This window comes from Engystomops pustulosus, chromosome 4 (assembly GCF_040894005.1).
Source record: "Engystomops pustulosus chromosome 4, aEngPut4.maternal, whole genome shotgun sequence".
NCBI classification, from domain to species: Eukaryota; Metazoa; Chordata; class Amphibia; order Anura; family Leptodactylidae; genus Engystomops; species Engystomops pustulosus.
In genome coordinates this window covers 196,848,191-196,973,630 of record NC_092414.1, presented here as the reverse complement: position 1 = coordinate 196,973,630, position 125,440 = coordinate 196,848,191, and the positions used below count along the sequence as shown (strand labels likewise).

The 125,440-nt window shown below is 43.8% G+C and overlaps 3 protein-coding genes and 1 long non-coding RNA gene across 12 annotated transcripts; 3 read left to right on the top strand and 1 right to left on the bottom strand.

The window, feature by feature from the left end:
- Positions 1 to 4,514: 4,514 nt before the first annotated feature.
- PPP3CC (protein phosphatase 3 catalytic subunit gamma) lies at positions 4,515 to 49,089 on the top strand. Of its 2 annotated transcripts, none has more exons than XM_072149341.1 (14): positions 4,515 to 5,038; positions 28,742 to 28,939; positions 30,554 to 30,678; positions 33,816 to 33,927; positions 37,181 to 37,326; positions 38,355 to 38,494; positions 38,595 to 38,672; positions 39,650 to 39,744; positions 40,492 to 40,617; positions 41,121 to 41,198; positions 42,786 to 42,867; positions 43,579 to 43,676; positions 44,625 to 44,654; positions 47,409 to 49,089. In XM_072149341.1, exons 1-14 carry the CDS (start codon positions 4,984 to 4,986, stop codon positions 47,564 to 47,566), a joined length of 1,521 nt encoding a protein of 506 aa, XP_072005442.1. In that variant the 5' UTR covers positions 4,515 to 4,983; the 3' UTR covers positions 47,567 to 49,089. The 2 variants fall into 2 exon arrangements, with proteins under 2 accessions (XP_072005442.1, XP_072005441.1); XM_072149340.1 differs by lacking the exon at positions 4,515 to 5,038 and adding an exon at positions 10,340 to 10,497.
- An 8,784-nt stretch (positions 49,090 to 57,873) lies between these two features.
- SORBS3 (sorbin and SH3 domain containing 3) lies at positions 57,874 to 93,330 on the top strand. Of its 6 annotated transcripts, none has more exons than XM_072149335.1 (16): positions 57,874 to 58,289; positions 58,371 to 58,469; positions 59,652 to 59,807; positions 60,617 to 60,677; positions 60,828 to 60,903; positions 61,147 to 61,642; positions 62,621 to 62,719; positions 64,554 to 64,587; positions 71,281 to 71,339; positions 72,504 to 72,562; positions 76,779 to 76,893; positions 78,424 to 78,528; positions 83,230 to 83,409; positions 92,631 to 92,716; positions 92,859 to 92,965; positions 93,046 to 93,330. In XM_072149335.1, the coding sequence occupies exons 1-16, from the start codon at positions 58,281 to 58,283 to the stop codon at positions 93,114 to 93,116; spliced, it is 1,812 nt and encodes a 603-aa protein (XP_072005436.1). In that variant the 5' UTR covers positions 57,874 to 58,280; the 3' UTR covers positions 93,117 to 93,330. The 6 variants fall into 6 exon arrangements, with proteins under 6 accessions (XP_072005436.1, XP_072005435.1, XP_072005434.1 ...); XM_072149334.1 differs by having other exon boundaries at positions 59,649 to 59,807; XM_072149333.1 differs by having other exon boundaries at positions 57,876 to 58,289; positions 58,368 to 58,469.
- Positions 69,047 to 105,584, bottom strand: LOC140128011 (uncharacterized). 2 transcript variants are annotated; one of them, XR_011855095.1, is made up of 4 exons: positions 105,566 to 105,584; positions 93,332 to 93,392; positions 71,270 to 71,413; positions 69,047 to 69,441 (listed from the first exon to the last, which is right to left on the bottom strand). It is a non-coding gene; the product is annotated as an uncharacterized lncRNA (long non-coding RNA). The 2 variants fall into 2 exon arrangements; XR_011855096.1 differs by lacking the exon at positions 105,566 to 105,584 and adding an exon at positions 95,097 to 95,193.
- Positions 102,062 to 106,954, top strand: PDLIM2 (PDZ and LIM domain 2). Of its 2 annotated transcripts, none has more exons than XM_072149339.1 (4): positions 102,062 to 102,376; positions 102,610 to 102,767; positions 104,378 to 104,498; positions 105,672 to 106,954. In XM_072149339.1, the coding sequence occupies exons 2-4, from the start codon at positions 102,641 to 102,643 to the stop codon at positions 105,838 to 105,840; spliced, it is 417 nt and encodes a 138-aa protein (XP_072005440.1). In that variant the 5' UTR covers positions 102,062 to 102,376; positions 102,610 to 102,640; the 3' UTR covers positions 105,841 to 106,954. The 2 variants fall into 2 exon arrangements, with proteins under 2 accessions (XP_072005440.1, XP_072005438.1); XM_072149337.1 differs by having other exon boundaries at positions 102,065 to 102,376; positions 102,607 to 102,767.
- Positions 106,955 to 125,440: the final 18,486 nt, after the last annotated feature.

The following is a 125,440-nucleotide window of genomic DNA, read 5'->3' as shown; positions in this document are numbered from 1 at the left end:
CAAAGTGCCAGCATTGCAATTTAAGCAGTAAGTTTTTATTGCTCCCTGGTTTGTCACCGCTTTCAATCGTATTGACGTCCTGAGAACACCAATACAGTAGAAAGAAGGATGAGGAATTATTTCTGTTCACTGAACAGACAGAATTACTGGGCCTGGAGCAGTAGTGCCAATGATAATCTATCTCTGTCTACAGCTTCTCACTAGTCCTGTAATTCCTGGAAGCTAAAGATATGTCGCTTTAATATGGCACACCTCATGGATGCCCTGGACAGGCCTTAAGTTTTGTTTGGTGAACTATGCTGGGGTGATGGCCCAACTCTGGCGCCTATGCAGTAGGTTCACCACCACTGCCTTACGGTTTTCTGTGCAAGGGTGTGTAGAGTCCATACCCGATCTGTTGTTAATGTTAATACATGCAGGTTAAGTGCAGCTGGACGCAAAATTTGTCTTTGAAAATTGGATGTTACCATCTGTTTCTCACAGTCAATTTGCAGTAGTTTTTCACAAATCCTAACAAACTGTAGTCCGTGAGATCCGTGGAAACTGTTCTGAGTAGGGCATGCTACACAGAAACATCCTGCAGCATGACTTTACATTCTTTTATACCACAAAGGTACTGTAATCCGCAGCGTATGCCACCACATCACCTTTGGGGCCCCCTCTGATCATAAGGATCATTGCTCCTGACTACCTGTCGCATGCGCAAATCACTTGGCTGCAGGTAATCCGGTCGCCACAAGGGTGCTGTGAAAAGGGTTGTCCAATCCCAACAGCCTACCACCCCCCCCCCCGCCCCCCCCACACACACACCTGGACTGCACAATTGCACTTGGCAATGAAGTGCATTTCATCTTCTGCAACAGAAATATACAGCTATTTACAGGCAGTCCCCGGGTTACGTACAAGATAGGGTCTGTAGAAACTTCAATAAAATATTTATGAAAAAAAAAAAAAAAAAGATAGGGTCTGTAGGTTTGTTCTTAAGTTGAGTTTGTATGTAAGTCGGAACTGTATGTTTTATAATTGTAACCCCAGACAGATTTTTTTTGGTCTCTATGACAATTGGATTTTATAAATGTTGGGTTGTCATAAGAACCAGGAATAACACTAAAGCTTAATTGCAGGCACATTTGATAACTGTTACAGCTAATCGTTGAAGCCTGGGGCTAAAGTACAGTAAATGACCAATCTCCAGAGGTCCGTTTGTAACTAGGGGTCGTCTGTAAGTCGGGTGTTCTTAAGTAGGGACCGCCTGTATAGGGTGTTTCCCCTACGTGGGAAAGCCAGAACATATGGACTCCCCTTAAATTGATCAAAACATACTTTGACCTGGACGAGTGCCGTATGTTGGTTCTAAAATCTTTAAATCCGTTTTCCCAGGTGTCTGCGTGAATGTATGCTGACCATTCATAACCTCATACAAGAGCTTCATTGAGAGCCATGGAAAGACGTAGTAAAGTGCAGCGGGCGATGGGGGCAGGCTATGTGCACGCTCCGGGAAGCTTGTGGGCAGCTGGTGGAATAGTAAATAGATGTGGTTTTACACAGAGCAGTTATTTGCCTGCTAAATGTGGATATAGCCGAACCCGACCAACTCTTTAACCCTTTTACAGTCAACATTATGCAATTCCATTACATGCTTAGAATACAACTTTGTATAATGTAGTCCAGGATCTTTGAATTCAAGGCCTGATGTTCTTTGTACAATTTTGGGATGGAGAAAGAATCATACTTCTTGGTTTGGTATTTGTATAACGGAGAAGAAAGCTGCATGAAGCATCTGAAAGATGATGACAAAGACTTATCTCCCCGGCATAATGGACATTTTCTGCACATTAACATCCCTCCTACATGCTACCATAGGGCGCCATTAGTTTTTGTGACACAAAATGTGTTCTGTGTCACAAAATGAATTTAGTGACCACAGAATTCCTCCTGTGCTCCCAGATTTGACAGGTGTCATTACAAAATTATATTTTGTGCTAACAAGTATGTTTTGGCAACGCGCAATGCATTTTTGTCATCACACAAATAAACTTTTGTGCGCACAAAATAAATTCGTTTTTTTTTTTGTTCACGTAATAAACTGTGTCCACTTTAACGAGGTGAGTATTTTGGTATAAATGGGACGCATTTTGAGTACGTAGGATATTCTGTTATTCACAATTCAGCATTTTGCATTTTACAAAATGGATTTTGAGTAACAAAATGACCTGATCAATGGTACGCTGCTGTTTTGTCTCCCTCTTTTTATAACCCCATCCATACCAGGGGTTACAGGATGTTGTCTTCATGTTATCATCCCTTCTACAAACTACAGCCTCTTGCTATCATGTATTCCTGTACAACCTCCAATGATTCCATCATTCTAGGGAAGTGGTGGCGAACCTATGGCACGGGTGCCAGAGGTGGCACTCAGAGCCCTTTCTGTGGGCACCCAGGCCATCCCCCAGCACACCAGACAGGACTCAAAGAATCTTCGTGCAGTTCCAAGCAACTTAAAAGATGCTGCTTTCAGTCATATTTTGATACTAACTTCACTACTTGGGACTGTAGGAAGAGGGAGAATGAGTATGAGAGGGACGAATTATTTTTGGAGGACCTCCTGTTGGCCCCACGATTTTCACTGTGTACAGAGGGAGAATGGAAAGAAGCTAAAATGACGAAAATTTTCCATCTTTCTACTGTGTTGCTGTCCTCAGGCCAATATGATTGAAAATTGAAAGCAATAAGTTACTGCTTTAATTTTTGGTTGGCACCTCGAGATAAATAAAGGGGGTTTTGGGTTGCAGTTTGGGCACTCGGCCACTAAAAGGTTCGCCATCACTGTCCTAGGGGTACAGGAAATTGTGCAGGACAGCGCTAGTAGATGATAACATGAAGACAGTCTTCACTTGGAAGGTTGTAAACTAGGTACAGGAACTTTCCTTCATGTTTCAGATTGCTAAAAAAGTGAGCCGCGTCTTCTGATTTTTGCATTTTGTGGGCAGATAAGTTATTTATTTTTGTAATTTACACTAAAGGAGCAGGAGACTAAGCTATTTTACATGTCACCACCCCATGTGCCTCAGAATCGGAATGCTTGTCTACCCTGTGACTCGCATGTTTACTAGCACCAACCTGGATCACTGAGTTATATGGTCTTTTCAGTGAATATGGTGGTGATGTATCATAGGCAGGAGCTCAGGGTTATGATGGCGGCATCATCCCAACCGCGTCGGGCTAGATTCTTGATGTATCTGGCAGGCAGCGTGGCCACCTAGCAAAACTAGGGCAGGTCCGACCTGGCATAGTTTTGCGTAAAAACCAGTGATTGAAAGTGCCGGTCCCTCTACTGTGCCCTTCTATACCCACATGGCGTGGAGGTGGTGTATTCACTATTTTAATTTAACTATTTTATTTAATGTTTCTACGCCAGGGGTATAGAAGCAGTGATAAATATGCAAAGAGTTTGTATGCTCTCTCAGTGTTTGCATGGGTTTCCTCCGTGTCCTCTGGTTTTCTTACCACACTCCAAAATCATACTGGTAGGTTGATTGGATTGTGAGCCCCATGGGGACAGGGACCAATTTGACAAACTGTGTAGCGCTGAGGAATCTGTGTGCGCTATATAAAGGAATTATTATTGTCCGCCTAATTGCCTATATGTACATGTAGAATAGAATTCAGCACATACTAGATATTATATTTAGGAGATGCGAGTCACTTTCTCTGTTGGACAAAGACTTGTGGCGACAAACATGGATGGCTTTTTAGATTTCATACAGACGGGTATTTTTTAAAACTTTTATTTTTCAGAAGAAGAACACAAACTGAAAGCCGCATTGCGATTGGTCAGATAACCGCTTAGCAGAAACACTAGTATATTTACTAAAAGACCTCATATAGACAAAACTATAATTGCCAAATAACAAGGGTGCGGTCACACGTCGCAGTTAAAACTGCATCGCAATCAGCTTTGAGGTGGTTTTAGGTGCAGTTTTGTCAATTGAACATGTGAAAGACATGAACTGAACGGGTGAATTCGATTTTGAAGGGGAAACCTGCTCCACAAATGTCATTCACTCGTTCAGTTCAGATCTTTCACCTGTTCAATTGACAAAACTGCACCTAAAACCACCTCAAAGCTGATTGCGATGCAGTTTTAACTGCAACGTGTGAACACACCCTCACAGTATTCCCTACGAACCAATCAGACTGCAGATTAAATTATTTCCTCCACAGGTTATGAAATGGAAGGACCGATCTGATTGGTTAATACTGCCAATCAAACTGCAGCTTCTATTTTCCTAGAGAAGGTTATAATATGAAAGAGGTAACGTGATTGGTTAAGACAAATAACCACCATAATGCTTTAGCTCAGTTTTTTTTTTAACTCGCAGCAACCAATCCGATTCCAGCTTCTGTATTCCCGAGGCTTGTAAGAAAGTAGCGATGTGATTGGCTAAAACAGGTAACCGCTCTGCTTCTCCTACGACGTCGGGCGCTTTATTTCCGACGACGTTTCCCGTCATGCCGCGTTTAGTTTTCTCCAGCCCCCGCGATAAGTGCATTCTGGGAAACGTAGTTTCTGAGCGTGTGACGACTGAAGGGGCGTGTATTGCGGGCGCGGTCCCGACACCGGCAGGTGGGCGGGGGGTACGCGCCCGAGATATAGAGAGAGGCTGTCAGAGGCAGAGACAGCCAGGGAGAGGGTCTAGGAGAGACAGCCGAGTAGAGAGCGCCGTGTGCTAGATCCTTATACTGAGACAGCAGGGGCCGGAGATTTCCCAGAGCAGGGAGTGCTAGGATGACATAGAGAGATTATCAGCTGAGAAGAGACAGGCCCGGGCTGACAGCTATGTGAGGAGAGCTCCAGGAGACAGTCACCAGGGCCTAGTGATAGAGACAGCCAGTGCCAGCGCAGGGGAGACAACGATATGGCAAGCAAGTGACCCCCGGCGAGAGTGACACCTGCCCGGCCGCCACCAGAGACGTCCCACCATGTCTGCACCACGGGGTCCCAACAAGCTGTCCAGCACCGAGCGTGCTGTCCGAGGTACCAGAACCCGACCGACCACAACCTGCCTGACCGATACATACACATACCTATAGGGGCTGTGACCCGTCCTGCCTGACCGATACGTCTCCATAGGTGCCACGACCCGTCCTGCCTGACCGATACGTCTCCATAGGGGCCACGACCCGTCCTGCCTGACCGATACATAGCCATAAGGGCCACGACCCGTCCTGCCTGACCGATACGTCTCCATAGGGGCCATGACCCGCCCTGCCTGACCGATACGTCTCCATAGGGGCCATGACCCGTCCTGCCTGACCAATACACACCCATAGGGACTATGACCCGACCTGCCTGACCGATACACACCCATAGGGACCATGACCCGACCTGCCTGACCGATACACATCCATAGGGACCATGACCCGACCTGCCTGACCAATACTAACCTACCTGACTGATACGTACTGATAGGGGCCATGACCTGTCCTGTCTGACCGATCCACACCCAACGGGGCCACGACCCGACCTGTCTGACCGATACGTCTCCTTAGGGGCCACGACCCGTCCTGCCTGACCGATACGTCTCCTTAGGGGCCACGACCCGTCCTGCCTGACCGATACGTCTCCTTAGGGGCCACGACCCGTCCTGCCTGACCGATACGTCTCCTTAGGGGCCACGACCCGTCCTGCCTGACCGATACGTCTCCTTAGGGGCCACGACCCGTCCTGCCTGACCGATACGTCTCCTTAGGGGCCACGACCCGTCCTGCCTGACCGATACGTCTCCTTAGGGGCCACGACCCGTCCTGCCTGACCGATACGTCTCCTTAGGGGCCACGACCCGTCCTGCCTGACCGATACGTCTCCTTAGGGGCCACGACCCGTCCTGCCTGACCGATACGTCTCCTTAGGGGCCACGAACCGTCCTGCCTGACCGATACGTCTCCAAAGGGGCCACGACCCGTCCTGCCTGACCGATATGTCTCCAAAGGGGCCACGACCCGTCCTGCCTGACCGATATGTCTCCAAAGGGGCCACGACCCGTCCTGCCTGACCGATATGTCTCCAAAGGGGCCACGACCCGTCCTGCCTGATACGTCTCCATAGGGGCCATGACCCGTCCTGCCTGACCGATATGTACTGATAAGGGCCATGACCTGACCTGCCTGACCGATACACACCCATAGGGGTCATGACCTAACCTACCTGTCCTGTCTGATCAATCCACACCCAACGGGGCCACAACCCGACCTGTCTGACCGATCCACAACCATAGGGGCCATGACCCGACCTGCCTGATGGCTCCACAACCATAGGGGGCAAGACCCGACCTGCCTGACCGATGCACACCCATGGGAGGCACGACCCGACCTGCCTCGCCGATGCACACCCATGGGGGCCATGACCCGACCTGCCTGACCAATGCATACACATAGGGGTACAGACCTGACCTGCCTGAACAGTATGCACCTATAGGGGCCACCACCTGTCCTGATTCTATAGCCACAAGCGCCACAACCTGTCCTGACTAACTGCTACATACCAATGAAAACCATGACCTAACAACTATGGACCCATGGGGCCAGGACCTGACTGATACACACACTGACTACCTGCTACACACTGATGGGAACCGTGACCTGACCGATAAGCATCGATTGGGCCATGACCTAACTGACCAATACACATCCACAGGGGCCACAAACTGACTGTCTGATGAACACTTGTAGGTACCATGACTTGACCTGACTGACTACTACACATAGAGGCCATGATGTGACTGCCACTACACACCCTTAGGGGCCACAACCTAACCTGACTGGCCCCTACAAACTCATAATGGCTATAGGCCCATAGGGGGCACAACCTGCCTGACTTCTATACAGCCATCGGTTCCACGTCTGACCTGACTGACCACTACACACCCACAGGGGACAGTGACCTGACCATCTATTACCGCTTGTACCACATCGATGGTTGCTGATGTTCATGTTGGTGTAATTCTGGTGTTAATAGTCCCCATTCTACTGCAGGACCTACTGGACCTGACTTGCGCAGTTGAATGCAGCAGTACATAACACCTCAGGGAGGCGCTGTAAAGAAATTGATCATCTGTGGACCGGTTCCACAACAGGATAATGGATGGTCCACAGTTAGTTTATCTCTGGGGACCCTTGTACCAAAGATCTATTGTAAGACCCGTCCTCTGCAGATTATCTCTTGTGCACATTTTTCTTAATCCTTCAAGAAGATGGATGTGTCCAAGTGATGGGGTCTACTTGACCCTTCCCCTTGGCACGGTTAGATGCCTCACCAGCCATGACTGACCCCAGATGACCCCAGCTTACTATATATGATGACTTGGTAACCCTTTGTGACCACTGTGGTTGTTTCTCTCTGATCTTTCTTGATCTTCTGGTCATTGTAACCTCCTTGATACTATGTGTTACTATGTAACCTTCACTCTAGACACAAATGCTTGTAACCTTCTCAGGTTCCTACCCAGAACCTCTTCTCTCATTCCTTAGCCATTCATGGCTACTGTACCATCTACACTCCTTCCCTTCTGTTGTTTTAGTACTGAATTCTGCCCCATGGTTGTGACCAGCTATCTGCTCATGGTTGGCCCTAGATACCTTCAATGTCTATTCCTAGAAGTTTATAGCCAAACATTCACCACTTTTTCTTAGATTGTTGTCTATTGTTGAGATTATCTCATTGTTGGTCCTAGTTAGTCCCCATGGGTGTTCCCCGCAGCCTACAGTAGGCTCTTATTAAAGGGGTTTTCTTGTTCCCCACTAAGTTTGTATAGTGATGACACCGTCAGGATGAAATCAGCAGGGATCAGACTCCCAGACTCTCTCTTATTACTATATATGCACCTATAGACTGGTGGGAGCTGAGCTGTCTGCACCCAGAGGATAGGTTATTGGTAAGAGGGCGGGTGCGGGCATAAAATACCTAGAATTCAGCTTCTGTCCGGTGCTGTCCACTTATCATAGTCATTCGGAATAGTTTACTACCCCATGAAAGTTGCCCGTCTGACACTTTGTTATTGCTTACACATAATTTTATGGCATGGTCATTCTGGTTTCACAATCCCATCCATTGAGTGAACCACATTGGGGGATTTTGATGACCCCTTATGTGATCAGTAGAGAGCTGCATTTCCACTTTCTGCCAATAATTGATATTGTATGTTTAATGAAAAGTCTATGTATCTGTATCAATTCCACACAGTTCTCTAGATCTCTGCTTGCTGTCGTTCTGTAGGGAGCTTCACTGTTTATTTCCTGTGGATAAACCCTGGTCCATAGTCATGCGATGTCACCTTTGAAATGAATACAGGTTGCAATACCATGTAAAACCTGCAAACGCTTGTGGTGCTGTTTTTGGAAAAGAGAAGTCCTGTTTCCTTATTGCAGTAAGGGATAGGCAGATAATGATGGGATAGCTACACCTCTTGGCCACCCTTCCAGGACTTGGAGGCTCCTCGCCATCATGTGCGTCTTGGCTTTCATAGTGATATCATTTACAGTCAGCGGAAGACAAAGGCCTCTTGTTCCTGCGCTCACATCTGCACATAGTATAACTGCACACTGATTTACAAGGCAAAGTTCTGGTGGAGATGTATAGGTCACTCCCAGCACCTCCCTACTGTAACGTATAGACCCGTATACACACACATTTGTTTGTTCTGCCTCCATTATCCGCTCACTATGGAGCAATGTCATTTATTCAGTCTATACTATGCACACAAGCTACACAAACACACGTCGGGCTGCCTTGATATTACACGTGTTTTGTCACATTGTAATAGGGGTCATTAGAAGAAAGAGAATGTGAGAGTGTAATGGAGGTGGGAGCTGCCCGAAGTATTTAGTGATGGTCATGTTATAAAGGTAGAAATCTGGATATGATATGGTCTCAGGGATGGACAGGGGTACAGTAAGGGGAGGTTCTTCTGCCTCAAAGATAGAAAAGGTCCATTGGGTTCTTTATGGCCACATTGTTCACTACAGCATCTCTACTATTGCCCTTAAACAGAACCAGGTTTTACCCCACTAAACTCCTAGCCCCCTCAGGTCGGGGATTAAATGCCCTTTTGTAGAATTTTTCCTTTTATGTGAAATCTCACCTACTTACCTATAGAAAATCTCCCCCAAAGTCGTTCAAATATGACTCTTCTCACCTCATTTTCACATGAGATGAGTCAAGTTTAGTAGTTGCAGGGGTAGCGTCACTTCCGATGCCCTGCATAGTGTTCTATAGCAGCTAGAAACCAGCTTTTTATGACGAATAAAGATAAGGATCTCTCTTGCTCTTTTTTTTTTTCTTATCACGTCCGGCTTATGGCTTTGTCACGTACAGAACCAGAGATACAGCGAGATAAATATATAGTTGGAAATGCGAGTTTGAGATAATGATCCGGTTCTGGATTATTTTATAACTGTCTTTATGTCCAGTTCTGTTTCTAGGTGAAATAGAACCACAGATAGGGGCTTCTGCAGTGACTGTACCCCAACCATTAAACTTGACTCTTCTCATCCCATTTTCACATGAGATGAGTCATATTTGCCTGACTTTGGAGGAGATTTTTTTTTTTATAGGTAAACAGGGAAGATTTCACATGAGAGAGAATACAAGAAGGGACATTTTAATACTCCGCTTTCATACTCTTTAATGGGGTTAAATCTCGTGACAGGTTCCCTTTAAGATTAAAGGGGTTTTCTGGCTGTAGTAAATGATGGTTAATGCAATTATTTACTTATGAGCAGACCTGTCTCTGCCCAACATGTTCTTGTTTAGAACCTGCACCGTGGGAAAGTTGTCCCTATAGGTGACCATGATGATGTCGGCCATATTGGCAGTACATTACAGCTTGCATCCTGGGGTCAGCCAAGGACTAGGACATTACAGGGGGCTGTGGGCTCTGCTTTGCGTCAGGGTAGAATGTGCTGGTGCGTGCACTTTTCTGACAGGTCCGGCTCATTAGAGGCGCAGCTATGATCACATCTCAGTTCATTTTTGCTGGAAGCGCTCCAGCCAGACAAGAGTTGTACCTATCACATCTTTTCGGATGAAAGTCTGCGCTGTGCACGCCTTGTCAAACCTGACCTAGTTTTCCCCTATAAATTGCATGCGTTTTGTGGCGGGGTGACGCACAGGTAGGGTTGTACATAAGATGCCTATCCCAGTTCTCTGCAGGGTAATCTAGCAGTTCTGGGATCTCCCTCCCCCCCTCCTGACTCACTAATAGGATTTCCTGCCCTCCTCCCCCACACGCTGCAGCTTTGCTCGGAGGTGTGCGGCGCGGCTTTAAAGTGCCTCTGTCCCTATATAATCCTCCACCTGGTGGGACAGATGCAGCATGGGGACAGGTAACAGCCAGCCAACCCGTGGCGGGGGCGACACAGGGGGACAGGCTGCGGAGGAGGACAGGATCCTCGTTACTCCGCCTCCAGTGGTCCCAGAAGTTGCAAGGAGAGCATCCGGTATGGGGTAAATTTTGGGTCTAGTAGTAGGGGCAGTGCGCTCCCTCTTTCTAGTAGATGGCATTGGAATACCCATTGGCATAGACCCCAGTGCATACCCTGCTGCTTGCTTTGCCACTCCTGGATTAAGGTCACTGATATTCCCAGCTATACTAGTAACGGCTTGAGATTTTCGGCAGCTCAATGACTTTGCCCCTTATTGCTATAGGACTAGACGCTTCCTCGCACACATGGGCAAGGTCGAAATCTTCCTGTGGCCTGATCAATGTATCCATCCGAGCCATAAAGTACACCTTATCAGCCATATACATGTGTAGTGTCCTGAGCTACAACCCTCCACTTCATGTTAGATGCTAGAGATAATAGTACCCAAAATACAGGAGTGTAAATCTGCCACGTTGGATTTTTTTCGGGCTGAGAGTCAGCAATTTTAGGTCTACGAACGACCAATTTAGGGCCCATTTGGATACGTTAATGCACCTAAAGGACATTGTGAAAGACCCCCTACTCTTCCTCTATACAGGACCTTTATCCGGTGAGCAGCATGGGATTTAGAGAAGGGATGGTCCATATGGGTCCGGTTAACATCATATCTAATTTCATTGCTGCTAAATGAATCAATTGACCAACTTTATGAAGCCCATATGGATCAGCCGAAAGGTAGCTGCATGGGTGAATAAGGCCACTTTGTTTCACCATATCTTTTGGACTGCTTCCTGCTACTACAGAGGATTTCTGGATGACTCCTTGGGATATTTTCTTGTACCTCTAGGTAGTACCATTCCTCTGTTATTCCTCCAGGTATTATATGAATGAATGTGTGGTACCACAACTCCTGTCAAAATCGTGGAGTGCAGTCCTGTACGGCAGCACTAATTGGACAGTGTCCGCTTTGTAGGTAACGCCCACTTGTAGATTTCCAGGAGGAGTATCAGAGGAATAGTATAAGAAAAGATGCCCCAGACTTTGTATACAGTGGGGAACAGACATGTCACATCCCGGCTGGGGTTATATAATTTCTGTATCTCTCACGTATCAAACATATCGTCATGTACTCTTCCTACCAACACCTATTCGGCCATATTGTGTTGGAGGGCACCCGTAGATGGAGCAATAAAATTAAACTCATTGATGTATATGAGGAGTGATGACCTGCCGTGCTGGTCTGGTCCCACAGAATAAACCTGGCCCATCAGCCCATGATTTTGTGTGCACATAAAGGGTGGACATGGGTGATGGTGTCTGGTACAGGTGTAGGGCTCTGCTCAATGTGCTGGCATCAGATTCTCCCCTGGCAGAGGCTCTGGCGTCTGCGAGTAGATCTGTAGCTGGCATTGGTAAGATTATAGCACCTTTAGCTGCTGGGCCTGCAATCTTCTGACTGCTCAGGAGAGACGTGCCCTAATTATCAGGATTGGGTGCAGCAGAGGGAGGGGGGCGCTGTATCGTATCACTGTACATCTCCTCTATGGACACTATATCTGTGTGTATATTTATCAACATCTGTCCACACTTACCAGCAGCCCATAACCTTGAGGAACAGGTGCTGCGTCCTCCGACCTCGGAGCTGGAGATCCTTATAGTGTGCTACTTACTGGATGTGTATACCAGCCCCCTCCGCACATAACATATATCAGAGATATGTACTGGACCCGGGTCATGTGGTGGAATTTTGGCTGATCCGAAAGGAAAATAGAAGCGCCATAATTGGTCACATCTACTGATAAGATATAAACAAGCAGATAAATGGGTCAGCATTGGGACCAGTGTTGGACTGACCCACTAACCCATCAGATTATCCTCTGGTGGGCTCAGGTTTAACTCCAGCAGTAGACAACCCAATTTGGAGGCTACTTAGGACTATTACCTAGGGCTCGATGAAGAATGAGCCCCAACAATAATTTTATGTGGTGGGCTTACGTAACCCCAGTTCGATGCTAGTTGGGACCACCATTGTTATCCCCCATTGACCGGATGGGAGCACATGTCCGCTGCAGCATGATTTCTGAATGTTGACTGGAAGAAGCAATGATTTATGACTGCAGGATCAGACTACACAAGATGTGTTTGTAGTCTGTTGCCATGGAGACAGTGGGCAAATTCAATAGGGAAACACCTTGAAGCGCACTGTCCATTCTCTGATACCCCCTTTAAGAAACTACTGCAAGGGTTTTGTAGATGAGAAAAAGATTTTTTTTGCAAATTCTGTGTAAGTGCATTTACGGTAATTATTAAGGGCAATATGGAATATTCCCGTAAGAATTCCTATTAGATGCTGTAGATCAGTATTGGTACAGTATATAGTTTTAAGATTTAGTAGTGTGAATTATCGTTTTAAAGATCTCTACTCAATCTAGGCAAAGGAGTCCGGTGGGCAAGATATACATTAAATGACCCCCGGAATGAACAGGGATTCAGTAAGGTACAAGCCACACCCTCCCTGCACAATAACATTTGCATCAGTCACCGAGCATGCCCACCCCACTCTCCTGAGCATGCCCACCCCACTCTCCTGAGCATGCCCACTCCACTCTCCTGGCGGTCGCCGAGCATGCCCACTCCACTCTCCCGGCGGTCACCGAGCATGCCCACTCCACTCTCCCGGCGGTCGCCGAGCATGCCCACTCCACTCTCCCGGCGGTCACTGAGCATGCCCACTCCACTCTCCCAATGAGTCCTATCACGATAGCTGCCCATTTCCACTGCACAGTTGATGTTACTTTTGCCTCAGGCTTGCATTAGAAGGATGTGTCGTTTCTGTGTACAGATTTTTTTCCTTTTGCTCTGAAAGGGTTACTCTGCGTGTTCTGGTGTTTATCTGGGATGTACATCTCTATCCCACACACATACACTGGTGCAGTGCGGGCAGCCATGTCTTGTGGGGGCTGATTCTCTCCCTGCCATGTAATTAGCACTCTGCTCCTCACACACTGACAGCCCCTTGGCATTGCCACAGAAACTGCACAGACAGACCCTATATTTGGGAATACTGTGTTCCTCTGCACCAGCAGGCACCGTGTGTGTATGTGCAGCCTTGTCTGAGCTACGTGTGCAGCTCACTCTATGCAGCTCCAAGTCATTGTTCCCTCATCTACATCTCCCTTCATTATTCCATTACAAGGATTATTCACCACAAAGGAGCAGCAAACGTGCTACATCCTCTTATTAATATATACCGAGGGGGAGGGGAGTCCCAACCATATACAGGCGGTCCCCTACTTAAGGACACCCGACTTACAGACAACCCATAGTTACAGACGGACCCCTCTGCCCACTGTGACCTCTGGTGAAGCTCTCTGGATGCTTTACTATAGTCCCAGACTGCAATGATCAGCTGTAAGATGCCTGTAATGAAGCTTTATTGATAATTCTTGGTCCAATTACACCAAAAATTTTGAAACTCCAATTGTCACTGGGGCAAAAAAAAAAAATTGTCTAGAACTTCCATTATAAAATATACAGTTTCGACTTACATACAAATTCAACTTAAGAACAAACCTCCAGACCCTATCTTGTATGTAACCCGGGGACTGCCTGTACTGGAGACTACGTCCTATACACTGATATACAGAGCAGAGATCAGTCCTATGTATAATGATATATATATATATATACTGGAGACTACGTCCTATACACTGATATACAGAGCAGAGATCAGTCCTATGTATAATGATATATATATATATACTGGAGACTACGTCCTATACACTGATATACAGAGCAGGGATCAGTCCTATGTATAATGATATATATATACTGGAGACTACGTCCTATACACTGATATACAGAGCAGGGATCAGTCCTATGTATAATGATATATATATATATACTGGAGACTACGTCCTATACACTGATATACAGAGCAGGGATCAGTCCTATGTATAATGATATATATATATATATACTGGAGACTACGTCCTATACACTGATATACAGAGCAGGGATCAGTCCTATGTATAATGATATATATATATATACTGGAGACTACGTCCTATACACTGATATACAGAGCAGAGATCAGTCCTATAGTATAATGATATATATATATATACTGGAGACTACGTCCTATACACTGATATACAGAGCAGGGATCAGTCCTATGTATAATGATATATATATATATACTGGAGACTACATCCTATACACTGATATACAGAGCAGGGATCAGTCCTATAGTATAATGATATATATATATATACTGGAGACTACGTCCTATACACTGATATACAGAGCAGAGATCAGTCCTATTGTATAATGATATATATATACTGGAGACTACGTCCTATACACTGATATACAGAGCAGGGATCAGTCCTATTGTATAATGATATATATATATATATATACTGGAGACTACGTCCTATACACTGATATACAGAGCAGGGATCAGTCCTATTGTATAATGATATATATATATATATACTGGGGACTACGTCCTATACACTGATATACAGAGCAGGGATCAGTCCTATTGTATAATGATATATATATATACTGGAGACTACGTCCTATACACTGATATACAGAGCAGGGATCAGTCCTATTGTATAATGATATATATATATATATACTGGGGACTACGTCCTATACACTGATATACAGAGCAGAGATCAGTCCTATAGTATAATGATATATATATATACTGGAGACTACGTCCTATACACTGATATACAGAGCAGAGATCAGTCCTATAGTATAATGATATATATATATACTGGAGACTACGTCCTATACACTGATATACAGAGCAGGGATCAGTCCTATGTATAATGATATATATATACTGGAGACTACGTCCTATACACTGATATACAGAGCAGAGATCAGTCCTATGTATAATGATATATATATACTGGAGACTACGTCCTATACACTGATATACAGGGCAGGGATCAGTCCTATGTATAATGATATATATATATATATATACTGGAGACTACGTCCTATACACTGATATACAGAGCAGGGATCAGTCCTATGTATAATGATATATATATATATATATACTGGAGACTACGTCCTATACACTGATATACAGAGCAGGGATCAGTCCTATGTATAATGATGTATATATATACTGGAGACTACGTCCTATACACTGATATACAGAGCAGGGATCAGTCCTATTGTATAATGATATATATATACTGGAGACTATGTCCTATACACTGATATACAGAGCAGGGATCTGTCCTATGTATAATGATATATATATATACTGGAGACTACGTCCTATACACTGATATACAGAGCAGGGATCAGTCCTATGTATAATGATATATATATATATATATATACTGGAGACTACATCCTATACACTGATATACAGAGCAGGGATCAGTCCTGTGTATAATGATATATATATATACTGGAGACTACGTCCTATACACTGATATACAGAGCAGGGATCAGTCCTATTGTATAATGATATATATATACTGGAGACTACGTCCTATACACTGATATACAGGGCAGGGATCAGTCCTATGTATAATGATATATATATATATATACTGGAGACTACGTCCTATACACTGATATACAGAGCAGAGATCAGTCCTATTGTATAATGATATATATATATACTGGAGACTACGTCCTATACACTGATATACAGAGCAGGGATCAGTCCTATTGTATAATGATATATATATACTGGAGACTATGTCCTATACACTGATATACAGAGCAGGGATCAGTCCTATAGTATAATGATATATATATACTGGAGACTACGTCCTATACACTGATATACAGAGCAGATATCAGTCCTATGTATAATGATATATATATATACTGGAGACTACGTCCTATACACTGATATACAGAGCAGAGATCAGTCCTATGTATAATGATATATATATATATACTGGAGACTACGTCCTATACACTGATATACAGAGCAGGGATCAGTCCTATGTATAATGATATATATATATATATACTGGAGACTACGTCCTATACACTGATATACAGAGCAGGGATCAGTCCTATGTATAATGATATATATATATATACTGGAGACTACGTCCTATACACTGATATACAGAGCAGAGATCAGTCCTATGTATAATGATATATATATATATACTGGAGACTACGTCCTATACACTGATATACAGAGCAGGGATCAGTCCTATGTATAATGATATATATATATATACTGGAGACTACATCCTATACACTGATATACAGAGCAGGGATCAGTCCTATGTATAATGATATATATATACTGGAGACTACGTCCTATACACTGATATACAGAGCAGATATCAGTCCTATGTATAATGATATATATATATACTGGAGACTACGTCCTATACACTGATATACAGAGCAGAGATCAGTCCTATGTATAATGATATATATATATATACTGGAGACTACGTCCTATACACTGATATACAGAGCAGGGATCAGTCCTATGTATAATGATATATATATATATATATATATATATATATACTGGAGACTACGTCCTATACACTGATATACAGAGCAGGGATCAGTCCTATAGTATAATGATATATATATATATACTGGAGACTACGTCCTATACACTGATATACAGAGCAGAGATCAGTCCTATGTATAATGATATATATATATATACTGGAGACTACGTCCTATACACTGATATACAGAGCAGGGATCAGTCCTATGTATAATGATATATATATATATATACTGGAGACTACGTCCTATACACTGATATACAGAGCAGGGATCAGTCCTATGTATAATGATATATATATATATACTGGAGACTACGTCCTATACACTGATATACAGAGCAGAGATCAGTCCTATGTATAATGATATATATATATATACTGGAGACTACGTCCTATACACTGATATACAGAGCAGGGATCAGTCCTATGTATAATGATATATATATATATACTGGAGACTACATCCTATACACTGATATACAGAGCAGGGATCAGTCCTATGTATAATGATATATATATATATACTGGAGACTACGTCCTATACACTGATATACAGAGCAGAGATCAGTCCTATAGTATAATGATATATATATATACTGGAGACTACATCCTATACACTGATATACAGAGCAGAGATCAGTCCTATAGTATAATGATATATATATATACTGGAGACTACATCCTATACACTGATATACAGAGCAGGGATCAGTCCTATAGTATAATGATATATATATATATACTGGAGACTACGTCCTATACACTGATATACAGAGCAGAGATCAGTCCTATTGTATAATGATATATATATACTGGAGACTACGTCCTATACACTGATATACAGAGCAGGGATCAGTCCTATTGTATAATGATATATATATATATATACTGGAGACTACGTCCTATACACTGATATACAGAGCAGGGATCAGTCCTATTGTATAATGATATATATATATATATATACTGGGGACTACGTCCTATACACTGATATACAGAGCAGGGATCAGTCCTATTGTATAATGATATATATATATACTGGAGACTACGTCCTATACACTGATATACAGAGCAGGGATCAGTCCTATGTATAATGATATATATATATACTGGAGACTACGTCCTATACACTGATATACAGAGCAGAGATCAGTCCTATAGTATAATGATATATATATATACTGGAGACTACGTCCTATACACTGATATACAGAGCAGAGATCAGTCCTATAGTATAATGATATATATATATATATATACTGGAGACTACGTCCTATACACTGATATACAGAGCAGGGATCAGTCCTATGTATAATGATATATATATATATACTGGAGACTACGTCCTATACACTGATATACAGAGCAGAGATCAGTCCTATAGTATAATGATATATATATATACTGGAGACTACGTCCTATACACTGATATACAGAGCAGGGATCAGTCCTATGTATAATGATATATATATACTGGAGACTACGTCCTATACACTGATATACAGAGCAGAGATCAGTCCTATGTATAATGATATATATATACTGGAGACTACGTCCTATACACTGATATATAGAGCAGAGATCAGTCCTATGTATAATGATATATATATATACTGGAGACTACGTCCTATACACTGATATACAGAGCAGGGATCAGTCCTATGTATAATGATATATATATATACTGGAGACTACGTCCTATACACTGATATACAGAGCAGGGATCAGTCCTATGTATAATGATATATATATATATACTGGAGACTACATCCTATACACTGATATACAGAGCAGGGATCAGTCCTATGTATAATGATATATATATATACTGGAGACTACGTCTTATACACTGATATACAGAGCAGAGATCAGTCCTATAGTATAATGATATATATATATACTGGAGACTACGTCCTATACACTGATATACAGAGCAGAGATCAGTCCTATAGTATAATGATATATATATATATATACTGGAGACTACATCCTATACACTGATATACAGAGCAGGGATCAGTCCTATGTATAATGATATATATATATATACTGGAGACTACGTCCTATACACTGATATACAGAGCAGAGATCAGTCCTATGTATAATGATATATATATATATATATACTGGAGACTACGTCCTATACACTGATATACAGAGCAGGGATCAGTCCTATAGTATAATGATATATATATATATATACTGGAGACTACGTCCTATACACTGATATAAAGAGCAGGGATCAGTCCTATGTATAATGATATATATATATACTGGAGACTACGTCCTATACACTGATATACAGAGCAGAGATCAGTCCTATAGTATAATGATATATATATACTGGAGACTACGTCCTATACACTGATATACAGAGCAGGGATCAGTCCTATAGTATAATGATATATATATATATATATATATATATATATATATACTGGAGACTACGTCCTATACACTGATATACAGAGCAGGGATCAGTCCTATAGTATAATGATATATATATATACTGGAGACTACATCCTATACACTGATATACAGAGCAGGGATCAGTCCTATGTATAATGATATATATATATATACTGGAGACTACGTCCTATACACTGATATACAGAGCAGGGATCAGTCCTATGTATAATGATATATATATACTGGAGACTACGTCCTATACACTGATATATAGAGCAGGGATCAGTCCTATGTATAATGATATATATATACTGGAGACTACGTCCTATACACTGATATACAGAGCAGAGATCAGTCCTATAGTATAATGATATATATATATACTGGAGACTACGTCCTATACACTGATATACAGAGCAGGGATCAGTCCTATGTATAATGATATATATATACTGGAGACTACGTCCTATACACTGATATACAGAGCAGGGATCAGTCCTATGTATAATGATATATATATACTGGAGACTACGTCCTATACACTGATATACAGAGCAGGGATCAGTCCTATGTATAATGATATATATATATACTGGAGACTACGTCCTATACACTGATATACAGAGCAGAGATCAGTCCTATGTATAATGATATATATATATACTGGAGACTACGTCCTATACACTGATATACAGAGCAGGGATCAGTCCTATAGTATAATGATATATATATATATACTGGAGACTACGTCCTATACACTGATATACAGAGCAGGGATCAGTCCTATTGTATAATGATATATATATATACTGGAGACTACGTCCTATACACTGATATACAGAGCAGAGATCAGTCCTATGTATAATGATATATATATATATACTGGAGACTACATCCTATACACTGATATACAGAGCAGAGATCAGTCCTATGTATAATGATATATATATATACTGGAGACTGCGTCCTATACACTGATATACAGAGCAGAGATCAGTCCTATGTATAATGATATATATATACTGGAGACTACGTCCTATACACTGATATACAGAGCAGAGATCAGTCCTATGTATAATGATATATATATATATACTGGAGACTACGTCCTATACACTGATATACAGAGCAGGGATCAGTCCTATGTATAATGATATATATATATATATACTGGAGACTACGTCCTATACACTGACATACAGAGCAGAGATCAGTCCTATAGTATAATGATATATATATATATACTGGAGACTACGTCCTATACACTGATATACAGAGCAGGGATCAGTCCTATGTATAATGGTATATATATATATATACTGGAGACTACGTCCTATACACTGATATACAGAGCAGAGATCAGTCCTATAGTATAATGATATATATATATATACTGGAGACTACGTCCTATACACTGATATACAGAGCAGGGATCAGTCCTATTGTATAATGATATATATATATATACTGGAGACTACGTCCTATACACTGATATACAGAGCAGGGATCAGTCCTATTGTATAATGATATATATATATATACTGGAGACTACGTCCTATACACTGATATACAGAGCAGGGATCAGTCCTATGTATAATGATATATATATACTGGAGACTACGTCCTATCCACTGATATACAGAGCAGAGATCAGTCCTATGTATAATGATATACACTCACCGGCCACTTTATTAGGTACACCATGCTAGTAACGGGTTGGACCCCCTTTTGCCTTCAGAACTGCCTCAATTCTTCGTGGCATAGATACAACAAGGTGCTGGAACCATTCCTCAGAGATTTTGGTCCATATTGACATGATGGCATCACACAGTTGCCGCAGATTTGTCGGCTGCACATCCATGATGCGAATCTCCCGTTCCACCACATCCCAAAGATGCTCTATTGGATTGAGATCTGGTGACTGTGGAGCCATTTGAGTCCAGTGACCTCATTGTCATGTTCAAGAGACCAGTCTGAGATGATTCCAGCTTTATGACATGGCGCATTATCCTGCTGAAAGTAGCCATCAGATGTTACAGGGTACATTGTGCTCATAAAGGGATGGACATGGTCAGCAACAATACTCAGGTAGGCTGTGGCGTTGTACCAAGGGGCCCAAAGAGTGGCAAGAAAATATTCCCCACACCATGACACCACCACCACCAGCCTGAACCGTTGATACAAGGCAGGATGGATCCATGCTTTCATGTTGTTGACGCCAAATTCTGACCCTACCATCCGAATGTCGCAGCAGAAATCGAGACTCATCAGACCAGGCAACGTTTTTCCAATCTTCTACTGTCCAATTTCGATGAGCTTGTGCAAATTGTAGCCTCAGTTTCCTGTTCTTAGCTGAAAGGAGTGGCACCCGGTGTGGTCTTCTGCTGCTATAGCCCATCTGCCTCAAAGTTCGACGTACTGTGCGTTCAGAGATGCTCTTCTGCCTACCTTGGTTGTAACGGGTGGCGATTTGAGTCACTGTTGCCTTTCTATCAGCTCGAACCAGTCTGCCCATTCTCCTCTGACCACTGGCATCAACAAGGCATTTCCGCCCACAGAACTGCCGCTCACTGGATGTTTTTTCTTTTTCGGACCATTCTCTGTAAACCCTAGAGATGGTTGTGCGTGAAAATCCCAGTAGATCAGCAGTTTCTGAAATACTCAGACCAGCCCTTCTGGCACCAACAACCATGCCACGTTCAAAGGCACTCAAATCACCTTTCTTCCCCATACTGATGCTCGGGAGAACTGCAGGAGATTGTCTTGACCATGTCTACATGCCTAAATGCACTGAGTTGCCGCCATGTGATTGGCTGATTAGAAATTAAGTGTTAACGAGCAGTTGGACAGGTGTACCTAATAAAGTGGCCGGTGAGTGTATATATAAACTGGAGACTACGTCCTATACACTGATATACAGAGCAGGGATCAGTCCTATGTATAATGATATATATATATATACTGGAGACTACGTCCTATACACTGATATACAGAGCAGGGATCAGTCCTATGTATAATGATATATATATATATACTGGAGACTACGTCCTATACACTGATATACAGAGCAGGGATCAGTCCTATGTATAATGATATATATATATATATACTGGAGACTACGTCCTATACACTGATATACAGAGCAGGGATCAGTCCTATGTATAATGATATATATATATACTGGAGACTACGTCCTATACACTGATATACAGAGCAGGGATCAGTCCTATGTATAATGATATATATATATACTGGAGACTACATCCTATACACTGATATACAGAACAGGGATCAGTCCTATGTATAATGATATATATATATACTGGAGACTACGTCCTATACACTGATATACAGAGCAGAGATCAGTCCTATGTATAATGATATATATATATACTGGAGACTACGTCCTATACACTGATATACAGAACAGGGATCAGTCCTAGGTATAATGATATATATATATATACTGGAGACTACGTCCTATACACTGATATACAGAGCAGGGATCAGTCCTATGTATAATGATATATATATATATACTGGAGACTACATCCTATACACTGATATACAGAGCAGGGATCAGTCCTATTGTATAATGATATATATATATATACTGGAGACTACGTCCTATACACTGATATACAGAGCAGGGATCAGTCCTATAGTATAATGATATATATATACTGGAGACTACGTCCTATACACTGATATACAGAGCAGGGATCAGTCCTATGTATAATGATATATATATACTGGAGACTACATCCTATACACTGATATACAGAACAGGGATCAGTCCTATGTATAATGATATATATATACTGGAGACTACGTCCTATACACTGATATACAGAGCAGAGATCAGTCCTATGTATAATGATATATATATATACTGGAGACTACGTCCTATACACTGATATACAGAGCAGGGATCAGTCCTATAGTATAATGATATATATATATATACTGGAGACTACGTCCTATACACTGATATACAGAGCAGGGATCAGTCCTATGTATAATGATATATATATATATACTGGAGACTACATCCTATACACTGATATACAGAGCAGGGATCAGTCCTATGTATAATGATATATATATATACTGGAGACTACGTCCTATACACTGATATACAGAGCAGAGATCAGTCCTATAGTATAATGATATATATATACTGGAGACTACGTCCTATACACTGATATACAGAGCAGAGATCAGTCCTATGTATAATGATATATATATATACTGGAGACTACGTCCTATACACTGATATACAGAGCAGGGATCAGTCCTATTGTATAATGATATATATATACTGGAGACTATGTCCTATACACTGATATACAGAGCAGAGATCAGTCCTATGTATAATGATATATATATACTGGAGACTACGTCCTATACACTGATATACAGAACAGGGATCAGTCCTAGGTATAATGATATATATATACTGGAGACTACGTCCTATACACTGATATACAGAGCAGGGATCAGTCCTATGTATAATGATATATATATACTGGAGACTACGTCCTATACACTGATATACAGAACAGGGATCAGTCCTAGGTATAATGATATATATATATATATATATATATATATATATATATATACGGCGCAGAGGTATAGGGAATGTATGAAGAGGGCTCACGGGCTGAGTCCTCTTCATACAAAGGTGGGGGTTTTTGCATATTGCATAAAACCCCCACCGCTAATAACCGCGGTCGGTGCTTGCACCGATGGCGGCTATTAACCCCTCCGCGCCGCCTTCTTTTAAATGCCGCCGGCGACTTTGCCGGCGGCATTTAAAAGAAGGCGGCGCGTGGGCGCCGCCATCTTTGTTACGATCGCCGCGCCCCTGAACGTCATCGGGGAGGCGGCGATCGGTTGCCATGGTAGCCTCGGGTCTTCTTTTGACACGAGGCTACATGGCTTCTGCATATCCATTACAATGAGCCTGTGGCTCATTGTAATGAATGTGCTGCAAAAATGCCATATATTGCAATACTGTAGTATTGCAGTATATGGTAGGAGCGATCTGACCATCTAGGGTTAATGTACCCTAGATGGTCTAAAAAATAGTGAAAAAAAAGAAAAAAAAAAGTTTAAAAAATAAAAAAAATTTATAAAATATTAAAAGTTCAAATCACCCCCCTTTCCCTAGAACGGATATAAAACATAATAAACAGTAAAAATCACAAACATATTAGGTATCGCCGTGTCCCAAAATGCCCGATCTATCAAAATATAAAAACAGTTACGGGCGGCGGTGACCTCCGAGACGGGAAATGGCGCCCAAATGTCCGAAATGCGACTTTTACACCTTTCTACATAACATAAAAAATGAAATAAATGATCAAAATGTCACACAGACCTTAAATTGCCTAATTTCGCAAAAAATGACACCTCACACATCTCCGTGTGCCAAAGTATGAAAAAGTTATTAGCGTCAGAAGATGGCAAAATGTATTAAAACACAATAAAACCTGTATAAATTTGGTATCACCGCGATCGCACCGAACCAAAGAATAAAGTAGGCATGTTATTTGGAGCGAAGAGTGAAAGTCGTAAAAACTGAGCCCACAAGAACGTGCGGTTTTTTTTTCAACTTTTCCACATTTGGAATTTTTTTTCAGCTTCGCAGTACACGGCATGTTAAAATAAATAACGTTACAGGAAAGTAAAATTTGTTACGCACAAAATAAGCCCTCACACAGCTCTGTACACGTAAAAATGAAAAAGTTATGGATTTTTGACGTTGGAGAGTGAGAAATGAGCCGAAAAACCCTCCGTCCTTAAGGGGTTAAACATTGTGACCCGAGGCAGATTATTACCCTGTTAAACGCTGAACTGGTGAGAAATTCCAGCTGCAGTGATGAAACGATTACCCATGGAGATTCTCTGCATTATCCTGTCCTCTCTTGCGTTTATGATGACCAGCCTTCTTGGGGGACATGAATTAGTTTATGTTCTCGTAAAAATGTAATATTCTAAAAAAAAATTCAGACTTGGTACTATTGTACCAACTTGTCTTGCTATGGCTGTTATAGGGTCTTCATCTGGACAACCTGCTGCCGGAGGGTTTTGGTGATTTTGGAACGGCAAAACGTTTTTCAAAGTTGGTGAAAACTGGAAAGTTACATAGAGTTTGTCAGATATTGAGGAAAATTAGCGCCAGGTGCAAGATAAATGGCGATAACTTGCAGGTATCTGACAAACCTGCCCAGGTGAGAAGAGGAGGGGGGAGGGCTTCTCATTGAAAACTGAGCGTACCATAACTGGGTGCCATGGACCTCTATGGGGGGCTGTGATCCGATCACAAATTGTGCATCTTGATCAAGGTGGTCATGGTGATGCCCCCACAAGTTCCTCTATCTAATACCATGTTGGTGCTTTGGTACTACTGAGGCTTTGCTGCTGTAGTGTGAATGCCGTCCTCTCTTGTTATTGGAAGGGGGTGCCGCTAGATTGGGTTTCCTGCTATTGGAAGCACCCAGGGCACAGGGGGTATCGCAGCATCCGATCCGTAACTTGTATATGCACACGGGTGGATACCGCAGTTACTGCTTTGGTTCTGGCCCTGGTGGGTTTCTATCTTACCAGCCCGCTGTATAGATATAAACCTTCCTGTACGTTTCCGTATATAGTTTGGATTTGCTGGACGGCTCATGTGACGTATCCAGGAGTGACTCTGCCTTGCTTTATCCCAGGACCCCCCCCTATGTTCGAACCCTTGTATTATTGCCAGTAAGTGCTATATTAGGGGTATAAGTTTTTTTACATACCCTCCTTAGTTGTGGAACTTTGCATCTCTTTCGGAGTAGCCGGCTGCTTGTCCCTGTCCGAGCTGTCAGTTTATCATTTCATTGATTCCCTGTGCCATCACTTTTATCTCTGAGCTGTCTGGTGCGATTCTTAGTTATCATTATGCTGCTTGTTCACTAAGATTCTCTAACAAACCTGTGAGGCCTTCACAAAGCAGCCGTAGTTACATCTGTACATGCATATATGTCTTAAGACGGATTTTATTACATTGTTGCAAATTTATGCCACACTTTTCCTTTTCTGAATTTGCAACGATTTAGGGGGGAATAAAAGCATTCTTTACACCTTACACAAATACTTGACACTTTGAGTAGATCCATCACATGAGTTAGGCTAAGTTCACACTACTCTCAGGATTTCCGTTTATTTACCTGCGATACATAAAAAATAACAGATGGTGAATAAACGGTAATGCAACTGAACATGACGGATGAGTGTCCTTTACCAATACAAACACTTTACTTTCAAGACATTGGTCTTCTATCTATCTATCTCCTATCTATCTATCTCCTATCTATCTATCTATCTATCTATCTATCTATCTATCTATCTATCTATCTATCTATCTCCTATCTATCTATCTCCTATCTATCTTCTATCTATCTATCTATCTCCTATCTATCTATCTCCTATCTATCTATCTATCTATCTATCTATCTATCTATCTCCTATCTATCTCCTATCTATCTATCTCCTATCTATCTATCTCCTATCTATCTATCTCCTATCTATCTTCTATCTATCTATCTCCTATCTATCTATCTATCTATCTATCTATCTATCTATCTATCTATCTATCTATCTCCTATCTATCTATCTATCTATCTATCTCCAATCTATCTATCTCCAATCTATCTATCTCCAATCTATCTATCTATCTATCTCCTATCTATCTATCTATCTATCTCCTATCTATCTATCTATCATGTATCTATCTATCTCCTATCTATCTATCTATCTATCTCCTATCTATCTATCTATCTATCTATCTATCTATCTATCTATCTATCTATCTATCTATCTATCTCCTATCTATCTATCTATCTCCAATCTATCTATCTCCTATCTATCTATCTACAAAGAAAAGAAGCCGCTCTCCAATGCAGGTCGATGTCAGGTGAAAAGGTGGTGTCTTTATATCATAGAGACCACTCATTACTATGGAATAAAGACACCACCTTTTCACATTACATCTACCTGCGCTGGAGCGCTGCTTCCTTTTTTTTTTTTTGTACATATTTTGGAGGACCTGTTTGCCTGACCCTGGTAGCTTGCACCCACCATTTTATTACAATTGTGCTTCTGAAGACTTTCCTCAAGTATCTATCTATCAATCTACCGTATTTTTCGGACTATAAGGCGCAACGGATTATAATGATGAATGACCAGCAGGTGGCAGACCTGTGCACAGTTCAAGGCAGCAGTTGTCTGTAAGTAGGGTTCATATATAAGGCGCACTGGATTATAAGGTGCATCTTTGATTTCTGAGAAAATCAAAGTATTTTTTGTGCGCCTTATAGTCTGAAAAATACGGTATCTGTCTCATATCTATGTATCGCTCACTCATAGATGTCATCTATAGATATCTCATTACTACCTATCCATGTGGCTTTTTTATCTGTCATCTACCTATTGATCTTTAATTTCTATCTGCCTCTATCTACCTCACATTTATCTATAATCTATCCATCATTTATATTTCTATCTATATATTAACTATTTTGTCTGTCTATTACTTAATAAAAAAAAAAACAAAGTAAAAGCTGACACATACCATCCATCCCATCCATAATGTAAAAGATAACTTAATGTCATCCATTATAGTCAGTGCGGCATCATGTGTTATGTATCGTTTTATTTTTTTTAACAGAAAAAAAGTACTCCAAACTTTATTTTTTTTTTCCGCCCAAAAAACGGATAACTGTCTAACGGATAACAACATAAAAAATTGCCTAACTCCAATGGGATTTATAACAGATCCTTTACATTTCAGTTTTCTACCTTTTTTTTTAATTTTTTTTTTTTTTTAGCGGAAGCAAGAAACGGAAATCTGGACGGTATTGTGATATGAGCCTTAAAAATGACTGTAACGTGTAACGACTGTAACGTGTAACGACTGTAACGTGTAACGACTGTAACGTGTAACGACTGTAACGTGTAATGACTATAACGTGTAATGACTATAACGTGTAATGACTGTAACGTGTAACGACTGTAACGTGTAATGACTATAACGTGTAACGACTGTAACGTGTAATGACTGTAACGTGTAATGACTGTAACGACTGTAACGTGTAACGACTGTAACGTGTAACGACTGTAACGTGTAATGACTGTAACGTGTAATGACTGTAACGTGTAATGACTGTAACGTGTAATGACTGTAACATGTAAAATGTCATTATACAGTAAGACTTGTCTCTGGTCAGTATATGAATGTATAGCTGTCTGTATCCATAATGTATACATAAGGACTGACCTTTGGTCCCTATCTGTCCCTCAGTCCTATCACCTCCCTAGACACGTTCTCTTCTGTCTTGCAGCCGTCCCTTTCCCTCCCACGCGGCGGCTGACTATGAACGAGGTATTTGTGGATGGTCGTCCTCAGTTGGAAACTTTGAAGAACCATTTGGTCAAGGAGGGGAGGCTGGAGGAAGAAGTGGCTCTACGCATCATCCGGGAAGGAGCTGCCATTTTGAGACATGAAAAAACCATGCTGGAGGTAGAAGCACCCATCACAGGTAGGTCCGAAAACTCCTATCTAACTACCTAGCTTCCCGTTTGTCTGCAGAGGCTCCCAAAAACTAAGGAACATAAAATTTAATAGTGTGCCCGGCCTCCTCCGACAGCTATTCCCTTGCTATTGTAACCTGTCTCTGCTGTGTTTTCATGATGACCCCTGGTGCTCCTGATAGATAACAATTAGCCCTAAACCTTGACTATGCAATAACTTCACCTACCCTGACCTTGGCTTGTTACTGACTATTCTCTGCCTGACCCCTGGTGCATCACATCAACGTCTCTTGCCCTGACCTTGGCTTGTTACTGACTATTCTCTGCCTGACCCCTGGTGCATCACATCAACGTCTCTTGCCCTGACCTTGGCTTGTTACTGACTATTCTCTGCCTGACCCCTGGTGCATCACATCAACGTCTCTTGCCCTGACCTTGGCTTGTTACTGACTATTCTCTGCCTGACCCCTGGTGCATCACATCAACGTCTCTTGCCCTCCCTGGGTCAGCTGCCACCTATACCAGGACTACTCTGGTTGAAGAATGAAAACTAATGAGGTTTTCCTTGGGGGAAGCCCAAAGCCAAACTAGTTAGTGCACAATTTGCTGAATGTTACATACACATATCTTATATATTTACTTCTCTCTTTCAATCTGCACTTTACATCTATCTATCTATATCTATATATCTATCTATATCTATATATATCATATCTAAAAGAACTATAAAAAGAAGGTAAAATGATCAGAATGAGATTAGTCGCATACAGCACCAGGATGCTTTGCGTCCAGACCCTTGGGCTCTATTAGCAGCTTGTTCTGCCCAAGGCAGTAAGACTGGTGCCGCTCTCACATCGCCCACACATATTTCTGTCCCCATCTATTATGCAAAACCATCCATTTTGGAGAATGCAATCCCCTAAATGTTTCTGAATCCATTCCTTGCTGATGCGTCCTCTGCAGCCCCACTGATGCCTGACTGCATCTATTGCCTTCCAAGTATTGGGACCTACGCCCGTCTGCCACTACCCTCCCCCCCCCCCCCCCCCTCAGAGCAGATGTGGCTTTACTCAGCAAGTGCTGCTCCCTGATATATAAGAAATGTAATAAACAGAAAAATGCTATAAAGGAGACATCACCACCACCGCCCTGCTATGCCCCTACATTATAGGCTGCCCTCCTCTCCCTAATGGAAGTATGTGCCCCCTCCATATCAGGGGTGCATTGACCTGCCTTTATACAACGTCTCTCTCTTTAGTTAAATCCCCTAAAAATAAGTTATGGGGATAAAATATGTCCTCCTTCTGCTTCCTTTCTTGTTCATTAGAAGTTTTATATTAATAATGTCACAATGCTTAGTACAAATCCCTGTAGCCGCCGCTGTGCTGAAATCTGCTCATATGCATTGCAAAACACAGTGGGGACGTACGGAGAAGCTGATCAAAAGGAGAACTGTGCTGGAAGGATGCCAGGCTCCAACTGGTTGCTATGGGCAACACAACCCATTTCACTCGGCGTGTTCCTCCCTGTCCTCCTGCACAGTCTGATGATTTCTAACGCGTCTCGCTGCTCCGACACTCGTAACGTTTCTTTTTTTTTTTCCTTTCCCTCTTGTTTTGCAGTGTGCGGAGATATTCACGGACAGTTTTTCGACCTCATGAAGCTGTTTGAGGTCGGAGGTTCCCCTCACACTACCCGCTACCTCTTCTTAGGGGACTACGTGGATCGGGGATACTTCAGTATAGAGGTTGGTTCACACAACCAGAAGATTATTCTGTGCCCTGATAGATGAGATGGACAGGGTGCCTCATACACAATGCAAATAGGGATTTGAATACTTATTTGTTTGGGGACAAAAGCACCAGGGTGCAGCAAAGCTTCTATCCAGTGACCCGGCACAGGAGGGGGGTTCTCTGCAGTGACCCGGGACACAGGAGGGGGGTTCTCTGCAGTGACCCGGGACACAGGAGGGGGGTTCTCTGCAGTGACCCGGGACACAGGAGGGGGGTTCTCTGCAGTTACCCGGGACACAGGAGGGGGGTTCTCTGCAGTGACCCGGGACACAGGAGGGGGGTGCTCTGCAGTGACCCGGGACACAGGAGTTGGGTTCTCTGCAGTGACCCGGGACACAGGAGTTGGGTTCTCTGCAGTGACCCGGGACACAGGAGTTGGGTTCTCTGCAGTGACCCGGGACACAGGAGTTGGGTTCTCTGCAGTGACCCGGGACACAGGAGGGGGGTTCTCTGCAGTGACCCGGGACACAGGAGGGGGGTTCTCTGCAGTGACCCGGGACACAGGAGGGGGGTTCTCTGCAGTGACCCGGGACACAGGAGGGGGGTTCTCTGCAGTGACCCGGGACACAGGAGGGGGGTTCTCTGCAGTGACCCGGGACACAGGAGGGGGGTTCTCTGCAGTGACCCGGGACACAGGAGGGGGGTTCTCTGCAGTGACCCGGGACACAGGAGGGGGGTTCTCTGCAGTGACCTGGCACTTGGTTTATGAACTACTGTATTCCCTCTATGAAAATCTGTTTACATATTTAGGGGAAGATTTATCATATGCCTCTCCGGCACTGCCGGATACATCAAAAGGCTTAGGCCTCCGGATGTATCCGGCAGGGCAGCCATTCAACGTATGTTTCTAAACCAGTTCCTACCTGGAGCAGAGAAACGCAGCAGCCTGCAAACTTTTACTTGTGGAAATTTCTGCCCACTTTGCCACTCGCCCTGGAAATCTACCATCAAAATCCATCTTGATAAACCAGGGACATTACTCATAAATCCAGGAACCGTGACACTGGTAATCTTCTTATATTTGTTATCCATGGCCTCATTCTTTCTATAATCAACCTTTATAATAATGCTGTGGTCTCCTGGGGCTTTTACCATTGCCCCTCGGTTTCACAAGCTGTCACACTGTGCTGGAGCACTTCCCCTTCCCACTGTATGATATTTCAGCAGGTGAAAGGGGGGGATTCTGAAGGAGAAGATGGGGAGGATGAGACAGTGTAACAGGCTTTCAAGCTATTGCCATAAAGTTAAAATTAAAGTTGATGTTAGAAGGAAGGAGGCCATGGGTAGTAAATATAAGAAGATTACCACAGTCACGGTGCCTGGATCAATGAGTAATGTCCCTGGTTTATCATGAGGGATTGTGATGGTACATTACCTTTAAAATACAAACTGGTAGGGACTTTTTGTACACTAAACCGCCCACAGGTCGGTTACAATCCTAACTGATCTCATTATGCCAGGGCAGAGTTGGTACAGAGCTATGCATGACCAGGATGAAGGATTGTAAACCGATAACACTGACATACTGGTGTGAGCACCTTTGGCAGGATCTGATCTTCTTTCAGCTTCTTTTGGCATTGTTTTTTAAAAATAAAAAGCTTTATGAGTTATGCAAATGAGCCAAGCGGCTCCAGCCTCCATTAAAAGAAATTTACCATTTTGTCTTTATGCATTATGAACCAAACACATCATGAGAATGCTGACGCAGAAACATATCTTGTGCTGAGTGATTTTGTTGAAAAAAAACAATTATAAAATTATGATAATGAGGCTTTCTCTCTCTCTCTTGTGGCTGCCCCCACGCTTCTCCTCTTAACCTAATTATACACTGCTCCAGAAAATAATGTAATCACTGTGTTATCCCTGAGAGGCAGAAGTAATCAATTGCTGCACCATCCTCCAGCTGCTGTGCATATGTCATCCAGCTCAGGTTGATTAGTCCTGTCTGGATAATTTAGGAAGCTCTGTGTAATGTGTTTATGAACGGCAGCCAGTCTGCAATCCAGCTTTCCCAAGGTCCTGAATTTTTTATAATTGTTTTTTGAACAAAACCACTCAGATAAGGGATTAAACAAGATATATTTCTGCATCCGTGTCACTACAGCATTCTCAAGGTATGTTTCATAATGCATGAAATCAAGGCTTCCAATCAGGCTTCCATTAACACCTATGGAGCCTGGAGCCCCGTGGGTCATTTGCATAACGTTTAAAGCAGTAAAAAAAAAACAATGGCATAAAAAGTTACAAGAGCAGATCCTGCCAGAGGGGGCACACAACAGCATGATGGTGTACTTGGTTTACAATCCTTCATCCTAGTGGTCGATGTCCTTTAAAGACAACTGGCTGGAGCAGAAGTTCTCCCCCCCCTCCGCTGAAAATGGAAGAGGTCAATAAGAAAATAATCCTACATATTGACAAACTGATGGAGGGAGTTTACCCCTTCCCCACCTCCAATCATTAGCTGCCAGGTTTAGCCACGTAGACCATAGGGACCCATTTCTAGTAATTGTTGGACGTCCCAGCACCCAGAAATTCATATTCTTTTCTTGCATTAAACCCCTTTAAATCTTGATGTATCCCTCATTTGTACATACATTACTTATCCAGTGCGTTGACGAGTGACCTCACGTTGTCTTCCCTCGGCACATCCATGGATGCTTTTAGACTAGTATCGGATTCCTGATTACTTCCAGGCTGTATAACCTTATTTGCGGCCCCCTGCCGGCTCAGTGTAGGTTCAGAGAACAGTTTTAATTGCTTTATGAGATACATGGCGCTTACTCCAGACACCGTATAGTCATTACAGGATCTCATCTAATCTGCCAGAGCGACTATGAATGTATCACTGAATGAGAGCGGTATATAACGCAGCATATGAGATGGATAAGAAATACTAATACTAGCATTCATATTCCAGTCCATTGCCCAGAATCCTATAGCTTGTGGGTGTCACTAGTGGTAAGTCACAGGAATGGCATCCAAGGGTTACTCCAATCTTCTTCTATAGTGATGGCATAATGCTAAGATATTAATTTATATCATATACATTGCATTTGTAACTTAATTCTCTATGGTTTTCTATCTCTTCTAGTGTGTTCTCTACCTCTGGAGCTTGAAAATTATCCACCCCAAAACTCTGTTCTTGTTGCGAGGGAACCACGAGTGCCGACACTTGACAGAGTATTTCACCTTCAAGCAAGAATGTGAGTATCTCCTGCTGAATGATGGGGTCATTACCTTGTACAGCTTACATTCTGAATGGTGCTCCTGAGTTTAAAGGGGTTGTCTGGGTTTAAAAGCGTGTCACCGGCCAGGAGGGGGCTAAGAAAACAAAAAAGAGCTTATGCTTACCTTCACCGGGGCTCCTGTTGTCTTGCGCCGTCTCCTGTCAGTGCTGTGCTGTTGTTTGTATACAGAAGGAGTACATGCCGACCGACACACCACTCCTACACACCCGACACAACAGTAGATTCAATGCTGTAGCCTGCGTCCGGAAATTGTCAGAACTAGGCAGGGCACTGATGGAGACCGCGCAGGACAACAGGAGCTCTTTCTTTTGTTTTCTTAATCCCCACCCTCGACCGGTTATATATGTATATATTTTTGTTTGAACCCGGACAACCCTTTTTAAAGCGCTTGTTCAAACAGTAAAGATCATATTTGCTTATAGAAGGGATATGCCATATACTTACACAGTATGGCACCACCTAGTGTTCAAAGTGTATGTCAGCATGCACGTCCGCCTGGTATACTGGGGGACAGTGGACACACATGCTCCATCACCTCCTCCATAGCAATTTCTATGATTTCTGTGCTGCCAATAGAAATAGCCTTTTGCCCTGCTTGTCAGGGAAGGAGCAGGAGCAGAGCCTCTATAGTACATGAAATTCCCGGAGGAAAGAAAGGTGATCCAGCGCATACGATAAAAAGATGCCACCAAATTTAATTGCAAGTTCCAAATACAGCAATACATGCAAAAACGCACTACAGCCCTGCGTCCAGATGGTGGGCTACAGGCATGAGCCAAGCCTGTTGGCTCATGTCTGTAGCCCACCATCTGGACGCAGGGCTGTAGTGCGTTTTTGCATGTATTGCTAAATTTGGAACTTGCAATTAAATTTGGTGGCATCTTTTTATCGTATGCGCTGGATCACCTTTCTTTCCTTCGGGAATTTCTTGTTCATTGGACACGCTGGTCACGTGGAGATCCGTGCTGCTCGATTGGAAGCCCTCCCTGAAAAACCTTCAGAACGGGTGAGCCACACACTATTTCCATACAAATTCTTCTCTCATAGCCTCTATAGTACATAACTGTACAGCTGAGGAGACTCCTTTTCCTTTGGAGTGCTGTCAGATGTAGACTAATACTACGTATGTGGGCAAGAGATCTTATAAACCTGACCCGTAGAGGCAACAAGGGGGAACCTTAGAGGCAAAAATGATGAAAAATGCATGTTTATGCTTAGATACATTATAAAAACAATATATAGGACTTAAAGAATTCTGTACAGACTCTGATACAGGAGACCTGGACGTCCTATATATGGTTATTACACCAATGCGCACAGACAGGAAGGGGTGCAGGAAGAAGCCCTGAAGTTATGTCTCATCCTAATACATGACAATTGTGACGTCTAAGCCCTGACAGTGTTTGTCAGCCAAAAGCAGGTGTGGGGATGATAACATAAAGTAACATAGAAGGATTTGTGCCTTGTGTTGTATTTTGATCCCTGTTTTGGCAGACAATACCTGTTGCTACATGCTGAAGTGTGAATAGGGCCGTAGGGGTGAAAGCTGTAAAATATCATGAGATAATCCTGACACCTGGAACAGGCAGCATTCACATTAGCCATCTGTCTGCGTTGTATAAAAATCTATAATTGACATAATTTTCAGTCCGATCTGACAAATGGAGCACGGTGATGGGATCAGCATAGGGCAGGGATAAAGACCTGCATGGGGCTGGTTAATTCCTACCTCCACTGTCAGGAACAATAGCCGTGCACCTGTCTCACAACCATGCACGCTCCTAGTATATAGGACTGCTGTGTCCGGGAAACTACATCTGTCATACGCAATCTTTGGCTTTTGTGAAAATCCCAGCATGCTACAAGAGGCGCAGAGTGACGGGCATGCTGAGATTTGTAGTCCCCGGGCAGACCTATATATTACATCTTCTGTGTCATTTATCTCCCACTGCTGTGCGGCCACCTCTGTATTGTATCCGGCTCCTGCATTCTCCTGATCCTGACACAATCCTGCCTGGATTCTGCTGCGTCACTTGCTTCTGTCAGGGCGGTGGCTGTGCCCATCTGCTTCGCTGCACCATGTGTCCAGCTACTTAGATATGTATATCCCTTAAGTAGCTCTGAGTCCAGACTGAACTAGGCGCCATTTATAAAATCTTCTCTCCGTAAATTCGTATGAGCCCTGCTGCTCTCCGTACTGCCATGCATCCAGCTGCTCTGTGCACCAGCCATAGATCACTGTACCCATCTGTCCTGCTGCTACATACAAGATCTGTCTGTGTTCATGAGTCCTGCTACTGCCAAGGGGTCGCTACATCTTCATATGCACCAGTTACTCTGCAGCACTTCATGTACATTTTTAGGGTTATGCCTTTTTGGGTTTCCAGAGTCCAAGGTACTTTACATGCATGTCCACCATTCATGTATATGAGACTGCATGAGTGCTATACCCATCTGTTTCATTCAGTTCCATAGAAGTAAATGGAGTAACGGTTACTCATACCCGACACCCCTCAGTGTGACAAACCACAGTGCACTAGTTACATTTTCTATATTGTGTTAGTTAAAAGAAAATTCCTTATAAAGAAAACCGGTTTGGGACCACTGAACTAACAGCATGCCAGTATCCAGTGATTTTTAGTTTCCTGGTGCCCAGATCCATAAATCATTCCATGGGAAAGTTAGGCCCATTCCACACTTGCGAGTGTGATGCGAAGAACTCGCATCACACTCGCAACGCAAGCTGCCGGGAACGCACGGCCCGAACGCTGCACCGCGGGAGTGAACTCAGCATGTCAGCTCAATCCCGCAGTGCAGCGTTCGGGACGTGTGTTCCCGGCAGCTTGCGTTGCGAGTGTAATGCGAGTTCATTGCATCACACTCGCAAGTGTGGAACGGGCCTTACTGGGTCCCTTTTGCAGTTTGCACGTTGCATCTGATCAAGACACAATAAATGTGAATATATTGCTTTCATTTGGTTAAAAAGAACATATTGGTTCTGTGAAGTTATACAGACTCGTCTGCACGAGACCCCTCTAAATCAGTTGCAGTTCGCCATCCTGGCCACTAAACAGAGAAGGGAGCTGTACTTGAATCTGGGGATTCATTCTGTGCATAGCGGATCCCGTGTTTGGAGGTCTGTAGTATTGAGGGCTCTTGTGTTGTGAATAAGTTCACTAATACTAATAATGGTCATTTTCCCCTGCAGGTAAAATTAAGTATTCAGAGCGAGTGTACGACTCCTGTATGGATGCCTTTGACTGCCTCCCATTAGCGGCTCTGCTCAACCAGCAGTTCTTGTGCGTGCACGGGGGTCTCTCCCCTGAAATCTCTTGCCTGGATGACATCAGAAAGGTGAATCCCACCCTCTTATCTGTCACCTCCTATGATGTTCCTATTTATAAGATATTGACATTGCGATTTTTCTATCGTAAAAATGTATATAATTGTAATCTATATGTTTGGGATATGATCCCCTGTATATGTACGGTAATGGCCTCCGCTCCATAAGTGAACAGCAGACAAAGGCTTGAGTAGGAGTTAATAGAACATAAAGCAGGAAAAAAAAGGAAACCGAGAGAACGGCGCCTTGGGGAATAACATCAGGAAGTTGTCCTAGTGTAAAAACCCCAAATTGGGTGCTCCCCTAGAGAGATCAGAGACCCCAATCGAGTGTATGCAACGATAAATGATGTTATTACAACAAACAGTTATTCATACTACAAGATGGTAGTAAATTCGGGACAATGTAGAATGCTGTGATCAAACTTTCGACTAAACTTTTGTTCACAGCATTCTATATTGTCCCAAATGTATTACCATCTTGAAGTATGAATAACTTTTATAATGACATCATTTACCTTTGTATACAGCCAGAAGTGGGGTCTCTGATCTCCCTCTATATATATTTTATGTATAATAAATGGATATATCTATATAATATAATTTCATTATGAAATTTTGTATCTGATGAAGGGTTGTTTTGAGTGGGTTATACTGATTTTAATATTGCTGATTACTGCATGCATTTTTTTAAGAATACATTTTTATTGGAAGCTTTTTTTTTTTTTTTTTTTTTTACCAAATTTGTGTCTATTAGCGCCGTTGTTGCTGTTGATTTGGTTTTTATTATGCACAGTTTGCTAATAGCATAGACTGAATTTGTCCAAATCATTCAAGGGTAACTTACAATCATTGTTTATGCTGGAAACCCAAACCCCCTCTCCCACAATCATATATGTTTACCCCTTTATGACACAGCCCCTAAATGAACCCCCTGCAATCTCCTCCCCCATGTCTTCAGTCTTTGAGTGTTGCGATTCTAGAGTCCCCTACTCTGGTTCCTTTCTTTCATGTTCTCCACCTTCTCTCTGACTCATCAGTTAGACCGATTCAAGGAGCCCCCCGCCTTCGGTCCTATGTGCGACCTGCTGTGGTCCGACCCGGCTGAGGACTACGGCAATGAAAAGACTCTGGAACATTTCACCCACAACACAGTTCGTGGCTGCTCCTACTTCTACAGGTAACAGGACGGCAGAGCGTTGTACTTGCTGAGCGCTGTGTGGTTATGTTCTGCTGAAAACATCTGTATTACCATCCTGATAAGTACCTTTGTATTACAGCTACCCCGCCGTCTGCGAATTCCTGCAGAGCAACAACCTCCTGTCTGTGATTCGAGCCCATGAAGCACAGGATGCTGGGTAATGTCATGGCATGTTATGCCTGAGACTTGAAAATTATGACTGCTTTTTTCTTTTCTTTTTTTAAATTTTTCTTCTTGTAGAAGCACCAGACTCTTGTCCATAGGCTGGTATCAGGTATTTACTTTCAAGAAGGGACAGCATTTGGAAGGGGGAATGTGTACATCTCTGGAGGGTGTCCCTCGCTCCCGAGGCGACCACCTGCTCCAGGCACTTCCAATGCAGTTAGTCCGACTGATGACATTACATTTATTGCACACATGACGTCTGGTCCGATCCCTGGCCTGAAACGTGTCTAATGTGGCTTGAGATTGGCCCAGGCTTCACTTGCAATGAACGTAACGGCATCACTGATGACTTGTCAGAAGTAGAGAGTCATTGCAGGAGTCGGGGACGTCCTCCAGACAAGAAGACGTATAGTTATCTTCCATTTTCCCACAAATGCTTCCACTTTCGGTTGTTTTTTTTGCAAAAGCAAGAAACCTCTTTAAACTAGCACATGGACAAAAGAGGCAGCGTTTTACTTTTCTCCCTGATCTCATACAACCCTTTTATACCCCTTTAAATAGAGAAGTGGCCACACTTGCTGATCTGCTCTTTGAAGAGATCACAGTGTCTAAATAAGCATTTCACCTAAATCATATCCTATCAAGCACAGCGCCGTAAATTGTATAGTGGCTGTTCTCGATAATGCAGCTTAGCCCCCTTTATTTGAGTGACCCTAAGCTGGAGGTAATCTGGCTGGATGTCGCTGTGAGTAGCTTGTCCTGGGTGTCAGAACCTCATGCAGCTGATATTGATCACAGAATACCCCTTTAAGCTCCAATCCTCTGTAAAAGGAGGACTTGGGAGAGACAAACCCTTATTTCTGCAGGATTTCTTTTAGAGAATCTTATTCCAGATGGAACCTTCTTCCTCCGTAGCAATACAATGATGGGTAGGTGGACAATGCTTGATATTTGCTTTCCCGCCTGCAGTTACCGAATGTATCGGAAGAGTCAGACGACTGGATTTCCCTCCCTCATCACGATTTTTTCTGCACCGAATTACCTTGACGTCTACAACAACAAAGGTGAGATAATGTAGTGTATGGCCATTGTGTAGAGTGTATGGCATGGTTGTTAGATTGCTGCCATGTTTATGCATGATAATGGAGAGTTGCATAGATTTGTCAGGAGGAAGCAAAGGTAAACGTGAAACCATCCATCTCGCAGAACAAAGGAAGCTCGGCACTCAGAAAAGTGTATGATCCCTTTTTGAGACCAGTCAGATGCCAGGAATCGAAATCTCCATCCAGTGCTTCCTTGTAGGGGGTATTGATTTCGAGGAAGTTCAAAAGAAGTGCTGTGTTATAGAGAATCTGACTTCAGAGATTTTGTGGCCTTTAAAGGGGTTTTCAAGCCCACATCTATCCTCAGAAATAACACTTGTACACTGATGAGCTATACATTGGGAGTGGGGGGGGGGGGGGGTTGCCTGAAAAAAAAAAAATCAAGACAAAATGGGCGTGGCTACAAGGGTTTCATAAGAGGTGGTTGTCAGCTAAGTGTATGGGGGCCTTAAAAGTACACGGCAGGAGAGGAAAACTCCTAATTCTACTCCTGGATTTTCTAGTTTGGTGCAGATCTTAGAGGTCAGACTCTGGTAAATCCCTTTATGATGTACGAATAAAAGATATTAAATTATTCTGTATAGGTGTCAGGCTGCTAGAATCTTGCACCATCACCACATGTCAGCTACTACGGCTCTTGTGTGTGGGAGTCTTATGTAAAAGACGTCTGCAGTATATGTAAAGCTGCTTCTTCTTGTCTCCTTACAGCCGCAGTGCTCAAGTATGAAAACAATGTCATGAACATCCGTCAGTTTAATTGCTCTCCGCATCCTTACTGGCTGCCAAACTTCATGGATGTGTTCACATGGTCCCTGCCCTTCGTGGGGGAGAAAGGTAAAAATCGAGTTTTACGTCCGGTATTGATCACCAGTTATATGACGTTATCCCGCAGAGGAAAATACAAATGAAAGGCGGGTGACTTGTATAAAGATTAGATGTGTATTTTTGTGGGCTTAGTCGACCATCTAATATGCATCGGGTCCAAATGATATCTGCCATCAAGGGGAATAAAGATCAGATTGTAAGGATATGGATAGGGCTCAATTCTCCTGACCAACTTGGTAGGTTTTACATTGGTATAAACAAAAGACTGTGAATTGTGTAATGAAGTTTACAGGTCCCAGTGTAAAATCTGTTGCAGCTTCCTCATGAAGTGTACAGAGATTTGCCTTGACGTGTAAACGGTAAAACACATAAATGAGATCTCCAGAATACACTGCACCAGAGCCGCACTGTGTGATCAGATGTTTCCTGTCCAGGCATTACTGCAGCACCGAACATTAGTGTAATATAATCTCATTGACCGCATTATGATGTCCTGCACTTTCTCTCTCCAGTTACAGAAATGCTGGTGAATATTCTCAGTATATGCTCGGATGATGAGCTCATTTCAGATGGAGAAGACACACTGGAAAGTAAGAGAACTGTCTGGGCATTTCTAATATATATAGTTTATAGTGTATTACTATTTTTATACTCAAAAATGTGTTGCTATGGCGGACACAGAATTAGAATCTAGACAGTTACATCAAGTCCTCGGTGTTCTATTGTCCCAGGATGAAGCTGTAGGGGATTGCACTGCAGATGTGCGCTGTATAAATGGAACCTGTATCAATGGAGCTCCCCCTAGTGGTATCTGCAGGGAAACAGAATTTTATAATATCACTCTATAGCTGTGTTAAAGTTAGGGGTAGATTTGGAGCTCAAATGGTCTGAAATAATTAAATAGAATAAAATTAGAATGAAATTCTTTATTAATCAATATGTCCAGGGTTGCATGATAATGTGAGTTCTGTCATAAATGGCTGCACCTCAGGGTGCGGTCACACGTCGCGTTTAACGAATGCATTTAAAACAGCTGAAGAGAGATTTGCCTAATTAAACAGCTGTTACCACCTGCGTAAAAAAAACGCATGCGTTAAATGCCACGTGTGACCGCACACTCAGGGTGCGGTCACACGTCGCGTTTAACGCATGCATTTAAAAACGCATTGGAATAGCTGAAGAGTGATTTGCCTAATTAAACAGCTCGTAACACTCGTAACATTGTTACTGCATGCGTTAAATTCGCGGTTAATGCATGCAGTAACAATGCGTTAACAAACGCACGCGTTAACCGCGATGTTAACGCATGCGTTAACGGTTGCATTTTGTAAACACAGGTGTTAGCAGCTGTTTAATTAGGCAAATCACTCTTCAGCTATTCCAATGCGTTTTTAAATGCAAGCGTTAAACGCGACGTGTGACTGCACCCTTAGCCTCCCTTTTAAAAATCTGGCCTTACATGCTGCCAATCACACTTGCTATCATCCTCACCTGTCACTTGCTCTCATGAGCTTGTGCATTGATAACACCTAGGGTAAAAGAGAGAGTAGTGGGGACCTATGACCCCATATTAGTTTTTTCCTTTCTATTCATTAATACTTTTGGTGCCCGCTTAGAGGGTTAGCTCTGTACAGTGACAGAGATTTTTAGGGTTAATCACACGACCGTGTTGGATTGGTTTATCACAGACCACATGCTGGGCAGATTTGACGGACCGACCACATTGCCAGTTATAGGTCTTCCTGCATCATAGTGATATATTATCAGTGCCTTCCTCTCTGCAAAACCGTATTGCAGAGCTGGGATCATGATTATCCGGAGTGCTGGCCCAGCATGCCCACCACTTGTCTGCTTACATGGACACTTCCAGGCTCCAGTCACCTGATTCCCAGGAGTTTCTCCATAGTCGGTCCTCAGAAAATGGTTTCCTATCTTGTGGTTATCATTTTACATTATTTAGCAATTTCCCATAAAGATGTATAGTTGTGTGCCCCCAACTATAAATAGAATATATGAAGGGTTAATCTAGTAATCCTCACCTGGCACCACAGAAAATAATGTCCGCTATATATGTAAAATGAGCATGAAGAGGTAATGCGTGTAGTAAATTATATGTTCTGTATCTGTTTTCATTGTTATCTCTCCATTCAATTAATATAATTTTTTTTTGTAATAAGGTGGAGCCTCAGTGCGTAAAGAGATTATTCGGAACAAGATCAGAGCGATTGGGAAAATGGCCCGTGTGTTCTCTGTACTCAGGTGACCGACTCGTACAGCTCCTCTCATCTTCCTGCAAACAACACCTCACATTTTTAGGGAAAAATACAGCAAAAAGTATTTCCACATTAAGCACTTACAGATCAATTCAAAAGACCTTGCTTGAACAATGGGTATTCCTTTTTTTAAGATGGAGAGGTGGGGGAGTTTATTAAAATAATCAAAGTTACATCAAGTTGTCAGAATTTGGGTCTGTAATAGTTTTGTCACACAGGACATCAAGATCATTACCAAGGTGTATGTGCACTTTTTTTTTCAAAGCTTTTACATAGATTGCCCTCCCCGTACAATTTTATCGAAACAGTCAGGCACAACACATCATATCCCATGATATCAAAAGAAAGGAATACAATGGGTATTTTAAAAGTGACGATCTAAAGGGAATACATGGCTGGACCCATATACAGTATTTGGGTTAATCCGGCACAGCAAAGTTATGTGTATCAACCATCAAATGACCCCAAGGGTCAATAAGAAATAAGCCAATACAAGACTGTTTCTTTATTTCTCAGCCACTCTACAGAGCATGCATGTGTGGGGGGGTGCTGAGAGGAATGGCTGCAATTTGATACTTTTAAAGGTATAGGACTACCTACAGTAATATGAGTAATATTACTGTAGGATGAGGATGCATAATTTGTAGGTCTATTGCTAATCTCTTGATATCTCCATCTTCCCATATTTCTTCCTCAGGGAGGAAAGTGAGAGTGTGCTGACGCTGAAGGGTCTGACACCCACAGGAACACTTCCCCAGGGAGTACTGTCTGGAGGGAGACAGACTCTGCAGAGCGGTAACTATTATAGCTGTTATCTTATAGGAGTATCACAATGCACTTGAAATTAAAGGGGTGTTCTGGGATTCACCCCTTTCATTCGAAGATTGAAGTTACCTTTATGTATAACATGGTTGCAGTTGATGGAGATATTACACAAAGGACATAGGCTTAAAATGTTGAGAGGGGTTGCTATTAATCCATCACTTTAAAGGGCTGATCCTACCTTTATGGATTTGGGTAACTACTTAGACCCCTGTCTGTTCTTCACTTGCTTGTGTTGACCAGTGTCTTCCTTAGGGTACATTTAAATGACGTATGTTCGCCCGGGCCGTGTGTTCACCGCACAGTGATGGGAGCCATAGACGGACGCATATCGGTCCACATTACGTTCGTGTGAATGAGCCCTTACCAGGCAGGATGGGTGTTGGGGGATCCGGTGGTTATGCCAAATATGTACTAATATCTGAGATGGGAATACCCCTTTAAGCTATGAAGGAAATTACTTTGATCGTTTAGTTATTCTTTAATATACATCTTTGGCTTAAGAGTACTTGGCTAGGAAGCCGTAGCTATGTAAGGGCATAGTATACCTGGCACACAATGGTGTCTGCTGGCTGCGTGTCAGCTTATATTGTTATGCCCTGTACACACTGTGCGTAGAGGGAGGTCAGAGGTTTCTCCCCTCTCAGGCGTAGTCCTTATATGAGAGCAATGATGTGAGGAATGTTCTTCATCCTCTCGCAAGTCTGTACAGGTATCAGCCAGGGTACAATGTTACATTGTGCTGGAGAATGTCACAATAATGTGTTCTGTATTCCTGGGGGTAAACTGGAATAACCTGTCAAGATCGGCACAATAATATCCTGTGGTTTAGAACATATTTTCAGTGTTTTGTTCTGGTAAGGTATACCTGTACATATGCAAAAATTCTGATCCAGTGTTTGTTCTTTCTCTCCCCTACAGCTACAGAAGAAGCCGTCGCACAAGAAGAAGGTAAAGGATGATCTGCCCTGAGCAGCAGTTTACCAAACTGACACTAGAGGGTGCTATGCTAATAGAAAAGAAGGCACGGGGGAGGGGGAGGCCTGCCGCATTGATGCCAGCTGGTTTAACCTTTGGACTTAAAAATCAGCAAACCGCTAGTATAGCCAGATCCCATTATAACATATGTATCGTAATAATAATCTTTATATAGCGCCATCATATTCTGTGGTGCATTACAAATTAAGGGGGACATCTACAAGTATAATAAGACAGAGTAATAACATAGTCACATGAAACAATAAGAGTGAGGGTCCTGCTCACAAGAGCTTACAATGTATGCAAGTAATCGTAGCATTTCATGAAGATTGCACTAATTCAAAATACAGAATGCTCTGTCCATGACTGGGGTAACATTTATATCATTAATACTGTAAGTTCAAGGGCTTAACTACAAGTTTCACCTATCATCTGTAGGCTAAAAATGTATTGCAGGAACGACAGATGTAGATAACCAAGTGCATCTCCCATTAGTCCAGTAGAATTTAATAGATTCATGGTCACTCAATCACATTGGGTACTCTGAGACCCCCCATTATTACCGCTGGGGTTCCTAGGGTACCACGTTAAAAAGTTAAATATATGTCATAGCCTTTGGCCAAACCTAAGGTCACCACTTGCTGTTGTCTTGCTAGCTTTCTTTTGCAGAAACAGATTTAAAGAAAATCGACTATCAAAAGGGACACTTACTCACAGATCCAGGCACTGTGGCTGCGGTAGCCTTCTTAGATCTGTTATCCATGGTATTATGATTATGCTAATGAGCAAGAAGCTCTACTAAAGGCCTGATATCATATTCCTATACGGTGTGGCTTAATGATTCCATAAAGGATATCCCATTAAAATGCCGGGCACAATGGGAAAGAGAGGTGGGTCCTACTGAAGAGGAGCAGTGGACTGAAGCTTTAGAACTGGTGCCAACCCTCTCTCCTAGCGAGGCTCGCAGGATGTCTCATCTCTTCCTATTACATAGAACATATAGATCACCTCAATTATTATTAGGAGTCTGGCCCAATTCAGAATGCCCTAGATGTGGAACGGAAGAGGCAGGTATACTCCATATGATGTGGGAATGTAGAGAACTGGAATCCTTCTGGAAATCTGTTTTAGAATTGACGCGTAAAGTCTTTTCTATAGCAATTGAGGAAAGCCCCCTAGCATGCCTAATTGGAGTATTAAAGGGAACCTACCACTACAAATCTACCTATAAAGGTAGAAGGGGTGGTAGGTGGATCAATGGGACGTGAGGATAGCCCTTTTAAGGGCTAATCCTCACGTCCCCGCACTTTTTTGTTAACTTTTATTAAACTTGTATGCAAATTTACTTATGCGGCTACTGGGGCGTGGAGTAGCCGCATCTGAGGTTACACGAGGCGGCTACTCCACGCCCCGGTAGCCTCTTTCCCCCTCCTACTCACCATCTTCGGCGCGCAGCTCCGCGCCCTCGTCCAGCGATCCTGCCGTCTGCGCATGCGCAGAAGAGCAGGCCCGCGCCTGTTTCGGAGCAGTGACCGCGCAGGCGCGGGCCTGCTCTTCTCCGCATGCGCAGACAGCAGGATCGCCGGACGAGGGCGCGCAGCTACGCGGAGCTGCGCGCCGAAGATTGTGAGTAGGAGGGGAAAAGAGGCTACCGGGGCGTGGAGTAGCCGCCTTGTGTAACCTCAGATGCGGCTACTCCACGCCCCAGTAGCCGCATAAGTAAATTTGCATACAAGTTTAATAAAAGTAAACAAAAAAGTGCCTTTATAGGTAGATGTGTGGTGGTAGGTTCCCTTTAAAGGTTGATAACCTGACAGAGCCCAATAATATTGCAATACAGCGATTCTTATACCAAGCCAGAAAGGTTATAGCTTCCCATTGGATAAGACCAGGGCCTCCGGACAAGAAAGAATTTATAGAGCGCTTAAATGCGATGATATGATTGGAGTACAGTACGTATGTGAAGAGGAACAGTGTTTCGAAATTTAAAAAGATCTGGGGCAAGTGATTAGATTCACCCGGTCTGCCATCAGCATCCCTTATAAGACTAAGGGCAAGCTCAGAATAGCAATTATCACTGGCAAAATAGGTAATGATAGGCTTAGGCCTTTTTTTTTTTTTTTTTTCTTACAGAAAAGATAGATTGGGTCCAATTGTTTTTAAAGGAGCTGGCTGGCAAGGGGGGGAAGGGAAGGAGGAAGTATGTTATTGATAATATGCCTACATGTTAATTCAGAATGTGAACACTGTCTAGGAATAGAGCTACAATTGTAACTATTTTGAAATACTTTTATGATCACAACTTCTATCTGTAGCACTGTACAGAGCCTAAGGTAGTAATATGTACGTACTTCCCTCCACGTTGTATTTGTTGGGTTTGTAAAAAAAAAAGTTCAATAAAAATATCTGAATATCTGGGGGTGCTTCCAGAGCTCCTCCTAATAGTGTGTAGGGAGCACTCCCCCTCCCACTGTGTGAAATTACATCAGGCTGAGGGTGCAGAGGGGAGGGGGAGAAAGTGTAACCTGTGAAGCGACAGCAGAGAGGGACTATGGTAACACCCCCAGAGCCCTGCTGTCTAATTAGAATAATCATAAAGGTTTATGGCCATGGATAACAAATATAAGAAGATTACCAGTCGCTGTGCCTGGATTTATGACTTCCGTATAATTACCAGAAGAGATTTTGTCATCATTTTTTCACTATTGTAATTTGTTCCCCCCACAGCTGTCAAAGGCTTCTCACCCCAGCACAAGATCCGCAGCTTCGAAGAAGCCAGGGGACTAGATCGCATCAATGAGCGCATGCCTCCCCGCCGCTCCACCTCCCCGCAAGACATCAACCTGAACTCAGCCGACAAGAACAGTAACAGGAGCCAGCAGTGACACTGCCGCCAGCATGAAACACCGGTCCATCTACCATCTCCACACACATGCTCGAGGGCAGGACTCTCAACCCAGGCCAACACGAGAAACCATGACACATGCTCTACATACATACACAGACGTACCATACTCATGTACACAAGTGGTAATATTCACCAGGTATGTATATGACTACAGGGTCCATACAGAAATCATGACATACATAAGCATGAAACTTGGATGTACACATACAGACTGATATACACACATTGTCACATAGTTTGTGAGCATCCACACACTGAGCTGGTCTGTCCTCCAGTTTGTATCCTCTTTGTAAATGTTATTTGCGTTCTATATATATATATTTATACATGTGTAATATAAATGCCCTGTTTTTTAACGTAGGGTCCCTCTAACGGCAGCAGCTGCAGTATTGTACCATATTACCAAGGCCAGTTTGCAGCGCCCACTTCTTGCAGAGCCACCTGCATTGCACCCAGGTACAGAATATACCGTCTACTCCTGATCAAGGGGCCAAACGTGGGTTCACGCTTATCTGAGATGTTGGAGATGTGTCTTTTTACATGGGCCAAACACTCTGATAAATGCAGAAGCCTGATGCTGCCCCAGTTCTGCCAATGATGTGTATTAGCCGAGAGGATGCAGAGCATCGCACAGCATGTCCAAGACATCACGTGCACAATCACTGGACTCTCTCTAGTGATGGGAGTGAGACCCGTACAATGCACTGAACACATGAGAACAAACCGCTCTCCTCCATGGGTGACTCTGATTGCACTGCCGTGGGTGGCTCTGCACACATCCATCGCGCTGCAGTCATTGCTCTGCAGTGTGTCGCTCCTCTCTCAAGCACTAATAATCATATACGAGAGAGATCACATGGCTTGGGGTTTTATTTGAGGGGTTGTGCTGCCCCTAAACACTCCTGATCCACCTGTGCATCTCCCCTCCCCCCCAGGGCACATCCATTATATTAAGGGAGTGCATTTAGGGCTATCTACATAGGAAACCTTTGTACCACAAGGGCTTGAGGTGACACAAAGTTGTATCTTTAGTGTGGCACTCAGATACTGGGCTCCCTATTGACCAGGGACCTATACTGCCATTGCAATAAGGCACTCAGGAGTTGGGTTACCTTCAGACAATCTCATCTTCAGCACACCTCCTGCAGGGTCTTTAAAGCACCATGGAAGAGCCACATTACGGCTGCCCGTGTCCTCCGGTGCCTCTAGAGATGAATAGCACAATGATTAACTCTTTCACTGCTCCCATCTTTGAGTTTGACTTCGATGGCCCATTCGGAGGGTGTCGGGAGATCTGCCCGCTTCTCTACCGTCCCCCCTCCCCCTCTGTCTCTCTTCATTCTTTCTTCTCTTCATTAAGTCTATGATTTGCTGAGTTGTCTTGTATTAAAAAGGAGGAAATGTTTTTAAGAAAAAAAAAGGTAAATGATTTTTTTTTTTCCCCAACAAGAGATTGGGAGGAAAAAATGTTCAGATTAAACTGCAAAATAGTTAAATGAAGTCTGACTTGTTGTTTATTCCTAGTGGAGGTGTGTCTGACCTGAGTGAGCGCTGTGTGGTAGGATCAGGTAAATGCTCTACGAGCCTCCTACTTCTGGTGTTACATATCACTATGGTCTAGGATGGGTGTTGGGTCTCGTGTGTAATCTCACAGAACATGCATCACTCTCTGCGAGAGAGGATGAGAGCATTACCTCTCGTCCAGGAGGAAAGGTTGCATCTATAGTGCTATGGGAGGGGGGGGATCATGTCATTTATTACAGTATTCTGGTGTAGACTGCACATTTATACATACAAACTGGTTGCACATGTATTTATGTAGTGTTTGCGCTCTAATATTGTGTCACGGCTGCACTGTGCACAGAAAGGGGCGTTATGGTGCATATTCACACCGGCCACCACATCTATGTTAGAAGTCTCAAATAAATGTGGCGCAGGTCTGTTAAACTGAGTGCATCAACTACAAAATGATCTTATTATGATCTGCTAACCTTAAAGGGACGCTCCAGTCACAGCTGGGTTATTGAACTTTACCTTGTGCAGGACATGAAGGGAGGAGCAAGACTCCAGGTTCTAGCAAGACAATGAAAATGAGTCCTGCTCCTCCCATCAGGCCCTGCACCAGGCAGTATTCAATGAACTACTGGAGCGTTCCTTTCACATAGGATGCTGTGAATATTTTCTGGTCTAGTCATTTTAGGACCCTGTAATGTACAGTACTCACCAGGGTTCACTAAAAGATGTCCAGAATAACGATCTATCCTTTGCACAGACCATCCATGTCTGGTTATTGAGTGTCCGACTCCTTGTTGTGCCCTTTTCAAGAGGGTCAGACTCATTTTAATCTGATATTGATGATCAAACAATCATTATTGTAATCCTACAACTCCATTACAGAAGACCTTTCACTTCCATCTTCACCTTTAACTATCTCCTTCTTTGGAGGTGAGGATCCTCTGATTGATGATGATGATGATGTGCGACGTTGACCACGCCTCCTTCTACATAAGTCACGCCCCTTTCAGACAGGTGGACCCAGGCTATCCGCTCCACCCCTGGACCACCTAACTGATGTTTTACAAGATACTTGGAGCCACAACTAATTCCTCTGTTTGCTTGAGGATAGTGACAACAAGAAAAACAAAAGGGACAACTTTGCATAATTTGCATAATTTTATAGCCTTTTTATTCTTAACGAGGCCATAGAAAGCTTAAAGAAGAGCAGATCCGGGGGGCACACACCAGTATGTCCATGTGCTAAGCTTACAATCCTTCATCCTGGTGCTAGATGTCCTTTAAGATGATAATTTCCAGGTATTAAATGTTTTTCTGCACATTACATATGGTAAAAATCAGAAAACTAGCAAGAAAAATATGGCAAAGATTGTGGATTTTACCTTATGTACCATAGGATACAGTTATAGAAATCCTTATAAATAGAGGTTAGTGGGATATAGAGGGAATCCAGAGGCAGGAGGATGTAGTAAGGAATATGGCATCACATAACATTTCCTAATATCAGTGATTGTCCTAGTCTCACAGGTTCATCCCATATTGTAGATCTTATGGATTGTTTTTCCTAGTGTAATATTCCGTACGATGTTCTGTGAAGACTGATAAAAAATATCATGAAATTGATATTAGTACAGCTACAGATTACTCATAGATCCAGGTACTGGGACTGTGTAATCAGCTGATGTGTTATCCATGGCCTCCTCCCATTTAAAATCAAAATTATGCTAATGAGCCAAAAAACTAGAGCCTATCGTGCTGTAGCTTCACAGGCTGAGGGGCTTAGCCTGTGAAGCTACAGCACGATGGGCTTTGGGGGGAGGAGGGAAGACTTCATTTCTGTCTCATTAGCATAATTTTGATTTAAGATGGAAGAAGGCCATGGATAAAAAATATAGGTCACCACAGTCATGGTGTCTGGATCTATGAGTAAGTGTCCCTGGTTTATCATGGTGGATTTTGATATATTTTTAAATTCTGCATTAAAATAACATATTACCATCATTCCTCAGGTCAATTCGATGGCAGAGATGGCTAATTTACATATATTGGGGCAACCATAATCTTTGCTTTCTTTTCTAGAAAATTGAGACATGTTTTGCCCCTTTTGGTCACTTTTTATCCAAATTTTATTGCATTGCAGTGAAAAAGTGTCCATCGATGTTGTTCAGTCCCATCTCTGTCCCATTGCCAAAATGTAACCCTTCATGATGCAGTAATATGATGACCCACATCTGAAGGGTTAATGATGTGAGAGAAGGGAATAGGGAATTGGTCTGATCCAGGAACACAACAGTAAAAGGGTTTTTGTGTAAAAGTAAGGAAACACGCATCCATTCACAGGGATCCTTGATGGTTCTATGTTGGGGGGGATGTATTACATTTGATGAAACACCCTCTTTAAGGCCCAAATTAGTTCATTCACGTAGATTTATGTGTTAGATGCTTCCTGGCCATGAAAAATCACTGGATAATAACCTAACACTATAACTGTGTGTTACCATCCACTCTTAACCCTGATTGGACAATCTGAGACTATAGAGAGACACGCCTCCGCCAAGGAACTCCCTGTTGTCAATGTATTCATATATTTGCAGGAGGATTAACAGAGGAACAATACAATTGTCCTGTCCTGCTGTGACGGCCATGGATATAATGGACACAGATAGGGCCTGGGGTAGTGAAATGTTCCCAGTGGGACCTGTGTACATGTTATATACGTCCTTATCTGCATCTCTATGTGCACTATATAGCACCCTGCTGTCATGTGACCTTTGTGTAGTTTTATGGCATATTATCTGTAAATATTAACCCTGAAAAACTCAGCTAACACCCGAATCATGGAGAACGTGTCCTTGTTACCCATAGCAAAATCATTTGGGTAGGGGGGGGTTGATGACCACAGTAACAAGGCAGATTATGGATTTCATTTTGCATAGAGCTTTGATCTGATTGGTTGCAAGGGGGCGACTGCTCCCCTTTTATTCTGCATATGTTTTTGTGTGGACGTCACCCCCTGCCCACATTGTTATCTGTTATAATGTGATGTCTTGTACCAGAGAAAATATGCGTCCTAAGTGGATGACAACTACACAATGGCTCGTCTATGCCCACAGACTGCACGTGGGGCGGCGCCAACAGTGACCCGACACATTCCTATCACTGGAAGACACACGCCAGACGTCCGCTAGTGTCCAGTTAGCAGCTTCTAATAAACACATTATATTCTATAATACAACTTGTTTTTTTAATTCCTCTGCTTGCTGTCAATGAATATCTGCAGCTGAAAACCACTACAGATCTAATACTTTTGACAGCTGAGATTTCGCTTCCATCAAATCTAGACAATACTCAGTGAATTGAATACATCTACTATAAAGGTCTCCTCTAAGAGAACGTCTTTATGTTATGGGGTGTGGGTAGGAATCCTCATTTAATATATAACTGGGATGTGGCAACTAAATTAGTTCTGTGCTCTTGATCCGTTAAAGGAAATCTACCATTACAATCCATCCTGATAAACCAGGGACATTACTCATAGATCCAGGCACCGGGACTGTGGTAATCTTCTTATATGTGTTATCCATGGCTGCCTTCCATCTAAAATCAACTCTTATAATTATGCTAATAAGCCTTAAGGGCTACCCAAGCCTCTCCGTGTTGTAGCTACACAGACTTAGTCTTCCCCTCCTACTGTGTGCTTACTGCTGCTGAGGATACAGAAATACTCAGGGGCTAGGGAAGCCCTTCTGGCTTTTAAGTATAATTTAAAAAGTAGATTTTAGAAGGAAGGAGGCCATGTTTAACAAATATACAGTAAGAAGATTACCAGTCACTCTCTGCATCATGGTTTATCACGATAGATTTCCTTTTAAGAAGAAATAAAGTTATAAAAAGTTGTAAAGTGTGTATGTATATATATGTATATGTCTCCAGCAGAAATATCAAGTTGTATATTTGAGGCAATGTACCTATTTTTTTTTTTCTTCCTTTAAAATGAACAAAGTATCAGCTTTGCGATAGTATTTCACTAACAAGATACATTGGGTTATAGGGGGAGTTTTGTCATTGGTTTTACTGGGTTTGTTTGTCGCAAAAAAAGCTGCATAGAGGGTTTTTGCGAATTTTCATTGCTCAAAAGTTGCACAGGACTATTCCCACCACTTCGCTACACTGGCGTAAACATAGAACTACAGGCGGTCCCCTACTTAAGAACACTCGACTTACAGACGACCCCTAGTTACAAACGGACCACTGGATATTGGTAATTTATTGTACTTTAGCCCCAGGCTACAATAATCAGCTGTAACAGTTATCACAGGTGTCTGTAATGAAGCTTTATTGTTAATACTGATTCTTATGACAACCCAACATTTTTAAAATCCAATTGTCACAGAGACCAAAAAAGTTCTGGCTGGGATTACAAAGATAAAATATACAGTTCCGACTTACATACAAATTCAACTTAAGAACAAACCTACAGACCCTATCTTGTATGTAACTCGGGGACTGCCTGTACTGCTAGTGCAACGCCATGCAAAGACAGAATGAGGACTTGCTCCTTTTTAAAAAAGTTGCAAAAAATCACAAAGTTACTTCAGCCCTCCCCCTGCTGGTGTTATGTGCTGTAGCTTTTGGTGCACCTTTTCGAAAGCAAAATCCCAGACACATACAGACCATAACAACATTTATTAAAGGACCAAAGCCACTTTAATGAATCTGATGAGCAGCAGAGCTCCAAGGAGCCGCCTAATGATAAATCTCCCCCATAGTTTCTATTTACACTTGCGAATTTCCATGGCAACAGACTACAAATAAACCCTGTGTAGTCTGATCCCGTGGTCATAAACTCATTTCTTGCCGTTTTTTGTTTCAATTGGAAGAAGCTAAAAACCGAGGGGAGGATTAAAGCTCTTTCTTTGCATCACACAGCCCCGAAAAAAATAAACTTAATACCTGCTCAGTGGATATACGTTCAGATATGAACCTAAAATGAATATTAAATAGGATAATCTTTTCCCCCCACTGAAAGGGTGTACTAGGTTTTTTTTTTTAACAGCGATTAGTGGGGATCATGTGGCAGAGGTTACTGACTGCAGGAAGACAACTGGCTGGAGCCTCCCCCTAAGATGGGGGGCGGCTCCTGCTCCAGCCAGTAGTCTTTCTATTCCATTATATAATGCTCCTGACCCTAATGACAGTAAATAACTATTACGGTATATGTGTAATAATACAGAAGCGTCACCTTTTACTTCCCCATAATGAATGTGAGCGCAGTCTATAAATGTCTATTGTGCGCAGCGGGGCCGATAGAGATTATAGTACAAAACTTATGATTTATGCTGCTCAGTATCAGTCAGGAGGTGTAAAGTCACGTCCACACACTGGAACGCCCCTTAGTTACACACATTAGAAAGCCTGTTGTGCTTAGAAAGGTATTTTATTTGGCTTTCAGCGTTGTATGTAATGTGTGATCGTAAAAGTCGCCTCCTTATAACTTCACCAGTAGATAATAGACTTCATACATAGATAATAAACGGCTTATCCGATGAAATTCCTTATTACACAGGGAAAGCTGGGGAGCCGACCATGTGACTAGTCGCAGTATGATGGTAGAGTCCAGCGTTGGATTACGTCGGATTCATAAGAGTACAATATGTGTGTTTTATATTTCCATCTGTTGTTCGGCCTCGCTCTTCTTCCGTAGTTTCCATTCAATCTGTTTTTCCTTCCCGTTCTCATGCTATGGACTGGGATTCATTATAACCACTCACTGGCTCCTTATATAACCCTCTCCGGCAGCAGGAGTGGCATCACTCCCAGAAGTATATAGGGCAGTATACGGGAACTGATGAGCAATCCTCTATCATCTGTAGAACATTATAATTTCCACTGGGGACATTCCCAGTTTTCCGATGACCCAGAATGTCACATAACTCTCTGTCTGCTCTACTTATTTGTCTCTGTGTCAGTCTTCACTGCAACTCTCTTGCATTGTGTTGATGAAACAGTGTACATGTCTTACTAGGACACTAAACTTGGTGACGTCCACATTCCTGCCAGCGCTTGTGTCACGGTAATAATGTGTCATAATTCTTATGTGCCAGGTCCTGACTTTATTGTCCATGATTAAGCGACCTCTGTCCTAGGACCGCCCGTCACCACTAACACATAATCATCTGCTACGCCCAAGCTTTTCCACGTAGTAATAATCCCTTCCCAAAGATTGGCAGCTGGTTAGTACATAGATTACAGTTACAGATGTATGAGCCGAATACTCCAACCACTTCTATGCCACAATCACATGTAGTAATAATAATCTTAATTTATATAGCGCCATCATATTCCGTAGCGCTTTACAAATCATAGGGGACGGATACAAGTAGAATATTACATTACAGAGGACAAATAGTCATATGGAACAAGAGAAGTGAGTGCCCTGCTCGTAAGAGCTTACAATCTAAGGCTATATTCACACGAACATATGGGGGACGTATATATACTTCCCCCATACACGGCTATACGTAGCCGGGAGAAAGATAGGGAGAAAGCCATAAAACGGCGCCGCAGCTATATATATATATATCGCTATGGAGAGGAGTGGGGCGCTCATCACGTCCTCAGCGCCGATGTATTCCCTGTACTACGGTATGGCGGCATACATTGTGTGAATGTAGCCTAAGCATGTACCGTAGATGTGCCATAGATGCATATGCTCATCTGTAAGGACTAGGCGTATAGCATTGTTCATCCTGAGCCACTTGGTGCAGGATTGTAGTGCAAGAACTGCAGTGCAGACTGACACTTAGGCTGCATGCACACTGCCGTTGCCCGTCGTACCGTAGCACGGCGGGCACACGGTGGCTTGGGGAGAGGAGGAGGTGGTGAGCGCTGCTCACCCCTGCCACTCTCCATAGCAATATATGGCGCACAGCGCTGTATGCCGTGAAAAGATAGGACATGTCGAGCGGTACGGTGCCACTGCTGTGCTGCACTGTACCGCTCCCGTTGGGCGCAGTGCGTCCATTGCTGACTATGGGGGACCTATATACGCCCCCCCATGCGGCAGTGTGAATGTAGCCTTATATAGAGCAGTAAGAAAACATCTGTAAACTGCACTACAATATCAGGGTGGAGGTGTATGGCGGTATGCTTTGGGAACTCAATTGCAGTATTTCCCAATAGATCCTCTTAGTATGACATAAGGGTCCTCTTAGTATGACATAAGCGGCTATTATAGACTCTTATATAATTGAACACTATGAAGTGTCTGAGGTAAAACTGTTCTAGTTTCCCATGGAAACCAATCGGAGCGCAGCTTTAATTTTATAAACAGCTGTGGGAAAATGAAAGCTGAGCTCTGATTGGTTTCCATGGGTGACCAGAACAGTTTTACCTCAGACACTTCTGATAAATCTCACTCTTAAAGGCCGTATTATTTGGAGGGCTCTTTATAAATTTGGGCACTGTATGGCGCTACTAATCTGCCACTATATGTCACTATACGCCAGTGTACAAAAAAAATGTTCTTTAAGGGAGTATTACTTGGACACTTTATATAATTTGGGCACTATATGGCTTCACTATGCCGTCACTAGAAATCAGTATAACATACTCTCTTTAAAGGGGTATTATTTAGACACTGTATATAATTTGGGCACTGCATAGTGGTACTAATCTGCCTCTATATGGCTCTTTAATTGTGTATGATTTGTGCCATTTTGCATTTGGCACCTTTTGGGATCATTATTTTGGCTCTAGGCAGCAGCATTATATAATTGGAGCACCATATGGTGATTTATTGGATATTGCATACAACTTGAACACTATATGGAAGTGTTACTTTCGCTCTAGATGGCAGTATGTGAATATTTTTTGGACACTGCACTATATGGCAGTATTATTTCGGTACTATATGAAGGTATCACATCCCCTACATCCCGGGATCCTCTAATGCAGTGATGGCGAACCTATGGCACGGGTGCCAGAGGTGGCACTCAGAGCCATTTCTTTGGGCACTCAGACCATGGGTCCAGGACAGAGTTCACTAAATAGGACCAAATCCACCTGTAGTCCCAGGCAACTTAAGAGATGCTGCTCTCAGCGCTGTTTTAAAGCAACATTTCATTGGCTGTTTGGAACTGCGGTAAAAGTGAGAAGGTGTTTACCGAACTGCAATGTCTTTGGAGCTCATCCTACTGGACCCATCATTCTTTATCTACAGAGAGACCCTGGAGAGAAGCTACAACCAGAGTCTGCTTTTGCATTCCTTCTTTCAACTGTATTGGTAGCCTCAGGTGGTTCATACGATTGAAAGATAAGGAAGAACAGGTAGCAATAAGTTACTGCTTAAAATGGCATGTTGGCACTTCATGGTAAATAAGTGGATTTTGGTTGTAATTTGGGCACTCGGTCTCTAAAAGGTTTGCCATCACTGATCTAATGCCTCATATACATGAATTTATTGTCTATTCAAGTATCCATACCACTATATAGTAACACTGGCTTTGGCAAATAACCAATAGGATGCTTCTAATTTGGATGGGATTGCTATTTAGGCAATTGTCTTCTATAGTAGTCTATATAATTGAGTTCTATATAACTGCTATAGGAAACGATATATCAAGCTTAGTGCTATAGGTCAGGGATGTGGGTGACCCTATTGTACACAGTGATTATATTAGAAGGATTTGCACTTCTTGGCTTCTTCCTCGGAGGTTCTTTTTTTTTTCTCCGCTCTGAGTCATTACTCTTCTCCTCCCTGTCACATTCTTCTCCCACTTTCCATCCTTCCCTCCTCCCTGTACAGTGGTACCTCTGCTCCCCCTTGTAGGGCTCTGCTCTCCCTCTATTACTATAGGAGATCCCCAGCTGTTAATATGTGATCTGGGCTCTCGGGGGCAGAGTTCAGGGGGTGGGTGTGTTGTGTGGCACTAGCCGGGCAGGAGGAGGGTGTGTGTACAGGGCTATGGAAAAAGCAGCAGGGGTGTGCACTCGCCCTATAGTGCAGGGTGTGTGTGTGTGAGCTTTCCCTTTGAAGAATAGACATCTGCAGCTTGTGGGTCAGGAATGAAGTGCAAGCCTTTCAGGACAGCGGACTAAGAAAACAGCACACCGGATATGCTACGGGTATGACAGACCCTGGATCTGTATAGAAACTTCATCACCTATAGGACTATATGCGACAGGTGAGACCTCTACATTACCGTAGTAATAGCGCTCTATAGCATTGCCGGACACTAATGTGTACATTATGACACCACCAGAAGGAGGCGCTGCAAGGGATGGAGCCAGATCTGAATCTATCATTGGATGATTTCATCCCCCCTCACCTGCAGAAACAGAACCGGACCCACGATGGACATACGGTAAGACTGGATTTCTTATATAAAGAGTTAGGGCTCATTCACATAGACACAGTTTTTATTCCAGATTCCAGGATTTATCCGCCACATCAGTTTTGACACTGGACATCATTTGTGTTTTGCCATCTGATTTGTCTGTACATAGGAGCATCCGCTGAATCCCAATGTCCTCAGTAGTGTCCCACTAGATGTGTGTGAACGCAGCCTTAGAGGGAAATCACACGTAATGTCATGTCGCCTGTGGAATTTGTTAAGTCAGGATTGTAGCTGCCCATAGATACAAAGCGTCACTGCCCATCAGATTAACATTCCAGTATTTATTATGGGAGAGGGTGACCTTAGCATTTTGACCTTTGCTATGATCGGAGTAGTACATCAGAATGGTACATTTACTATTATGGCAGGAGCTCCTTTGCATAATTCTCCCCATGGAGCATTTCCTGAAAACAAAGTCTCTTCAATTAGTGGTATGTTAGTCATTGGACAACCCGACTGATTTGGACTAAGCGCAGGATTTAACATTCAAAATTGTGACGCAAGCCATGCACTTACATGTAGTCTCCTCCAAAATCATGACAATGAGCAGAGAAAAGTCATATTTAACCAGAGATGAGTCAAGTTTAGAAGCTGAAGGTCAAATATCAATTCAGCTGCCCCTATCTTCAGTTCTGTAGTACCCGGAAATGAAATCTGACGTCATATTAAACGCAAGGCTTGTGGTTCTGTGATCTACAGAACCGGAGATATGTAGAAAAAAAAGGGATTCGATTTTTATCTAAGGTCCACATTTGCAACATTGTAGATCGGAGAACCACAAGCCTGATGTGATCTGAAAAATGAGATCATTATCTTTAATATGACACCAGTACCATGTTTCTAGGTGATATAGAGCTGAATACAGGATCATCTGGAGTGTGTTTTCCTCTGTAACCTCTAAACTTGACTCATCTCAGACAAAATATAACTCTTCTCTGGTCATTTCCGCTTTTGACTTTGGAGAAGATTTTTTTTCAAAGGTGAACAAGTGAGATTTCTTTATCACACATGAACATTTTTGTTGTGCCCCTAAGGTCACTAATCAGCACTGAGGTCAGGATAATTTCTGAGGTTCACCAGTCTAAGAATAGAGGTCTCTGGATGAGATATTCCCTCTTCACAGTTTCTTATTCTTATATCATCCAGCAGGACGGCAGTAGTGAGGGCGATTTCGTCTACAAGGCCACATTGGTGGTGACTGATGATATCCTGGACAGTCCCAGCCCACAGAAGGAGAGGCGCTGGATCCGCTATGAGGGCATTGGACCAACAGATAAAGATGGGATGCCCTTCGCCTCCAGATCTGTAAGTCTGCACCTTTCCATAGCCATAGACTAAAGTTTTTATGTTCTTCTCACACTGGACTGGTACTACCCGTTCTGTAGAGATCACTTTTCAGCCACTGTTAGCAAATGCAGGATAACAATCAATGTTATCAAAATTAATATAATGCAAGATATACAGTTCTCAATAGGTGATATCACACCTCCTCCCCCTCCCTGCACAGTGACCTCTGCACAGGTCACAGAGCATGCCCACAACACTCTCATAGAAGTGATTGAATCATCTCCATTATACAGGTATCCATGTATCCACTTCTGTAAAGCACATTTGTGATCCTATGTTAAACAACATGTATCAACCATCAAAATCCAATATGATAATCCAGGGACACTTACTCCTAGATCCAGGCACTGTGACTGAGGTAATCCTCTTATATTTGTTATCCATGGCCTCCTTGCTACTAGAATCAAGCTTTCTAATCATGCTAATGAGCCAGAATCGTTCTTCTTGAGCCCCTCCATGCAGCAGCTTCATAAGCAGTTACACTGAGCACTTCTCCCTCTCACTGTGTGCTGAGATTACATTAGAAAGGGGGAGGGTGAGACGTACTCCTACGCAGTGTAACAGCCTGTGAAGCTACAGCAAGGTTGAGCTCAGGTAACAACACCGATAGCCCTTCTGGCTCATTAGCATAATTCTAAAAGTTGATTTAGGAGGAAGAAGATTACCATAGTCATGGTGCAGGGATCTATGAGAAAGTGTACCTGGTTTATCATGATGGATTATGAGGGTAAATTTCCTTTTAACTACATCCTTACATTCTCTTCTAGAGCGTGGACAAGCCCCGGGAATGGTACAAGAACATGTATAAAGTGCTGCACCAGATGTCAGGTCAGTGCTCACTTAGGGGTACTACACAGAACCCCAAAAAATTCAATGTATAATATGACATCATCAGAGACATCCCTTTAAAAAAACACAGCTATTTGGTGTAAGAGTAAAAAAGTCAGTTTGGACTAAATTTTGCCCTTTTTTCTTTAGATTCTGAGGATAGTGATGGAGAGAGTAAACCAACAGACCGCCATAAAGATGCATCCACTGTATCTAATGCATCCAGGTAAGTGACCCAGGTATATATTACATACATAGGTATGTAGGTCCCTATGTAAGGGTAAGACAGATTGTACTTGAACGATATAGAATGGTGTCAAATAGCAAAAGAAATTAAATCATAAAAAAGAAATAGAATGAAAAAAAACCTTTTCAAATATGTTATAAAAATAATCATAAAAAATAAATGAATGAAATCGCTGCACAACATTACATATTTATATTGAAGATTACTGATGTTTCTCCGTAGGCTTTTTACAGATCAGAATAAAGATCAGTCAGAGCTGGAGGATGGGTCCAAAAGAACAAGTCAAGAACCTTCCCGTTTACATATAACTGTGCAGTCCAGTATTAGGACCCCACCAAGCAAGTACAGCAGCACCCTCAAGATAGAGACATCTCCAAATACGGCAAAACCCCGCACCGCTACTCTACCATGTCCGTCATCCCATCACCCAGCACAGACATCTCCAGATTTCTCCTCCAAGGTGTCACATTTTATCCCTAACTCCAATATCTCACAGTCTTCTCAGCACCACAACACCCAGCAGTCTCACCGTGTGCTGTCCAGTACCAGCAGCAACCCATGGACATCAGAACCAGGACCACGTCAAAGCTCACAAAATATCATGGAAACAAGTCTCAGACAGAACTATAACTATTCCTCCTCTGCAAGACCCAGCTCTGGTAAACAAAGTATAAATCCTACCTCAAGGAAGCCCCGGAGATCTTCCACCAAGTTTCTGGTAAGATATTCTACCAAGGTTATGGTTATATCCTAAACCAAGTTACTGGTAAGGTCCTCCATCAGGTTTCTGGTAAGATCCTCCTCTAAGTGTCTGGTAAGATCCTCCCAACAAGTTTCTGGTAAGATCTTCAACCAATTTTCTGGTAATATCGTAATTCAAGTTTCAAAACTTCACCAAGTTGCTGGTGAGATCCTCCACCAAGTTACTGGTGAGATCCTCCTCCAAGCTTGTACTGGATTTATGGGACAAACCCCAGGTCAGTGATGGCAAACCTATGGCACGGGTGCCAGAGGTGGCGCTCTGAACCCTCTCATTGGGTACTCGAGTTGTTGACCCAGCGCAGAATTCACCAGACAGAACTTAAGAGATCCTTCTGCAGGCCCAGGCAGCCCACAAACATCTGGGTCTACCTGAGACTGCAGGAAGAGAAGGTGTGAACAGGGTCAGATTATCATTGGAGCCATTGAAGCTCCTGTTCTTGGCCCCACAATTGTTCCTGTTCAGTGGGTTGTCAAGGGAAGCTCCTGTGAATTTTCTTTCTTCTGTCAATGATATTGGTGTCCTCAGGACCGCTGAAAGCTGTGCTATAGCACTGAGCAAGAAGATCTTGATAAGGTACTGCTAGAATTGCAGTGTTGGCACTTTGCAATAAATAAGTGGGTCAAGTTTGCATTTTGGGCACTCGGTCTCTAAAAGGTTCTCCATCACTGCCCTAGGTTGTACTTTGTAAAGAATACAGCAAACAGTCATAGGGTTAATATAACCCATGGTTTCCAGGATTTGGTATTGATCCATCCTTAGGATAGGTTGTCTGTGCCATATTGGGGGTCTAATACTTGACACCCCCAGTGATAATATCCATGCGCTCCAAACGCTTGCATGATGTGATGTACTGCCCCAGTACATGAGGGGTCTGCGCTGCTCCTATAGGACTTCATAGACTTCCTAATCCATCTTCTTCCCATTATCCATCAGGAGCAACTGGAGAACGATTTACGTAATTTCACGGAAGAACTGGACAAGGACTTGGAGGCACGAAAACAGCAGAATGAGCTGACACTAGAACAGTGCGAGGTAAGACACCCCAGACCCTCCAGAACTGATCAGTGGGTTCTTTATTTATATAGCGCACACAGATTACGTAGTGCTGCACAAAGCATGACAAATTGGTCCCTGTCCCCATGGGGCTCACAATCTTAACAACCTAACAGTATGTTTTGGAGTGTGGGAGGAAACCGGAGGACTGAAAGATGAGATTCTTATCTTTAATATGACATAAAACATCTTTGTAGGTACTATAGAACAGAAAAAATCTGAAGTGACACTAGGTAGAAATTAGGTGAGAAGATGAATATTGGTGAGATTTAACATAAAAAAGGGAATTGTAGAAAGGACATTTCAGCCCCTACCTGAGGGGGTGGTAGTTTAACTGGGTACAACCTGATGACAGGATCCCTTTAAGGTTCCTGGACCCTGGTGCAAATTCTGTTCCAGGGCCCTCACCGTCCATGTGTCACTTATAATACTGGGCTCTTCTGTGAGTCCCCTCAGTCTCCAGGTAAGACCTGGTTGTACGTGTGGGTAGATTCCCTTTACATTGACCGTATACATGATATCCACTGCTGTACAGTATATTGTGCACCCTATCCCTGGACACATCTGTATACCCGTCCTCTCCCCTAGCACTGGGGCTGGGCTGCCCTTATCCCGCAGTCCGTGTGTTTTGGCACTTGCACGTTCCAGAATGGATAATATTACGTGACTCACTGACTTTTTGTTGTTTTTGGGTCAATGTTTCCCTAGTTCCATTGTCTGAGGTCCTGGGTATTTGCTATAGATATTCCTTATGTCATGTGATGATAGGTAGGGGGGATTGGACATATATATATAAATAGGTATATGATACATATGTATATGTAGATTGTTCATATCTGGTGCCCGCTGTTCCCCTGCTGTGGACTTTGGCATCATACTTGCATGGCTGCCAGGGTCTGCCCGATAACCCGCTCTCCAGGGACAGCTCTGTGATTATACTCAGTCACATGTGACATTTTTCACATAGACGTCACATACCGGACCTTGTATGGGAATGGACCCATATTCAAGCTATAACCCATTACTGACTGATCCGTGTAGTTTTTGCGACTCTTCACTGTGACTTTTGCAGTTGTTATTAAAGTGCACCTTGTGCCTTATGTATCTTTATTTTCCAGATGTTCCGTGCTTTTTACTTTTCACTTTTTTTGCTTATTTTTGTAGCTTTTTAGGCGCAATTCAGCAGCTGCTGTAATGTGTTTCAAAACGCAACCAAAACGCCACAAGTGACCTCACCCTTTGAAGTCACCAATAAGAAAAAAAATTTTTATGCAAAAATGTATTAATTTTCAAAAAACAGGGACCTGTCACCCTGATAAACGGCACTAGCAGCTCCTAGTGCTGCAACAGACCCAACTGTGTTACACTTCTAGTGTTATCAGAAGCCTCCAATAATGCTAGCAGACACTGTTGCGAAGTACACTAGAAACACCGGACCGTGCTCAAAGCGGTTTGGCGTATTCATGAGGGGGTGGTCCGAGGCACTGCCTTTTCCCCAGACCGCCCAAAACTGTTCACGTGAGACACAATCCCAGCGCAGATACCTGTTAAATACCTGTCAAAGCCGTGCAAATCCCAAAAACAGCGCACAGTCTGACGAAAGTGCGATCCGTGACCCTTAGTAAATAAGCCCCCGTTGTGTAATTCTCTCTGTATAGTGATAGACATTGTGTAATTCTCTCTGTATAGTGATAGACATTGTGTAATTCTCTCTGTATAGTGATAGACATTGTGTAATTCTCTCTGTATAGTGACATACATGTATAATACACCATGTGATTGCTCAGATCTCTGGGTCTTTGTCTCTTTGCAGGAGCTGATCCTCCAGAGATGTTCCTCCCGTGCAGGTGAGTCGGGTTTCGGGAAATGCAGTGGAATTTGTGTGTAACCAATATTCATCTATTCAAGATACAATAAGAGATTATAGATGAATGTTCTGCTGTGTAACAGGAATCCACTACTTACACCGTGTGCAACGTGCTGGACCGGGCAGGAGACGGGTCACTGGTCACATGGGACTGATGGGGGTTTCCTCCTTCTCCCTCCACTCATCCTACATGTAACACCTCAGACATTCTAGAACAGGATGGTTTACTGGAAATACATTCCCTATAGTTTCATAATTAGTACCTTGTATTCCTGGTGGTCTAGTGCAGGGGTAGGGAACCTACGGCTCGGGAGCCAGATATGGCTCTTTTGTTGGCTGCATCTGGCTCTCAGGCAGATCTTTAATAAATAGTGATGGCTGCTGTGTGTCTCTTAGACTGATCACTGGACACAGGCAGCGATATTACCGCTGCCTGCATCCTTTGTACGACCCAGTAGTGAGTGGAGTAGTAAACCCCCTGGACCACAGCAGACAATGATTTAAGCAATGATTTAACACCTGGGACCGGAATCTAAGTGGCACCCGGTCTTCACCAGAGCCCGCCGCAAAGCAGGATGGTTTTGCTGCAGCGTGGTACCAGCAGGTCATTCCACAGGCATGACTTGTCCACGTTGGCAGCCAAGGTCAAGGTACAGGATCACTAGGCAGTCTCGTGGTCAGGAACAGGCGGACGGTCAAGTCAGGCGGCAATGGTGCGAGGTTGGGGACGGAGCAAGAGGTCAGGGCTGGCAGCGAAGGAGCAGAATCAGGAACAGGTCTGGGGTCACAACGGGAGGTCAACACTTTGGAAAGCTTCTTCATAGACATGAAGCACTAAAATCTGGGGGGGGGGGGATGCTGGGAGCCACCGGTCTTTGTAGGAACCCGGTAAGTGGGTTGTGCCAATCAGAGCTGGCCAGCTGGGACAGGAGCAGGAACGTCGAGAGGTGAGTGAGCTCGGAAAGGGGCACCACCGCATACAGGGGCATGGATGTGCCTGCGATCTGAGAAGTAGATTGCAGGGGCACCTGTGACACTGGGACTACCTATCTACTTGGGGGCATGTGCATATTGTACGGCTCTTACGGAATACCTATTTAAAATATGTGGAGTTCATGGCTCTCTCAGCCAAAAAGGTTCCTGACCCCTGGTCTAGTGGTTAATTCCTTATGTTCCTGGTGTGGTCTGGTGATCAATTCTTTGTATACCTGCTAGTCTGGTGGTTTGTGATCTGTATTCCTGGTGGTCCAGTGGTTAAAATGTTTTGTTCTTGGTGGTCTAGTGGTTAAAACTTTATGTTCCTGGTGGTCTAGCAGTTAATGCCTTGTGTTCCTGGTGGTTAGTGCTTTGTGTTTCTGGTGGTCTTGCAGCCAATGAATTGTGTTCCTGGTGGTCTAGCAGTTAATGCCTTGTGTTCCTGGTGGTCTAGAAGCCAATGAATTGTGTTCCTGGTGGTCTAGCAGTTAATGCCTTGTGCTCCTGGTGGTCTAGTGGATAATGCCTTATGTTCCTGGTGGTCTAGTGGATAATGCCTTGGCCCGGATTTACCAAAAATAATGCAAACTGCACCAGTTTGCCTGTGGAGTGTGCAATGTGTAACGGATTCATGAAATGTGTCACCCGTTCTGCATGAATCTGGCGCCCCCTGCACTGCTCCCACAGAATGCATCAACTCTTTTTTGGTGCACCTTTAACATGGGGCATGCAACACACTTCTGTCAGACACTACATGATAAATGTGGCGCACTGTCCGACTAAGCACCGGAACGCCACTTCTCGGACACTTTAGAAATACCTGTGCAAGCAATTTGCTCTAAAAAGACAGTGCCAAGTCAGAAAACTTGTAAGAAAAATTGTCCCATTTGTCCAGCTTGTCTGACTGGGTTATTTTAATTCAACCAAAAACACAAATGCCAACACACATATTTAACCCATTAGTCAAGAGTTAAAATGTAATTTTTATTTGTATAATATGTTTATAAGTGTAGCAAAAACACTACCGATCAGCAACAATGTGTATACAAAAAACACAGCAAGAGTGGCTGATTAGTTTAGCTACACAAGTACCTGACATGTTCTACTATACACATGTGTGAGACACAGACATCAGCTACACAAGTACCTGACATGTTCTGCTATACACATGTGAGACACAGACATCAGCAACACAAGTACCTGACATATTCTGCTATACACATGTGTGAGACACAGACATCAGCTACACAAGCACCTGACATGTTCTGCTATACGCATGTGAGAGACACAGACATCAGCTACACAAGTACCTGACATGTTCTGCTATACACATGTGAGACACAGACATCAGCTACACAAGTACCTGACATGTTCTACTATACACATGTGTGAGACACAGACATCAGCTACACAAGTACCTGACATGTTCTGCTATACATATGTGAGAGACACAGACATCAGCTACACAAGTACCTGACATGTCCTGCTATACACATGTGAGACACACACATCAGCAACACAAGTACCTGACATGTTCTGCTATACACATGTGACAGACACAGACATCGGCTACACAAGCACCTGACATGTTCTGCTATAACATGTGTGCATCCTGGAGCTGTTGTGTCTCTCACACACAGGCTGCAGGGGGCGCCAGCACCAGGAAGCACATCATTATACAGCGTCACATCATTATACAGGCTGCAGGCGGTGTGACCACCAGAATGTATAGAGGGAAGCCAGCAGCAGGTGTCACATCATTATACAGGCTGTCAGTCAAGCACTGAGGGTGTGGCTGTGCCTCCCCCTCATGAATAAGCTGGACAGCTTGAATATGCTAATGACTCATTGGACATTTCACAGGTCATTTGCATACAGCTTTAGGACCTCATTTACAGGCATGTAGAGGGACAATGAAGGGATAGAGGCAATGCTCTCTAATGCCAGTTTATGAAAATATATTTAGTTCAGGGGGTTATTTTGCCTGACGGGTTCTCTTTAAGATAAGGATTGCGATCTCAGTAGGATATAGGGACTTTTTGTGGTATAATCAGTCAGTCACTGTTGTACCTCACACTGGCAAAAAGACAATCTTTAGTATATACTCCTGATGTGTCCGTTCACTACACTGACTGTTATGCTATTCCGACCTGTGCTGCGCTATCTCAGGACTACAGGGCGAGAGTCGTCTCTAATTGGCTATATTGCCCCCTGTCAGTGTCTAATAAACCATCTACATCACGTCCTGTTGTGGGACCACACACACTCTCTAATGCCCTACTTACCTACATTGTTGATCACTAACATGATGTAGAGATACTGTTTGGAACACTAGTCCCTATTATATCACCTCACTACCTATTGCTGCACATTATAAGCACTTTCACAGCCCCCCCCCCCCCCCCAACAGGTATCGCCAACTAGTGGCGTCCTCATGGGGGAAACGGGGCTGTATAAGACGCCGAGCGTCTTCTATCAAGCCTTTTATTAGCTATCATAGTGACGTCAATCGTCTGTTACCACCAATCCGGTCGGTATATCTTGTTATATACCTGTTAGACCCGTACTGGCGAATTGCAGAGGTTTGATTGGGCAATACTTTTGGTCCTACTCTCTTATGCGCATGCGCTCATACTTATAAGTTCTTTCTCAAACAGACGACACACAGCCCTTGCGTGTATAATTAGGAAATTCCATGTATCTTGACCTAAGTTTCTGCGCATGTGTGAGGTGTTAGTTTATGGATCACCTAGCTCTTATACGGAGCAACAGTTTTTTTGACAATACACCTGCACTCGGACTTAGGCTTCATTGGCGCCGGGGGAGAGCGCCTCTCACCCCCACCACTTTCTTAGGAATACACAGCGCACGGCGCCATATTCTGTAGAAAGAAAGGACATGTCCTATCTTTCTACGGGCTACGGAACGGTACGGTGCCGGACGTGTGCTGCACCATGCCACTCCATATGGTGCCACACGCCCATTGCCGGCCTATGGGGGATGTATATACGCCATACGGCCGTCTCAACGTAGCCTTATACAGATTATTCCTATAGATGATGATCTGTGTCTGCGTAGGGACTTAGAAATATATTTCTTTATTTGCATTTTATCCAATGCGCCTGCGTAGGGTGTTATTTTATATTATGCTTGGCGACAGATGTCTCAATTTTAGAGAGGAGACTATCCGAAATGTCTATGTGTATACGATGTTTGACTATCAATGTGGCAGTTAGAGAGAGGAAACCATCCAGAATGTGTAAGTGTATAAATGTATAATTAATCTGAAAGGAATAGATAACATCATCTATGACAATGTATCTCTATTTATATACAGGGTATATATATACAGAATTATCCACTTAAATACCCTGGAGACAAACTATAGAGAAGCTCAGTTACAGTAAATTATATATATATATGTGCTACATATGTGTAATGTGCTCCTTATGTCTAGTGTTCGTTAATACAAAGTAAAAAAAAAGATATATATAGGTCACAGAATCCGTATTAGATGAAAGGTGAAAAAGTAAAGCCTTGATTTAATCCCTTAGGACTGAGGCTCCGCAGTCGATATCTTCATCTTGCTTCAGGTTGAAGCAATTGATGATCCAGGTTTCCTTTTCTTGGGCCAATTTTAGAAGCATCAATCCCCCAAAAACGGAGGTGATCTGTATTCCCACCATGTCTTAAGCGTATGGGTGTCTTTCCCCGTCCTGGTGGTACTTAGGTGTTGCTGAGATTCTCCTCCTGAATTCTTGCAGCGTTTTGCCCACATAGATTTTCGGATAGTTGCACTGTGCTACATATACAGCTCCAGTTGTTTTGCAATATATGTGAATATCGTAGCTTTTGTTATCTGCCGGATTTAAGAATGTTTAAGAGAGTAGGACCAAAAGTATTGTCCAATCAAAACTCTGCAATTCGCCAGTAAGGGTCTAACAGGTATATAACAAGATATACCGACCGGATTGGCGGTAAGAGACGGATGACGTCACTATGATCATTAATAAAAGGTTTAATCGAACACACTCTGCGTCTTATACAGCCCCGTTACCCCCTGAGGACGCCACTATTTGTCGAAACATGTTGGTAGTGAGGTGATATAATAGGGAATAGTGTTACAAACAGTATCTCTACATCATGTTAGTGATCAACAATGTAGGTAAGTAGGGCATTAGAGAGTGTGTGTGGTCCCACAACAGGACGTGATGTAGATGGTTTATTAGACACTGACAAAGGGCATAAGTGGATGGTCTATTGCAGTGGTGGCGAACTTTTTAGCAACCAAGTGTCCAAACTGCAACCCAAGGCCCCCTTGTTTATCCCAAGGTGCCAACCAAAAATTAAAGTAGTAACTTATTGTTGCACTGTACATGGAGAATTGTGGGGCGGAGGACCTCCAAAGATAATTTGGCCCTGTCCACACATTCTCCCTCTTCCTACAGTCCCAAGCAGCCAAGTAAGTATCACTTTAAAATATCACTGAAAGCAGCATATTTTAAGTTGCTTGGAACTGCAAGAAGATTCGTTAAGTCCTGTCTGATGCGCTGGGGGGGGGGGGGGGGCTGGGTGCCCAAAGAAAGGGCTCTGAGTGCCGCCTCTGGCACCCGTGCCATAGGTTCGCCACCACTGGTCTAAATTTCTGCTAGTCTGGGGCAATAAAGGTGTAATGTGATGATGTTTTTTATCCTGGGCCTAGTGTATCTCTGTTAGTCTTAAGTGAAGACTTGATATATTGTACTGATATCCATTATTCCTGGTGGTTTAGTGCATCTCTCATAGATGATGGAAGATGACATGATTAGTGGTAGGGTATAGTGATATCTGTTATCCCTGGTGGTCTAGTGTATCTCTGGTAGTCTGGACTGATGGTAGTATATAATGATATGTATCATCCCTGGTGGTCTTGTGTAATTGGATTGAAATTATGATGTCAAAACCAGACCTGGAGTCTAGAGACTGTATCAGTATTCAGCGGATAGGAAACCCCATCTTCCGTGCTGTGTCTATTAACACGTGGCCCCCAGAGTGCAGCTCTGGGGGTCTTCATATTACTTAATGCAATGCTGCTCGGGAATAGAGAAGGGGAGATAAGTAAATCTGCATCTTGTTTTCTCAGTAACTTCTCTATGGAAATATAATCGTGTTAATAAGGTGAAGCGTCTCCTGTAGAATTTCCATATGGAAACATTTCCCATGGATTAACCATCAACAGAGATGATTTATGGGGCTTAATGTATAGTGCAGCTGTCAGAGGGATCACTGATCCCTATAACACATGACTACACACACGTCACACTGCAGGCTACGACCTTAGTCACACATGGAGTTTTTGATGCAGTTTTTAGAACCAAAGCCAGAAGTGAATATACAAAGGGAAAAATACATGGCGAGAACTTTTACTTCTCCTTCCTGCTGGATCTGCTCCGAGCGTTGGCTCAAAAACTGGACCAAAAGCTCTGTGTGTGATTCCAGCCCAATATTGACCAAATAAATGGAAAGTAAAGATTTTCGCTGAACTGCGTCATTGCCTTTAACAAAGAGGCTCCAGTACTAAGAAGTGATATAAAGAATATGCAAAAACATCCATTTGGTGGCCACTAGGGGTCTCATTGGTCCATAATTTTGCGCCCCTTTAATAAGGGTCTGTAATGTATCTGCGTTTTAGATAATTATAATCTGACCTTGTGTCCAGTAGGTGGCAGTCCTGAGCCTAAAGTGAACAAATCCAGAAGAGACTATAGACAGGAGCAGGTAAGAGACCGAATATCAGGAGTCACAGTGACGGGTGAAAGTTTATTGGCCGCAAAGTTGTGGTGGTAAAAATCCTACAAAAAGAAACAAAATGACATTTACATAGAAAGTCGCTTCATTTTTCAATTAATTTGCAATGAAACGATGACAAAATATTATTACTCTGTGTAGGTGGATACACTTCTATAGCACAACTGTTGGGTCCTGTTCACATGTAGCAGGTTTTTGTTGAAATTTCAGCTATTCTTCCAATAATGTCAATGTAGCTTGCAGGAATCCAGACCTGTACATTAAGATTTAGGGAAATACTAAAAATCTGCTGGGTGTGAACAGCTACCTTATATACTCGAGTATAAGCCTAGTTTTTCAGCACAAAAAATGTGCTTAAAAAACCCAAACTCGACTTATACTCGAGTCAAAAAAATAAATATATCTAAACTCACCTTTCCGGTGACCCCTGTATATCTTCTGTGCGATCTGTCTGGCAGCGGCGGCAGGCTATATACACTGGGGCAGGGTCTGGCAGGCTATATACACTGGGGCAGGGTCTGGCAGGCTATATAAACTGGGGCAGGGTCTGGCAGGCTATATACACTGGGGCAGGGTCTGGCAGGCTATATACACTGGGGCAGGGTCTGGCAGGCTATATACACTGGGGCAGGGTCTGGCAGGCTATATACACTGGGGCAGGGGCTGGCAGGCTATATACACTGGGGCAGGGTCTGGCAGGCTATATACACTGGGGCAGGGTCTGGCAGGCTATATACACTGGGGCAGGGTCTGGCAGGCTATATACACTGGGGCAGGGTCTGGCAGGCTATATACACTGGGGCAGGGTCTGGCAGGCTATATACACTGGGGCAGGGTCTGGCAGGCTATATACACTGGGGCAGAGCCTGGCTGGCTATATACACTGGGGCAGGGTCTGGCAGGCTATATACACTGGGGCAGAGCCTGGCTGGCTATATACTGGGGAGAGTGTGACCAATGCATTTCCCACCCTCGGCTTATACTCGAGTCAATAGGTTTTCCCAGTATTTTGCGGTAAAATTAGGGGCCTCGGCTTATACTCGGGTCGGCTTATACTCGAGTATATACGGTACTTATTATATAGTTTCGCTTCTTTTCATCTATAAATGTTCTCCCTTATTCCCCTGTTTTCAGGACCTGTCACCGGTTGGGAAAGCTCTGGTAAAGTTCGACTTTGTGGCAGAGTCAGAAAAGTGAGTGAGTACAACTCCACCCATCATCTCATAGTATTCTCATGTAGCATAGATACAAATATATATTGTATATATAATGGTTGTCTGCTTTATAAGAAATACTCTTTAATGGATGGGTCTCCAGTATAATACTATATTATGATCAGTCACAGTCAGTAAGAGGCTCCTTTACCCCTGCACAATCATAACACCTTGTAGTTACACCCAGTAGTAGGTAAGTATCTGTAATATGGGGCTGTAGGAGAATGTTATAGGAGACAGATGATATGGAGATTGATGAGAAAAGACAAATATGAAAGATGATAAAGATTTATAGATAGATGATAGAGGCAGAAATATAAAGTGGATGATAGGAGATGGGTACAGTAAAAGAGAGATAGATCAATTGACAGATGGATATATAATACATAAGATATAGAAGATATATAGATATGAACGATAGATGCATGAATGGTGAAATAGACAAATTATAGGAGATACATAACTAGACAGATAGATGATAGATATATATACACTCACCGGCCACTTTATTAGGTACACCTGTCCAACTGCTCGTTAACACTTACCGTAATTTCTAATCAGCCAATCACATGGCGGCAACTCAGTGCATTTAGGCATGTAGACATGGTCAAGACAATCTCCTGCAGTTCAAACCGAGCATCAGTATGGGGAAGAAAGGTGATTTGAGGCCTTTGAACGTGGCATGGTTGTTGGAGCCAGAAGGGCTGGTCTGAGTATTTCAGAAACTGCTGATCTACTGGGATTTTCACGCACAACCATCTCTAGGGTTTACAGAGAATGGTCCGAAAAAGAAAAAACATCCAGTGAGCGGCAGTTCTGTGGGCGGAAATGCCTTGTTGATGCCAGAGGTCAGAGGAGAATGGGCAGACTGGTTCGAGCTGATAGAAAGGCAACAGTGACTCAAATCGCCACCCGTTACAACCAAGGTAGGCAGAAGAGCATCTCTGAACACACAGTACGTCCAACTTTGAGGCAGATGGGCTATAGCAGCAGAAGACCACACCGGGTGCCACTCCTTTCAGCTAAGAACAGGAAACTGAGGCTACAATTTGCACAAGCTCATCGAAATTGGACAGTAGAAGATTGGAAAAACGTTGCCTGGTCCCGATTTCTGCTGCGACATTCGGATGGTAGGGTCAGAATTTGGCGTCAACAACATGAAAGCATGGATCCATCCTGCCTTGTATCAACGGTTCAGGCTGGTGGTGGTGGTGTCATGGTGTGGGGAATATTTTCTTGGCACTCTTTGGGCCCCTTGGTATCAATTGAGCATCGTTGCAACGCCACAGCCTACCTGAGTATTGTTGCTGACCATGTCCATCCCTTTATGAGCACAATGTACCCTGTAACATCTGATGGCTACTTTCAGCAGGATAATGCGCCATGTCATAAAGCTGGAATCATCTCAGACTGGTTTCTTGAACATGACAATGAGTTCACTGTACTCAAATGGCCTCCACAGTCACCAGATCTCAATCCAATAGAGCATCTTTGGGATGTGGTGGAACGGGAGATTCGCATCATGGATGTGCAGCCGACAAATCTGCGGCAACTGTGTGATGCCATCATGTCAATATGGACCAAAATCTCTGAGGAGCTTCCAGCACCTTGTTGAATCTATGCCACGAAGAATTGAGGCAGTTCTGAAGGCAAAAGGGTGTCCAACCCGTTACTAGCATGGTGTACCTAATAAAGTGGCCGGTGAGTGTATATAGACAGGAGATAGATGATCAGCATCTTCACCCGGACATTCAACCAAGGGGTATTAACCCCTTCCTGACATGTGACGTAATAGTACGTCACACGTCGGGTGCATGGAGAGGGCTCACGGACCGAGCCCTCTCCATAGCCGGTAAGTCTTTGCTGCATATTCCAGCAAACACTTACCGGTAACACCCACGATCAGTGCTAACACCGATCGCTGGTGTCAACCCATCCATCACCACTAGCAAAGCTGTTGGCAGCTTAAAAAAAAATGGCAACACATGGGTGCCGCCATCTTGGCAAAGATCGTCGCTCCCCATGATCGTCCACGGGTGGCCGAGGCTGTCTCGCTTTAACCCATTTACCCATTTAGTACAATCTGCGATTTAGCACATTGTAATGAATGAGGAGGGAAACCACCATGCTGTAGTATGGAAGTATATGGTAGGATCGATCAGACAACATAGGGTTAAAGTACCCTAGGGGGTCTGAAAAATAGTAAATATAAAAATGAAAAAAGTTTTAAAAAAAATGACAATAGAAAAACCTAACAATTCAAATCACCCCCCTTTCCCTAGAACTGGTATAATCTAAGTAAACAGTAAAAATCATAAACACATTAGGTATCGCCACGTCTAAAAATGCCCGTTCTAGCAAAAAATAATAACGGCTTTTCACTGCGTTTAACCCCGTAATGGAAAATAGCGCCCAAAGTCGAAAATAGCACTTTTTTGCCATTTTGAAAAATATAAAAAAATTCAATAAAAAGTGATCAAAAGCTCGTACAGTCCTAAAAATCATAGCATTGAAAATGTCATCAAACGTTACACAAAATGACACCAAAAGTTATTAGTGCCAGAAGATGGCAAAATAAAAAAAAAAAATTTTTTGTACAGGAGGTTTTAATTCTTTTAAATGTATAATTTTATTATAACACCTAAGAATAGAGTAAACTTGTCATTTGGGACGCACAGTGAAATCTGTAAAATCCAAGCCCACAAGAAAACCACACAAATGCGTTTTTTGCAATTTCACTGCATTAGGAATTTTTTCCCGCTTTCCATTACTTGGTATGGAATATTAAATACCATAGTTTTGAAGTGCAATTTGTTACGCAGAAAACAATAAAAAAGTTATAGATTTTTGAAGGTGAGGAGTAAAAAATGAAAACGGAAAATCGAAAAAGAGCTGAGGTGGGAAGGGGTTAAAGGAGCAATACATCCTCTGCCCACAGTCTACATGCAGGGGGCCCCCTTTAGTACAGGGGGCCCTGGGCAAATGCGCAGTTTTCTGCCCGGTAACACCGACCCTGCCTGGAACAAGCTTGTAATCCAAATTACTTTTATTGAAACGCAGACAATTAATTCCACACCCCAAAAATATCCAGCCCCTTTATTTCTTCAACATTGTGTTATACAAGTTTGTGACAGAGGGAGGTACAGTACAGTAGAGGGAGGGGAGGGTCACATAATGCTTGTATTCAGAAATTTTGCTTGTTAACCAAGTTACAATTTTTGTAAAATGCAAAATGCTTGCTGTACAAGGTATCACTGTGGTCTGCTGCTTTACATGCAGTGATTGGCTGCAGTAGTCACATGGATGTACGTGATGTCATCACTGCAGGACAAGGAAACAAATACCAGCGAGGGGGGGGGGGGGGCAATGGGTCAGCAGTGCTGGATCAGAGGAGTATTTTACAGTCGGTTTACTGGCAGTCCCCAGGTTATATACAAGATAGGGTCCTTAGGTTTGTTCTTAAGTTCAATTTGTATGTAAGTTGAAACTGTATATTTTATAATTGTAAATCCAGCCAAAAATTTTTTTTGCCCCAGTGACAATCAGAGTTTCAAAATTTTATAAATAAAACCTCATTACAGACACCTTACAGCTGATCATTGTAGTCTGGGACTATAGTAACATCCAGAGAGCTTCACCAGAGGTCACAGTGGGCAGAGAGATCCGTCTTTAACTAGGGGTTGTCTGTAAGTCGGGTGTCCTTAAAGGACATCTACCACCAGGATCAAGCATTGTGAACCAACATACTTATATGCTGGTGTGTGCCCCCTCTGCGACGATTTGCACTTGTTTTAGCATCTTATGCATTTGATTTTTTAAAAAAAGGCTTAAAGAATTATGCAAATGAGACTAGGGGGCATAGCTGTTAATTGAGCCTGGAGTCCCTCAGGTTAATTTGCATAATTTTGAAAGCCTTTTCTTGTATCAACAAGGGCATTAGAAGTTAAAAGAAGAGCGTATCCTGCCGGAGGGGGCACACACCAGTATGTCGTTGTGCTTGGTTTACAATCCTTCATCCTGGTGGTAATGTCCTTTAAGTAGGGGACCGCCTGTAGTTGTAATTTTTTTAATCCTATTGCATCTCTTACACATTTTTTAAAAAAATGCATGAAATCCCCTTTAATCTAGGATCACATAACCAAACAATTCTTATAATCCAGCCCTACAGGACATTTCACAAAATCTTTCCTTTCAGAGAGATTTCCCTGCAGCGCGGGACTACCCTCAACATCCTGAAGCAAATAGATGAGCACTGGCTGCTGGGAGAACAAGATGGAAGAAGAGGCCTTGTCCCGGAGAGTTATGTCAGGGTCAGTGGCGATGTACACATGTCCTCCGATTACTGCTCTGTCTCATACTGGACACCAAAGAAATCACAGGGTCTAGTTTGGTCAGACATATAAATAATAATAGTAATAGTAAATAATACTAATGATCATGAATGGCAATGAATGATCATGATGATCGCCTCCTAGGATCAACTTATAATGTCTGATCATCTCTTTATAATCACGACCCATGATCAACTCATCAGGACATGATCAACTCATAAGCCTGGCCTGAAGTACCGATCCTGACATGTTCTCTCACTATACATGAAGCTTAAACATGTAAAACCATCCTAAATAGTTTACTCTGTTATCAGCTCATTATGACTGATCGGCGCACAATGATTATAATACATAATCGAGGCGTAATGACTGATCTAAACTTAGTGGCTGAGTCACAAATTATAATAAGCTGTGATAGTGAGTTGATTAGTCATGACACGTGGTCCTACGTTGATTACAAGACACAATTCTCATGCTCTGACATCAGCTCTTAAGCCTGATCATTGATCATTCTCATCTGGTGACTGATCAAATCGTATCTCATTATCAACTTGTCATGCCTGTTCAACTCATCACAATGGATCGAATAGTCAAGTCATAATTATAATAAACTGTAATCCACCCCAAAGCATGAAAATTACATAAGTATAACAGTTCCAATTATCAACATGTGATGCCTGATCAACTCGTCATGACTGATAAACTCCTAATAATCGTAATAAACTGCAATTGATTCCTGTATTCCACCCAAAAACACAAATGAAGGCACGATCATGTGTCATTATCAACCTGTAAGTTATTAACTCATAATGATCATCCTCTTTTAAGACTGCGTTCACATGTGGCGTTTACATTGTGTTATGCTAGGAAGAACAACAGCTAACGAGAGGGGATTTGCCTAATTACATTGCTGTTTGCATTTGCATTTACAAAACTCAACGGGGCACATTTACTTACCCGGTCCATTCGCGATCCAGCGGCGCGTTCTCCGTCGAGGATTCGGGTCTTCTGGCGATTCACTAAGGTCGTGCGCCTGATGTCCACCAGGTGTCGCTGCTGCGCTGAAGTCCGCCGGAGTTCACCATCCTATCCTGGGTACAGGTAAGCGCGTGTCAAGCAGCACATTTTAAAAAAAAATACTGTGTTTTTTCCGAATCCGGGTTTTACGACGGCCACGCCCCCCGATTTCCGTCGCGTGCATGACCCCCATTGTAAACACCACGTGTGAACGCAGCCTAAGTCTGATCATGTTCATCAACTCGTGATGCCTGATCAATTTATCGGGATCATGCGTCTTATCAACTCGTAATGACTGATCAACTCGTATCGATCATCTTCCATTATCGGTACATAATAGGGATCTGGAATTCATCTTTTTAGGATTACTGTTCTGTACTGAAAATTTTTTATATGACGTCCGTTGTAATGGTTATTTGTTATTATGACTATAGCGACTCATCGCAGTCTGATCATCCTGATCTATCAGTCATTGCTTGCTTGTGCCTGCAGGTGCTCTCCCCCGGCCAGCAGGAGGCGCTGGACACCCCGCAGCTCTCAGGAATTGCCCTGTATGATTTCCCAGCAGATTCTGATGCGGAGCTTCCATTACGTAAGGTAAGGGCAGGTCCCGGTAATAATATAACTCCGCTGCCTGTCAGTGCTACATGTGTAAACAAACAAAAGAATCCATAGCAACAGGAATTACTGACAATCGGCGTCTATCAGGAGCCATTGTGCCGCAATTCTGTGGTGACATTTTCTTGTATTCTATTTAGAATAATCCGGGGATGTTAATTGTTATATTATAAGAGACGCTGAAATGTTTTGTCTTCCTAATTTACCGACTTGCATCGCATTCAGGAACAGCACAACATAGAGCAAATTGTAACAGTCATGGGGGGGGGGGGCAGACGCTGTTACGGGGGCTGCAGTGGACGACGCTGTTATAGGGGGGCACTGTGAAGAACGCTGTTATAGGGAGGCACTGTGAAGAACGCTGTTATAGGGAGGCACTGTGAAGAACGCTGTTATAGGGAGGCACTGTGAAGAACGCTGTTATAGGGAGGCACTGTGAAGAACGCTGTTATAGGAGGGCACTGTGAAGAACGCTGTTATAGGGAGGCACTGTGAAGAACGCTGTTATAGGGAGGCACTGTGAAGAACGCTGTTATAGGGAGGCACTGTGAAGAACGCTGTTATAGGGAGGCACTGTGAAGAACGCTGTTATAGGAGGGCACTGTGAAGAACGCTGTTATAGGGAGGCACTGTGAAGAACGCTGTTATAGGGAGGCACTGTGAAGAACGCTGTTATAGGGAGGCACTGTGAAGAACGCTGTTATAGGGAGGCACTGTGAAGAACGCTGTTATAGGGAGGCACTGTGAAGAACGCTGTTATAGGAGGGCACTGTGAAGAACGCTGTTATAGGGAGGCACTGTGAAGAACGCTGTTATAGGGGGGCACTGTGAAGAACGCTGTTATAGGGGGGCACTGTGAAGAACGCTGTATTGGAAGTGATATGGCTGTAATGAGCGCTGTGGCCGGCCTGGCAGTGATATGGGGGCGCTGTTATAAAGGAACGGTAGTTGTCTCTATTATGAGGTACTGGACTATACTGGTGATTGGACTCCATATAAGGGAGAGTTTCCATCATGCATGGCGGCTGCACTTCTCATGTATGTGGGCCCCTCATTCCCAGCTGTCTGATATACATGACAAGATTTGCCTGCAGGGCCCCTTACTCCAGTTTCATAGTTAATGGTTAATAAATCTGACCATTGTATAGGGAATAGAGAGGATCCATAGAGAACGGGTCCTGACATCAGTGCTGGGGGGTGGACATACCATCATCATGTGCAGCTGCACGGGGCCTGGAGGGGACAGGGACACTCGCTGCCTTACAACATGTTCAGACACTTCATTTCGAGGCAGGAATATCAGAATTTAAGGAACAAATCGGAAATAGTTTGTGCTGATTCAGATCTACAGGACCAGCCTTACTGAAGGTAGACTACCCCCAGCACTAAGCGTTACAACCAGGTTGTGATTAAGAGTTCGGAAAGAATTCGGAACTTGAGTGTGAGTGACTTGTATCCTCTGTGTGTTCTGTATCTCTGGAATAACGCTACTACTTATAAAAGGATACTCTCAGTTCTGGAATTTCTCTACCAATTTTACCCAGGATATTCCCAGTTTAATTTGGATGCTAATGAGGCAGTTGGTGCACCCAGAAAGTATCCTCGTTACCTGGAGCCCATTGTTCGCCCCCCCCCCCCCCCCCTCACGTTTCTTATAAGACAAATCTCCTTCTTATCTAATGGACAGGGCAGTGATCCAGCCAGGAATATCAGCGCTCCGGTAGCTGAGGACACACTTTAGGTGCACCAACTGCCTCATTAGCATACGGATTAAAATAGTGATCTCTCAGAAACCACATAATGGACAGAAATAATCTAAGTATTTCTGAAAGCAGATTATAAAGTTTGGGGGTAGGTGGTGGATTCTCTGGACCCCCGGCGCGTGCACATTGTATTATGTCTGATATATGGAGCCGTATAACGTACGCAGCAACAAGTGACCCGGCATGAAGCGCTGTTGCCATAGGCGTGTAAACATGAATAATACAGCGGCTCCATCACTAGGAGGATGACAGGATAAACATGACACGTCAGCTCACCCTGTGCACCGCATTCCTCTGACTGAGGTGGGGCGGCGGGGGGAGAGGAGACACCTAGTCAGGTACCATAGGATACAATACAGAAACCAGAATATCAATAGTATTTCAGCCAGTACTGGTTTCACCCAGCTTTCCCAGGTTCCTGAATGACACACATTCCAAATGTAGGGGATGTAGTAATTCATAATTAGTTTCTAATGGAGGAAAGTTTGGTCACAACCCTTATGGAACTTATAATGGTGGCCATATTTGTTGTCTCCCATCTTTCTCAGTCTCCTGAATGGCAAATCACCCATCTGATTCAGAAACGTGGAACAATTCACAATAGATTTTCTGTGTTAGAGATCGGGAAGGCTCAATATTTTCCAATAATGGTGTCCATATTGGTTGTTTCCCATTTTTCCCACTCTCCTGAACGGCACACCTCTCCTTACATTCCATCATATACAGTAGATGTAAGGAATGTAAAGATTCAGTGTTAGGTGGATATCCTATGCCAGAGATGGAAAAGCTGGGTCACAGCACTTATGGGAAATACATTGCTTGTTTCCCGTCTTAACCAAATTTCGCTGAGTATTCCACAATATATTTGTAACCATGAGGCAGATTTCCTATGCTAGGGACTAGAAAAGTTGGGTTACAATCCCTGGGAAAGTTGGGTCACAAACCTTCCAAAGCCCCTTAATAACTAATTTAGCAATTTATTCACCTGAGCGTTACAAGACAGATAACCTCTTCAAGACACCGGGAAAGCTGGGTGACAGCAATTATAAAATCTGTAAGATGACCCTACAGCCTGACACCCAGCTTTCCAAGAAAGTGATATCACTAAGAACATCTGAATGCAATTTAGCGAGATGACTGCTCTGCTCCGTATGTGTTTGCATCACTACCTGAGGGACAGACACATTGGCAACCCATCCCTGCCGTGTAATGCGAGGAAGTCCGTGAGGAATTCCACTCCGGATACTGAGAGCTGTGGAAATCAGGGATGACGTCTGCTACCTGTACACTGCATCACCCCGGCCCTCATTCCTGGCACGTGAATCATGGAGACAAACACAGCAGCATCCAGTCTGTTATTTTACATTTTGGATGTTCTTTACCCCTTACGAAAATATAGAGGAGATATCACGGGTCCCTCGATTCCAACTACCTCTCCACCAGCCAACGGAATGGGTCTGCACTATGTCCTAGTTACTGTAGCCATATATAGAACCACAGAGATGTAGCAGAGCCGAGATTGCTGTGAGCACAATGGACTCCTACAGGTAGCAAAGGGTCATATTTTACAATGCCAAAAGAGGTTGGGGTGAGGGTGGAGGGGTCAAAGATTTCCGGCCTATCAGTCATCATGTTGTTATACTCCCAAAGAACCCCTTTCCACAGTACACATCTATGCGGTCTATACGGTTAGTAGCTGCAGGACTGTGAAAAATGCATTTATATATTCCAGGATTGTAGCTTCTCCCACATCACTGGGCTTGTGTCCTCACACTGCTGTGCTCTTAGCTCTCTGCATTTATCAACCTCAAAGAGTGAAAAGATTTAGTTCTGGAACAGAGGACACCCTGTTATAAACTGCTCCTGGGAGGGAATGTAAAACAATGTGATTTTGGGACCCTTTACATGCTATCTTTTAAATTATCTAAACTGGGGCTTGCACTTTGCTACCAAAATGTCTCTGATATAACGATTTAATCTCTGCGGGCTTCTATAGAAATGCAGTGTCGGACTGGCCCACCAGAGAATCTGAGGATCCTCCGGTGGGCCCAGGCACCAACCCAAAACTGGACCCCAGAGGGCCAAGACAGCCCAATTTGGAAGCTTCCAGGGTCTGTTACTTAGGGTTAGGGGGTGTACCCCCAGAATTTTTATGACAATAAAAAAAATAATCAATGGACTAAAATTCCTAAAAATTGCTGGAAATTTTGTGATAATTGCCGACTAGGCCACCCCCCACCCCTGTGTAATCCTGCATATGACCTAAACCAGTGTCAGTGTAGGGAAGACTATTGTATCATCTGTGGGGATCTGTGAGTTTCGTTCCTAGTTTCTATCCTGTGCCTCTGCTATAGGTGACAGCGGTGACATATGGAAAGGAGAAATGTGAGAAAATCCTCTGTTATCTGTGGTGAAACTGCTGTGTGTGTACAGGTCTCATCCCAACCTGGACATTGCACCGAGGACAAGCTCCTATCTACCAGGCCGTGCCGTCTGTGTGATAACAGTCACACATGAGTGTTCAATAACCATTCCCCATAACCTCCGCGCCCCGGGGAAGCCATTGCACACTAGAGATATGACTTGTGCGGTCATGATCTGCCAGGAATGTTTAGGAACAATCCATGGCCTTCCAGGGATTAGTATAACATCAGCTAATTATATATTCATGAGCTGCAGGGAGCTCCGCCTACCCATGCTGATCATCAGCTTTCTCCCTACTGATGTGCATAGGGAGCAGCTGTCAATCAGCAGTCACAAAGCAGAATAGGGATCTGTTCACATCAGCACCGGAGTCACCGATGACCTCATTGAAGTTTTTAATGTTTTCATGTGTATTTCTCGTGTGTTTTTGCATGTGAACCCGTGACCTGCATGTATTGTCCTCTGGAGTGTCATTGTCCCTGTCTCTGCTCAGGGTCAGCGCGTTCTTATTAATCGGAGGGTTGGTGGCAATTGGTTTGAAGGGCGAGTAGAAGGCTGCGGGAGACTTGGCCTGTTCCCTGCAAGTTATGTGCAGGTTACAGATGGTCTTGTACGGGCCAGGAAGGTGGACGCCATAAACCAGCGAGCACCTGATACTAACACTATAGAGCAGGTTAGTACTAACAATATGTCACCTCATTTACACCTATATAACAGGTAATGCTGATTTTTTTTTTCTGCAAAATAATCAAATAGCAGAACTTGAGCAGAACATTGCTGGATCTGTACTTCATGTTACCCCCTTATTCATCTCTGTTCTGTCTACTGACTATAACCTACATGCTCCCCTCTATCTGTCCTGGGCTCTTCTCCATATCTCCTGTCTCCTGTAGTTGTTCTTGCTCTACACCTTTTTCAATTTGCTCTGCCTCTTTACTCATCTCTATGTGCTCCACATGTTATATCCCTTTACTCCTCTCTTCTCTACATGCTTTCCATTCTGTATACCTTACTCCTTTACTCTCCCTTACACGCTCTGTCCCTTTACCTCTCCCTCACATGCTCTGTCCCTTTACCTCTCCCTTACACGCTCTGTCCCTTTACCTCTCCCTCACATGCTCTGTCCCTTTACCTCTCCCTTACACGCTCTGTCCCTTTACCTCTCCCTTACACGCTCTGTCCCTTTACCTCTCTCTTACACGCTCTGTCCCTTTACCTCTCCCTTACACGCTCTGTCCCTTTACCTCTCCCTCACACGCTCTGTCCGTTTACCTCTCCCTTACACGCTCTGTCCCTTTACCTCTCCCTTACACGCTCTGTCCCTTTACCTCTCCCTTACACGCTCTGTCCCTTTACCTCTCTCTTACACGCTCTGTCCCTTTACCTCTCCCTTACACGCTCTGTCCCTTTACCTCTCCCTTACACGCTCTGTCCCTTTACCTCTCTCTTACACGCTCTGTCCCTTTACCGCTCTCTTACACGCTCTGTCCCTTTACCTCTCCCTCATGCGCTCTGTCCCTTTACCTCTCCCTTACACGCTCTGTCCCTTTACCTCTCTCTTACACGCTCTGTCCCTTTACCTCTCCCTTACACGCTCTGTCCCTTTACCTCTCCCTTACACGCTCTGTCCCTTTACCTCTCTCTTACACGCTCTGTCCCTTTACCTCTCCCTTACACGCTCTGTCCCTTTACCTCTCCCTTACACGCTCTGTCCCTTTACCTCTCTCTTACACGCTCTGTCCCTTTACCTCTCTCTTACACGCTCTGTCCCTTTACCTCTCTCTTACACGCTCTGTCCCTTTACCTCTCTCTTACACGCTCTGTCCCTTTACCTCTCCCTTGCATGCTCTGTCCCTTTACCTCTCCCTTACACGCTCTGTCCCTTTACCTCTCTCTTACACGCTCTGTCCCTTTACCTCTCTCTTACACGCTCTGTCCCTTTACCTCTCTCTTACACGCTCTGTCCCTTTACCTCTCTCTTACACGCTCTGTCCCTTTACCTCTCTCTTACACGCTCTGTCCCTTTACCTCTCTCTTACACGCTCTGTCCCTTTACCTCTCCCTTGCATGCTCTGTCCCTTTACCTCTCCCTTACACGCTCTGTCCCTTTACCTCTCCCTTACATGCTCTGTCCCTTTACCTCTCCCTTACACGTTACACGCTCTGTCCCTTTACCTCTCCCTTACACACTCTGTCCCTTTACCTCTCCCTTACACGTTACACGCTCTGTCCATTTACCCCTCCCTTACACGCTCTGTCCCTTTACCTCTCCCTTACACGCTTTGTCTCTTTATATCCACCTTATACGCTCTGTCCCTTTACCTCTCCCTTACACGCTCTGTCCCTTTATATCCACCTTATACGCTCTGTTCCTTTATATCCACCTTACACGCTCTGTCCCTTTGTCTCTCCCTTCCATGCTCTGTCCCTTTGTCTCTCCCTTACATGCTCTGTCCCTTTGTCTCTCCCTTACATGCTCTGTCCCTTTGTCTCTCCCTTACATGCTCTGTCCCTTTGCCTCTCCCTTACACGCTCTGTCCCTTTGCCTCTCCCTTACACGCTCTGTCCCTTTGCCTCTCCCTTACACGCTCTGTCCCTTTACCTCTCCCTTACAAGTTACACGCTCTGTCCCTTTACCTCTCCCTTACAAGTTACACGCTCTGTCCCTTTACCTCTCCCTTACAAGTTACACGCTCTGTCCCTTTACCTCTCCCTTACACGCTCTGTCCCTTTACCTCTCCCTTACACGTTACACGCTCTGTCCTTATACCTCTCCCTTACATGCTCTGTCCCTTTACCTCTCCCTTACACACTTTGTCTCTTTATATCCACCTTATACACTCTGTCCCTTTGCCGCTCCCTTACACGCTCTGTCCCTTTACCTCTCCCTTACACACTTTGTCTCTTTATATCCACCTTATACGCTCTGTCCCTTTGCCTCTCCCTTACACGCTCTGTCCCTTTACCTCTCCCTTACACGCTCGGTCCCTTTATATCCACCTTATACGCTCTGTCCCTTTACCTCTCCCTTACACGCTCTGTCCCTTTACCTCTCCCTTACACGCTCTGTCCCTTAACCTCTCCCTTACACGCTCTGTCCCTTAATCTCTCCCTTAAACGCTCTGTCCCTTAACCTCTCCCTTAAACGCTCTGTCCCTTAACCTCTCCCTTAAACGCTCTGTCCCTTAAACTCTCCCTTACACGCTCTGTCCCTTTGTCTCTCCCTTCCATGCTCTGTCCCTTTGTCTCTCCCTTACACGCTCTGTCCCTTTACCTCTCCCTTACAAGTTACACGCTCTGTCCCTTTACCTCTCCCTTACACACTCTGTCCCTTTACCTCTCCCTTACACGTTACACGCTCTGTCCTTATACCTCTCCCTTACACGCTCTGTCCCTTTACCTCTCCCTTACACACTTTGTCTCTTTATATCCACCTTATACACTCTGTCCCTTTGCCTCTCCCTTACACGCTCTGTCCCTTTACCTCTCCCTTACACACTTTGTCTCTTTATATCCACCTTATACGCTCTGTCCCTTTGCCTCTCCCTTACACGCTCTGTCCCTTTACCTCTCCCTTACACGCTCGGTCCCTTTATATCCACCTTATACGCTCTGTCCCTTTATATCCACCTTACACGCTCTGTCCCTTTACCTCTCCCTTACACGCTCTGTCCCTTTACCTCTCCCTTACACGCTATGTCCCTTAACCTCTCCCTTACACGCTCTGTCCCTTAACCTCTCCCTTACACGCTCTGTCCCTTAACCTCTCCCTTCCATGCTCTGTCCCTTTGTCTCTCCCTTCCATGCTCTGTCCCTTTGTCTCTCCCTTCCATGCTCTGTCCCTTTGTCTCTCCCTTCCATACTCTGTCCCTTTGTCTCTCCCTTACACGCTATGTCCCTTTACCTCTCTCTTACAAGTTACACGCTCTGTCCCTTTACCTCTCCCTTACAAGTTACACGCTCTGTCCCTTTACCTCTCCCTTACAAGTTACACGCTCTGTCCCTTTACCTCTCCCTTTACCTCTCCCTTACACACTCTGTCCCTTTACCTCTCCCTTACAAGTTACACGCTCTGTCCCTTTACCTCTCCCTTACACACTCTGTCCCTTTACCTCTCCCTTACACGTTACACGCTCTGTCCTTATACCTCTCCCTTACTTACTTTGTCCCTTTACCTCTCCCTTACACGTTACACGCTCTGTCCTTATACCTCTCCCTTACACACTCTGTCCCTTTACCTCTCCCTTACACACTTTGTCTCTTTATATCCACCTTGTACGCTCTGTCCCTTTACCTCTCCCTTACACGCTCTGTCCCTTAACCTCTCCCTTACACGCTCTGTCCCTTAACCTCTCCCTTACACGCTCTGTCCCTTAACCTCTCCCTTACACGCTCTGTCCTTTTGTATCTCCCTTCCATGCTCTGTCCCTTTGTCTCTCCCTTCCATGCACTGTCCCTTTGTCTCTCCCTTCCATGCTCTGTCCCTTTGTCTCTCCCTTACACGCTCTGTCCCTTTACCTCTCCCTTACAAGTGACACGCTCTGTCCCTTTACCTCTCCCTTACAAGTTACACGCTGTCCCTTTACCTCTCCCTTACACACTCTGTCCCTTTACCTCTCCCTTACACGTTAAACGCTCTGTCCTTATACCTCTCCCTTACACACTTTGTCTCTTTACCTCTCCCTTACACGCTCGGTCCCTTTATATCCACCTTATACGCTCTGTCCCTTTATATCCACCTTACACGCTCTGTCCCTTAACCTCTCCCTTACACGCTCTGTCCCTTAACCTCTCCCTTACACGCTCTGTCCCTTAACCTCTCCCTTACACGCTCTGTCCCTTAACCTCTCCCTTACACGCTCTGTCCCTTAACCTCTCCCTTACACGCTCTGTCCCTATGTCTCTCCCTTACACGCTCTGTCCCTTTGTCTCTCCCTTCCATGCTCTGTCCCTTTGTCTCTACCTTACACGCTCTGTCCCTTTACCTCTCCCTTACACGCTCTGTCCCTTTACCTCTCCCTTACAAGTTACACGCTCTGTCCCTTTACCTCTCCCTTACAAATTACATGCTCTGTCCCTTTACCTCTCCCTTACACACTCTGTCCCTTTACCTCTCCCTTACACGTTACACGCTCTGTCCATTTACCTCTCCCTTACACACTCTGTCCCTTTACCTCTCCCTTACACGTTACACGCTCTGTCCATTTACCTCTCCCTTACACGCTCTGTCCCTTTACCTCTCCCTTACACGCTCTGTCTCTTTGTCTCTCCCTTACATGCTCTGTCCCTTTGTCTCTCCCTTACATGCTCTGTCCCTTTGTCTCTCCCTTACATGCTCTGTCCCTTTACCTCTCCCTTACACGCTCTGTCCCTTTACCTCTCCCTTACATGCTCTGTCCCTTTACCTCTCTCTTACACGCTCTGTCTCTTTACCTCTCCCTCACACGCTCTGTCCCTTTACCTCTCCCTTACACGCTCTGTCCCTTAACCTCTCCCTTACACGCTCTGTCCCTTAACCTCTCCCTTACACGCTCTGTCCCTATGTCTCTCCCTTACACGCTCTGTCCCTTTGTCTCTCCCTTCCATGCTCTGTCCCTTTGTCTCTCCCTTACACGCTCTGTCCCTTTACCTCTCCTTTATATGCTCTGTCCCTTTGCCTCTCCCTTACAAGTTACACGCTCTGTCCCTTTACCTCTCCCTTACAAGTTACACGCTCTGTCCCTTTACCTCTCCCTTACAAATTACATGCTCTGCCCCTTTACCTCTCCCTTACACGCTCTGTCCCTTTACCTCTCCCTTACATGCTCTGTCCCTTTACCTCTCCCTTACACGTTACACGCTCTGTCCCTTTACCTCTCCCTTACACACTCTGTCCCTTTACCTCTCCCTTACACGTTACACGCTCTGTCTATTTACCTCTCCCTTACACGCTCTGTCCCTTTACCTCTCCCTTACATGCTCTGTCCCTTTACCTCTCCCTTACACGTTACACGCTCTGTCCCTTTACCTCTCCCTTACACGTTACACGCTCTGTCTATTTACCTCTCCCTTACACGCTCTGTCCCTTTACCTCTCCCTTACACGCTTTGTCTCTTTATATCCACCTTATACGCTCTGTCCCTTTACCTCTCCCTTACACGCTCTGTCCCTTTATATCCACCTTATACGCTCTGTTCCTTTATATCCACCTTACACGCTCTGTTCCTTTATATCCACCTTACACGCTCTGTCCCTTTGTCTCTCCCTTCCATGCTCTGTCCCTTTGTCTCTCCCTTACATGCTCTGTCCCTTTGTCTCTCCCTTACATGCTCTGTCCCTTTGCCTCTCCCTTACACGCTCTGTCCCTTTGCCTCTCCCTTACACGCTCTGTCCCTTTGCCTCTCCTTTACACGCTCTGTCCCTTTACCTCTCCCTTACAAGTTACACGCTCTGTCCCTTTACCTCTCCCTTACAAGTTACACGCTCTGTCCCTTTACCTCTCCCTTACAAGTTACACGCTCTGTCCCTTTACCTCTCCCTTACACACTCTGTCCCTTTACCTCTCCCTTACACGTTACACGCTCTGTCCTTATACCTCTCCCTTACACGCTCTGTCCCTTTACCTCTCCCTTACACACTTTGTCTCTTTATATCCACCTTATACACTCTGTCCCTTTGCCTCTCCCTTACACGCTCTGTCCCTTTACCTCTCCCTTACACACTTTGTCTCTTTATATCCACCTTATACGCTCTGTCCCTTTGCCTCTCCCTTACACGCTCTGTCCCTTAACCTCTCCCTTACACGCTCTGTCCCTTAACCTCTCCCTTACACGCTCTGTCCCTTAACCTCTCCCTTAAACGCTCTGTCCCTTAACCTCTCCCTTACACGCTCTGTGCCTTAAACTCTCCTTAAACGCTCTGTCCCTTTGTCTCTCCCTTCCATGCTCTGTCCCTTTGTCTCTCCCTTCCATGCTCTGTCCCTTTGTCTCTCCCTTCCATGCTCTGTCCCTTTGTCTCTCCCTTCCATGCTCTGTCCCTTTGTCTCTCCCTTCCATGCTCTGTCCCTTTGTCTCTCCCTTACACGCTCTGTCCCTTTACCTCTCCCTTACAAGTTACACGCTCTGTCCCTTTACCTCTCCCTTACAAGTTACACACTCTGTCCCTTTACCTCTCCCTTACACACTCTGTCCCTTTACCTCTCCCTTACAAGTTACACGCTCTGTCCCTTTACCTCTCCCTTACACACTCTGTCCCTTTACCTCTCCCTTATACACTCTGTCCCTTTACCTCTCCCTTACACGTTACACGCTCTGTCCTTATACCTCTCCCTTACACACTCTGTCCCTTTACCTCTCCTTTACACGCTCTGTCCCTTTACCTCTCCCTTACACACTTTGTCTCTTTATATCCACCTTGTACGCTCTGTCCCTTTACCTCTCCCTTACAAGTTACACACTCTGTCCCTTTACCTCTCCCTTACACACTCTGTCCCTTTAGCTCTCCCTTACAAGTTACACGCTCTGTCCCTTTACCTCTCCCTTACACACTCTGTCCCTTTACCTCTCCCTTACACACTCTGTCCCTTTACCTCTCCCTTACACGTTACACGCTCTGTCCTTATACCTCTCCCTTACACACTCTGTCCCTTTACCTCTCCCTTACACGCTCGGTCCCTTTATATCCACCTTGTACGCTCTGTCCCTTAACCTCTCCCTTACACGCTCTGTCCCTTAACCTCTCCCTTACACGCTCTGTCCCTTAACCTCTCCCTTACACGCTCTGTCCCTTAACCTCTCCCTTACACGCTCTGTCCCTTAACCTCTCCCTTACACGCTCTGTCCCTATGTCTCTCCCTTACACGCTCTGTCCCTATGTCTCTCCCTTACACACTCTGTCCCTTTGTCTCTCCCTTCCATGCTCTGTCCCTTTGTCTCTCCCTTACACGCTCTGTCCCTTTACCTCTCCTTTATATGCTCTGTCCCTTTGCCTCTCCCTTACACGCTCTGTCCCTTTACCTCTCCCTTACAAGTTACACGCTCTGTCCCTTTACCTCTCCCTTACAAGTTACACGCTCTGTCCCTTTACCTCTCCCTTACAAATTACATGCTCTGTCCCTTTACCTCTCCCTTACACACTCTGTCCCTTTACCTCTCCCTTACACGTTACACGCTCTGTCCATTTACCTCTCCCTTACACGCTCTGTCCCTTTACCTCTCCCTTACACACTTTGTCTCTTTATATCCACCTTGTACGCTCTTTCCCTTTACCTCTCCCTTACACGCTCTGTCCCTTAACCTCTCCCTTACACGCTCTGTCCCTTTGTCTCTCCCTTACATGCTCTGTCCCTTTGTCTCTCCCTTACATGCTCTGTCCCTTTGTCTCTCCCTTACATGCTCTGTCCCTTTACCTCTCCCTTACACGCTCTGTCCCTTTACCTCTCCCTTACATGCTCTGTCCCTTTACCTCTCTCTTACACGCTCTGTCCCTTTACCTCTCCCTCACACGCTCTGTCCCTTTACCTCTCCCTTACACGCTCTGTCCCTTAACCTCTCCCTTACACGCTCTGTCCCTTAACCTCTCCCTTACACGCTCTGTCCCTTAACCTCTCCCTTACACGCTCTGTCCCTTTGTCTCTCCCTTCCATGCTCTGTCCCTTTGTCTCTCCCTTACACGCTCTGTCCCTTTACCTCTCCTTTATATGCTCTGTCCCTTTGCCTCTCCCTTACACGCTCTGTCCCTTTACCTCTCCCTTACAAGTTACACGCTCTGTCCCTTTACCTCTCCCTTACAAATTACATGCTCTGTCTCTTTACCTCTCCCTTACACACTCTGTCCCTTTACCTCTCCCTTACACGTTACAAGCTCTGTCCATTTACCTCTCCCTTACACACTTTGTCTCTTTATATCCACCTTGTACGCTCTGTCCCTTTACCTCTCCCTTACACGCTCTGTCCCTTAACCTCTCCCTTACACGCTCTGTCCCTTTACCTCTCCCTTACACGCTCTGTCCCTTTACCTCTCCCTTACACACTTTGTCTCTTTATATCCACCTTATACGCTCTGTCCCTTTGCCTCTCCCTTACACGCTCTGTCCCTTTACCTCTCCCTTACACGCTCTGTCCCTTTACCTCTCCCTTACACACTTTGTCTCTTTATATCCACCTTATACGCTCTGTCCCTTTGCCTCTCCCTTACACGCTCTGTCCCTTTACCTCTCCCTTACACACTCTGTCCCTTTACCTCTCCCTTACACGCTCTGTCCCTTTGTCTCTCCCTTACATGCTCTGTCCCTTTGTCTCTCCCTTACATGCTCTGTCCCTTTACCTCTCCCTTACACGCTCTGTCCCTTTACCTCTCCCTTACACGCTCTGTCCCTTTACCTCTCCCTCACACGCTCTGTCCCTTTACCTCTCCCTCACACGCTCTGTCCCTTTACCTCTCCCTCACACGCTCTGTCCCTTTACCTCTCCCTCACACGCTCTGTCCCTTTACCTCTCCCTCACACGCTCTGTCCCTTTACCTCTCCCTTACATGCTCTGTCCCTTTGTCTCTCCTTTACACGCTCTGTCCCTTTACCTCTCCCTTACACGCTCTGTCCCTTTACCTCTCCCTTACACGCTCTGTCCCTTTACCTCTCCCTTACATGCTCTGTCCCTTTACCTCTCCCTTACATGCTCTGTCCCTTTACCTCTCCCTTACACGCTCTGTCCCTTTACCTCTCCCTTACATGCTCTGTCCCTTTACCTCTCCCTTACACGCTCTGTCCCTTTACCTCTCCCTTACACTCTCTGTCCCTTTACCTCTCCCTTACACGCTCTGTCCCGTTACCTGGGGATTTCTTGTGTTTTATCTGGTCTTTACTTCCATTTTGTTGTCACATTTAACCTAAGCCCTAAACATTCACTATATTTGCAGGTTTCTTCTCCTCTAACACTGAAAGAAAGACCATATACTGTGAAGGCCCCTTCCTCCAACCGGCTTCAGGATCTGCAGGGGACCTTGTAAGTTCTACGGGGAATTGAGTGTCACTATAGCAGATACGGAGGCTGGAGGCCCCATGGGTCCTTGTGTCTGGGGAGACCCAATAAGGAGAGTAAGACCAGTGCATTTGGCTTCTGGTTCATTAGTTCTTCTTTCTTCCAGGTATCGAGTATTATTTAATTACTTCCCAAAAGACACAGACGAGCTGCAGCTGAACGCCGGGGATGTGGTGACGGTCACCCAACAGTGTGAAGACGGGTGGTTTGTAGGTAAGTAGCCTGAGACCAGAGGCTATAAGATGTGGCATCTCTGTTGCATTGTCCATGTCATCCCTCTCTGTATCTCACAGGCGCTTGCTGGAGGACACAAAAGTTTGGAACCTTCCCTGGAAATTTTGTTGCCCCGTATGAAACCGCATAGACGATATTGATGAACTATACCTGCAGGATGGTAACGATGACCACACAATGGACAGAACCTGATCACGACCAGGAGAATGAACCCGATTGTCCTATCACTGTTAGCATCGATCCATCATCACATCTGGTTTATCCCACGTTTCCTGATCTACTTGTTCCTATAATCTTTTACTTATAACATGTGATATGTAAATAACACAGTATGTTATCTCCTACCTGTCTTCATTCCCTCCCTGGACCAGTTTATCATAGGGTGTCCTCTGTTCCGGATCCGAACCTGTTGGTCAGAATGAAGAGTATTGACATTACACATACAATCCAGTTATTTGAATGGTCGCTGTGTAATTCTCCATTTCCCCTGTGGTGGGGCTGCAGGGAAACTGAATATTTTGTATATCCTAAAGGTATTACGTTGCTTTCCTAATGGTCAGCCATTCTCTGCTGCCAGAGCTGGATCTAACATCGAGATCTGGTAGCTCAGCACACTTCTCTGTGTAGTGCCTGAGCCAGGGGTTCCCAAGTGTAAATCTATCTGCCATCTAAAAACACCTGGTATTACCTGATCTCCGCAGAAGAGATATGTGCTAAGTAACTATACTCTATACATCATATGTGTCACAGTATACACGTGCAGCTGTCCTTTTGTAACATATCTGTATTCCCTTTGCTGGTTTTTAGGAAAGTAATGTGACTTCAGTGGGTGCTCGGCATAAATATAGACATCTGACATGAGAAGGAAGTGAAGGGCTCAGGAGGTTAGGAGAAAAATTTCTGCAGCAGATGAGGAATTTGCACCAGACATAAGAAGTCTTGGATCTGTGTCTTCTCAAACGCCTGGAAAAGTCATAGAATTTGTCCAAATACAGGACGGAGCAAAGGAATCTGGGAACTAGGGCAGAGAAGAGGTTAATTATTATGGAATTATAATGGGAAGGCGGCGCGTGTAATTTTTCTTTATGTGACCTGTGAACGAGACAAACAACACAACACGTAGATAGAAGCCGTGACCTGGGTTATAGGAGGTCATAGATGCACTAAAATTCCCAGCTTAGACAAGAAGTGAAAGGCTTCTACCTGCAACCACCATTAGGGGGCACTTTATAGGTTTAGTTCAAAATATACATTGTAGAACGGACTTACTATTGAAATGGTGGCCAAAGGGTCATGACATTAATGAGAGAGAGAGCTGCAGTACCATTTATAACATTATACAATGAGTAAAACTCCCTGCCGTGACAATTGGTCCATTTTTTTTGTAATAAAACCCATTATACAATGTATGGCGCTGTCCCTCTTCTGGATTACTGCTGTCTCCTCAATCAGCTGATAAGTGGGAGTATTTCCCCACATGATAAGGAATTTATTATGTTTTAAGACTAGGGTCCCTATATTAAAATTCCAAAAACACCACAAAATTAACCAAAGATCTGAAGATATTTTCTGAAGCTGATTTTATAGCAATAGGTTGACTAATGCTGGTAATTCGCTTAGACATCCTGATCTCTCTCTAGTTAGACAGAGAGCGCTCCTGGTGTTAGAGAGAACTGTGCATCCCTACAGTTACAGCTGCACAGTTCTCCCTATACTTCCCTGCACTTATCCTAAATTATGTTTAGCTTCTTGCAAGGAATGGAAAAAAAGCGCAATAAAGAGCAGTCTGCAAGAGGGTGTCATGAGAGTGAGCAGTCTGGGTGTGAGAGGGGTGGTCTGTCTATAATCTGTGCCTTCCTATTACAGGGACAGCCCAAGAGCCTAGAGGAGTAACCTATTTTGCTTACAGATTTTACCGATTTCTTTCCCTAAAAAATCACATATTTTGAACCCTAAACAGAATATATATTCTGTTTTAGAAGAAGTTTATCATAGGTTCAGAGCAATGGAAATCAGACTTCAAGTGGTCAGCCTGAGCCGCAATACCACACATAACCCATTAAATAGAGTGGCGCTATTGCACATTAATTGTAATGTCATAAATCACTACCTGACATGTTCCCTACGTCTGTATTACACTGTACGTCTCATGGTTACTGACTTCTCCTTCCCACGTCTCTGCCTGTGGCTCGTCCTCACATTGTCTGTGTACGGCTACTCTCCCTGGGTGTGGCTCCCTCCATGTACCTTACGTAAGTGCCCTACCTCTACCTGTCACTGTGCCCACTGCTTTAGGCAAAGTTTTAGGGTGAGGTGGCCGTGATGAAGAAACCGGCCTACATTCCACCCCTACACATCCGAATCTCTCAGATTCCTGGATGAAGCTGTGATCATATCAAACCACTTTCTGTTGTAGATATATAATATATATACATACAATATATATATGAGGGTGCAAGGACTGAACTCTTGAGGATTTAACACCTGGATATCTCACAATTTTGCCATAAGTACCCCAAAAGCGTGGCAAAAAATTTGCAACTTGTCCTACAAAAAACAAGTCCTCATTTCACTGCATAAAGACAGAAATTAAAATATTGCTAGCTCTTCCAATGTGGCCCAAAATGTCTCTAATAGGCTTGTCCAGAAGGGGTTTACTCATTCACAACAGCAGGACTTTAAAAATGCATTTACACTCACCGGCCACTTTATTAGGTACACCTGTCCAACTGCTCGTTAACACTTAATTTCTAATCAGCCAATCACATGGCGGCATTTAGGCATGTAGACATGGTCAAGACAATCTCCTGCAGTTCAAACTGAGCATCAGTATGGGGAAAAAGGTGATTTGTGGCCTTTGAACATGGCATGGTTGTTGGTGCCAGAAGGGCTGGTCTGAGTATTTCAGAAACTGCTGATCTACTGGGATTTTCACGCACAACCATCTCTAGGGTTTACAGAGAATGGTCTGAAAAAGAAAAAACATCCAGTGAGCGGCAGTTCTGTGGGCGGAAATGCCTTGTTGATGCCAGAGGTCAGAGGAGAATGGGCAGACTGGTTCGAGCTGATAGACAGGCAATAGTGACTCAAATTGCCACCCATTACAACCAAGGTAGGCAGAAGAGCATCTCTGAACGCACAGTACGTCGAACTTTGAGGCAGATGGGCTACAGCAGCAGAAGACCACACCGGGTGCCACTCCTTTCAGCTAAGAACAGGAAACTGAGGCTACAATTTGCACAAGCTCATCGAAATTGGAGAGTAGAAGATTGGAAAAACGTTGCCTGTTCTGATGAGTCTCGATTTCTGCTGCGACATTCGGATGGTAGGGTCAGAATTTGGCGTCAACAACATGAATGCATGGATCCATCCTGCCTTGTATCAACGGTTCAGGCTGGTGGTGGTGGTGTCATGGTGGGGGGAATATTTTCTTGGCACTCTTTGGGCCCCTTGGTACCAATTGAGCATCGTTGCAACGCCACAGCCTACCTGAGTATTGTTGCTGACCATGTCCATCCCTTTATGACCACAATGTACCCTGTAACATCTGATGGCTACTTTCAGCAGGATAATGCGCCATGTCATAAAGCTGGAATCATCTCAGACTGGTTTCTTGAACATGACAATGAGGTCACTGTACTCAAATGGCCTCCACAGTCACCAGATCTCAATCCAATAGAGCATCTTTGGGATGTGGTGGAACGGGAGATTCGCATCATGGATGTGCAGCCGACAAATCTGCGGCAACTGTGTGATGCCATCATGTCAATATGGAGCAAAATCTCTGAGGAGCTTCCAGCACCTTGTTGTATCTATGCCACGAAAAATTGAGGCAGTTCTGAAGGCAAAAGGGGGTCCAACCCGTTACTAGCAGGGTGTACCTAATGAAGTGGCCGGTGAGTGTATATTCTAGGATTGTGGCTTCTCCAAGCGTCCTGAGCCTGTGTCCTCTCACTGCTTTTCTCTTAGCTCCCTGCAATGAACTCATCCAGAGCTCCTTCCTCGCTTCTCCTGTAATATTCAGATGCTTGCTACAGCTTTTACTCAGAGCGGGAGCTTCTGTGAAGCAGTTCAGTGTACAGAGGAGCACAGCAGTGTACAGAGGAGCACAGCAGTGCACTAGGAGCACAGCAGTGTGAGGACACAGTCCAGTCCACTTATCCTGGAATATAAATCCAGTGTGGGATGAGTTCCAAAACAACGACCACGTTTTCTTAATCCTCTGCAACTCTCTTGAAACCAGTCAATAAGATTTCTAGAAGGTGACCTTTATAATCGGGGTCAAGGGTGACATGGAATGTTAGAGGGGTGACATGTACGTACAGTATAACATACATGCCCATAAATCTGCCCTGGAATGTCTCCGCCCCTTCAAAGTCCCAGTTTATGACAAATAATGGACTTGTGATGTTTGTTTGATCAGTAGTAACTTATGTGGACTCTGCACCACACAGGAGGACAGTTTGTGGTGCATGCAAATAGTTTCACAGAAAGTTTGTAACTTGTGTGGCAAATCCAGTGTGTGCCCCCCCCCCTATAGACCCTTTTAGGGAATCCACCAGCTTTGACCCTACAAAGCTGACAACAGTGTTAGTCATTGTTCCTGTAGATCGCTGTAACCATACCTCTGTGTGTGTTAGTAGCAGCAGAACTGTTAAAAGTTAAAATTCAAGCTAAGGCTACAGCTCTTCAAGTGCTACTTAGGAGGTGATTCATCCTGACAAGCTATTCACACAGAATAGAGGAGAGGGGCATTGGAACAGCTCAGTGTTAATACATGAAATCAAATGGTAGATTTCCTTTATGAAGCAAACATACCTTGAGACTGCTGTAGCTACACTGAAGCAGAAGCATATCTTCTTTAATCCCTGATCTGAGTGGTTCTGCTGAAAAAAACACTTTCAGGATTGTGGGAAAGCTGGATTGCCTTCAACCTGCATGTTACAGGAGCTTCCTGAACTGTCTAGGCCAGCGGTGGCGAACCTATGGCACGCGTGCCAGAGAGGGCACGCAGAGCCCTCACTGCTGGCACGCGCCCCATCCTCCCAACCACTGCCAGGTGCGGACAACCACTGTCCACACCTGGTTGTCATGGCTGTTAGCAGTATCGGAGCTGCGGAGCAGGGCGCTGACACTTCCTGCTCTGTCACTCCGATCACAGCATCGCACAGGACGGTAAGTGTCCCAGCGCTGGCAGCGTAATGATGTCATTACGCTGCCAGCGCTGGACACCTTACTCCGTGTGCGCTGCAGTGATCAGCCGGAGGAACTCCGAGTCTGAGGTGAGTTTTTTTTTTTATTCAGCGCTTCCACGGGGCATAGTAGATCAGCAGGAGGCTAACTTCCTTCCCGCAACTCACTGCGCCGCTACCACAAGCCCCCCCACGCCCGAACCCCAGCCCGCTATCGCACCCCTACCCCCCCCCCGCCGAAACTCCGCCCACACTCCGCCCACTACTGCCCGAACTCCGGCCGCTCTCACTACCCCCCCCCCCTCAACTCCGGTCACTGCCCCCCCATACCCTCTCCCCTGGAACTCATGCCTCATAACCCCATTGCCCCGAACTCCAGATGCTGCATTAACCCCCCCCCCACCAGCCCTAACTCTGACCGCCTACCCTCTGCCCATCTACCCCCCTGGAACAACAGACACCTGAACTTCTGCCCGCCAGCATGGCCGCCACCTTGGACAACCAAAGAGTAAGTAACATATGTATTTCTATGTATGTAATTATGTATATGCATATTATATTATATATTTATATGTGCATTTATATATTTATACCTGTGTGAGGGCTTATTTTTTGCGTAACATATTTTACTTCTCAGTTATTATTCCATGTCGTGTACTAGGAAGCTGGATTGTAATACCGTACTTTCGCTGTGCGCTCCAAATCCTTTATTCTTTGGTTCGGTAAAATCGCAGTGATTAAAACAGTGTACGAAAAAGAAAATAGTTTCGCCATCTTGTGACGCTAATAACTTTAGTGCACGGAGCTGGGGAGGGGTGATTTTTTTGCTTAATGAGCCGTTGTTTTCATTGCTACCATTTTGAGGACTGTGTGACCTTTTGATAACTTTTTATTACTCTTTTATGTGATGTAAAAGGGTGTAAAAGTGGCGTTTCAGTGTGTATAGGACTGCTGGAATCCGAGCTCAGGCAGTCCTGTGTAAATTGATTCTAAACTAAACCGTCAGTTTTCTGGTTAAATTGTCGTACTGGCACTTTGCCATAAGTAATTAGGTTTTGGGTTGCAGTTTGGGCACTCGGTCTCTAAAAGGTTCGCCATCACTGATCTAGGCTAATCAACCTGAGCTGGATGACTCGTACACAGGAGCTGGGGGAATGGTGCAGCGATTGATTACTTCTGCCTGTCAGGCACAACACAGTGATTACATCATTCTCTGGAGCAGTGCCTGAATCCCAGCACAGGAGTGACAGAGCCTCATTATCATAATTGTTTTTTCAGCAAAACCACTCGGCTCATGGATTAAACAAGATATGTTTCTGCATCAGTGTAGCTACAGGAGTCTTAAGACTGTTCCTTTAAGAACAAAAAGCTCTTCAAGGTGAGTTAACAGTTGCAGGATTAAAAGTTTTCACAGTTCTGCTGCTACTAACAACAAACACATATGGGTTAAATCTACAGTTTTGTATAGTAAATATATCCGGAAATAATGAATAAAACTTATTATATAGAAGTACCAGGACCAAATTTTCAACGTGGTTTGGGGGTCACATAATGTCACTGTGGAGCCCAACCCTAAACTTCACCATAGTCCCCCAGAAACAAACAGGCAGAAATGAGGACTGAGTCCTGGACTGTGATCCGGGAGGGGGCACTGACATTGCGTTCATAAATCTTGAACATTTTTCTCACATAATGTAAGGAATAGTTCATGGAGCCGTCATAATAGTCACACAGAGACGTCTATTATATAGTGTAGGATCCTCACACTGGATGTACTCAAATATAAAATATTAAAGCCCACAAGACCCCAGAAGGAGTCCAGTGCTATCTGGTACCAAGACAAGATGCTAGAGTCATTTGTATTGAAAAAAAATTCCCCCCAATTAACAAACTGCTATACAATGCCCCCCTCATTAATTTATATACACCCCCTGCTATACAGTGCCCCCCCCCTCATTCATTTATATACACCCCCTGTTATACAGTGCCCCCGCATTAATTTATATACACCCCCTGATATACAGTGCCCCCCTCATTAATTTATATACACCCCCTGTTATACAGTGCCCCCTCATTCATTTATATACACCCCCTGTTATACAGTGCCCCCCTCATTCATTTATATACACCCCCTGTTATACAGTGCCCCCCTCATTAATTTAAATCCCCCCCCCCCGCTATACAGTGCCCCCTCATTCATTTATATACACCCCCTGTTATACAGTGCCCCCTCATTCATTTATATACACCCCCTGTTATACAGTGCCCCCTCATTCATTTATATACACCCCCTGTTATACAGTGCCCCCTCATTCATTTATATACACCCCCTGTTATACAGTGCCCCCTCATTCATTTATATACACCCTCTGATATACAGTGCCCCCCTCATTCATTTATATACACCCTCTGATATACAGTGCCCCCCTCATTCATTTATATACACCCCATGCTATAAAATGCCCCTCAATAATTTATATACACTCCCTGCTATACAGTGCCCCCTCATTAACTTACGTACACCCCCTGCTATACAGTGCCCCCCTCATTAACTTACATACACCCCCTACTATACAGTGCCCCCCTCATTAACTTACATACACCCCCTACTATACAGTGCCCCTCTCATTAACTTACATACACCCCCTACTATACAGTGACCCCTCATTAATTTATATACACCCCCTGCTATACAGTGCCCCCTCATTAACTTACGTACACCCCCTGCTATACAGTGCCCCCTCATTGACCTACATACACCCCATACTATACAGTGCCCCTTCATTCATTTACATACACCCCCTGCTATACAGTGCCCCCTCATTAACTTATATACACCCCCTGCTGTACAGTGCCCCCTCAATAATTCATATACACCCCCTGCTATACAGTGCCCCCTCAATAATTTATATATACCCCCTGCTATACAGTGCCCCCTCATTAACTTATATACACCCCCTGCTATACAGTGCCCCCTCATAGCCTCTGCGGGGGTCTTCCTTCATTAGTCATTGGCAGTGGATACATATACATTCCAATAGGGAACTCCTTGTATAACATCTATTTATTATAAGTATAAAAGCAATAAAAGCATAAAAGATCTCAGAGTGATTAACCATAATCATATGGGTATTTGACTGAATGTAATAGACAGTAGACCTGTTTCGGGTCTGAACCAGGCGCGTTCTACGTCCCCATTCGACATACGTTACTATCTCCATACCATCTATCTCATCATTGACCTATTAATGAATTGTATACCTTACTATTTATGCATGTACATTCTATATACATTACATATTATCTATAAGGTTCAACATAATCCTAAGTAAATGACAATTAGTCTCTGCACATGCACCAGGAGGCTCATGATGAGCAGCACATCAGTGCAGGCCATACAGGGGGGATACGCTGTAACACTCTGTCATACATTTTATTCACTCATATATTACACTATGTATAGAAGAACTCAGTAAGGTATTTAGTAGATTTTATGAAATTTAAAGAGCCCAATTCTTCTCCTTGTCTACACAAATATATACAACCTCAGATTATTCACACATGTATTTCACAAAAATGCGGCTTCCCCATTTCGGCAGTCCTAGTCCAGGTCCACCCAAAAAATTGCTGACTCCATTTCCAATGATGGATGACGAGAAGCTGTGTACGTATTCCCATGTGGGACATATCAAGGACACGTCTCCATTTGGATCATATGTGACCCCAGTGTCGTCCTCTCTACATACGTTTTTTTGCTAGCAGCTCTCTTTCTCCCCTCCTGGCAGTCTCAGCCTCTAATCCTGGCTGTCTCTCAGACCGACTCCTGAAATTTAACTAAAAGCAGATGTGAGAGGCTCCGAAGTGGGGACCAGGAACTAAGATTTGGGTGTTTGGGATGTAACCCATTTCTAGAGCGCCTCATCACCCCCACGGAGGAGAAGAAGAGAGTGCTGCAGAAGAGAGAGTGTCAAGAGACAGAGGTGTGTCTGCCATAAGAGGAGGAGAGAGACTCAGGCGGGGACAGAGAGACAGGTGTGTCCAAAAGTCAGGAAGAAGAGACAGAAAAAGCAAAGAAACCACAACTGAGAGGTGCAGACACGTTTTGGAGACTCCAGGGCAAAGAGCCAAGAGAGAGAGGGGGCAAAGCCTGGCAGAGGCAGAAGGGGCATCACTGGCAGAAGAGACGTCTTGCTAACATGTAAGTCTAAGGGCAAGGAGGAGGGGGTGAGAGGCAGAAAATACCGAAATATTGTGCAGAGGCGGGTGAGAGATAAAATAGAGATCAAGAAGCAGAAGAGCGAGACAGGCAACAGGCGGAAACATGTACACGGGGCTAAGAGGAAGCACATGCTGAAACAGGCGAGACAGATAGAGCGGAAGAATTGGCTCTAGTGTCCTCCAAGTCCTGAATGGTCCCTCTTGTTCTAGTAGCAGCAGAAGAAGAAGAGACAAGTCCTACAAGATGAGCTGGCTGCAGGAGGACTCCGAGGTCTACAAGATGCTGCATGGGAACCAGGAGAACAGGTCGTCTCCAAGACAGTCCAGCAGCTTCAAGCTCCTGCAGGAGGCCCTGGAGAACAACCCTGATGGTACTTCTAGGACTGGACACTACGACTAGATACTGACTACTAGGGACCGATAGTGACTGCTTGGACTACTGTGTACACTGACGTGGATGCCCATTGATGTGTCACTGATGTGACTGCCAGTCCATCCACATAACAACTTGGACTATCACCAACACTCACATAGAGAGTAATACAACTCTACCTACTATGCCAGGAAGTGTTATCAGAGGGACTGGCACAGAATCCTGTTGTGACTGCCCACATATCTGCTACATACAGACCTAGTAAACACACAATGCTGCCAAGCTGTGCCACCATCTTCAGGGCTGCACCATCCATGTGGCGAGTGGAGCATTTTGCCTCAGGCAGAACCTCCTGCCGCGAGATGGGTGGACAGCATCAGGGGTGCAGTCACTGATATGGTTAAGTAGGTTGTACCCCAATGTAGGTGTGCATTGTGCCATGTCACACATAGCTGGCACTGCTACTAGTAGGCACACTTACCAATTAAGCAGTTATCATTGATCCTGATTTTGACACCCACCAAATGGATAGGATGGGTGCCCGAGGGTGCACAACCCCTGGTCATAAAAGGCGCCCCACCTGTCGCTACTGAACAGGTTGTAATAAGCTGACCTTACATCTGCACCCCTGAACATACTATATTATTATATTAGATAGCATAGGACGTGTCTGTCTCTGCCCGTATGATTGTATTTCCCCACTAAGGACCCCCATTTATTTGACTTTCTAAAAGAAAACCTGTATCTCATAGCAGCCAATCACAGCACATCTCTTAATTATATATCCTGATCATTTGAAATAAAAAACAGCATCGTGATTGGTTGCAACACAGTCACGTTGGCTTTTAAACAGTTTTATAGATTTACACCTTGAAGGGGGTGTCCATAAAAAGCTACTACACACTACACCTACTTATGACTGACACTGAACAGAGAACCAGACGCTAAAGTTATCAATCTGGCGCCAAAATCCCCCGCAGACACATTTATCGCTGCAAATTTGGGCATGGACGCAAAAATAATAGACAACGGCGGTGGATTTACTGTTAATCACAGCGACGGCATGCACACAGTAGTATAACGACCACACGTCCTCTTATGGGACTGGGAAAGCCGCATATTTGACAGCTGGGGGTCAGACGGGAGACATAGTTGGCATTGGAAATGTTAATGTTGGGTCTGGAACAATTGCAGAGATATTTCTAGATCTGGCTGGAAGGGCGAAATAGACATAGAAGGTAGTGAATCCACAACCGCACTCCAGGGACTCCCAAATTAATCCAGTCCCCTCTGACGTGGTCTGATTAACTACCATTTACACGTGAGAGTCAGGCGTGTAGACCAGACACGTGACACTGTGCCGCCATGTTGTACTATTATCATTTTTTAAAATTGAGTGTAAAAGTTTTCCTGAAACTGCGCCACCCTTGTCTACAGGTTGTGTCTGGTACTGCAGCACTGACTCATTTAACTAAACCACAATGCTTAAAATATGGCGCAGTATCTTTTTATATACATATTTTTTTTAATTGAATTATTAAAATCTAATGGAAATATTTGCTTATTCCATATGTGATCCGTAAAAAATGATTCTGATTTATCTCCCAGGTGTTTCCACAGCTCTACCCAGCAGATTGTCACCCAACGTTCAGAAACCTGTCAGCAGCATCCAGAAACCTACCGTACCTTCACCGCAACGGCTGTGCGAAAAGTGCAACACGAGCATCCAGTGAGTGGACCCCCCATTTACTTCATATATATCTGATATGATGGGGGGGTGGGCTGTCAGACCCCCTGGGTCAGCCACTTTTTATATGGGTCGCATGAATCGGTTATTTGTGTAATAATCGGATGAGCGTGTCATATGGCTGCAGGGAAAGCCATTATAATGTACAGCAATTGCTTTGACCTCTCTGGGTGTGAAAGAGTGTAATGTCACCAGCACAGAGCACTCCCATCTTTAATGGCACAATAATATGTCACGGTGACAGGTCCGTTGTGTACTGAAGTTAATAGCATTCCACACGTCTGTGAGCGATACGTATGATATATATTTCTCTCATGCTGGTAGTAGGGGCGGAAGGTTACACGGATTTTATGGTGGGTGATTACTTTGAAGCAATTGCACTCTGACCCGGCCCTGAGCATTGGATTGTGTGACACATGCTTGTACACGCTGCTCCACTATGGATAGAAAGCTATCTCCTACAAACAAGATTCTGGTGTAGTTTTAAAGATTAGCTTTCAAATGGCACCAGAACCTATATATCCAAAGCTATGGCTACAAGTAGCCAGGACGTATCACATACAATGATACACATATTCACTATTCAGTGTAAACAAGTTGTGCTGGAGTAAAATTATTGTGATTTTTACCTTTACTAGTTTCCCTAAGGATAAATAGGGTTTATTCTTTAAAACCTCTGAAATTATGAACTAAAACTGTGTCGTCGTCCCCCATTTCTGCTAGAATTCCCTTTATTCTTTGACATGTTTATTGTGTATATTTTACCTAAGGGTGATGTCACACATGGCGTTTTGAACCGTTTTTGGTCCGTTAAAAAAACGCATCCGTTTTTGACAGGTTTTACCAATTATCTTAATTAAAACTGGTCAAAAACGGATGCGTTTTTAGACGGACTGCTTAAAAACGGACCAAAAACGGGTTCAAAACGCCATGTGTGGCATCACCCTAATGGGGTTAATGAAAAGCTTGTTTTCTTAGACCTATATTATGTGACATCCCTCTGTTAATCCTCCTGGAAATGTAGAAATAAATTGACCACCTTGGTTTACCATTTATCAATGAGATGACTCTGGGAAAGTTGGGTGACGACCCCTGTGGGAGCCGTAGTGCTGTATAGATTTTCTAACAGTGGTCTTGTCTTCTTCTTTCTGTCAGTGACATAGCGGTGAGGATCTCAGAGGGTCGCCACCGCCACCCGGCGTGCTACGTCTGTGCGGACTGCGGCCTCAACCTGCGCATGAGAGGACACTTTTGGGCCGGCGATGAGCTGGTGTGTGAGAAACATGCGCGTGCCAGGCATCACACAGGATCTCCCCGCACATAAAGAGATTATTATATCCCTCTTCTTCCATATTCAGACCTGGTCTCCGCTATAATACGCACCTTCAACATTTTCCTATCAGGCATGGTGACGTCCTGGTACTTCACCCATATTACTTATAGATGCCAGGATGGTGGCATCATCTGTTATTGTACCAGAAACACCCCCTACCATAGGGGGAGATTTATCCGAAATGTCTGAGAGCAGAACTGTTCTGGTCACCCATGGAAACCAATCGGAGCTCAGCTTTCATTTTCCCACAGCTGTTTATAAAATTCAAGCTGAAATCTGATTGGTTCTGATGGGCAACTAGACCAATTTTACCTCAGACACTTCTGATACATCTATATTTATATCTAACGTATATGTGTAGGGTGAGACTTGTGCCCTGGGCGCACTGTATAACCACTAGGCCGGGCATTTCCATACAAGTGAAGAAAGGTCTTGGTGTAATTAGTATTAAATACCACTAGACTTTACATATGTCGCTTCTTATACCCTGTCATCACCCCCCATTCAAGGGAAATGCTTTCTGCTATACAGGAGACTGCCTCACCTCCATACATTGACTCGTTCTAGGCTCCTCCATGTATAATCCTGGTCAATAATACGACATAATCACCGCATCATCACCTCAGACATGGTTTTGGTCATACCTCCTTCCCCCCTATAGCTACATACCTTCTGCTTACCTCAGGCCCAGCCCCCACCCCTCCTCCTCGTATTATAAATTATAAGACTAAACTTATTCCTTTTAAAGGATAATTCACAAAGTCTTCCATCAAATGGGACTTGTGATCCCCTTTGCCTGTATATAGTCACCTAAACACCGTTATGGACCCAGCTAGCGACATTCATGTTGCGCGCGACCAGCGGCATAATATACAATAACATGTATTATCTGTGTCACGCGTAGACATGTCTGGTTTCCATAGCAGTTTCCGTACAATACAAGGAGCTGCTTGTACATAACCCACAGATCCTGATGTTGCGTTTTTAACTTGTGTGGTGTGTTAACCCTTTGCTGTGTGAGTCCGTCTCTCTTCAGTCACTGCAAGTGTTATGGTTTTGTGTTTGTATTTGATATGCTATTAAACTATTATTGTGTTGAAGATGACCTATAATGTCTATGTTTCTTCATCTTATCAAATATTACTATGACCCAGGAGCAAAACATGGCGTCCGGAGTGCTGTAATGGGTCATATGGGACAAGTTTGTATGGAGAAATGTTTATAACTTTTGGTTAGAACAAGGTGGAAAGGACTAGCAATCGTGTGGGGGCTGGGATCAAGGATAACCCACCAAAACTCTTTGCCAAAAGTGGAATTAATCCTAATAACAACTCTGGGAACTACGCTGGGACACTATGCTACTTGTCTGTATCCACAGGCATTAAAGATGACACAATAAAACTCTCAGTGTGATGGATGAACTGCTGGAAGCCAAGATTTTTCAGCCCCGACAAGCCCAATAGCTTGTAATATCATGTAATTAATGCTCAAGGATTATAGATCGGTCCCTATATTGTTCAATAAAACTTTTTTTTACTGAAGTAAATGGTTATAACTACGTCACGAAGGAGCGCTCTATGTCTCACTGAGGATTTCTTCTACACAAAAGATGAGCTTTTTCCTAGACAATAATTCTAGGTGGAAAAAAGGGAACAGTAATGGGGTCCACACCTACTCCATTTATTCTTAGACGCATATTATAGCGACATAATATAATATATAATGATCCTTCATACAGAGATTACGAGTTTTCTACAATGTAAATAAAGAATGGCTTCCCAGCCACTAGTCTACTAGTAGCTCCAGTCTCAAAAGCCTTATGGTCATTACTTAGGTTTTTTACAAGTGGCACCTATAGGGTGATCTGGAACACTAAGGTTTGGTGTTTCAAATCAGCCTGACATGTACCCTTTAAAGGGGTTGTCACTCAAATTATATCTATTCACTATACACAGGATAGAGGAGGGGAAGAAAAGTGGTTGGTTCCATGGGGTGCAAAATCACAAAAACATTGGGCTGCTTGTGTCCCATGTGGCATTACCACCTATCCATTCACTTGTAAGTATCTTATAGGATAGCTATCTCCCACTGTTGGATGAAGTGAATTAAAGGCAGGTACAGCACCGAACAGTGACGCACCAGCCATGAGGTGAGTTGAGCCTCTTGCCTCAGACAGCACCACCTGCAGCAAAATGGAGGGCAGCATCAGGAGCACAGTCACCTGCTACAAAGCAGTACCTGACACTTACTAATGTCTCGTCACACCTGATGTCGAGAGACACTGCATGGGGAATCCACTTACTAAAAAAGTGCCTTCACCCCTGCCACTGATTTAGTTCTCATCATTCCTTGTGGTCCCAGTGGTCAGACCCCCCAGTCATAAGACACATTCTACAGGATAGGTTTCATTGGTAGGACAATCCCTTTAGGGATACATATGGTAACAATCTCATGATATTTGGCAGGGATTCACTCCTTATCTCTGAAAAATAGTGTAATAGGATAAAACAGAACATTTTAAGGGAAATCAGGACAATCGGTCGGCTCTGGTATCTCGCTGGGGTTGAAGTGCTCCGTGGTGCCCGCTGGGAGTTGTAGTGGTACAAGCTGTTTGTATAAGAGTTTATTGATGTAGCGTCCGATAAGCGCTGGCTCACATCTGTATTTAGTTTCATGAACGCCTGGAATGCTGCGGCAGGAATGTTTTGTATGGAGAGAATCACAGGGTAATAATAGCCGAGCACTAAATGGTTTCCTGTGCAATGTTTTGCATGACCTTACCTCCTACTTCTTATGTGTCTCAGAGAAAATGGATATGTCTCGTATTTACACAGCTCATTTTACATCTCAATGACGGAGATTTCACAAGATATGTCCTTTATATGTTTGCACAATGTACTTAGCATGTGCCGCAACATAGAAGCCCAATGTCAGGCAGGGGCCAGTGAGCCGACTGTGATGCAACACAAGAAGAAATACTTCTCCACCCAAACTAAAAATAGGGGAACACAGCAAAATATTAGTCATTTGTTCTACCACCAGCTTCTGTGTTCATGGATATCTTATCATGAGTATATGAACTAAGGTGGGACAGGGGTGTATCTTCTGGTGTCTGACCCCTGCAGCACAATTTGTTTTATGACCACCCATCTAACATGTACCAGTCATTACTTGTCCCAGATGGAGTGGGAGAGTCTCAGATTTTCAGATCAGTCCATGGCAGCGGTTGGTATGTCCCAGGTTTCTAAATACAGATATAGTTGAATGCAATGATTAGGCAGGGAGCCATCAGCTCCCCACTCTTCCATTTATCATCTGATGCTGTGTAGCAGAGGCCTTCCAGCCAATGTGATGACCCATCGTGTCTTCCAATTCCATAGAAGAAAGCTGCTGCAGTGGTGTCTATTTTTTAGAAGTGTATTAGAATGGGGTGCTCTACAAAGATGGATGTATTAAAAATTAGGGTGCTACAGAAAAAGGAGAATAATTTGTAGGGGTATTATAAGTTAGGGGAGGGGAGGATAGGGCACATTTAAAATGGGGTCCGACAAAAAATAGTAGAAGAGTTTATAGGTGGAGTCTATGGAAAGGGGGCATAATTAGTTGGTGAGTCACATTAAAGGGCATTATAAGTGGAGCCCCAGAGGGGCATTACACAAGGTGATGTGTCACAGAATGAGGTCATTATACTGGGAGACATTGTGGCACATTTACTAAGGGTCTGCGGACCGCATTTTTGTCGGGTTCCCCCACTTTTTCAGTTTTGCGCCACATTTAACTGGGGTTTTTAGCGCACGTAATCGGATTTTCATGCGACACAAATCAGGGGGAGGGCTGTAGGACAACCCGACGGATTCTGACCGCGCGGGATTTAACATTCCAAATTGTGTCGCAAGCCATACACCTACATGCACCGGGAAGAAGAAGGTGAACTCCGGCGGACCTGAGCGGGGAAGCGACACATGCAGGAATTTGGACGCACGATTTTAGTGAATCGCGGCAGCTCCGAATCCTCGTCGGACAACGCATCTCGGGGATCGCGACGGGACGGGTAAGTAAATGTGCCCCATTGTATAGTATAGGGTTCATTAAGGGGAATATTATGCTTTAAAGGTTAGGGGCAGGGCCGGTATGAGTTTATGTGTCGTACAGCAAATTTTCTCCACATTTTATCGTCCCGAAAGTTGTGAGGTATATAATTGTATAGTGTTGTGTGATGTGCCATTAATTATATACATCCCTAGTGTGTTGGATTGAGCCAGATTTTTTGTATTGTTATTTTATGTCCTTGACTTCAACTCTATGGGGGACATTCATCATAGTGGGTCTCAGGTTCGCCTGTTTTTGCGCCTGGTTTGCTCTTCTTTTTGGCTCCTGATCTATGATGGATCTAGTTCCGGCTTAGTAAATGCACTTTGGAATTGTCGCATGTCCGATTCATTTGCGCCTAAATTAGCGCCAAATTTGGCGCAATTGTTAGATCTCATTTGTGAGCAATAATGAAAGGAGACTGAGAAAATGTGACAGAACGTTCAGGGCTTCATCTCTGCACAAAAAAACTATCATTGTGATGTAACTGCAGGGACTAAAAGTTACAGATATGTAAAAAAAAAAAAAAAAAATTAGTCTTTTCCTTTTTTATTATAAGGTACAGGAAACAGAGACTGATAATATTCTCAGATCTGTACAATAAGATAATAATCACTCCCAGAGATGATCCTATAGGAAATTATGAAGTCGTTACTGGAGAAATTTTACATTTTATAACTGCTCCGAAGTATTTTCCATGTTGCATAGAGGGAATTTTTCATTTGGGAACCTAAAATGTATGTTTTTAGTAATGAAAAGGGAAGTTTTTTGGAAGTGCACCTGCTCAGAGTAGGTGCATTTTTGCGCCTTGTTTTGCGCCTCTTTAGGCGCAAATTAGTGATAGATCTGCAACACCCTCGCCGATGCAATGGCGAGGTAGGGTTTGCGAATACGTCCCACCTGCATGTAATCCCATTACACTACATGGTCCTGACAGGACATAGGGGTATTGCAGTGGTGAATCCTGCCTGGCAAGGCAGAGGTTAAGTATTTTGTATGATGCAAGATGCTGTTGTCCAATGATATGTGTTACATCCTGTCCTCTGTAAGCTGAGATGTGATTGGAGGAGCAGCCACCACCTGACCAAAGGAAGGTAATAAAACCTCTGGCCAGGAATGTTCTAGAGAAGTCTGTCTCAGATTCTGGAGAGAAAGAGGACTTTAGGAGAATCCTAGAGATCAGTGAGTGAGTGAGTAATCTCTGTCTAGCCCATACCAGAGCAGGAAGAGCCTAGCCCCTGCCTCTGAAGAGTGGAGCATTAGACTAGAGTTAGTGTAGTGAGGAAAAGGGGTATCATCTTACCTTTAAAGGTGATACCTGAAGCCCTACAGGACAAGCTGAAGCTTCCTACCAGGACACAGCTGCCTCCCAGCCTGCCCTCTAAATCCAGGCTGGTGAACTATCTCCTGAGGCTCCCTCCAACTCACATCTCAGCACCCTACCTACCTGTTAAAGGCACGTTTGCTGCGGTTCCTGCGGCTCAAATAAAGAACTGTAAGTTGTTTTCTTCAACTTCTGTCTCCGTCTGGTCCCTGCTAATACGGCTGCCTTCATCACCGGCACCCTGTCCATCACCCAGAGACTCACACTCGGGACATTAAGGGGTTGCCCCAGGGAGATCCGCTATAGCAGCCGCTCCCTCATCATTTCTTGCCAACACCACCCTGCTGGAGACCTGCCAGGCTGTAGGACAGCCCTCCGGTTCCCCCCGTACCAAGCACCGTGACAATAGCGTGCTTAGGCCGCAACCGCCAGCCACTCCGGTACCGCGGGCCCCGGCTGTCTCCAGGCCTCACCTCAAGGGCTAGGCCCCGGTGGGGGATGTTGCAGATCCCGTGCAAACATCTGTATAGGAGGCACTCACTATGTCAGATAAAGCGCAGGGACTCAAAACCACTAAGTGCCGAACTTTGCCGTGCGCCAGAAAATGGCGCATAAATGTGCCAAATTAATGAGATGCGCCATATTTTTGCGCTACAAGACGCTCAAAACAGTCTAACAGACTATGATTAATGTCCCCCTATATGCTTCTTCCAGATATAGATAGACTTGAGTGCACCCTCAGGCCCACCAACCCCTATGAAATAGACCCATGGACTTGTTTATTGCTTGGTTTATTATTTGACCATCTTCTGCCTATAATGGATAGAACAGCATTCCCAAAAGGTTTTTCTCCTTAGGTTGTTTCCCTAGAACATTCCATAAGTTCCACAAGTCGGCAATGACTCATGGTATGGTTTGCTGACGTAAGGCTGGACAATGCTGCCGGCTTTATGGCCACCAGACGGACACTATTGTAACAAGGTGCTAATATGAGACAGAACGCTTATAGTCTGAGGGCTTATTCCAGCTGAGATCTGCGCTTGGAGACAGTTCAGTCAAAGACTCGCTCGTAGCTCGTAACAAGTTACAGGTGCCGTGATGGACATTTATGGATAATATTTCATGTGAAGATTCAAGGGGGAGATAAGCATCTGCTTACCATTCTCCTATCAAACATTCCATAGAACTTGGGATAGTAAAGTTCTCCACATGTTTACCGTATGGCCATGTATGGGCCGTGTGTCTTCACAGGGTTATAAATCAAGTCAGCATTAACTCGGTATATGTTCTTCTACATTATTATTTCCCAAAAAGTGGGAATGCACCCTGGCACAGAAGAAGGAGTGGTGCACAACTTATCTGCAATCTGGAAAACATAAAATGGGCCCAGTCACAATGTTGTTTTGCAGACACCAGGTATGCCTACTGGTCCAGAATTTCTAGGAGTCTTCTGAAAAGTGGGAAACTTTCTGGAGTCTTAATATAGTGGTCAACATTTACTGTAATCCCTCCACCCTTATAGTGTAGGACTTTAGTGCATCCAGATCAACTATCTTGACCCTGTAAAGCTCACTTTTGAGTGGGATTGGAACAGCAGAAGACAAAAATTTGGGACTTTTTTGACAATGGTAGATGACAGCCCACCATAACAGGACTAAGGCCTCTCCTGTTCTGACATTTGACATGAATGTTCCCTCCATCTCGCGCTCCGCAGAGACAACTTTGATGATTTGAAGCTACGAGGCATCTGATGGAGTGTCAGCTCCTATGTGACACTCGCCATCGGGCAATGATTATGTAAGATGATCGCTCTGTGAAGAGGTCTATACAAGGCAGGACTGGATGTGGAGTCAGGAGACAGCTGCCGAGCACAAATCCAGGTTAATCTATAATGAGGAGAATCTGACAAACATGTAAGTAAAAGTTCAAGTTGGACGGGAGCATTGTCATGACAGCGCCGAAGACAACAGGATCAAACGTGACCTCTGACCTTGTGAAAGTATCATCTAGATAGGGTTAATTCTCTTTAATGAAGGTCGTTGCAATGGGTACAAGGACGGTGAGGGGCAAAGCCCCATCTGTGCATAGAAGGAATATAACTGGGATATAAGTGTCATCCTGACAGGAATACGTGAAATATTCCCCCCATCACTGTCCTACAGGGCGGCGTGTGATATAACAATAGTACAGAATATTTATACACAGGGAGCTCAGTGCCGGATTATCCAGTAATCCCGCGGGCGCTTTGTTGAGGATCCTGTTTATCTAGGGCCTGGAATAGACAAAAGAAATGGTGCCAGGTGCTGGAATAAAGCAGGAGCCATCCCTAGTCTATCATTATCTCACGTCGTCCCTTCACCGGACTCACTTAAAGCTGCAGACCGCCTAACATACATGTCTTTTCATATTGGGCCCCCTAACACTCCCGGGCCTTGTAGCCCTGGTCGGGCAATGGCAATGCACTTGGTTAACGATTTTAAAGGGAAAATATCAAGTTTCCCAATTTGTCTCAGAAATGTCAGATAACGAGGACATTTGTGACAATCTACTTGTTATCTACTGCCACCTAGAGGCTACTTCTGGGTACTGCCTCCTGACAACACCACAGGTAAGCCATATGAAGAAACATTGTAAACCCAGTGGCGGCTGGAAAATATTACCTGACCCATTCACATACATCTCCTGTAGCAGCTTGTTCCGTAGCCCTTGCCTTGGAGTGTAGCACCACCTTTTATAATGCCCCTATTTTTGTAGCCCACATGTTTATAAATTTCCCTTTTTCGTTAGATCCCTACATCCAACAAGCCTTTCCCTGTTCCACCGCAGCAGTCCTTTTCTCTTCTGTCTCCACTGCCGCAGCAGTGTGTGGCACAGAATCTGGCAGGTGCCATCACATCATCATCACCATTATATTCACCTCTGAGTCCAGAGGATCTCGGGATAGAACCAAAAATCCAGGACTGTCCAGGTCAATCTCAGATAGTCATCATTGCTGCACCGCCTTACTTTGATACACTTTTTATCACTCTATGTAAATATGCCCAATAAAGGGCCCAACCATAAGATAGGCCGTGACCAAGAGAGATCTATACATGTCTTATGCCCAGAAAAGGGCAAACCAATATAATCTGCTCAGTTCTTAAACCATTAACACCTTAAAGAGAACCTGTCAGGTCAATTTGGGACCAATTTGAGACTCATTGAAAAAAAAACATTATACATGCCCTGCATCTGAGTCCAATGAGTCCTCTCACGCTGCGGGAAGTGAAGCCAGGACAATAGTACCTTCAGCGCTTACATAGTGATACTACACCTGCTTCACTAGCCACAACGTAGGTGCCTAGTTCCGGGAGCTTCAGACAAGGTATGGGGGCCACAATCTGAGGGGGTGTGGGGGAATGGGTGTGGGTGCAGGGGTCTCAATGTAAGAGGATGCCCAAAGGATGAGGTGAACATGAGAGGCCACAAAATGATGAGATGAGAAGCCACAATATATGGGGAGATGATGGAGGCAAGAGGCACATCTGCACATTTTCATCTCGCCTCAGACGGGAGATCTACATGCCCTTAAGGGGGCGGCACTCAGGTGAATCATCACCATGCCGTTCCCTCCACTACTGTAAGCTATTGATAGTTATCCAATACTATCACAGAGATAAAAATGTATAGGCCAGCTTCTTAAACGGAATCCAAAGACAGGGTAAAATATCCCAAATTTTAATGTAACATGGTAAAATATGAAGATAATCCAAAATACAGGATACAGGAATGCACACCGCGTAGAAAAGAGACAAAAATGGATTCCTGTATCCTGTATTTTGGATTATCTACATATTTTAAGATGTTACAATAAATTTTTGGATATTTTATGGCTTTATATTTTTATCAGAGTAAAAATATAAAGCCATACATTGTACAATTTTACATTTTGTTAGCAATAAGATTACTATGATGCTTACCATTTATAAACATAAAATAAACAATAAGCAATAACAACTAGGCAATAAGTATAATTAGTTTCTTGGCAGGAGTAGGTGTCTTCTCTTCAGATAACTAAGAAATGGGGAGCTACAAAGGAAAAGGTATACAGATTGGTAGTTAGGAAGGAGGGGGGGATTGGGTTTGTAGACTCGTTATATTGACACCACGGTGTCTAAATTTTCAGGAATTTGTGTCTTGTCCCCCTCCCAGTGGTCTAATTCTTCAAATCTGCAAATTTTGCCAACTTTATCTTTCCACTGGGAGAGGGTGGGGACCAAGTTTGACCTCCAATTGCGTGGGATGAGTAGTTTTCGCGGTTGATATAAGAATGGTGGCTAAATCTTTCTTCTGGGGAGTAAAATTTGGGTCAGGTTTTCCCAAAAGTATAACACTGGGTTGTCGAGGTAGTTGCGTTTTGCATATTAATTCTATATTGTTAAGAACTTCTTTCCAGAAAATTTGGAGCGGGTGGCAAAGCCACCATACGTGGGCCAGGACTATACGATTTTATCTCTGTGATAATATTGGATTAAATGGAATAAAGGAACGCATTTGGAACGCACATTAAAAACAGCATCCACAGGAAAATATTGCAACTACATTTACTTTGTCAGTTTCCCCACCTTCCGAATACATTGCATGAAATATTAAATACTGTCAATGGGAAGTACAATTTATCCCACAGAAAACAAGCCCTCACACAGAACAATTCAAAGAAAGTGAGTGATTGATGAAGTTGGGAAGCAAAAAAACTGAAACGCAAAATGGAAAAGAAGCTTTGGCAGGAAGGGGTTATGACCTATCCGTAAGAAAGGTTATTGGTAGGTGAATAGGGAACACCGTTGAACAGCTGTTTTAGGCTACATTCAAACAGCTGTATATACGCCCCCTCCCAAAACGGCAATGGGCGCACAGCACCATATGGAGCGGTACGGTGCAGCAGACGTGAGGAACACATTCCCGGAATACGACGCTGTGCCCCATGTTTCACTATGGAGAGGGGCGCGGTGAGCGCCGCTCATCCCCTCCTCCTCTCACCGGCGCCGATGTATGTGAATGTGTGTGAATTTAGCCTTACAGTACTGATGAAGAAGGAATCAGGCAGCTCCATCAGCAGTGTAGATATCCATATAATAAGGCCCTTCTATAGCCCCAGGATCTGTAAAAACTGCTATAATAAAGGACATTTACCATTACATTCCCTGATAATAGATGATTATCACTCACCCCCCCTTATGTCCCCGTTTGTATCAATCTTCTTTCCTTCTATCTTTGAATGCCCACATTTTGGAGAAATATACGTTTTTAAAATATTCAAATGAGCCTGAGGTGCTCTGCAGGGAATCTATCTGCGCTCTGCCGTAATGTCATTTATTAACACCCCCTTCCTGCTTACAGACCATTCAGACTCCCTGTTTCTTCAATTTGATGTTATTAAAAAAATGTTCCAGTGTGAAGATAATTTTCCAGTAATGTAGTGATACGGTCCATTAGAAACGAGACTGTGTCCTTGGATACGACCACCTCTGCTGGAGGGATTGCACAAAGAAACAAAAAGTTTTTGTATATGAAATATCCGGGAGTTACTGCAGGTCCTACAGCCGTCCTGTGGTAATGATCGCTGAACCCTGGTGGTCAGGCAGGACTCAATAGCTCATGTCTGGCCACTGCTGCCAAAATGTGAGGTGGTCGTATCCGAGGAAGCCATCTCATTTCTAAGGGACAGCATTACTACATTTATGAGAAATTATCTTCACACAGGAACATTTTTTTTAATAACATCCAATTGAAGAAATGTTTACATATGGCAAATGAATTAAATTAAATGTTATTGCTCAGATGGGAGGAATAACCCTTTAAGTGTTTTCTTAAGTCACTGGTTCTATATGCAAATCTGACGCATGCGCTAGATAACATTCCTTGCACTGCAGCCGGCAGAACAAGCAAAGTTTTTCTCTTGCATGCTGGAGATTAGCAGAGAGGGCATCTAATGGTAGTTAGGCTGTCTGGCACAACACTGCCACCAGGTGGTAGAAATAGGGCATTACATGTGCATTATATATATATATTTATTTGTCTATCCACCTAAGAGTTAACCCCTTATCACCGACAATAGTTTTCAGCTCAATGACCAGACTCGATTTTTCAAATCTGCCCAATGTCACGATAATTGGTTATAACTTCGGAACGCTTTAACATATCCAAGTGATTTTGAGAATGTTTTCTCGTGACACATTGTACTTCATGTTAGTTATAAAATTTAAGTGATAAGTTTTGCGTTTCGTTCTGAAAAAAAGTGAAAATTTGGTAAAAGTTCAGAAAAATTCTTTATTTTCCAAATTTGAAATGTTCTGCTTTCCAGACAGGAAGTAAAACTACCCAAAAAGCTTGATAATTAACATTTCTGGAATGTCTTCTTTATGTTGAGATGATATTTTATGCATCCTCTCATTTTTCTAGGATGTTATGAGGTGCAGAACTTTAGGTGCGATTTTTCTCATTTTGATGAAAATCACCCAAACTCACATTTTTAAGCTTCCAAGTGACATTAAAAGTCCTAAAAAAATCGTAAAACCCCATAAATTACCCCACTATAGAAACTTCACCCCTCAACGTATGTAAAACAACTTCTATCGAGTATATTAACCCTTTAAGTGTTTCACATGGGTTAAAACAATACAAAATTTTGATTTTTTGGGGGGGAAAATACATTTATTTAGGCCAAAACTGACATTTTCATAATAAATTAAATGATGAAACGCTCTGCAACGTTTGATGACCAATTCCTCCCGAGTGTACTGATACCCCTTTTGTCAGTGATGGCGAACCTTTTAGAGGTCAAGTGCCCAAACTGCAACCCAAAACCTGCATATTTATCGTGAGGTGCCAACCAAAAATTAAAGCAGTAACTTATTGCTCCCTGTTCTTCAACAACTTTCAATCATATTGGCCTCCTGAGGACAGCAACACAGTAGAAAGATGGAAAATTTTCAGCATTTTAGCTTCTTTCCAGTTTCCCTCTGTACACAGAGAATCATGGGTCCAGCAGAAGGTCCTCCAAAAATAAATCGACCCTGTCTAATTCTCCCTCTTCCTACAGTCCCAAGTAGCGGAGTAAGTATCAAATTATCCCTGAAAGCAGCATCTTTTAAGATGCTTGGAACTGCAGGAAGAGTCCTGTCTGCTGTGCTGGGGCGATGGCCCGGGTGCCCACAGAAAGGGCTCTGAGTGCCACCTCTGGCACCCGTGCCATAGGTTCGCCACCACTGCCATATGTGGTGATTAACTGCTGTATGGGCGCACGGCGGGGCATAGAATGGAAGCAGCGCCATTCACAGCAGATTTGTATTGTCACATTGTACGAGCTATGAATTTGAATATTTTTGGTAATGTGAACATATGAGGCTTATTATTTGCAAGGTGAGATACCATGTATAGGTAATTAATTTTTTTTTTTTGGGGGGGGGGGGGGGTCTATAGCTTATCCATGAGATATTTATTAACTATTTCAAAGGGGACAAAAACAAAATCATCAATTTTTATTTTGGATTTTTAGCATTTTCTTTTCAACGCTCACCGTAACGTAAAAATAATATTCTATCTTTATTCTCTGGTTCATTACGATTACAGTGATACCTCATTTATCTAGGTTTTCTTATCTTTGCTCAATTTTACTGAGCAAAACCAATATTGGAGAAAATCGCATTGTTTTTTACTATCGACAATTTTTCAGGGCCATAACTTCTGTATTTTTCTGTTGTCAGATCTGGTTGAGGGCTTGTTTTTTGCGAAAAGAGTTGTTCTTTTCATTTGTATCATACTAGGGAACGTAACTAGTTCAATATTGATTTAGATTTATTGTACAGATTAATACTGATGCGGTGATACCAAATATGTACTTTTTTTGTGTTTTATATACTTTGCATTTTATGCGTAACTGGGGAGATTATGGGACTTTTATTTTATTTATTTAATTATTATTTTTATAATTTAATTATAATTTTTAATTTTCCACCCTTTGGCTTGAACAAGCGTTTATCTGATCGCTTGTTCAAGCCTTTACACATGCTCAGTTATATACAGGCGGGTCCTGCCAGGAGGCGGAACATGGCGGGAAAGGAAGCCAGCAGCCTCAGTGGAACTCGTCAGACCACGGGGCTGTGGCATGAGGGATCGGATCCCCCGGTGCACACGGGGTGTGTGTGTTCTGATCCACCCGGGATCAGAGTTTTTCCCATCCCAGGTATTAGTGCTGGGTCTGGGTCTGGGCCCGACACCGGCACCAGACTGACCCGATATCCCTAAATCTTCTTCTGACGTCCTACCGTAGAAAGGCGTCACGTCAGATGAAGTGCCCTTAATGACCACCGTAAAAAGCTGTGGTCATTAAAGGGTTAATACTTCCGTTTTGTGATACAGAACACTCCGATTGCTTTTGTGCTGCTTATGCAGCAGAGCCCACCCAGCTTGCTGAGTTTTCTGCTAGACAAGGACTTTTCCTGCCACAGCTCTGCTAACCCTTAGAGGAAAGAATCGGTTTTTCAGCCTGTTACCTGCTGCAGTTACAGTTTTTCCAATCAAGGAACCATGAGTTTTTCAAGATCTCTACTTGCTGTGTATGTATCCCTAGCCTGCCGCTACCATCACAGGCCTCTGCCATACCACCTGCCAGGGATATACACAAAAATTAGGGCAACTACAAGGACTGTATGCAAATGAGCAGGGGGGGGGGGGCTCCAGGCTTCATAGGTGTTAATGGAAAGCCCTGAGGCTCATTTGCATACAGTCTTTCATCTTGGTGGTAGATGTCCTTTAACCGGTTAAGGACCGGCCCTTTCCTGTTTTTTCATATCCATTTTTCATTCCCCACCTTCAAAAATCTATAACAAATTGCACTTCATAGAGATGGTATTAAATATTCCATGCCATGTACTCGGAAGCGGGAAAAAAATTCCAAATGCAGTGAAAATGGTGAAAAACGCATTTGCGCCATTTTCTTGTGGGCTTGGATATTACGTCTTTCACTGAGCGCCGCAATGACAGGTCTACTTTATTCTTTGGGTCAGTACGATTAAGGGGATACCAAATTTGTATAGGTTTTATAATATTTTCATAAATTTACAAAAATTAAAACCTGTACAAAAATTATTTTTTTGATTTTGCCAACATCTGGCGCTAATAACTTTTTTATACTTTGTTGTACGGAGCTGTGGGTGGTGTCATTTTTTGCGAAATTTGATAATATTTTCAATGAAATCATTTTTAGGACTGTACGACCTTTTGATCACTGTTTATAGATTTTTTTATATTTTTCAAAATGGCAAAAAAGTGCCATTTTCGAGCGCTATTTTCCGTTACGGGGTTAAACGCATTGAAAAAACGTTAATATATTTTTATAGATCGGGCATTTTCGGACGCGTCGATACCTAATGTGTTTATGATTTTTACTGTTTATTTATATTTATGTCAGTTCTAGGGAAAGGGGGGTGATTTGAAATTTTAGGTTTTTTTATTATAATTTTTTTTTTAAACTTTATTTAATTTTTATTTTTACTATTTTTCAGACTCCCTAGGGTACTTTAACCCTAGGTTGTCTGATCGATCCTACCATATACTGCCATACTACAGTATGGCAGTATATGGGGATTTTCCTCCTCATTCATTACAATGTGCTATGAGCACATTGTAATGAAGGGGTTAAAGCAAAATAGCCTCGGGTATTCGGAACACCCGAGGCTACCATGGAGACAGACCGTGCGCCGCTATCTTTTTGAGGCTGCCGGCAGCTTTGCCGGCAGCCATCGCTGTGAAAACACCTGCTAGCACCGATCGCGGGTGTTACCGGTAAGCCTTTGTTGCAATATGCAGCAAAGACTTACCGGCTATGGAGAGGGCTCAGTCCGTGAGCCCTCTCCATGCAGCGCGACCCGACCGCCGCCGTGAATACATGGCGGGCGGTCGCGAACTGGTTAATTTTTCAAAATTTTATTGTGGATTCAGCTCTGGTAAGTTAATGGAAATCTAGCATCCAGAATCAAAGTAGATCCAGAGGTAGATTCCACATTTTACATTTCCTTGTATGTATGCAGCATGTGTGAATAAACATTTATTTTATTACTATGCTAATTAAGGCTACATTTACACTGCCCTGTGGGGGGTATATATACGGCTGATGTATATATGGCCGATGTATACGTTCCCCATAGACGGCAATGGGCGCACGGTGCCCAACGGGAGCGGTATGGTGCAGCACATGTGCAGCACCGTACCGCTCTTTACCCCGTAGAAAGATATGTCCTTTCCTTCTCCAGAATACGGCGCTGCTTATATTCGTATATTCCTATGCAGAGGGGCAGGGGTGAGCGGTGATCGCCCCCTCCTCCTCTCCCCGGCACTGCCATGTGGGGCCGCTGTACCGTAGCACGTAGTAGTGTGAATGTAGCCTAGCTATAGAGGGTACTGGGGTAGCCTCTCCCTGCTCCGTTGCCTAAGGTTTTTCCATTATTTTACACCCCCTGGTATGGAGATTCTACCCCTGGCCTGGGCCACACTATACCTAGGTATAGAGGGGTATCTCCAGATGCTGACTGAGTTGAATGCAGTGGTGATGCAGGGAGTCGAGCCTTTACTGAGGCTATGCGCGGCAGAGGCCGGCAGGCGCAATATGATGTCATTACACCTGATGGCTGTAGAGCAGGACACTACAGCAGTCCCAGGTAGACTGTTCTTAAAATAATTCTACCCTGTATATTACACGACCATTGAGGGTTTTGTCTTTCCCCACTTACTGTGGGTAGCTGCTATAACTGTGTGGCTGTAGTGGAAACTGTGCACAGTTCATTCATGCATAATAAAATCCAAAAAAGAGGAGCCTGAGAAGACCTTCATATGACATCTATTTTTACAAATTTATTATGTATTGTGACCAGTAGGTGGCAGAAGGCAAATGTGTTATAATTCACTATGAAAGCTACGCCTGTCATAGGCACCAGTACATTTCTCTTCATATTCTGATGGCACACTGGTGTCTGTGAAATTGATTTTCTACTCCTGAGTTTCGGCTATATCACACCAAATGGCATAAAAAAAGTGCCAAAAAATTGTGGGGAACTCACTTTTTTTTGGTGCAAAAGTGTTGCGGATCATTTGCGCCAGAAAGAACAGATTTCCGACTATCCCGACTCCTCGGTCTTTTTTTGGCGCAAGTGGGCATGGCCTAACTTTTCCACATTATCCGTCACATTTATGTGTATTTTGTCTGCATTTTTATGCGGAAATTTTGGCGCACAGTAGACCAGGAAAAAAATGGTCAGAAAGCAAAATTAAAGCTTGTAAGATTTTGAAGCACTACTCATTGATGTCGGCATTTTTATAGCGGACGACTGGTTACTTCACGGCTGTAGTTCATTACTTACAACCGTGCGCCACTTCAATACATGGGGCTGTGCTTTCAGGAGACTGATCTCCAATGCGACAGTCGTGCTTGCGCCAAAATTAGTTAATCCCCCTCCATAGTGTCATAGACTAGGATAGGTGGAAAGTGTCTCTCACCCACTCCCTAAGGGTGAAGACAAACGTGGCGTTTTTAGGCTGTTTTTGGGCCGTTTCTAGTAGAGCGTTTTCAGATCGGAAAAAAACGCATGTGTTTTTGACCAGTTTGAATTAAGATAATTGGTCAAACCTGTCAAAAACGCATTAGTTTTTTACGATCTAAAAACTCACTAACTAAAAACGGCCCAAAAACGGCCTAAAAACGCCACATTTGTCTTCACCCTAAGGCGCTAAAGATCCTGGATAGCCGCAGGAACAGTAGTCCACGAAGGTCTACTCCTGGGAATAGTGTCCCCGAGGTCATGTTTCAGGGCAATCAGTAGGACCTGAACAAACGCCCACTGCCAGAAGATGGGCAAAGGTGAGTGGGCACCTTGGCCAGTACCATGGGCATCCATAACTAATTGGCCACCCATGCCCAATCTCAGTAGTGACAGAAGACATGGTTGCAGCACATAGGGGGCTCCACTGTGCAGGCCCAGACCAGCGCTGCAAGTCTCCAGGTGAGACAATACCAGGAGAACCTACTTTCCCACCTGAGATGTAGAGCGATGACTTCCACTGTGTGATTACAGCCCCTTACGGTGTCATTAGGGATAACTATAGGGCCACCCCTGGTCATTGTGGACCATAAAGGATATGTCAGTCATTCATGGCTATTAATGATGGGGCCTCCAGGCTCTCTCACCCCTCCCTCCAATGTCCACTCAGCTGTGACAATGGAAGAAAGAAGGTGAAGGGGGTCCTGTCCCCATCCTTTGATGTCCTCTGGGGATGGTGACACTTTTGTCCCTTTTAGTCCTGGTAAGACTAGAGAGAAGTAATTGCCCTGTTCTCCATGGAGAGGGAGAGGCCGCACAATGCCACAGACACTGCCCGGACATTACATTTTATGGTGATTTATTGGGACCTGCTACACAATATGACAAAGACATTTACAAGTTAAGTTTCACTCACTTCATTACTACATCTATCTATCTACCATGCAGGTCAAAAATAAGGTGCAAAATAAGTGGGTGGTGGTCCCTTAGCTCCATATTAAGCAGCGACGTTTTGGCTATAACTGAGCCTCTCTCATTGTTCATTGTTGTGTTGCTTGGACTTGGAAGCATCTATCTATTCCAAGAGAAGGCAGAACACCATGTAGATAAAATAAAAAGAAAAAACAGGTTTTTAATCCATATGAAAGGGCAACGTTTCATCTCCAAACACAGAAACGTTCTCAAGACTGAAACATTGCCTTTTCATATGGATTATAAACCACCATTCCACCTTCTGTTGGAATATTTTGGAGGTCCTGCTGTCTTGTCTTAAATTACTTTGCTTCATTCAAACTAGTATTACTGTGCTGCTCCTCTTCTTTATCTATCTCAAAAAATTACCGTACAAGTCCAGCAGAACCATAGCAATAGCAAAAATCATTGTGGGTGCAAATCCCAATCCGGTCTTGACACACCAGGCATATATATTCCAAAGAAAAATTAGACTTCACTCCAAAAATGAGTGTAAAGAACGAGTGGGTGCTTTATTTACCCAAGTGGAACATTTCAGACCCTAGCCTGAGAAACGTTGCCCTAGGGTAAATAAAGCATCCACTCGTTCTTTACACTAATTTTTGGAGTGCAGTCTAATTTTTCTTTGGAATATCTATTTATCTCCTAATTAGAAAATTGCAACATCCTGAGCAGCATGGCAAAAATATTATTGCTTGACTAATAGGATGCAAGCCAACAAAGATCTATCTATCTCTAATAATAATAATCTTACATCTATCCATGGATCTATGTGATATAATAGATATCTCGGGGGTTATTTATCATATGACGACTCTCGTACGCCGATGTATCATAGCTCCGCCGCTGCTTTGGCCACTTGCTGTATCTGGCGGGGTCCTGCACAGAATTTAGCTCTACGCCGGGCCCACATGTGAAAATTTGCTGGTTGCAGCAAGTGCCCAGGCTCAGGTATAGAAACGCTGGCCGCACCATCCCCCCCCCCCCCATTCATGTCCCACTGGGGTGAATGTGACGGAATGGAGAAAATAATCGTAAGTTATATCAATAAGCTAGCATTCGCGATTATTTTAAGAAACCCTGATAAATATCCCCCCTAATGTCTATCTATATGTTATACATCACAACTTATCTATCACATATCTATCTATTTATCTATCTTTGCAGGGCCGGATTACAGAGAGGGCTCCAGGGGCACCAACCCCAGGGCCCTCACCAGCAATGTCCGACAGTCTGCTCACAGCTGGTGTGACGACTAGAACTAGTAGTAAGTATTACTGCCACTGCCACCGGATCTACCTGAACACCTTCTATATCATTATGTTAAAGGAAACCTACTACAGGTTTCCTTTAACGTAATGATATAGAAGGTGAAAAATAACCTTGGACATTCCCCTGTGTCACTCTTGGTCACGTCATGCAAAAACATTACTGAATTTAGCAACAGGAAGGGAAAATTCTGCACATATATATAATTCTTAGAGACCAGGAACAGTCAAAAATAAATCAGACACCAGGTTTAGAAAGAAAAGAATGTTCCTTCTCTACATTTGTTCTAGAACTGCAGCATATTTCACACATTTCCCTTCCCCATGTGTTCTGTTTATTTCTGCAAATCTGCTTAAAATCATGG

What these genes read in the sequence shown, in the direction of transcription:
- SORBS3 (XM_072149331.1), top strand. An exon ending in GGACCCACGATGGACATACG is followed by an intron (nt 58,470 to 59,648) that starts GTAAGACTGGAT and finishes TATATCATCCAG; the next exon opens with CAGGACGGCAGTAGTGAGGG. An exon ending in TGCCCTTCGCCTCCAGATCT is followed by an intron (nt 59,808 to 60,616) that starts GTAAGTCTGCAC and finishes ATTCTCTTCTAG; the next exon opens with AGCGTGGACAAGCCCCGGGA.
- PPP3CC (XM_072149340.1), top strand. Translation starts at nt 10,374, where the DNA reads ATGGGGACAGGTAACAGCCAGCCAACCCGTGGCGGGGGCGACACAGGG. An exon ending in AGTTGCAAGGAGAGCATCCG is followed by an intron (nt 10,498 to 28,741) that starts GTATGGGGTAAA and finishes TCTGTCTTGCAG; the next exon opens with CCGTCCCTTTCCCTCCCACG. An exon ending in GGGGATACTTCAGTATAGAG is followed by an intron (nt 30,679 to 33,815) that starts GTTGGTTCACAC and finishes TATCTCTTCTAG; the next exon opens with TGTGTTCTCTACCTCTGGAG.
- PDLIM2 (XM_072149339.1), top strand. Translation starts at nt 102,641, where the DNA reads ATGAGCTGGCTGCAGGAGGACTCCGAGGTCTACAAGATGCTGCATGGG. An exon ending in CCTGGAGAACAACCCTGATG is followed by an intron (nt 102,768 to 104,377) that starts GTACTTCTAGGA and finishes TTTATCTCCCAG; the next exon opens with GTGTTTCCACAGCTCTACCC. An exon ending in AAGTGCAACACGAGCATCCA is followed by an intron (nt 104,499 to 105,671) that starts GTGAGTGGACCC and finishes TCTTTCTGTCAG; the next exon opens with TGACATAGCGGTGAGGATCT.